The sequence below is a fragment of the Oncorhynchus mykiss genome, chromosome 12 (genome assembly GCF_013265735.2).
Source record: "Oncorhynchus mykiss isolate Arlee chromosome 12, USDA_OmykA_1.1, whole genome shotgun sequence".
NCBI classification, from domain to species: domain Eukaryota; kingdom Metazoa; phylum Chordata; class Actinopteri; order Salmoniformes; family Salmonidae; genus Oncorhynchus; species Oncorhynchus mykiss.
This window is the reverse complement of record NC_048576.1, coordinates 40,165,678-40,309,856: the sequence shown is the minus strand read 5'-3', so window position 1 is coordinate 40,309,856 and position 144,179 is coordinate 40,165,678. Positions and strand designations below refer to the sequence as shown.

Here is a 144,179-nt window from a genome sequence, read left to right as displayed (position 1 = left end):
CTTGCGAAAGTATCCGGCCCCCTTGAACTTTGCGACCTTTTGCCACATTTCAGGCTTCAAACAAAGATATAAAACTGTATTTTTTTGTGAAGAATCAACAACAAGTGGGACACAATCATGAAGTGGAACGACATTTATTGGATATTTCAAACTTTTTTAACAAATCAGAAACTGAAAAATTGGGCAATATTCAATATTATCGCTTGCACAGTGCTCCTTGGGATGTTTAAAGCTTGGGAAATATTTTTGTATCCAAATCCGGCTTTAAACTTCTTCACAACAGTATCTCGGACCTGCCTGGTGTGTTCCTTGTTCTTCATGATGCTCTCTGCGCTTTTAACGGACCTCTGAGACTATCACAGTGCAGGTGCATTTATACGGAGACTTGATTACACACAGGTGGATTGTATTTATCATCATTAGTCATTTAGGTCAACATTGGATCATTCAGAGATCCTCACTGAACTTCTGGAGAGAGTTTGCTGCACTGAAAGTAAAGGGGCTGAATAATTTTGCACGCCCAATTTTTCAGTTTTTGATTTGTTAAAAAAGTTTGAAATATCCAATAAATGTCGTTCCACTTCATGATTGTGTCCCACTTGTTGTTGATTCTTCACAAAAAAATACAGTTTTATATCTTTATGTTTGAAGCCTGAAATGTGGCAAAAGGTCGCAAAGTTCAAGGGGGCCGAATACTTTCGCAAGGCACTGTACATGCTAAAATCACCACTGCATATTAGACACATCTTGGGCTCAAAAGTGACCCATTATACATCTGAAACAGACCACATTGATGGAATGGTGGAATTTGAAATTATGTTTGCTGGTTGTAATATTGTTTTCTTCTTCTTTCTCTAGGACTCCTCAACTGCATGGGAAACTGGATGCTGCATTAGATATTGATTGGATGTTACATGGTTGGGGGAATGCCATGTCATCTCCAATAAAGAATCAATATGTTTCCTACACAGGAACACTTCAGAAATAAGAGCTGGTCGCCATGACAACCCAGCAATACCCAGCACCCCATCTACCTGTAGCTGGCCATCCAGGCCTATTTTTCAAATTGCAAGAGGATTTAAGCTTGTTTTATGATTATTATGTACAGTCTAGAATACTAAGCAGTGGAGAGAAAGCACAAGCTCAATCACTTAAATCTGACAAAGTTATGTTTCAGGGAAGTTGTTCCAATATCTTAAATGACAAGCCCAATAAAATGCTGCTGACTCAAGCTTTTGGGGGATGTTGGTTGACTTAATATGTTAAGGCAACATTTAGATTTCTGCCAAAATAAACGTACCCGAATGTAATTATTTTTTCATGAGATGGCCTTAAACAATAACTGGTAATATTCCATAGTTTTAGAAAGGTCTGGCTGGCACTTACCTATCTGGTAAAAAAATATTTATAAATTCCTGAGATGTGCTCTGATGACAAACTCAAGTACATAGTACAAATATGTTTTTTTCCCTATTCAACAAGTGTGGCAATAGGGCTTGAAATGACTGAAGTACTTTCTAAATATAGTAGCAATCAAATTACAAACGTTTCCTGTAACTGTGAAATAAATATGATCATACTTGGTGACAATCTTCTTCTGGATCATACAAATGCTCTCTAGCAAACTTCAGACGGGCCTGGACATTTGCTCACCGTTCTTGTGATCATTTTGACCCCACGGGGTGAGATCTTGCGTGGAGCCCCAGATTGAGGGAGATTATCAGTGGTCTTGTATGTCTTCCATTTCCTAATAATTGCTCCCATAGTTGATTTCTTCAAACCAAGCTGCTTACCTATTGCAGATTCAGTCTTCCCAGCCTGGTGCAGGTCTACAATTTTGTTTCTGGTGTCTTTTGACAGCTCTTTGGTCTTGGCCATAGTGGAGTTTGGAGTGTGACTGTTTGAGGTTGTGGACAGGTGTCTTTTATACTGATAAGTTCAAACAGGTGCCATTAATACAGGTAACGAGTGGAGGACAGAGGAGCCTCTTATAGAAGAAGTTACAGGTCTGTGAGAGACAGAAATCTTGCTTGTTTGTAGGTAACCAAATACTTATTTTCCACCATAATTTGCAAATAAATTCATAAAAAAATCCTACAATGTGATTTTCTGGATTTTTTTTCTCATTTTGTCTGTCATAGTTGAAGTGTACCTATGACAATTACAGGCCTCATCTTTTTAAGTGGGAGAACTTGCACAATTGGTGGCTGACTAAATACTTTTTTGCCCCACTATATATGTTGTCATGTTCCCTATGGGTTTTGTGGGATCTTGTTTTCTGTTTAGTTTCTGTACCTGACAGAACTGCGCTTTCGTTTTCACTTTTGTTATTTTGTTTGAGTGTTTTTTGAAAATAGAAATCATGAACACGTTCCACGCTGCGCTTTGGTCCACTCCTTTCGACGAGAGTCGTTACAAGGACGCCTGTATCTTTGGTGACTGGGTGTATTGATACACCATGCAAAGTATAATTAACTTCACCAAACTCAAGGGAATATTTAATGTTTGCTTTTTTTCACCCATCTACCAATAGGTGTCATTTTTTTTGAGGCATTGGAAAACCTCCCTGGTCTTTGTGATTGAATCTGTGTTTGAAATTCACTGTTCATCTGAGGGACCTTACAATTATTTGTATGTGTGGGGTACAATGAATGAGGTAGTCATTCAAACATCATGTGAAACACTATTGCACACAGACTGAGTCCATGCAACTTATTATGTGACTTGTTAAGCACTTTTACTCTTGAACTTATTTAGGGAATAACAAAGGGGTTGAATACTTATTAAATCAGGACATTTCAGCTTTTCAACAACACGAGATACAACAATTCACATTTAATTTCTGTCAATGACGTTGGTGTGAAGCCAAATCCAAACTGGCTTCCCTAGACAATTTCCTTTGGTGAGCCAGGACCATTCACAGTTGAGCTCACTCAGTTTAGATCAACGCAGATTTTCTATCAAGGGAGGCCAAATGCTCGCTGGCTTCCCTTGCATTCAATGCTTTGGGCTGCAAAAAATATCTTACTCTTTTTGACAAGACAGCATCAGATAGATGGGCTACACATACAAAGGTGTGCTTTTTCGCTCGCCCATATGCTTTCTCCGGTGAGATACATATTAGCCTCTTGCGAATTGAACGAAAATTATGAAACCCAGAGAGACTAAAGATAAATTCTATGTATTTTATTTCTTGGCAAATGTTTTGGGGAAGCCTGGATTCCCTTGGCATTCATGAATACACACCACTGTGCTGCTGTGAATTTGCACAGCAGCCCCTTAAAATAATAGAAAATATGGGTTTAGACGGTATCAGTCTTGATTCCAGATTTGGGATCAGGAGTGGAGGTGGTGTAAGACCTTTGCCAAGATTAAAATCCCACTGTCTAATTTAAAACATCTGATTCTTAATCATTGGAATTATTGAAATTGTTTACAATAATCACAATCTGTTGAAACTGAATTTATTTTTAGCCAAGCAATGGCATATTGGATGCAGGAAATGTAATAAGTATTTTCTGTTTCATTCTGAAAATAAATATGCTTGACAGGTAGGGAACGATTGAAACCCCATGCGGTATGAAATCATTGTCTTCATTTCTTTATTCCATTTCCATTTCGACATCATCAGCCAAATTAGAAAATGTATCATTAAATTGCTTAGCGATTTGCTGTGGTGTTTTGTTGGCATATAGTCATTTGCATTATACTATGATGCATAATAAAACATGTTAAATTAATATTGACAATTAAGCATGATTATTTGACAAAGCTACCCATTAAGATAAATACCTTTTTAGGGGCAATCTGCGATTGCTATATACACTTTTGGACTTTTATTTATGATTTATACCCTTTGCTTCTTGAAGAATATAATTTTGATTCTCAGTAGTGTGAACCTCTAGCAGTTTAACTGAAAGATTACACTGAATTAGACAACGATGCTGGCAGAGTTTCAATATTCAAGGAACAACAATGTGACATACTGTAGTTTGGTGCCACTGGGGTTAACAGTGACACTACTAATATTATAACTTCTGCATCCTCAGGCCCTTCCCATTTGTCACTGTCAGATTCTGCCAGATATATATTTAACAGCCAATTTCATTCAAATTGAACTAATCTCAGCATGGTGCATCAAACAGAGTAAGACATCAATATGCCCAGGTCTTTACTATCAGTGCTGTTAATATACAGCCTCACCTAATGCTTGCCAAGCATTTTCTCAATTTGGAATTCATCAGGTGAAAGAATTCAGTCAGACACATGGCATCCTACCGTAACAGCTTTATTGACCTTGAAAAGGATCAAACATTAATAAAACAACTGACACTCATAACCCCCTAGTTCTTGCGCTTTGCATCAAACTGTCACAGATATTTATTGTGGGGTGAAAATGTCCTGACAAAAAGTGACTCTTCAAAAATGCGCTATCTAGAACCTAAAAGGGTTCTTTGGCTGTACCCATGGAGATCCCTTTTTGGATCCAGGTAGAACCTGAAAGGGTTCCATGTAGAACCCTCGGTGGAAAGGGTTCTACATTGAATCCTTTTCCACCGAGGTTTCTACCTGGAATCCAAAGGGTTCTACCTGGAAACAAAAAGGGTTCTCCGTGAAACCAAAAAGGGTTCTCCCTTTTTTCTAAGAGTGTACGCAAATTGTTTCAATGCTTATCAATATCCAATAATTTATGGGTAGCAAATAAAGAGACTGCCCCTAAAAAGCAACTAATCATTTATGGGACATCAATATGAGTCATAAATATTTATTCTAGTGTCAAAATTGACTACAAAGTATACATAGAATAATTTTGGTCATAAAGTCAGTCCTGTCCAAAAAATGAGTTTTGGAAGTAAATGCATTGACTTACTTGAGGGTTGGGCTGGAATTATAATTATGTCAACAATAAATGAACCTTTCTGCCCAAAACACAGGATTGCAACACCCTTATAAAAGCCAACTCCATGTGCAAATTGGCGTTTTTGAGGCGGAGCGAAAAGTCCTCTACAGATTTTCCATTCTGTCCCAAAGTCTGCAGTAATGACAGCTTTGTGTGAAATAAACATTTTGCTCTGAAATGTTTTTCTAATTTCAACCAAGTAGAGATGGGCTTCCATACTAAATTGATGCTAACTGGGAATGCAGTTCACACAATTTAGATGGCCAGATGACAGCCGATGCTGGCTGTCAATGATCAAACCCTTGAGCAGTGGTGGTGAGTATAGCTAGACCCTGCTGGTTATGTATCTGTATATTTTGACAGTCATTATCACTATCATAATGCTAGCATGGCAGGCTATCTGACATTAGCTATCTAGCTCCCTAGCTAGCTGGCTACCACAATAAAACTCAGATTTGAATTGGAAACAGGATCACTTTTAAAAAGGAGGCAAATATTAAGTAGGAAGACCTTTTGTCATGATTGACAATAGCTGCCATATAAGTCAGTTAGGTGTATGTACTCTTGTTTGTATATTTCTGTTTTTGTATTGTTGTGTTCATAATAAAATAAAATAAATTTAATAATAAAAAAAACATTAAAGTATAGCCAGCTATCTAAGATTGAGGGGACACCACTTTATAATAGCTAGATAACATTAGCATTACTAGCTATTTTTGACGAACTTGATACTAATGGTGACATTGCCATCTCCTTAAAGGAAATTTGACGACATCCTAATGATGACAAAGTTGTTTCCCACTAGTTATTTGCCTACTTTAGCGTGCCACTATATATTAATGCAATTTAGACGAAACAGTCACATTTGTATCCGTTCAGAATGTTAGGCACCAGTAGCCGTTGGATACGTTCATAACAATGAACTGACACGGCCGAATGACGGAGGTGCATCCCATGTCTAGGGCAAAAATAAATATTGGATGCAGCTATAGTGGTAACTATAGCATTTCCCACTACAACTGTGCATTAACTAGGAGCAACAAACCAAAACCAACCCAGGGCCATAGCAAAACATGTCACAGTTGAATCTAATCCAATCTGGAGCTACAGTCAGTCTACATCGGTAAAGCATAGAATTACACTGAACAAAAATATAAGTGCAACATGCAACAATTTCAAAGATTTGACTGAGTTCATATAAGGATGATAACAGATGATAGCCATACTTTCTTTGAGTCATTACTGAATTCTTTAATGTAACAAATCAAACATTAAACTTTGTAAACAATTCATGGTAATTCATGGTAATTCATGGTAACCTCGTAAATCATTTATTTATACCCGCCGTATATTTGAAACAGGTGTTAATTTGCTGAAATGTGTGCCGTTGCGTGGCTATTAGAATGGACAGGTGGCTATTTTAATAGCATCCCGGAGTCGCCTCTTCACTGTTGACGTTGAGGCTGGTGTTTTGCGGGTACTATTTATTAAAGCTGCCGGTTGATGACTGTGTGGCATCTGTTTCTCAAACTAGAAACTCTAATGTACTTGTCCTCTTGCTCAGTTGTGCACCGAGGCCATTAAAAATATGCTGTTTCCAGCTACCATAGTAATTTACAACATTAACGTCTCCACTGTATTTCTGATCAATTTGCTGTTATTTTAACGAGATCTGACTTCATTGGAATACATCTACAACTTTTCCAAAATTTCTATTTTTTTTATCAATATACCACACAACCATTTTGTTGGAATATCTCCAAAATGTTGTGATGACACAGAGGACATTTTTTGTTGAGCAAGAGCAGTGGCAGCCAGGGAAAGTGTTGGGGAAATCATTTTGTGATATCTTGTGGTCTTAATGGGAATTACAGGGGGCGCAGTTACCGCAGGGGGCTAGTAAACTCCTAGTACTCTGTAGTTAAATGCACTAAAGAGGAACAATGGGTACATATTGAAGATGCGCATACTCATGTCCAGAATATTTTTATGTGTCTATTTTCAAAGGATGAAGCTAAAAACATTAAGAACACTAAGAATGCGGAAGAAAATGAAACATATTCTACAAGAACCAATATGACTTCCTAAAAACAGAACCTAATGGAACAAAACTTGGATAGCTTTTCAGAATTCACTGATAAATTAGTCCACATGGAAAACTAAAGGCATAACCGTAAATGACTTGGTAAGATTTCCATGACAGAATTAAAAAGTAGTTTTGTACTGACCAATGTAGATACAGTATAAACTATTGGAACCAAGACTTAAAAATAATTGATTTTAGCACAGGATGGAGGGAAAGTTGGAGCATAACTAAAGTTAATGAAAATGTATGCTTAATCCAGTATGAACTAATTTATAGAATGTACTATACAAGAGAAAAAATTCACAAATTCTAAAGCACAACGGCAGAGTCATGTCGTAAGTGTAAAACTAATAATGACTCGGTAATCCATGCTTTCTGGGAATGCTATAAAGTCTTGTTGTGGGCAGAGCTGGAGGGTTGACTGTCGGAAGTATTACAATGTAAACTTACTTTCAATCGATCTGTCTGCATATTTCATGACATGACATATGGGGGTGTAGAGAGATACCGGATGGGATGGACGATTCTCTTCTCATCACCAATCTTGAAAAAAAGTATACTAACAACTTGGAAATAAATTAATCCACTATCATTAACACAATGCAAAAATCTAATGATTTATTATTTCAATATTGAAAGTGTGTGGACTATGGAGAGAAACACAATGGTGCAGTTTCAGGCCATGTGGCGGAAAGTGATGCAGATGCTGGAGATGGGGGTGTGTGCTTGCGGGTCTGGGCAGGTGTGATGTAGTTGATGTTTGCATGATGTTGTCATTTGTATGTGTATGTTTTGTATTGTTTGTAAAATATAAAGATTCTAAGCTGACATATGGAATTGCTTTAATATGGTCATACTATGGATCATTTATCTATTTGATTTAGAATTTTAGGACCCCTTTAGGTATCAAAATAAATGATCAAAAAAATGTTAAAATATTATACAAAGTGGAGAGCACCAAAACGATGTCTCCCCTTTCCATAGAGTGGTCATGTTTGTATGTAAAACTGTTCGGACGCTACAGACGTTTTTGTGAGAAGACCAGTTTTCGGGATGTCTCATGTTAGGACAAACACCACTCTAGCTCTGCCACCTTTCACCGTAGATGTGGAAGTGCAACATAGTCGGATGCGGTGGATTGAGACGCATCCAATGCAAAAACAGATCCACATTACACTACATGACCCAAAGTATGTATACACCTGCTCTGTGAACATCTCATTCCAAAATCATGGGCATTAATATGGAGTTGTTTCCCCGTTGCTGTTATAACAGCCTCCACTCTTCTGGAAAAAGGCTTTTCACTAGATGTTGGAACATTGCTGCGGGGACTTGATTCCATTAAGCCACGAGAGCATTAGTGAGGTTGGGCACTGATATTGGGTGATTAGGCCTGTCTTGCAGGTGGCGTTACAATTCATCCCAAAGGTGTTCGATGAGGTTGAGCTCAAGGCTCTGTGCAGTCCAGTCAAGTTCTTCCACACCGATCTCGACAAACCATTTTTGTATGGACCTTGCTTTGTGAACAAGGGCATTGTCATGCTGAAACAGGAAATGGCCTTCTCCAAACTGTTGCCACCAAGTTGGAAATACATAATTATCTAGAATGTCATTGTATGCTGTAGCGTTAAGATTTCCCTTCACTGGAACTAAGGGGCCTAGCCCGAACCATGAAAAACAGCCGCAGACCATTATTCCTCTGCCACCAAACTTTACAGTTGGCACAATGCATTGGGTCAGGTAGTGCTCTCAATCCATATTAGTCCGTCAGACTGCCAGATGGTGAAGCGTGATTCATCACTCCAGAGAACGCTAACTCCGCTAACCAGAGTCTGCCTGGCCATTGAAGAGCTACCAAGATGATGGATAATTCTTGTTCACACATTCTGTTTAGAGGTAGGAGAATCAAGCATAGAGGAAGAAACGCGTAGAGCATCACCAATGCGCCCAGACCCAGTGGTGTGTATCCCGTTATCGCAAAGAGCAACGGGCTGTGCTTGTCTATATGCAATGCGTATAGATCTTCGATGGTTTCACCAGATCTAAGCATGACCGAGCACCCCCTGTTGAACAGGGAGAGGAACTGTCGGAACGGCCGTCTGATAGTGTAGCCCGATAAGAGAGAGAATCCAGCTTGACGCCTATGTATTCTATTCTCTGTGTGGGCACCGAACAGATATTTTTGTGATTTATCTTAAACCCTAACTCGGTGAGGTGGGGTACAAGGAAAACTGTGTCTCATACCACTTACTTGTGTATCAGGCCAGGTCTCAATTGCCTACCTGGTTAAATAAAGGTGAAATAAAAAAATTAAAATAAATAAAAAAGCAGGAAATTGTTATTCTAAGCGGACACTCTTAGCCCCTCGGTTCTCAGGGGTGCTAGAGCCACCTCTACACACTGGAGCCAGTGCTAGCCCGAACGGTACAGCAAGGTATTCGTAGGCTATGCCTTGAAATACAAACCTGAGAAACCTCCTGTGTGTTGGCAGGACGCTTATATGAAAATACGCTTCCTCCAGGTTGACTGAAGTGAACCAGTCACCTCAACGAATAGAGTGAGACAGCACGTTGAGCGTAAGCACACTGAACGTGTACTTTCACAGAAAGCTGTTGAGGATCTGTAGGTCCAGAATGTTGAAACTAAAACTCTGTTGAAAACAGGTGGTTTCATAGAAAACTGCAGTCTGTATCCCCTTGTGACTGTGACCCAGGGTTGGACTGCGCCTGCGCAAGTCACCCACACGTTGGAAGATTCTAGCTCACCAGTGGTTCCGAATATCCTCTGGTGGTGTTGGAGTGAGTTGTCCCTTTGTCATATTTTTGCTCTTGGCCAGGTGCCTGGATGCGACAGAGACTTTTTTAACACTAGGCTTTGGGGACATGCTTGAATGCGACTGGCAAGTTGTCTTCCTACCTCGGTTGCTTGTGAAAGCACTGATGGGGGAGTAGTGGCACATGGGGCATCTCAGGGGATGAGTGAGATTGCCTTGTCTTCCCTGTAAGAGGTTGCATAAAGAAAAGCTACTGCATGAGGGGTAGGGTTCTAGGAACACAGACGGGCCTCTTCCCCATTTTGATAGCCCTAGCTCGGATGAAACGTCTTCTCTCCAGGAGAGTCAGGTGGGCAAGACCTCGGTGCGCCAAACTGTGGGTATCAGCCTGCTGAGTCGCTGGGGGTTTTGTGTTACAGAAAATACTGGTGCCAGCCGGTTACCCTCTCCCATCCTTGCCTGCTATCATAGCCCAACATTTGTATGAGTGTGCCGGTTCTGGGGCAGGAGCAGAAGTCCTGCTAGGTTCTCCCTGTGCAGGGGTGGCAGGCTCCATCATTCTGAGAAGTAGTATTCCTCATGCAAACTGTAAGCTAGCTAGCATTTGCCTTGCAGCTAATAGTCTAGCTAGTTAGCACACTGCTAGCTGGAGAAAGAAAAGTGCTTTCGTTTGTGTAGCTAGCCCCTGCGGCGAATTACATGGGTTAGCTTAAGCCTTGCGGCGAGAGCTAGCCTTTGTATGGTTAGCTAGCCTTGCAGCTAGTCAGCCAAGTTAGCGAAAGCCTTGTGGCTATGGCTAACCAAATCTCGATAGCTAGCCGTGTGGCAACTTTATAAATACTTTATAAATGTTTTGAGTGACCAGTGTAATTTCTCACAAAGAAGACGGACATGCCATTGCTAGTCATTACAGCAGTAACTTAACTGATGCTCCTTAACCCTTTACAATATATATGGATAGGGAAACTTGAATTGTTTTTTACAGAAGAAATATGAAAGCATGGCATAAGCATGGTAGCAATTGAAAGGTAACAGTATGGAGGTTATGGGAAAATTATTAGACCAAAGTTGAGGACACAACAGTTCGCCTGCCACAAGACTGAATGAAAACATTACATTGTTGATTTATTACATTAAACATAGTAATCATAAACATCGACTCTGAATATGGCACGTGTTTTATAGTATGAACATGTGTGAAGATGTTTGGCTTGTTTGAATGACATCAAAGCGGTATTTATTATAATCCTTAACGTCTCATCTTTCAAAATAGAGAGTCCTCTTAATTTACAGTGTTTCTCTCACTCAGACAACAACAAATTTGCCCAATTAGTGGGAGGAATGGGGACAACTTCTTGTCACGTGCGGTGCTCAAGTTCAGAATGGCTGTCAGTCAAAACCCATACAGCGCTGTGAAGCACAGAGCCTGGGCTCTGACGTAATTTATAGCATGTTACTGTACAGCCACAGGGTTCAAATTTAGGCGCTTATAAGTGCCCAAATCTACCATTTCATTGGTACAAGTGTAAAGGGCAACGGTCTCAAAATAGCCTAATCATAAAACAGGGAGATACAGCCTACACACAACAATTGGCCGGACCAGCCAGTTTTAATCTAGTGGATTTTTATTCCATCATTACTGATGATATTTGATTGAGTTACATGTATGATATACAGGTAGACATTTGCAGTTACAAATGTTACATTTATGATTTACAGGTAGACATTTTACATTTATGATCTGTAAAAATTATTATAAATTGCTAACATGTACTCACGTTTGAGGGCACAAGCTCAGGTAGGTACATAGTAAAAATATTGTGAAAATATGAAATATTTTTAAATTGTTTTTATACATATTCAACAAAACGGATTGAAATGACTGAAGTGCTTTCTAAATATAGTACCAATCAATTTATAAATCAATGTAAGATTTCATCTTTCTTTCTCAGTGACAGTACAATATTGACACCCTTTCATATAACTGACGACAGAGACCTTTCTTTTCCTAGACGTCCACTGAACGGCGCAGAGACACCATTAAAATCTCTGCAGACTCGTTACAACTTCAGCTGAAGCCCTTTCCTGCAGTCAATAACCAAAAGTGCCCTCTGGCCCTTATAGATAAAGTGTAAAATTGGGATCGAAACTCAAAATGGAATACATTTCAACTCTATATCTGACATGGTACAGATGTGTTCTTTTTTAACCCCATAACCATTTATGTGAGATGTATACCTTTGTTTCAAAGTAGATTTGTTTAAGACTGTTTAAGATTTGTTTACCAAGAATCACTCTGTGTGACCCTGATTTAGCCCACTTTAGTAAAACGTTTTTTTTTATGCACAAAGAGATGTTGTCTGTCAGTGAACCAAGAGAAAGTGGTTTATGAAATTATTTTTTTTTTTCATTTTGAGGGCTTTGGCTGAGAGTTTCCTTTCACGGGGGTGGAGACCGGAACTCTCAACTTCTAACGCATATGGACCCAAATCTTAATCACACAGCTGACCATATTATGCAAGATTTTACACTGAACAAAAATATAAATGCAACATGCAACAATTTAAAAGATTTTACTGAGTTACAGTTCATAGAAGGAAATCAGTCAATTGAAATACATTCATTAGGCCCTAACCAATGGATTTCACATGACTTGGAATACAGATATGCATCTGTTGGTCACAGATACCTTTAAAAAAGGGTAGGGCATGGGTTAGAAAACCAGTCACCATAATTTGCCTTTACAGTGCTACACATCTCCTTCGCATAGAGTTTATCAGGCTGTTGATTGTGGCCTGTGGAATGTTGTACCACTCCTCTTTAATGGCTGTGCGAAGTTGCTGGATTTTGGCAAAAACTGGAACACGACAATCCAGAGCATCTGAAACATGCTCAATGGGTGACATGTCTGTTGAGTATGCAGGCCATGGAAGAACTGGGCAATTTTCAGCTTCCAGGAAATTGTGTACAGATCTTTGCAACATGGTTTTCTCTCTGCTATGATTGCACAACAATACACACAACAATGGCTGTAACAAAACAAACACACACCAAAACAAGTAACTATGTTTGATCAGTCATGGCGTCTTCACCTCTTCTTAAATTTTGCACTTGAAGGACCCCCTCAGTCTTCCAAATCAAAGTGGGAATAAAAGCTGAGTGCTCCTTTTAAAGCTGGAATCTGTAGTTGGTGAAACTGCCATGTCCGTTTGGGATATTACAACAACAAAGTAGTTACTTCAAACAACAAACATTGTTTTTTCCGCTCTGGTAAAATTGCATGCCAGATAGAACACCAGAATATGTAGGGGAGAGTAGGGTAAACTGAGCCATTTTTATATTTCGCATCACTCCGTCAAGGGAAATATCGTATTCTTTGTAATGAGTATATATATATATATATATATATATATATATATATATATATATATATATATACAGTATTTCAGGATGTTTTTAGAAAAATCTAAATTAATGTAAATACTACAATTTTGAAAACATAGTTTGTCTCTAGGCAGAATTTACCCCGGGCACAGGGTAAGTTGAGGCTCGTGAAAGGGTAAGTTAAGACGCCTACACATTTCTGTACTGAATTAAATATTACCACTACCTTTTTACAACCGCATCTACCTTTATTCCCCAAACACAATTCAACACAATCACAATCGCTTGGTCTTTTAATAATTTTAAGCATCTTTTAGCACAAGCTTAACTCCGAACAAACACTTTGTACTTTTTAACACACTTTTATCATAGAACAGGCCCTTTTGTTACCTCATATCCAAGTGATAATGCCTTTCATTATGCCTGGGAAGAAAACACTTCAATTTTCTCAACTTGCCATTGGCTCAACCATTGGCTCAACTTATCCCATGGACATCGGCTCAACTTACCCCAAGGCAAACATTTTGACTATAGAGCTAAAAGGATGCACTTTCATACCTGGTTTAGGATCTCATATTGAAACGTATAGAGACCCCAACTGATGTATAGAACAATCTTAAAAGTATCTACTTTGGTTTAGATACAAGCATCATGACACCTCTAACACAATACATTCATTTGACTTGGTGAAAATCAGTTTTGTGTATGGTTTCTAGAAACAAGGGTGGTTCAACTTATCCCTCTGGCTCAACTAACCCTACTCTACCCTACTGTAATTTTATTCACCACACTGCCCGACTCTCCTTTCCTCCCTTTCGTCAACAAAATAGTGGCGCTGTTCCATCTTATGCGGATTTCAGATTTCAGATTTCATTTGAAGAGAATCTTTCAACCACAAAAAGGCATGAGTGGTTTGCCTCAGCTAACCTTCCCCCTGTGATGGACAGTCAAACAGCAGCCTTAACCTTGATGAAAATGAGTCCATCTTATTAAAGCCTGTTCATCTGTTAAACCCCTGTCACCTAATTATAATCTCCTATTAATTTCTGCCCTTTAATAACATGGCCCCTTTTTTTATCAGGGACCACAGGTCAATACCAATATCCTGTTTTGTGAACGCAATCAGATAGCCATTATTTACATCTCTCTAATTAAAGAACCTTTTCCCCTCTCCTTATTGCTTTATAAACTCATAATTTCCAAATGTATCATGCCTTAGTGCTTTCTCTCATGCAATTTCACTGTGCCATCAAAAACATATTACAATGCATTAGTGTGTACTGTAAGTGTGTGAGTGAATTATGTGTGTCCATAGGTGTAATACAAAATGTGCAGTGCTTGGTGTGCTTGGTCAGACTCTCAGGGTTGTGTGTTTTTAGACTGAAAAGATTGGGCATGGGTCCTCAGATCCTCAAAAGTTTTGTCAGCTGCACCACCGAGAGCATCACTGCCTGATATGGCAGCTGCTCGGCCTCCGACCGCAAGGCACTAAAGAGGGTAGTGCGTATGGCCCAGTACATCACTGGGGCCAGCTTCCTGCCATCCAGGACCTCTATATCAGGCAGTGTCAGAGGAAAGCCCAAAAAATGGTCAAAGACTACAGCCACCCTAGTCATAGACTGTTCTCTCTGCTACCGCATGGCAAGCTCTACCGGAGAGCAAAGTTGAGGTCCAAAAGGCTTCTTAACAGCTTCAACCCCCAAGCCACAAGACTCCTGAACAGCTAATCAAAGGGCTACCCAGACCCCTCTTTTACGCTGCTGTTACTCTCTGTTTATAATGTATGCATTGCCACTTTAACTCTTCCTACATTTACAGTTGAAGACGGACGTTTACATACACTTAGGTTGGAGTCATTAAAACTAGTTTTTCAACCACTCCACAAATGTCTTGTTAATAAACTATAGTTTTGGCAAGTTGGTTAGGACATATACTTTGTGCATGACACTTTATGCATGACAAGTAATTTTTCCAACAATTGTTTACAGACAGATTATTTCACTTATAATTCACTGTATCACAATTCCAGTGGGTCAGAAGTTTACAGACACTAAGTTGACTGTGCCATTAAACACCTTGGGACATTCCAGAAAATGATGTCATGGCTTTAGCAGCTTCTGATAGGCTAATTGACATAATTTGAGTCAATTGGAGGTGTACCTGTGGGTGTATTTCAAGGCTTACCTTCAAACTCAGTGCTTGACATCATGGGAAAATCAAAAGAAATCAGCCAAGACCTCAGAAAAAACATTGTAGACCTCCACAAGTCTGGTTCATCCTTGGGAGCAATTTCCAAACGCCTGAAGGTACCATGTTCATCTGTACAAACAATAGTACGCAAGTATAAACACCATGGGACCACGCAGCCGCCATGCCACTCAGGAAGGAGACGTGTTCTGTCTCCTTTAGATGAACCTATTGTGGTGCGAAAATTGCAAATCAATCCCAGAACAACAGCAAAGGACATGGTGAAGATGCTGGAGGAAACAGGTAACAAAGTATCTATATCCACAGTAAAACGAGTCCAATATTGACATAACCTGAAAGGCCACTCAGTAAGGAAGAAACCACTGCTCAAAAACAGCCATAAAAAACAGACTACGGTTTGCAAATGCACATAGGGACAAATATCGTACTTTTTGGAGAAATGTCCTCTGGTCTGATGAAACAAAAATAGCACTGTTTGTCCATAATGACCATCATTATGTTTGGAGGAAAAAGGAATACTATGAATACAAAAACAATAAACGTGAACAAACCAAAACACTACCGTGTAGCGACAAACACAGACACGGAAACAATCACCCAGACTACCTAAGTATGATTCTCAATCAGTGACAACTAACGACACCTGCCTCTGATTGAGAACCATACTAGGCCGAAAACAGAAAGCCAACCTAGAAACACAAAACAGAGAGGTAGCTCCGGACTTAGAGGTAGCTCAGGCTGGTTGACGGCTCTGGCAGCTTCTGGCTGACTGATGGCTCTGGCAGCTCCTGGCTGACTGACGGCTCTGGCAGCTCCTGGCCGGCTGACGGCTATGGCAGCTCCTGGCTGGCTGACGGCTTTGGCAGCGCCTGGCTGGCTGACGGCTCTGGCAGCTCCTGGCTGGTTGACGGTACTGGCAGCTCCTGGCTGGTTGACGACTCTGGCAGCTCCTGGCTGACTGGCGGCTCCTGGCTAATTGGCGGCTCTGGCAGCTCCAAGCTGACTGGCGGCTCCATGCTGACTGGCGGCTCTGGCGGCTCCATGCTGACTGGCGGCTCCATGCTGACTGGCGGCTCTGGCGGCTCCATGCTGACTGGCGGCTCCATGCTAACTGGCGGCTCTGGCGGCTCATGACAGACTGGCGGCTCTGGCGGCTCAGGACAGACTGGCGGCTCTGGCGGCTCAGGACAGACTGCCGGCTCTGGCGGCTCAGGACAGACTGGCGACTCTGGCGACTGAGGACAGACTGGCGGCTCTGGCGGCTCAGGACAGACTGGCGGCTCTGGCGGCTCAGGACAGGCGGGAGACTCTAGTGGCTCTGGACAGGCGGGACACTCTAGCGGCTCTGGACAGGGGGAGACTCTAGCGGCTCTGGACAGGCGGGAGACTCTAGCAGCTCTGGACAGACGGGAGACTCTAGCAGCTCTGGACAGACGGAAGGCGCTAGCAGAGCTGGACAGGCGGGAGCACCTATAGACAAAGGACGAAGAGACAGCCTGGTGGGGGGGCTGCCACCGGAGGGCTGGTGTGTGGAGGTGGCACTGGATGGACCGGACCGTGAAGGCGTACTGGAGATCTTGAGAGCAGGGCTGGCACCTTCCGCCCTGGCTGGATCTTCACCCTAGCCCAGCAGATGTGGGGAGCTGGGATGTAGCGCACCGGGCTAAGCACGCGTACTGGGGACACCGTGCGTTCCACCGCATAACACGGTGCCTGACCAGTACAACGCCCGCCATGGTTAGCACTGCTAGGAGTACTGTAGCGCTGAGCTGGCACAGGATGTGCAGGGCTAGGTAGGTGCACAGGAGGCCTGGTGAGGCTGGCACAGTCTTCACCAGACGACTAGCACGCACCTCAGGACGAGTATGGAGAGCTGACCCAGGTGCCATCAAAGCCCTGACACGCTCCGTCGGGCGAATGCCGTGCCTCATGCACCAACACAGCACCTCCCTCATAACTCTCTCTTCCAATTTCCCCATTAACTCCTTCACTGTCTCTGTTTCGCTCACCTCCAACACCGGCTCTGGTTCCATCCTTGGCTCCTCACGGTAAACAGGTCTCAGGTCTGACTCCTGACTCTGCCACACTCTCGCTGTGCCCCCCACTCAATACATTTTTGGGGCTGGCTCTCGGGCTTCCATCCTCGCTGTCGTGCCAGCTCCTCGTAATGCCGCCTCTCTGCTTTCGCTGCCTCCAGCTCTGCTTTGGGGCGGCGATATTCCACTGGCTTTGCCCAGGGTCCTCTCCCGTCTAGGATTTCCTCCTACGTCCAGGAGCCTTGTGTCTTCGGCCGCTGTTGCTGCTGCCCGTTACCACACCGCTTGGTCCTTGGTTGGTGGGTGATTCTGTAAGGGTTTTCCTCCTCCTCTTCATCTGAGGAGGAGAAGCGAGAAGGATCGGAGGACCAATGCGCAGCATGGTAAGTGTCCATGGTTGTTTATTTAGAAAGAATAAACTGAACACTATGAATACAAAAACAATACATGTGAACAAACCGAAACAGTACCATGTGGCGACAGACACGGAAACAATCACCCACAAACCAACAGTGAAACCCAGGCTACCTAAGTATGATTCTCAATCAGAGACAACTAACGACACCTGTCTCTGATTGAGAACCATACTAGGCTGAACACAGGGAACCAACCTAGAAACACAAAACATAGAATGCCCACCCAACTCACGTCCTGACCAACTAAAACAAACAAATAACACAAGAACTAGGGTCAGAACGTTACAGTATGTAAACTTCTGACCCACTGGGAATGTGATGGAAGAAATAAAAGCTGAAATACATCATTCTCTCTACTATTATTCTGACATTTCACATTCTTAAAATAAAGTGTTGATCCTAACTGACCTAAGAATATTTTTTGTCAGGAATTGTGAAATTTAGTTTAAATGTATCACATTAGCTAAGGCGTATGAAAACTTCCGACTTCAACTGTACATATTACCTCAATTACCTCGACTAATCGGTGCCCCTGCATATTTTGAATCTGTACAAGTACCCCCTGTATATAGCCGTGCTTGTTTTTTACTGCTGCTGTTTAATTATTTGTTTACTTTTATTTTTTTCATTTTTTGATTAAATAAAATAAAATGTTCATTGTCACTTATTTTTTTGTTGTAAAGCACTGTTGGTTAAGGGCTTGTAATTAAGCATTTCACTGTAAGGTCTACCTGTTGTATTCGGTGCATGTGACAAATAACATTTGATTTGATTTTCCTCCCACAGGTGATGTGCATTGACATAGATGAGCTGTGTGACTGGAAAGCGGGCACACTGCGTTTCTCCATATTTCAAATGGACCTCAAAATGGGACAGGTTGACAGTGCAGACTGAGGATAGTGTCACCTATTATTCAACCCTATCTCAACCCTATGCATTGATAATGGTAAGTTTGCCTGATGTGCTGCCAACCAAATGTTTAAAACATTTTACTCTAGGATGTGCTTGACTGGCCAAATTACATTATATCACAAAAGTGCTGTGACAAAATGTGTACATGTTTTTTCTGGGGCCTGGAGTTTTTCCTGATCTCATGACCTGGTCAGGTAAAAATCTGGGTCCTATTCGTAGGCTATGACAAAAGATTATTATAGATAACTTCCCTTTTCATCTGACACCTCATTTTTTTATACACCTCATTTTCAAACGTTGCTATGGGCATAGCCAAACAACGGAAGTGATGGATTTGACTTCCTCTTTACTTCCCTATTGCAGCGCACTGGGGGCAAACTTGCCACAGTAAATTATTTGAGAGTCAATTTAGAAAGAATAAAAAATCAAGTAAACAAGTAAGTGTATAATTGTATATTTATTTCAATCAAGTTCGCTAACGTTAGCAAGACTGCTGTTGTGTTGTGACAGAGTTAAGGCCCATGCCATCCACCAAGCCAAAAGTCTTAACTTTAACGATAGCTATAGTGATAAACTATAGGCTACATAACCGAGCATCCACAATAGAGGAAAGTTTATCATTCTACATTCCTACACCTTTCAATCAACTGATCAACACATCCTACTGCACACTGCTATTAATAGGGTGGTAAACGAGACCATTCATTAGGTATTTAACAATAGGATACTGGTTCAGACCATTTAGTGCTTTCAGTGTGTTTTCATTGTCATAGTGAAAACTGCAAATAATACTGGCTTGGATGCGTTGGATTGAGCTCGGGTGGATTCCGGTGTGAGTTATCTAGCCCAAATTTATATATTACTTGGGGCTCGGGCCGAATGGGGCTACTCTCTGGCAGATGATTACATGGGCTGCTTTATATAATTAACATTTAATTATTTTGTGGATGGAGCCTCCCAAGTGGCGTAGCGATCTAAGTCTCTGCAATCTGCGTTGCTACAGATGCTGGTTCGAGACCCATGCCGGCAGCACCCGGGAGACCCATGAGGCGATGCACAAATGGCCCAGCATCATCCGAGTCAGGGGAGGGTTTGGCCGCCCGGGGTGTCCTTGTTCCATTGACTTGTGGCGGGCCAGGTGCATGCACGCTGACACGGTTACCAGGTGTATGGTGTTTCCTCCGATACGAAGTGTTTTTTTGTGGATGGGTATAATTTGTATGTCTAAAATGTATAATAGTAATATATAAAATTACTAAATCGGGAAATGTTGTATACATTCACTTTACATTTGCATCGGGCCGCTTCTGGGGGGATTCTGGTAAAATGCAGGCAAAGTTGGCTGAATTCCAGTAGATGGAAAAGGCCCGATGTACTTGGGCCGACTCTGGGCAGTCATTCATTCTGATTCCGGGGCGAGTCCGACACCCGATTCCGGGCTGATTCAATCAGTTCCTCATTGCTAGCTGGGTATCCCCCTTTCCCCTTTTCCCTTTCTTGTGCAACTATTTTCAATGCATCAATGAGTGCAACAATTTTATCATAACAGGCCAAAAGGGATCACACCATTGCAAATTTCTCTCCTCAACTTGCATTTTCTATGCTGTAGGCCTGTTTTACATTAAGCAATTAACAAGAGCAAGCCTGCTTCTTTCCCGAATAGGCTATAAGGCCTAGTATTTTTTCTTCTTCTTCAAAATAGCTTTTTCTAGGATTTAATAGAGGCCTGTTGTGGAGAGACTTGTGTAGCTTGTTGCATACGGGAGCAGCTGGAAGAGAGAGGCAAGTGATGTGTAGCCGAAGTAAGAAGCTAAATATTAGATAGATATTAGGCCTTTCATTAGCTAAATATTAGCCCTATAGGCTAAATATTTACCTGTCAAAGTGCAAGAAAAATAAGTAACCAGATTATGAAATGGCAGATCTGTTGTGCGTTTCTCCAGGCTGCGCTCTGTGGTGCCCCGGCATGCAAAGCCCCACTATTGATTAAATCAAATAAAATGTTCATTGTCACATGCTTCGTAAACAGCAGGTGTTGACTAACAATGAAATCCTTACTTTACGGGCCCTTCCCAACAATGCAGAATACAATAAATAAAACATAATAACAGAAAAACTATTTTAACACTTGGGATAGATACACAATAAGCAATGATACATGGGGAACCAGTATGAGGAAATTGTGCAGGGGTACGAGGAAATTGAGGTAGATATGTACATATAGGTATTAAGGGGTAAAGTGACAAGGCAAACGGATAGACCTATGCCTACATTTTTAGACAAGACCACTATTATACCTGGGCTACACAGTGCAATGAGTAACATACTATAGATATCAAGTGCATTCAAAAGTATTGCCCATAGGCTGTAAATTGCCGTGATGTAGGCTAATTTGAATAACCGCTCACACCTCCTGTTTTGTTTCATAATGAAATAACTGCATAGGCCAACAGCTTGGGCCTGATTATGCAACCATTTGGATTCGTTTGGGTCTATTCTCGACAGTTTAGAAGGTCCAGAAAGGTACATTAAAAGGTCTCTCATATGGTGTAGCCCTATTTTGTCAGGATGTAGCCCAGTGTTAAGATAGGGCAAGAGCAAGCGTGCATCTCTCCTCCAACAGGCTATTAGTAGGCTAAAGAAAACAAGTTTAAATAAGCGTCCAACAAGCTTTTGCAGTCTGTTTTTTTCTGGGACTCCACAATATTTAAAAGTAATAGCCATGTCAGCGGAGAGGCCAGGTGAGTAATTGCGCAACACAACAATGAAGACAGACAGGCTCGAGATGTAGCCTATATCCTAAATTAGAAGCGTATGCATGTTAGCCTGTCATTCAAAAGTTCTATGTTAGGCTGAATATTGCAGTGATTATATCCAGTCAATTTACACAGTGAAAGAAAAAAAAAGTTTAGCAGATAAGGAAATCATATTAAGCCACGATGTGCGCTCCAGAGGCAGCACTCTGAGTGCCCTCCTGTCCCCGGGTATGCAGCTCGAAAAGGGACCTTATTATTTAGTTTATTAGGGACAAGAAATGTATCCTACCCAGGCTACAACAACAGAATGTGATGAAGAATTATATTACTGTTTTCAAGTGAGTACTAAACTCTAGTTTAGGTTGTAAACTGCAGTGAATAGCCTATATGTCATTTGAATAACCTCTCAAAAGCCTGCCATTTTGAATGCATATTCATCATTTCAGAATAACCAGTTGTGGAAAAAGTACCCAATTGTAATACTTGAGTAAAAGTAAATATAACTTAATAGAAAATGAAAGTGAAAGTCACCCAGGAAAATACTACTACAAGTATTTGGTTTTAAATATACTTAAGTATCAAAAGCAAAGAAAAAAAAATCACATTCCTTACATTAAGTAAACTAGAAAGCACAATGTTCATGTTTTTTTATTTACAGATAGCCAGGGGCACACTCCAACACTCAGACATAATTTACAAACTAAGAATTTGTGTTTAGGGAGTCCACCAGATCAGAGGTAATAGGGATGACCAGGGGTGTTCTCTTGATAAGTGTGTGAATTAGACTATTTTCCTGTCGTGCTAAGCACTCTAAATGTAACAAGTACTTTCAGGTGTCAGGGAAAATGTATGGAGTAAAAAGTACATTATTTTCTTTGGGAATGTAATAAAGTAAAAGGAGTCAAACATATAAATAGTAAAGTAAAGTACAGATACTCAAAAAAACTACTTAGGGCTGCAATCCTGTTAACGGGATCGATATGACAACAGCCAGTGAAAGTGCAGGGAGCCAAATTCAAAACAACAGAAATCTCATAATTAAAATTCCTCAAACATACATGTATCTTATACCGTTTTAAAGGTAGTCTTGTTGTTAATCCCACCACAGTGTCTGATTTCAAATAGGCATTACAGCGAAAGCACCACAAACGATTATGTTAGGTCACCACCAACTCACAGAAAAACACAGCCATTTTCCAGCCAAAGAGAGGAGTCATAAAAAGCACAAATAGAGATAAAATGAATCACTAACCTTAGATGATCTTCATCAGATGACACTCATAGGACTTCATGTTACACAATACATGTATGTTTTGTTTGATAAAGTTCATATTAAAAAAATCTCAGTATACATTGGCGCATTACGTTCACTAGTTTCAAAAACATCCGGTGATATTGTAGAGAGCCACATCATTTTACAGAAATACTCATTATAAATGTCGATGAAAATACAATTGTTAGACATGGAAATATAGATATACCTCTCCTTAATGCAACCGCTGTGTCAGATTTTAAAAAAACTTTACGGAAAAAGCAAACCATGCGATGATCTGAGACGGCGCTCAGAAAACATTTTTTATCCGCCATGATGGAGTCAACAGAAATCAGAAATAACATTATAAATATTCCCTTACCTTTGATGATCTTCATCAGAATGCACTCCCAGCAATCCTCGTTCCACAATAAATGTTTGTTTTGTTCGATAATGTCCATTATTTATGTCCAAGTAGCTACTTTTGTTAGGGCGTTTAGTACACAAATCCAAATGCTTGTGCTGGTCCAGCCGAACGTCGGACGAAAACTTCAAAAAGTTATATTACAGGTCTTAAAAACATTTCTAACTAAGTATAGAATCAATCTTTAGGATGTTGTTATCATAAATCTTCAATAACGTTCCAACCGGAGAATTCCATTGTCTGTAGAAAAGCAGGTCGCTATCATGTGAAATGCGCGTGACCAGGACCTGGCTCTCTGCCAGACCACTGACTCAAAGAGCTCTCATCCGGCCCCACATCACAGTAGAATCCTCATTCAAGTTTCTAAAGACGGTTGACATCTAGTGGAAGCCTTGGGAAGTGCAACATAACCAATAACCCACTGTGTATTCAATAGGGGCTGGGTTGAAAATCGACCAACCTCAGATTTCTTCCCAGGTTTTTGCCTGCCATATGAGTTCTGTTATACTCACAGACATCATTCAAACAGATTTAGAAACTTCTGAGTGTTTTCTATCCAATACTACTAATACTATGCATATATTAGCAACTGGGACTGAGGATCAGGCCGTTTACTCTGGGCACCTCTGGGCACCTTTCATCCAAGCTACTCAATACAGCCCCTGCAGCCATAAGAAGTTAATAGTACTTTAAAGTATTTTCACTTTAAAGTACTTCACACAACATTTTATGTCATAAAACCTATTATGTGTTAATCTGATTACAGTGTTCTGTTGCAATTATTAATTCTACAAGCTTTCCCTTACAGAAACATGTGTTGCATGTGTTTTTGGAACACTCGACGTGGTCATATGAGCGTGCGTAGTTTCATGTTATTACATCTTGCTTTACTTGTTGTCACATGCTATCACATTAACTTCGCATAAGATCACGTGTTTACATGTGGAATTTGTGTGATTTTTCTTTAAGGGTTATGTAAGGCAAGGTTACATTTATCACCATACAGAGTAGACTTTGTAACAACGTTTGTTTTAATGTGTTATTCATTAAACACTAACCTTGTGTTGTTGTCTTGGCCTCCATCTGGCCCACCAGTGGTTGGTTCCCTGGTGCTCACTGTAGGAACTGATTGCCTGTAAAATCCATATATTCAATGATTAAATCAACTACTTTCAACGTTTGCATTGAAAATACTATCCGCCTTTTCATGAAGTAGATTTATTGAATGTCACTCGTTCTATTGCACTCTATTCTAACCAAACCTGTGATACCAGTTATTATCAGTAGGTGTCACTATGCACTAGCTAGTAGAAAAAGACTGATGCCATGATGGCTACCTGTTTCTATCCGTGAAAGTTATCATTGTGCTAAAATTAATAATGTCTCTCTTTCTGCATTAGCTGTCCATTGGTTGGACAAATGTGTTCATATTGTCTCTGTAAACTTCTCTGTGGTGGAATTTGTAGGTTTTTTACTTTTAAGACAGTGACATTTGCACCACACACATTTTTTGAATGATCAGTGGAAGTAAAATAATATGCCATTATTGGACTAACAAACTGGCTGTCTAACCTTTTCAGGAACTTCAGTATCCTTTGGCCTATGGTAGCAGCAGATCATTTCATCTTTATCTTGTGCCAAACACATTTATTGAGTCTAAATGATTTTACATTAGCTACTGGCTGCATGATCGCATCAAACAGGCAGCTAACGTTAACTAGCTAGCTATCTAGCTAGGCTACTAAAGCTAATGTTAGTAGTTTTATTAGCTAACGTAAACTCACCCCATTCCGTACAAATGTGCGCAACCGCAACATTCAAACAAGGCTGCAAAGAAAACTAATGGGACTGTAGCAACTGTGTTGACTTCAAAATCATTGTAATGGCTCTATAGTATTGGAGAAAAGTTGAAAAAAACTGACCCTCTGTTACATCGTGACGTGTCATGCCGTAATGTACAGCACGCATAAAGCAACTATTTCTGTCTTACAATATCTCTCCCCCAGGTGTAGCACTTCTCTCATCGTTTAAAAACAAGAAATGGACAGTGACGGGGGTAAGGGGGGGATACCTAGTCATTTTTTGCGTCATCACTGTAAGCGATCGTCAGTCTCAAAGCCGCTGTTTACTTCTGAAGATCACTTTAGCACTGCCCTAAAAACCCGATTCAAATTCGACACGAACCTTCAAATAGGTATGTAATGACACATTATATAAACTCTTTATAGTGTTTTATTTACATTTTTGAGGCGATAAGGTGATAAATTGGACAGATCGAGTGAAAAAAATGCATTTTCCCACACATCTCCTCTCCTTCTCACTACCACGCGTTAGTTTAGCTTCCCCACCCGCCATTTTTAAAAAGACCCGAAGGAGCTCATTGCCTTCTTCAATCATGCAGAAACGGGCAGCGTGGAAGTTTCGGCATGAATTCTGTTGGAAAGGGGAGAAAGTATGCTTTACAATGGTATTGACATTACAGTTGATCTGAAAGTATTACGTTTTCTGGCGCTAAAGTAAGTTCAATTGTACGGACCAAGGCGATGTACAAAAGTGAGTGAGTTAGTTTTAGCTATAGATTGAATAATTCTAGCTAGTTTTAGAGGACGACTAAACTGCTTTTATAAACTTATTTTATTAACACATACCTTCTTTTCCATTAACATGTGTTCGCTCTCTCATGGGGCAGGCAACCAGGCAGGCAGGAGAGGAGCGTGAGCGAAGAAAAAAAAAACAAGTGCAGCATGCAGAGTCAAACAATGATGTTCTGGTGCAACCAAACATAGTTGTTGAGAGGCGTGGTTGGTGAGGCTCTGTGGAATGTAGCTAGGAGACCACTGTTACTGACAGGTGAATGCACCTGTTGCAGCATGTGTGAAATCCCAGGGACAGGTTGTATTCACGAGACAAAACAGGCAAACGGGCAGAAATTGGGGGAGGTACTATGTCCAATAAGAAAAGCTTACTTTCTTTTCCATTGCAGAACGTTTTTCTTGGTTTTTCTATGACGTGAACAAATGAATATGTCTGGTAGATGCGCTCAGTGCAGCTGCGGCAGCCCCACACCAGGTTGAACTTTCCTTGACAAATGCTGTCTCACCACACCTTTCTACCGGCTCTGTAAGAAATATCAAATCAAATTTTATTGGTCACATACACATATTTAGCAGATGGTATTGCGGGTGTAGCGAAATGCTTGCGTTCCTAGCTCCAACAGTGCAGTAGAATCTAACAATTCACAACAATACACAAATATAAAAGTAAAAGAATGGAATTAAGAAATATATAATTATTAGGATGAGCAATGTCGGAGTGACATTGACTAAAATACAGTAGAATAGAATACAGTACAGTCAAAAGTTTGGACACACCTAATCATTCAAGGATTTTGCTTTGTTTTTACATTGTAGAATAATAGTGAAGTCATCAAAACTATGAAATAACACATATGGAATCCGTATGTAAACATTAAAGTGACTAGTGTTCCATTATTAAAGTGGCCTGTGATTCCATGTCTATATATATAGGGCAGCAGCCTCTAAGCTGCAGAGTTGAGTAAGCAAGTGGTAGCCGGCTAGTGATGGCTATTTAACAGTCTGATGGCCTTGAGATAGATGTTTTTCAGTCTATTGGTCCCAGCTTTGATGCACATCTGCACATTCACAGACAATAAATATGTATAACTGTTGCTCATCCATCATAACTATATACATTTACCTTGCCTTCTGGATGACATCAGGGTGAACAGGGTTTGGCTCGGGTGGTTGATGTCCTTGATGATCTTTTTGGCCTTCCTGTGACATTGCGTGCAGTAGGTGTCCGGGAGGGCAGGCAGTGTGCCCCCGGTGATGCGTTGGGCAGACCGTACCACCCTCTTGAGAGCCCTGCGGTTGTGGATGGTCTAGTTGCTGTACCAGGCTGTGATACAGCCCGATAGGATGCTCTCAATTGTGCATCTGTAAAAACTTTGTGAGGGTCTTAGTGGCCAAGCCAAATCTCTTCAGCCTCCTGAGGTTGAAGAGGCACTGTTGCACCTTTTTCACCACACTGTCTGTGTGGGTGGTCCAATTCAGATTGTCCGTGATGTGTACGATGAGGAACTTGAAGCTTTCCACCTTCTCCACTGCAGTCCTGTCGATGTGGATGGGGGTGTGCTCCCTCTGCTGTTTCCTGAAGTTCACGATAAGCTCCTTTGTTTTGTTGACGTTGTGGGAGAGGTTATTTTCCTGGCACCACTCCGCCAGGGCCCTCACCGCCTCCCTATAGGCCGTCTCGTCATTGTTGGTAATCAGGCCTACTGCTGTTGGTAATAGGAACATGAATCAAATATGCATGTGGTACTCAGAAGCATGTCAACCACAGTGATTGTGATTCTCATGTATTTGATAGTAGCACCTCACTGAAAGTCAATAAACCGATAACCAAAGGTTCCGCCACACACTGACCCAAGCTCCTACTCAACATTCCACCACAAAGGTTAATATAACTGCCACCACAGCCACAATGTGGAAGGACTATGTGGACCATTTTGGGAGAGTCGTTCAATACATACCATTGCAGAATGTTTCAAAACATTCAACTAACTGAACACAGCCTTGGTAAATCCTTACAACACTAGCCTCACCCCCTGATGGCCTGCACAACACTTTTATTTAACATACCGTAGGGGAACATCCTATGGTTTATTTAAAAATTTTATCATGGAGAGAAAAGTTGTCATCAGTTTTATTCCAGGCTGCAGTGTGAGAGAGCATGAATTATGGTAGGCCAAAAGTACATATTATGATAAAGTGGAGTAATAGCATGCCAAACATTCATATGATATATTTCTACTCTGGAACAGCCAACATTGGAGAAATCAATCAATGTAGGGAAATGAAAGATTACCTTTCTGCAGAAGTAGAAAATGTTACATGAAGTCTTATTTATATTTTGTGAGTTGTGTCCGTAGGAAAGTCTGTGTGGATTTTACTTACAGGTGACCTCAGTTTTCAGAGTTAAAGGCATGTAGAGTTTATTATTTTTTATGTTTTAAATGTACCTTTATTTAACCAGGCAAGTCAGTTAAGAACAAATTCTTATTTACAATGACGGCCTACCCCGGCCAAACCCGGACGACGCTGGGCCAATTGTGCTCCACTCTATGAGACTCCCAATCACAACTGGATGTGATACAGTCTGGATTCAAACCCGGGACTGTAGTGACATCACTTGTACTGAGATTCAGTGCCCTCGACTGCTGTGCCACTTGTGAGTTTATCTAAGGACATCTGAATGTATTACTTTGGTATTACTTAAGTTTCAGGACAGTTAATGGCAAATGGGAAGTAAAGTCATTGCATAATCTAAGGTACTTCATTGCTTTTGTTATTGATCTAAATAGATGATATACTGTGCTTCATTCTACAGCTAGAGGACTCCTGATATAGTATAATATTTTTGTCTTTATCTGTTGTGGTCTAGTACGTACTGTCTTTTTGCTAGCCAGGGCCATCTACTTTAAGTGCTGCTTGTCTTCCCAGTGGTCTGCTTGGTGTGTGAACTGCTGAATGCTCATAATTTGCACATAGTTGTTGACACATCAACCAGGATCAAGGGTCAGGGTAATTTGTGACTTGTTTTGGTAATCAGTGGCTGTATTGGAGGGGGAGTGGTTTCACCTCTCCTAGGCAATCAGCAATTAGGACAGGGAGGTGTGCTTTCCATGTCTGCTAGGCAATTAGCAATTAGTGTTACTTCTTCAGTCTCCCCTGGTTTCTCAGCAGTAGCTGTAAGCTGCGGTTGTTTCAGTGGCGAGTTTGTTGCAAAACTAAGACGGTTCTGCCGAGTTGCTCCACACCACTCTCAACTAGTTATTTTCGGATTATCTAATTTTTTGTCTCCCTGTAGGCTTTACAGATGCTCCCCACCCCTTCGCTGCAACCCTTCTAATTTAGTGTACCTGCGTGCAAAACCCATATGGAATTCCAGGTCTCTGGCAGCGTTTGGACCTGTCGATCTGTGGTCAAGAGTTCATCTCAGCCTATGCTGCCCTTTAGTCCCTTAATTTTTTGGTCTGACGGAGACACTGATCACCCCAGAGAACACTGGTTCTCCTTTCTCCAGGTTCTCCTTTCTATGTTCTCTCATAGTCTGAGAGCATCTGGTCGTTGCGGTGGTGGCACAGGTCTATTAATTTCTCATAGGAGATTTCTCACCTGCCCATCTCTTCATTTGAATGCCATATTGTCACTTGTCCACTCAAGCTTAATATTATTGTGATCTGTCCCCTCCAACTCACAAGGCAGGCAATACACTTGGCCTCATCTTTACTAGAGGCTGCTCGCCTCTAGGTTTCCCCCTCCTCCAGGTTTCTGATCATTACATTGTTATATTTTCTGTTTCCCTTTCCTCTAACCCTAACCACTTGGCGCTGTCACGATCTTCACTCTCTCTCTCCCACTACTCTCTTTCTATCATATCATCTCTCCCTTCTGCTAAATCTTTCTCCCTCATGTCTCCTGATTCACACTCTTGGCATTCTCTCAACCAGCTTCATGGGGTAGTTGCGTTTCAATTGCGTAATGCGTTTCAATTAACAGGTGTGCCTTGTTAAAAGTGAATTTGTGGAATTTCATTGCTTAATGTGTTTGAGTCAGTCAGTTGTTGTGACAAGGTAGGGGTGGTATACAGAAGACAGCTCTATTTGGTAAAATACTAAGTCCATATTAGGGCAAGAAGTTTGGAACCACCAAGACTCTTCCTAGAGCTGGTTGCCTGGCTCACATTTCTGAAGAGACCTGAAAATAGCTGTGCAGCAACTCTCCCCATCTGACCTGACAGAGCTTGAGAGGATATGCAGAGAAGAATGGGAGAAACTCCTTATCCTTGTTTCCAGATTTGATAAAAAGTCTACATCTGTTACATCATTGCTTGTGCAATGCTACCATCTTTTGAGGAGTAGTGATATTGCCAATCTGAGTTTAATTTCCTATTTCTGAAATGTTTCCTTTTGATTTCCTATCATTCCAAATGGTCTTAAACTTTTTGAGAAATGTTTATAAATGAATATAACTCAAATGCCTCATTTGCATAAATGGTGATCATGCAGTCATCTACAACTCCATCTATGTGAATTTCAGTTTTAAAAGGTACAATATCCCATGTGATACACAGATAATGAGGTTGCTCAATTACTTTTCCTCTTATGCTCTGCTCATTAATATTCATCACGGGCAACTATTTGATGAAAATGAGACATAGTGCTTTCACTGTAAACCACTAGAGGGTGGAAATTAAACCACCAAACCCACAACATTGCTTGTGGTGGTCACTGCAATAATGTAACAGAAAAATGAACTAGGTTCGCAGTTAACCAGGAAAAAAAGTTATTATTTTATAGGTACCATTCTGGGTCAATAGCAGCAGCAATAACAGAAATGTGACTGAATTTTGACAAGGAATTTGTCATTGGTATTTTCATTTTTTTTTTTTTTAAGTAATGGCACACAAATTATCACTAGGTGGCAGCAAGTCCACTTTTTGACTCTGGAATCATCTCTTTCCATTTAGGATTTTGTGTCTCCTGTATGACCTGAAATGAGGAAATGATGAAATAAGAACTGAAGAATGGCCTCTAATGAATGTATTAGATGAGCCATGCTATATGTCTGCAGTGGCATACAATAGGAAATGCAAAGGCCTCCACAGTACCTGTGCTTTGACTGTAATTGAAATGCACAGGGCCTATACAGTGAGTGTATGTGCTGGAACAACATTTTGTTCCAGCACGTGAGGAGATATCCCCCTCTAGTCATAGTTCTTCCCAGTTCCCAGACATCCTCAATCTGATGTGTAGCTTCATGACTTCATCCTAATTGTGTTAAGCATACATTACATTAGGAAATTAAACTCAGATAAGCATTATCACTGTTTATCTGAGTTTAATTTCCTATTTCTGAATTGTTTCCTTTTGATATCCTCTTATTCCCAATGGTCTTAAACTTTTTGAGAAATGTTTGTTTTTACATGCAAAGTTAAATAAAGGTTCAATTTAAAAAATGATAGACATGACAAGGTTGATCCATAAAATACAAAAAAACGGCTCAAAAAAATGTCACAGATAATTTGTATCCTATGGTTTAAAGGCACAACCTGGCATATTCTTTCAAATAATGATATTTAATATAAACATACATTACTTTGAAATAGAGCTGGTTTCCTGGACACAGATTAAGCCTAGTCGTGGACTAAAAGGCATGCTCAATGGATATTATCCAGTGAAAAAACATTTCAGCTCACGACTAGGTTTAATCTGTGTTTTGGTCTGTTTTCAGCGACACATGTTCTTCAGTGGACTTCATCTAGAGTGTCTGTGAATCTGATATATTTATTTATTTACATTTTTTATTTCACCTTTATTTAACCAGGTAAGCTAGTTGAGTTGAGCTAGTTGAGTTCTCATTTACAACTGCAACCTGGCCAAGATAAAGCAAATCAGTGCAACACACACAACAACACAGAGTTACACATGGAACAACAAACATACAGTCAATAATACAACAGAAAAAGTCGATATACAGTGTGTGCAAATGAGGTAAGGCAATGAATAGGCTATAGTCGCTAAATAATTACAATATAGCAATTAAACACTGGAGTGATAAATGTGCAGAAGATGAGTGTGCAAGTAGAGATTCTGGGGTGCAAAGGAGCAAAATAAATCAAATAAATAAAAGTATGGGGATGCGGTAGTTGGATGGGCTATTTACAGATGGGCTAATTACCGGTGCAGTGATATGTGAGCTGCTCTGACAGCTGGTGCTTAAAGCTAGTGAGGGAGATATGAGTCTCCAGCTTCAGTGATTTTTGCAGTTCGTTCCAGTCATTGGCAGCAGAGAACTGGAAGGAAATTTGGCCGAAGGAGGAATTGGCTTTGAGGGTGACCAGTCAAATATACCTGCTGGAGTGCGTGCTACAGGTGGGTGCTGCTATGGTGACCAGTGAGCTGAGATAAGGCAGGGCTTTACCTAGCAAAGTCTTATAGATGACCGGGACCCAGTGGGTTTGGCGACGAATATAAAGCGAGAACCAGCCAACGAGAGCATACAGGTTGCAGTGGTGGGTAGTATCTGGGGCTTTGGTGACACAACGTATGGCACTGTTATAGGCTGCATCCAATTTGCTGAGTAGAGTGTTGGGGGCTATTTTATAAATGACATCGCTGAAGTTGAGGATTGGTAGGATAGTCAGTTTTACGAGTGTATGTTTGGCAGCATGAGTGAAGGATGCTTTTTTTGCGAAATAGGAAGCCGATTAAAAATGCTTAATGTGAGTCTGGAAGGAGAGTTTACAGTCTAACCAGACACCTCGGTATTTGTAGTTGTCCACATATTCTAAGTCAGAACCATCCAGAGTAGTGATGCTGGATGGGAGGGCAGGTGTGGGCAGCGATTGGTTGAAGAGCATGCATTTAGTTTTACCTGCATTTAAGAGCAGTTGGAGGCCACGGAAGGAGAGTTGTATGGCATTAAAACCCGTCTGGAGGTTAGTTAACAGTGTCCAAAGAAGGGTCAGAAGTATATAGAATGGTGTCGTCTGCGTAGAGGTGGATCAGAGAATCACCAGCAGCAAGAGCTACACCATTGATGTATACAAGAGTCACCCCCATAGAGACTGCCAGAGGTCCGGACAACAGGCCCTCCGATTTGACACACTGAACTCTGTCTGAGAAGTAGTTGGTGAACCAGTTGAGGCAGTCATTTGAGAAACCAAGGCTGTTGAGTCTACCAATAAGAATGTGGCGATTGACAAGTCGAAACAATGTGGTGATTGAGTTGAAAGCCTTGGCCAGGTCACTGAATACAGCTGCACAGTATTGTCTCTTATCAATGGCGGTTATGATATAGTTTAGGACCTTGAGCCTGGCTGAGGTGCACCCATGACCAGCTCGGAAACCAGATTGCATAGCGGAGAAGGTACGGTGGGATTCGAAATGGTCGGTGATCTGTTTGTTATCTTGGCTTTCGAAGACCTTAGAAAGGCAGGGTATGATAGATATAGGTCTGTAGCAATTTGGCTCTAGAGTGTCTCCCTCTTTGAAGAGGGGGATGACCGCGTCAGCTTTCCAATCTTTGGAAATCTCAGACGATATGAAAGAGAGGTTGAACAGGCTAGTAATAAGGGTTGCAACAATTTCGGCAGATAATTTTAGAAAGAGAGGGTCCAGATTGTCTAACCCGGCTGATTTGTAGGGGTCCATATTTTGCAGCCATTTCAGAACATCAACTATCTGCATTTGGGTGAAGGGGAAATGGGGGAGGCTTGGGCAAGTTGCTGTGGGGGGCGCAGGGCTGTTGACCGGGCTAGGGGTAGCCAGGTGGAAAGCATGGCAAGCCGTAGAAAAATGCTTATTGAAATTCTCCATTTGTCGCAGATTTATCGGTGGTGACAGTGTTTCCTAGCCTCAGTGCAGTGGGCAGCTGGGAGGAGGTGCTCTTATTCTCCAATGACTTTACAGTGTCCCATAACTTTTTGGAGTTTGTGCGACAGGATGTAAATTTCTGTTTGAAAAACCTAGCCTTTGCTTTCCTAACTGCCTGTGTCTATTGGTTCCTAACTTCCCTGAAAAGTTGCATATCGCGGGGACTATTCGATGCTAGTGCAGTACGCCACCGGATGTTTTTGTGCTGGTCAAGGGCAGTCAGGTCTGGAGTGAACCCAGGGCTATATCTGTTCCTGGTTCTATGTTTTTTGAATGGGGCATGCTTATTTAAGACGGTGAGGAAAGCACTTTTAAAGAATAACCAGGCATCCTCTACTGACAGACTGAGGTCAACATCCTTCCAGGATACTCGGGCCAGGTCGATTAGAAAGGCCTGCTCGCTGAAGTGTTTTAGGGAGCGTTTGAATTATAATTTGTGCTACAAGCTGCTGTCATTAGACCAAAGGGTAGCATGTGATGTTAATGGATGTTGTAATCATGTTGTGTAATACCATCAAAGGTACAGTATTAAGAGTCCAGCACCATGTTGGAATAGTAATAAGGATAAAGTAAGATATAGCTAACATCTGTAATTAGTGAGGTCTTCTTATACCAGATCCCTGAGGTATTGTACTGAGCCCTGCAAGTAAAATCTGGAATTGAGCAGTAACTAAATATTCAGGTATTCAGATGGTAGAATTTCTTTCAAATACAATATTTCGAGTTAGAGACTGATGTTAGCATAGGACCTCTTGTAGCACATTATTGGACTGTGGATGCTAATACATTTCTGATCCAAGTTAACCAAAAAAATGACCTCCAAGTGCTACTGTATTTGGTCGAGGACTTGGCTTTATCGGAGTTCGGGAAACCAGCATCATGTCCGAGGTGTTTGTTTTCATGAGACTTGTTTGGAAAACCCATAAGCAGTTTTCACAAGCTACATTTTGAGACACCATTATAGCAATTTTGTGAGTGCCAATAACATATGTATAAGCAGAGTCGTCTTATGACAAATTTACTGGCTTTCAACCCCAAACATTCTCCCATTCCAACACATACTTCATTGCAATCCTTCCATGAGGCGAATTGACTATTTACATCCATTTTGAGAGCATTAAATATACATTTAAGCATCTCATCATGTCAACTGCTGTGTCCCCATGTGCTCGCTGGAGTTAATGTATTCACAACATAAAGGTTACCTTATTGGATTAGGAGGCAGCAGAGAATGCACAATTCTGGAGGTGCTATGATGTTCTGCTTGAGTACAATAATGTATGCCAGAGATAATACACTAAACTAAGAAAGGATGTCTTCCTCTGTCAATCATGTTTATGTATGAGTCTCATGTGGATAGTAGGTTTATTTGCATGCACATAGGTTGCCAGATATTTCTAGATTGTCATTTGTTTGTCGACAATTGTATTGTCTTAGCAGTGATGGTAGTCTAGGAATGCATTGGGCACAGGTTCGCCTCTAATTTAGGATCTTCGGGCCTGATTCCATCAACCCTGATATTGCACTCTTCGTGCTCTGTTCTTGTTTACAAAAATGTGATTCTGAAATAAGGAAGCTATCTGCCTGTCTGTGACTGGAGTCCTAAAACTTTTCATCAGTTGTGTTTTTCCACATAGAAAAAAGGTATGTTTACTTCATAAATACTGCACGTTTGATTGAATTGTGCCTCTGCTCTTGTTTCTAATTAATCATACAAGGGAGAATCTCAAATATCTCTCATCCACTCCAGCCTGCTGCTTCAGGCCGACAGTATGAATACCAACTGGAAATGCCCGGGGTTGGGGTTTCAAACATTGAACACATGCCCAAAAACTATATGGAGCCCCGTGGTGAGTGATTCATCCTATCTGCATTTTTAGAGGGTTCCAGCACCCAGCCCTGGCTCAGTTGTGTGTGCATGTGAGACAGCCTCTGACATTTCTCCAAATCAATCTGCCACTGTATTATCAGCACTTGGATGATCCTGGACAAGGCGCACACACCTTCCCAACACGATTGGGTGTATTAATACAGGAGGCAGGGGACTGGAAAGCATGTGTCAAACCTGGCTGCCGGAAGCAAATCTAATGCCATGTTGAGTTTGTCACCCTCCCCCCTTGTTTTATCTCATTGTCTGGAAGTGAGTCAGGAGGGGGAGGCATGCTAAGTCAACTGGGACACAGCTGTCAGTCAAATAAAGTAATGATATTCACCACTGTTCTCCAGCTAGTTTTCAAAGAAGAGCTGAAATCTATCATTCAAATGACTAATGTAGTCAATACGCATTCAGGGGAGAAACCACATGACAAGAGATCCAGCTATAGTTGTAGAGAAAATAGGGTGCAGTTGGGAGAAACTAAGGAGAATACCAATCCTATTCAATGATTTAGAGTCGAGTGCTGTTGCATTGGGGGTATTTGACAATTTGATTAAATTTGACATATTCAAACAAAATAAATAATTTGATAGCATATAACATACAGAACTGTTATGGTTGTAGTATTGCAAATCTTTGGTTTATTCTCAAACCCAGCCTACTCACTCGTATCGAAACGCATTAAACACGTGTTATTCCTGTTCCTTATCAAATATGTTGTACCAGTGGGAATTGTACTTGCATATGTAATGGAGCATGAAATTCACACTTTACAAATGTATTACAGCATGCCCTCAGTGACAGATTAAACGTGGTCCTAGCTGTAGATATATTTACCATTTTTATACTATCGTGCCAACACAAACCTAACTATGCTGGTGCGGAAAAGTTTGTTTCAGCACGTTCTGGCAACGTTGGTGAAAGTGAAAGCATGCCATCTTAGAACAGCTTGGTTGAGTTCACTTCACTAGTGTGAAAACGTATTTTGTGAAGTCATTAAACCCTGAATTGGTCAGTATTCTGAAATAAGCATGTAGAACAACAATCCATCGCCAGAACTCTATGAAGAAATTAAAAGTACCCACTTAAGGTAGGTGAGAGAGAACAGTATCAACACTGCACGACGAGTGTATGGATGTATCAAACTGAGGATAAAGATGTGAAGGTGAATGAGACTTCAATTGTCATTCTTGCACCAATACAGAAAAAGCACTCCAAAAAATGATGCCCACGAAACAATGTTGTTTTGAAAAGCAGTAAAATGGTAATAAGTGAAATGTCTGAAATGCTCGATAAGATGCTTCATAGCAACAGCAAGAGACAAATAAGTGATGCAGACAAGTGAAATGGGGAGATTCAAGTAATTTCCCAGTTGGCTACCCTACTGTCTCTACTGTTTCCATTTAAAAAAATGTTTAAGGCAAATTCAAAACATGCTAGCTGGGTGGAAGAGAGGTTGAGCAGTTTTTAAACACAGACACATTCCTCTCTCTCATTCAATCTATTCATGTTTTGGCGGTATTTACCGTTTGACGGTATTTACCATTGCTCGTTGCTATAATATACTTTCAATGAGGAAAGCACAATATAGCCATGCTAAGCCAGCCTCGGCAATATAGAGTTGCGTTAGCATTTTTAAACAGTGGGACATTATTCCTCTTAATGGATGTATGTGTTCCTATTCACAATGACTTATTTGTCTTATTTCGGCCTAGTTTCTAGTTTCTAGAAACTAGTGCCTAGTTTCGCAATGGTGTGGACAGTGCTAATTACATCTTTGCTTGCATAATTGCATGTATCCAGCTCCCCATGCTTGAGATTGTGTTGCACAAGCTGGCCACTTGTTTTTTTATGTTTCCTGGTGTGATAAACTTTGTGTTGAATGGGACTCCACATTTAAAAGGTGTGATTCAAAATCAACCAGTAGTAGAACCTGCTCAGGTCCTGCTACCATCCATCTCTGGAAGGCAGTGGGGTTCTCTGTTTGACCAATGGCTCCACCTATCACTTGTACCAGCTCATTTCTTTGATCATGGGCTTGGGTAAGCAGAATGCATGGTAACTTGTTTTGTTTTTGGCAGGACAGAGAAGTCTGAGAATGATTTTCTGATGTTAGCAGGTAGAGCTTTCATGTCTTGAATGTGGATAGGAATACAACTTGCATAGTTTGTTCAGTCCAGTGCAAACTCAATGGGCACAGGGCGTCATTTTACCGTCTTATTCTGGGTATATTCTGGTTGTGACGTCATATGACCAAAATATAGCCCGTTTAAGATGTCTTTTTTTGAGAAGTCTTTATTATGACATAAATATGACAAGAAAATACTTATTTTGCCTAACATCTTCCGAAATGACTCCAATCAAACATGGGCTCCCAAGTGACACAGTGGTCTAAGACACTGCATTTCAGTGCCTCACTACAGTCCCTGGTTTGAATCCAGGCTGATTCACATCCGGCAGTGATTGGGAGTCCCATAGGGCGGCACACAATTGGCCCAGCCTTGTCCGGGGTAGGCCGTCATTGTAAATAAGTTAAATAACGGTTAAAAACAAAAAATAAATAAAAGGTTTGGACACACCTACTCATGCCAGGGTTTTTTCTTTATTTGTACTATTTTCTACATTGTAGAATAATAGTGACGGCATCAAAACTATGAAATAACACAAATGGAATCATATAGTAACCAAAAAAGTGTTAAACAACTCAAAATATATTTTACATGTGAGATTCTTCAAAGTAGCCACCCTTTGCCTTGATGACAGCTTTGCACACTCTTGGCATTCTCTCAATGAGCTTCATGAGGTAGTCACCTGGAATGCATTTCAATTTGCGTTTGAGCCAGTCAGTTGTGTTGTAACAAGGTAGTGGTGGTATACAGAAGATAGCCCTATTTGGTAAAAGACCAAGTCCATATTATGGAAAGAACAGCTCAAATAAGCAAAGAGAAATGTTAGTCCATCATTACTTTAAGACATGAAGGTCAGTCAATAAGGAAGAAACACAGAGGAAATCTGTCCTTTGGTCTGATGGGTCCAAATTTGAGATTTTTGGTTCCAACCACCGTGTCTTTGTGAGACAGAGTAGGTGAATGGATGACCTCTGCATGTGTGGTTCCCATCGTGATGCATAGAGGAGGTGTGGGGGTGCTTTGCTGGTGACAGTGTTGGTAATTTATTTAGAATTCAAGGCACTCTTAATCAGCATGTCTACCACAGCATTCTGCAGCAATACGCCATCCCATCTGGTTTGGGCTTGGTGGGACTATAATTTGTTTTTCAACAGGACAATGACCCAAAACACATACAGGCTATGTAAGGGCTATTTGACCAAGGAGAGTGATGTTGTCCTGCATCAGATGACCTGGACTCCACAATCACCCGACCTCAACCCAATTGAGATGGTTTGGGATGAGTTGGACCGCAGAGTGAAGGAAAAGCATCCAACAAGTGCTCATCATGCGTGGGAACTCTTTCAAGACTGTTGGAAAAGCATTCCAGGTGAAGCTGGTTGAGAGAATTCCAAGAGGGTGCAAAGCTGTCATCAAGGCAAAGGGTGGCTATTTGAAGAATATAAAAAAGTGTTTTATTTGTTTCAAACTTGTTGGGTTACTACATGATTCCATATGTGTTCTTTCATAGTTTTTATGTCTTCACTATTATTCTACAATGTTGTAAATAGTAAAAATAAAGAAAAACGTTTGAACTAGTAGGTGTGTCCAAACTATTGACTGGTACTGTATATGTACGAACTGAATGTGATATTGTGTTGTTACAGTTCTCATGGCAGTTGTTTTTTAAAACAAACCTTAAAATATTGAATCTTCTCAGGTACATGCATAGATAGGGCAGAGCACATTCCCCTTTGCCCTTCCAGTCTCCAAAGTGCCTTTTCCGGTGGTGGTATAATTTCACAGACAATATTTTTTGCTATGCATTTTTTTCTTCTGAACTGCCAGCAGTCATTAAATTCTCATTTGCTTTAGAACCAAAACGTTGCGCCGCACATCTTGATTGTTGGTCAATGTGAATGACCAGCATCGGCGCGCAAAGGCTGGCACACATATCCAGATTAGTGACCAGATAGAACTAGTTTAATTTCCTCCTGTTTTGCCTGGCATAAACAGATTATGCCTACATTTATCATCCATATAAAATACCGTTTAGCAATTTACTACTGACTCATGATTGCCAGAACAATATGCTACCTGATGATTTCATTGATCATTTTCATATTTATTTAACTAGGCAAGTCAGTTAAGAACAAATTCTTATTTTCAATGACGGCCTGGGTTAACTACCTGTTCAGGGGCAGAAAGACAGATTTGTACCTTGTCAGCTCATGGATTTGAACTTGCAACCTTCCGGTCACTAGCCCAACACACTAACCACTAGGCTACCCTGCCACCCAAACTAGATATGCCTGGTTTGGGTGGCTACTGGCTATGTCTAAAGATAAGCAGCTTTAACATTGCACTGTCTTCAATGTTATGGGATGAAGATGTAACATTTTCTGGTGGATTTATTATGATATTTGTGAAGTAGAAAATGATTACCCAGCTGTCAACATGCACTCGGCAGGCAGGCTGTCCTCCAACGTGATGGCGTGGTGCAGACAATGTGCGTTCCATCCGATCCTGCAACCTCTGCTACAAGTAGGCCTTATGGTTGTATGATTTAGCTACGTATACCTCCGTGATATTGGCTGCTAATTTGAATGGCTTTCAGCTCCAAATGCAGGTGTAAAACTCTGTTTATATATGTTGCATATCTTGCGTTTTGAAAATGCATTTCCTTTATGGATGTAATGACAGGCAACATTTGGAGTTGGATATATTAATGGTAGGCTACAGTATTTACAATCTTATAATTTGACTGGAATTGTGTTGGTTATTGTTAATAAGTGCAGAATTTATTCAATTTCAAAATACTTTACTCAACAGATTGTAAGATTGTGCTGCTTTCCCCCTTTTTATGTAATAATTTCTCAGTCTGACCACAGTGCAGGAAATTCTGTTTTTGGGGTGCCATTATGTTTTGGAGCACATGCCACCCAAAATGTATGTGCATGGCCCTGGATCTTCTCATCAAACTTCTAACTTGAAACATCTGGAATAATTGTGCATTTTGTGATAAAAGCACCAAATCTGACACAGAGAGAGATGTATGTACAATCTATACATTTCAGCAGACACTCTTATCCAGAGCAGTTAGGGTAGAGTGCCTTGCTCAAGGGCACAGACAGATTTTTCACCAAGTCTACTATGAGATTCAAACCAGCAAACTTTTGGTTACTGGCTCAGCGCTCTTAACCACTATGCTACCTGCCCACCTGAACATATTCAGATATAGAGCCACCACCGATATAGACCCTAGGGCGTGTGGCAGCCATTCTTAACTTGTTTGGGATAGGTGGCAGCATTTTCACTTTTGGATGAATAGCGTTCCCAGAGTAAACTGCCTCCTACTCTGTCCCAGATGCTAATATATGTACAGTGCCTTGCGAAAGTATTCGGCCCCCTTGAACTTTGCGACCTTTTGCCACATTTCAGGCTTCAAACATAAAGATATAAAACTGTATTTTTTTGTGAAGAATCAACAACAAGTGGGACACATTCATGAAGTGGAACGACATTTATTGAATATTTCAAACTTTTTTAACAATTCAAAAAATGAAAAATTGGGCGTGCAAAATTATTCAGCCCCTTTACTTTCAGTGCAGCAAACTCTCTCCAGAAGTTCAGTGAGGATCTCTGAATGATCCAATGTTGACCTAAATGACTAATGATGATAAATAAAATCCACCTGTGTGTAATCAAGTCTCCGTATAAATGCACCTGCACTGTGATAGTCTCAGAGGTCCGTTAAAAGCGCAGAGAGCATCATGAAGAACAAGGAACACACCAGGCAGGTCCGAGATACTGTTGTGAAGAAGTTTAAAGCCGGATTTGGATACAAAAAGATTTCCCAAGCTTTAAACATCCCAAGGAGCACTGTGCAAGCGATAATATTGAAATGGAAGGAGTATCAGACCACTGCAAATCTACCAAGACATGGCCGTCCCTCTAAACTTTCAGCTCATACAAGGAGAAGACTGATCAGAGATGCAGCCAAGAGGCCCATGATCACTCTGGATGAACTGCAGAGATCTACAGCTGAGGTGGGAGACTCTGTCCATAGGACAACAATCAGTCGTATATTGCACAATTCTGGCCTTTATGGAAGAGTGGCAAGAAGAAAGCCATTTCTTAAAGATATCCATAAAAAGTGTCGTTTAAAGTTTGCCACAAGCCACCTGGGAGACACACCAAACATGTGGAAGAAGGTGCTCTGGTCAGATGAAACCAAAATTGAACTTTTTTGGCAACAATGCAAAACGTTATGTTTGGCGTAAAAGCAACACAGCTGAACACACCATCCCCACTGTCAAACATGGTGGTGGCACTGACCACAGTGCAGGAAATTCTGTTTTTGGGGTGCCATTATGTTTTGGAGCACATGCCACCCAAAATGTATGTGCATGGCCCTGGATCTTCTCATCAAACTTCTAACTTGAAACATCTGGAATAATTGTGCATTTTGTGATAAAAGCACCAAATCTGACACAGAGAGAGATGTATGTACAATCTATACATTTCAGCAGACACTCTTATCCAGAGCAGTTAGGGTAGAGTGCCTTGCTCAAAGGCACAGACAGATTTTTCACCAAGTCTACTATGAGATTCAAACCAGCAAACTTTTGGTTACTGGCTCAGCGCTCTTAACCACTATGCTACCTGCCCACCTGAACATATTCAGATATAGAGCCACCACCGATATAGACCCTAGGGCGTGTGGCAGCCATTCTTAACTTGTTTGGGATAGGTGGCAGCATTTTCACTTTTGGATGAATAGCGTTCCCAGAGTAAACTGCCTCCTACTCTGTCCCAGATGCTAATATATGTACAGTGCCTTGCGAAAGTATTCGGCCCCCTTGAACTTTGCGACCTTTTGCCACATTTCAGGCTTCAAACATAAAGATATAAAACTGTATTTTTTTGTGAAGAATCAACAACAAGTGGGACACATTCATGAAGTGGAACGACATTTATTGAATATTTCAAACTTTTTTAACAATTCAAAAAATGAAAAATTGGGCGTGCAAAATTATTCAGCCCCTTTACTTTCAGTGCAGCAAACTCTCTCCAGAAGTTCAGTGAGGATCTCTGAATGATCCAATGTTGACCTAAATGACTAATGATGATAAATAAAATCCACCTGTGTGTAATCAAGTCTCCGTATAAATGCACCTGCACTGTGATAGTCTCAGAGGTCCGTTAAAAGCGCAGAGAGCATCATGAAGAACAAGGAACACACCAGGCAGGTCCGAGATACTGTTGTGAAGAAGTTTAAAGCCGGATTTGGATACAAAAAGATTTCCCAAGCTTTAAACATCCCAAGGAGCACTGTGCAAGCGATAATATTGAAATGGAAGGAGTATCAGACCACTGCAAATCTACCAAGACATGGCCGTCCCTCTAAACTTTCAGCTCATACAAGGAGAAGACTGATCAGAGATGCAGCCAAGAGGCCCATGATCACTCTGGATGAACTGCAGAGATCTACAGCTGAGGTGGGAGACTCTGTCCATAGGACAACAATCAGTCGTATATTGCACAATTCTGGCCTTTATGGAAGAGTGGCAAGAAGAAAGCCATTTCTTAAAGATATCCATAAAAAGTGTCGTTTAAAGTTTGCCACAAGCCACCTGGGAGACACACCAAACATGTGGAAGAAGGTGCTCTGGTCAGATGAAACCAAAATTGAACTTTTTTGGCAACAATGCAAAACGTTATGTTTGGCGTAAAAGCAACACAGCTGAACACACCATCCCCACTGTCAAACATGGTGGTGGCACTGACCACAGTGCAGGAAATTCTGTTTTTGGGGTGCCATTATGTTTTGGAGCACATGCCACCCAAAATGTATGTGCATGGCCCTGGATCTTCTCATCAAACTTCTAACTTGAAACATCTGGAATAATTGTGCATTTTGTGATAAAAGCACCAAATCTGACACAGAGAGAGATGTATGTACAATCTATACATTTCAGCAGACACTCTTATCCAGAGCAGTTAGGGTAGAGTGCCTTGCTCAAGGGCACAGACAGATTTTTCACCAAGTCTACTATGAGATTCAAACCAGCAAACTTTTGGTTACTGGCTCAGCGCTCTTAACCACTATGCTACCTGCCCACCTGAACATATTCAGATATAGAGCCACCACCGATATAGACCCTAGGGCGTGTGGCAGCCATTCTTAACTTGTTTGGGATAGGTGGCAGCATTTTCACTTTTGGATGAATAGCGTTCCCAGAGTAAACTGCCTCCTACTCTGTCCCAGATGCTAATATATGTACAGTGCCTTGCGAAAGTATTCGGCCCCCTTGAACTTTGCGACCTTTTGCCACATTTCAGGCTTCAAACATAAAGATATAAAACTGTATTTTTTTGTGAAGAATCAACAACAAGTGGGACACATTCATGAAGTGGAACGACATTTATTGAATATTTCAAACTTTTTTAACAATTCAAAAAATGAAAAATTGGGCGTGCAAAATTATTCAGCCCCTTTACTTTCAGTGCAGCAAACTCTCTCCAGAAGTTCAGTGAGGATCTCTGAATGATCCAATGTTGACCTAAATGACTAATGATGATAAATAAAATCCACCTGTGTGTAATCAAGTCTCCGTATAAATGCACCTGCACTGTGATAGTCTCAGAGGTCCGTTAAAAGCGCAGAGAGCATCATGAAGAACAAGGAACACACCAGGCAGGTCCGAGATACTGTTGTGAAGAAGTTTAAAGCCGGATTTGGATACAAAAAGATTTCCCAAGCTTTAAACATCCCAAGGAGCACTGTGCAAGCGATAATATTGAAATGGAAGGAGTATCAGACCACTGCAAATCTACCAAGACATGGCCGTCCCTCTAAACTTTCAGCTCATACAAGGAGAAGACTGATCAGAGATGCAGCCAAGAGGCCCATGATCACTCTGGATGAACTGCAGAGATCTACAGCTGAGGTGGGAGACTCTGTCCATAGGACAACAATCAGTCGTATATTGCACAATTCTGGCCTTTATGGAAGAGTGGCAAGAAGAAAGCCATTTCTTAAAGATATCCATAAAAAGTGTCGTTTAAAGTTTGCCACAAGCCACCTGGGAGACACACCAAACATGTGGAAGTAGGTGCTCTGGTCAGATGAAACCAAAATTGAACTTTTTTGGCAACAATGCAAAACGTTATGTTTGGCGTAAAAGCAACACAGCTGAACACACCATCCCCACTGTCAAACATGGTGGTGGCAGCATCATGGTTTGGGCCTGCTTTTCTTCAGCAGGGACAGGGAAGATGGTTAAAATTGATGGGAAGATGGATGGAGCCAAATACAGGACCATTCTGGAAGAAAACCTGATGGAGTCTGCAAAAGACCTGAGACTGGGACGGAGATTTGTCTTCCAACAAGACAATGATCCAAAACATAAAGCAAAATCTACAATGGAATGGTTCAAAAATAAACATATCCACGTGTTAGAATGGCCAAGTCAAAGTCCAGACCTGAATCCAATCGAGAATCTGTGGAAAGAACTGAAAACTACTGTTCACAAATACTCTCCATCCAACCTCACTGAGCTCGAGCTGTTTTGCAAGGAGGAATGGGAAAAAATGTCAGTCTCTCGATGTGCAAAACTGATAGAGACATACCCCAAGCGACTTACAGCTGTAATCGCAGCAAAAGGTGGCGCTACAAAGTATTAACTTAAGGGGGCTGAATAATTTTGCACGCCCAATTTTTCAGTTTTTATTTGTTAAAAAAGTTTGAAATATCCGAATAAATGTTGTTACACTTCATGATTGTGTCCCACTTGTTGTTGATTCTTCACAAAAAAATACAGTTTTATATCTTTATGTTTGAAGCCTGAAATGTGGCAAAAGGTCGCAAAGTTCAAGGGGGCCGAATACTTTCGCAAGGCACCGTATATTATTATTAGTATTGGATAGAAAACACTCTGAAGTTTCTAAAACTGTTTGAATGATGTCTGTGAGTACAACAGAATTATATGGCAGAAGAAAACCTGAGAAAAAATCCAAACAGGAAGTGGGAAATCTGAGGTTTGTAGTTTTTCAAAGCTTGGCCTACCGGATTCACAGTCTCTATGGGGTCAAGTTGCACTTCCTAAGGCTTCCACTAGATGTCAACTGTCTTTAGAAACTTGTTTCAGGCTTCTGCTGTAAAAGAGGGTGAAATGGGAGCTGAATGAGTCATGTGTCTGGCAGAGTGTCTCAGGCTCGTGACGCGCGGACCCGACAGAGTTAGCTCTCGTTCCCGTGCTTTTCTACAGACAATGGAATTCTCCAGTTGGAACCTTATTGATGATTTATGTTAGAAACATCCTAAAGATTGATTCCATACATCGTTTGAAATGTTTCTACGACCTGTAACTGAACTTTTAGAGTTTTTGTCTAGACGTAGTGCTCGTGCCTCATGAAGATGGATTACTGGGCTGAACACGCTAACAACAAGTGGCTATTTGGACATAACTGATGGACTTTATGGAACAAATCAGTCATTTATTGTCGAACTGGGATTCCTGGGAGTGCATTCTGATGAAGATCGAAGGTAAGTGAATATTTATAATGATATTTCTAACTTCTGTTGACTCCAACATGGCAGATTTTTCTTTGGCTGGATTGGGCTCTGAGCGCCGTACTCTTTTATGCTTTTTCCGTAAAGTTTTTTTGAAATCTGACACAGCGATTGCATCCAGGAGAAGTCTATCTTTAATTCTATGAATAACACTTGTATCTTTTATCAATGCTTATTATGAGTATTTCTGCAAAATCACCAGATGTTTTGGAATCAAAACATTACTGCACGTAACGCGCCAATGTAAACTGAGATTTTTGGATATAAATATGCACATTATCAAAACAAAACAAACGTGTATTGTGTATCATGATGTCCTATGAGTGTCATCTGATGAAGATCATCAAAGGTTAGTGATTCATTTTATCTATATTTCGTGACTCCTATATTTGGCTGGAAAAATGGCTGTGTGTTTTTTTGACTTGGCTCTGACCTAACATAATCATATGTTGTGCTTTCGCTGTAAAGCCTTTTTGAAATCGGACGCGATGGGTAGATTAACAAGACGTTTATCTTTCATTTACTGTATTGGACTTATTCATGTGTGAAAGTTACATATTTCAAAAAATATTTTTGAATTTCGGAATGTTGTCGAGGGGATGTTGTCGAGGGGAATGTTGTCGAGGGGTTCCGCTAGCGGAACGCCTGCCCTAGAAAGGTGAATCATTATATTACAATTCAGAAGAGAGGTATAATTTGGAACTGAGGTAGGTTTATGGACCCTGAGAAAATGTAGATATGGAGCCAACCCAGATTTGGCCCCTGGGGGGCATGGCAGTCCCATCAAATTGCCACAGGCGGTAATACAATTTACAGTTCAAAAGTCCTACACACCACATTTGGCACAGAGGTCTATTTAGGTACCCTGAAAATATTTAGATATGGAACCCCCACAGATTCGGCCAGTGGGGGCTGTGTCAGCCATTTAACTAAGAGGCTGCAGACTGTATCACTATATTACAAACCTACCAGGGGTGCAACTTTCACTGGGGACGGGGGCGTCATGTCCCCCCCACATTCTGAAATTGCATTTTTGTCCCCCCCAGTTTTATCATTGCAATGTGATACAAAAAACGGCAAAGGATGCTTTAGGACCATGCAGACGCCTCCGAGCGGTCGGTTAGGCTGTTTGGGGTGTTCAGAAAGAAAAAACGAAACTAGTGTTTATTCGCAGAGCTGAGCTAGTATTGTAACTGACATGTAACATTAGCTAATGTTTCATCCCCTCTCGATTGAGTTAATTAGCTACTCTAGCTAGTAGCTACCACAGCCAGGTCAGGTCTAGCCTCTATCCATCTGTCAGATAGTGATGTGAGGTGGCTATTTTAGGAATGTGAAATGTCAGAATAATAGTAGAGATAATGATTTATTTCAGCTTTTATTTATTTCATCACATTCCCAGTGGGTCAGAAGTTTACATACACTCAATTGGTTATATCCTGCCTGTTTGGCCCTGTCTGGGGGTATCGCCGGACGGGGCCACAGTGTCTCCCGACCCCTCTTGTCTCAGCCTCCAGTATTTATGCTGCAGTAGTTTATGTGTCGGGGGCTAGGGTCAGTCTGTTATATCTGGAGTATTTCTCCTGTCTTATCCGGTGTCCTGTGTGAATTTAAGTATGCTCTCTCTAATTCACTCTTTTTTTCTCTCTTTCTCTCTCTCTTTCTTTTGTTCTTTCTCTCTCTCTGAGGACCTGAAACCTAGGACCATGCCTCAGGACTACCTGGCCTGATGACTCCTTGCTGTCCCCAGTCCACCTGGTCATGCTTCTGCTCCAGTTTCAACTGTTCTGCCTGCAGCTATGGAACCCTGACCTGTTCACCGGATGTGCTACCTGTCCCAGACCTGCTGTTTTCAACTCTCTAGAGACAGCAGCAGCGGTAGAGATACTCTGAAGGATCGGCTATGAAAATCCAAATGACATTTACTCCTGAGGTGCTGACCTGTTGCACCCTCAACAACCACTGTGATTATTATTATTTTGGCCCATTCCTCCTAACAGAGCTGGTGTAAGTGAGTCAGGCTTGTAGGGCTCCTTGCTCACACACACTTTTTCAGTTCTGCCTACAAATGTTCTGTAGGATTGAGCACAGGGCTTTGTGATGGCCACTCCAATACCTTGACTTTGTTGTCCTTAAGCCATTTTGCCACAACTTTGGAAGTATGCTTGGGGTCGTTGTCCATTTCGAAGGCCCATTTGCGACCAAGCTTAAACTTCCTGACTGATCTTGAGATGTTGCTTCAATATTTCCACATAATTTTCCATTCTCATGACGCCATCTATTTTGTGAAGTGCACCAGTCCCTCTTGCAGCAAAGCACCCCCACAACATGATGCTGCCACCCCGTGCTTAACGATTGAGATGGTGTTCTTCAGCTTGCAAGCCTCCCCCTTTTTCCTCCAAACATAACAATGGTCATTATGGCCAAACGGTTCTATTTATGTTTCATCTGACCAGAGGATATTTCTCCAAAAGTTTGATCTTTGTCTCCAAATGCAAACCGTAGTCTGGCTTTTTTATGGCTGTTTTGTAGCAGTGTTTTCTTCCTTGCTGAGCGGCCTTTCAGATTATGTCAATATAGGACTCGTTTTACTGTGGATATAGTTACTTTTGTACCTGTTTCCTCCAGCATCTTTTCAATGTCCTTTGCTGTTGTTCTGGGATTGATTTGCACTTTTCACACAAAAGTACATTAATCTCTAGGAGACAGACATTGACATGCCATGACATTGTTTTCTGGAATTTTTCTAAATGTTTAAAGGCACAGTCAACTTAGTGTATGTAAACTTCTGACCTACTGGAATTGTGATACCGTGATTTATAAGTGAAATAATCTGTCTGTAAACAATCGTTGGAAATATTACTTGTGTCATGCACAAAGTATGTCCTAACAGACTTGCCAAAACTATAGTTTGTTAACAAGAAATTTGTGGAGTGGTTGAAAAACGAGTTTGAATGACTCCAACCTAAGTGTATGTAACCTTCCGACTTCAAATGTATATTAACAATATCAGTGAATGATACAAGTTGTTGAATTTATGGGTAGACCTACAGTAGCTGCAGGACAGGAGCTTAAGTTTAAAGCTCCAGTCTGGGATCTGGGAATAATGGTAATTTCAATTATTGAACCATTGATTATATTCTTGGGTAACATAATGTATAAATGTACACCTTGGTCATTTTTTGTCATGCCTCATCTTAGGAGGATCAGATGGTGACAGGGGTCTCAGCAGGGTCAGGCAGCCAGGGAACACCAGTCTGTTACGGAGCTAAGATGCAGATACAACATTTTTGAACACTTTATTCTCTCTGTGTAGCAAACATTGGACAAGCCAGATGCTATTTTAAGGCAGTCTGACAAACCTCCAAAGTTGATTTACAAACTGTTTCAAGGGTTGATGGAGGCTTTTTCCAATGACACAAAACACGTAAAACAAAAATGTGAGGAAGATTTGGGAGACATTATTGATGATGAAAGGATACAGATGCATGTATGTTAGAATGCCCAGTCATGTTCATATAACCTCAGACACAATTTACTGTAGTTTAAGACCATCCATAGAACGCCAGTTCACATAAGAATGTGTTCTTAACTGACTTACCTAGTTAAATAAAGATTAAATAAAGGTGTATAAAAAAATTTAAAGTCCGTTTTAATTAAATTAAAATAAATACATTTTTTAAAAATCAGCTCCCGTGGAACTGAATTTACATGCTCTCAAATGTCATTCCTCTGCTGGAGGTATAAAATACAAAAGGGGACATAACTGCATATGTTATGCTCTTGTGAACGCTGGCTGAATTCTGGCAAAGAGTATGTTTATTTATCTCGACATGTCTACAGATTCTCTCTTCTCCTTGTTTTTGTTTGCTTGAAAATGTTGATACTGGAGACTGGTATCTTAAGAAATTGTGTAACCAAGCATTTATAGCGGCTAAGAAATGCATTGTCATTCGTTAGAAGGTTGGTTATCCTCCCACAATTTCAAGTTTTGTACTACTAGATTTGATTTATTACAAGATTGACGGTATACTGGGCAAATTTCATAAGGTCTGGATGCCATATATGGAATACAGTACGACTAAATGATTCTGTATTGAAAACATGCCCACGTCAGGGGAGATACCCATTTAGGCAATTCCTAGCTGCTGGAGACCGTGTCAGCGTGCATGCGCCCGGCCCGCCACAGGAGTTGCTAGAGTGCGATGGGACAAGGACATCCCTGCCGGCCAAACCCTCTCCTAACCCGAACAACACTGGGCCAAATGTGCACAGCCCCATGGGTCTCCCGGTCGCAGCCGGCTGCAACAGAGCCTGGACTTGAATCAGGATCTCTAGTGGCTCTGCGATGCAGTGCCTTAGACCACTGCGCCATTCGGGAGGCCTGTCCCTCCAACTTCTAAAAGTGTCGCCCCTGCTTTAATCTACAAAAAGTAATTGCCTTTTATATTTATTGTCTATACTTCTGTCCCTGGATCTCCTGAAATCCAAAAGGTTTGACAGTAACACGCAGGATACTGCAATGAGAACAGAGGAAAACACAGCAGTCATTTAGGCCAAATTTTAGGTGGAGCAGAGGTGAGTTAAAACACTCTAGTGATGAAGTAGCCTTGCCTGCTACTTAAAACCACCCTTGGCCAAAGACTAAATCTTTTTTGGGTCGAAATAATGTTTAAGGAGCGGGAGACTGGGGGTTCACATCCTACCAGTAACATGGGCATGTAAACAAATGGCTACTAAAGGTACTTTTGAATGCCCATATCACAGTTGTAACTGGGAAAATATCGCAGCCATTAGGTTGGAATACTTCACAGCTGAGTATGTTCTGCAAATGGAAAAAATTAAAGGCCATGTCACAGTTCAGAATATAAACAACTCGATGGAAATGTGGTGACCTTATTTGACCTTTTCTGCTGCTTTTGAGACACGAATCGATCCCTCCTTGGGGCACTACTTGTTGAGTAAACAAAACACTAAACAATCACAATACAGTAACTATTAGTCACTCTATTATGTATTATTATTTGAATATGTATTCATTATAGAATTGTGTCAGTTATGAATGATAAACCTTTAAACTGTGCTCTTCTTCCCCATCTCTCTATTTTTCAGCTCCAGATGACAAAACCAGCACACAGTCCAAGGGTTGCAGGTCTGCCCACTTCCTATTGGTGACGCATTGTATTCCGAGAAATATCCAATAAACCAAAGACATTGCTTTAACTGTGAATGTACTTTATTGCAGAAATTTTCCTCAAATAAAATGGAGCATACATAACTTGTTTATTTTATTACAATTTATTTATATTGGGTCTAATTTGGGTGGCTTGTATGAGAGTGATGTTTTATAACAAAATCACACAGACTATTGTGTGCGTGTGTAGGAGAGAGAGAAAGAATGTGTGTGTGCATATTGTATTTTATTTTTCCTTGTCAGCCATCTCTGCTAACCATGCCCTCTCCACCAACTGTGAGTAAGCCCAACTGCACATGTCCGTTGTGGGAAATGGATAACACAATCTGTAGGCCTAAATTTATCCAATCCTGAAATAAAATGGAGCATACATATCAAATAAACAAGTGATTACAATATACAGTGCCTTGCGAAAGTATTCGACCCCTTGAACTTTGCGACCTTTTGCCACATTTCAGGCTTCAAACATAAAGATATAAAACTGTATTTTTTTTGTGAAGAATCAACAACAAGTGGGACACAATCATGAAGTGGAACGACATTTTTTGGATATTTCAAACTTTTTTAACAAATCAAAAACTGAAAAATTGGGCGTGCAAAATTATTCAGCCCCCTTAAGTTAATACTTTGTAGCGCCACCTTTTGCTGCGATTACAGCTGTAAGTCGCTTGGGGTATGTCTCTATCAGTTTTGCACATCGAGAGACTGAAATTTTTTCCCATTCCTCCTTGCAAAACAGCTCGAGCTCAGTGAGGTTGGATGGAGAGCATTTGTGAACAGCAGTTTTCAGTTCTTTCCACAGATTCTCGATTGGATTCAGGTCTGGACTTTAACTTGGCCATTCTAACACCTGGATATGTTTATTTTTGAACCATTCCATTGTAGATTTTGCTTTATGTTTTGGATCATTGTCTTGTTGGAAGACAAATCTCCGTCCCAGTCTCAGGTCTTTTGCAGACTCCATCAGGTTTTCTTCCAGAATGGTCCTGTATTTGGCTTCATCCATCTTCCCATCAATCTTAACCATCTTCCCTGTCCCTGCAGAAGAAATGCAGGCCCAAACCATGATGCTGCCACCACCATGTTTGACAGTGGGGATGGTGTGTTCAGGGTGACGAGCTGTGTTGCTTTTACGCCAAACATAATGTTTTGCATTGTTGCCAAAAAGTTCAATTTTGGTTTCATCTGACCAGAGCACCTTCATCCACATGTTTGGTGTGTCTCCCAGGTGGCTTGTGGCAAACTTTAAACAACACTTTTTATGGATATCTTTAAGAAATGGCTTTCTTCTTGCCACTCTTCCATAAAGGCCAGATTTGTGCAATATACGACTGATTGTTGTCCTATGGACAGAGTCTCCCACCTCAGCTGTAGATCTCTGCAGTTCATCCAGAGTGATCATGGGCCTCTTGGCTGCATCTCTGATCAGTCTTCTCCTTGTATGAGCTGAAAGTTTAGAGGGACGGCCAGGTCATGGTAGATTTGCAGTGGTCTGATACTACTTCCATTTCAATATTATCGCTTACACAGTGCTCCTTGGGATGTTTAAAGCTTGGGAAATGTTTTTGTATCCAAATCCGGCTTTAAACTTCTTCACAACAGTATCTCGGACCTGCCTGGTGTGTTCCTTGTTCTTCATGATGCTCTCTGCGCTTTTGACGGACCTCTGAGACTATCACAGTGCAGGTGCATTTATACGGAGACTTGATTACACACAGGCGGATTGTATTTATCATCATTAGTCATTTAGGTCAACATTGGATCATTCAGAGATCCTCACTGAACTTCTGGAGAGAGTTTGCTGCAATGAAAGTAAAGGGGCTGAATCATTTTGCAAGCCCAATTTTTCAGTTTTTGATTTGTTAAAAAAGTTTGAAATATCCAATAAATGTCGTTCCACTTCATGATTGTGTCCCACTTGTTGTTGATTCTTCACAAAAAAAGTACAGTTTTATATCTTTATGTTTGAAGCCTGAAATGTGGCAAAAGGTCGCAAAGTTCAAGGGGGCCGAATACTTTCGTAAGGCACTGTGTTTACATATTTACATACGAATGTGTATGTGTTTTCTTTTTTCTTTTTAGCCACCCAATTCTGCTTTGCTGTTTCATAAAAAAAACTGAGGTCTGGAACTCCCTCCAGGTCATATCTCTCTCCATTACTTGGCCTTGGTTGCCTGATGACTTACCTTGAATTTGAATCGCTACATACATTCATTGTGGAGAACAAACGTCAGTTTGGCCTGAGCGATGTGGATGGGTAGCCAGGGTATGGCTTTGTTACATAAAAAAATACTTGTTTTGCAGGACAATAAACACATGTTTGCCTGCCACTCCTGGGAACCCTGTACATAATGTGAGGGCTGTTTGTTTCCTGTTTCAGCTCCAGAGCGTATGTGTCACGTTCTGACCTTTTATTTCCTTTGTTTTGTCTTTATTTAGTATGGTCAGGGCGTGAGTTGGGGTGGGCAGTCTATGTGTGTTTTTCTATGTTGGGGTTTTGAGTTCAGCCTAGTATGGTTCTCAATCAGAGGCAGGTGTCATTAGTTGTCTCTGATTGAGAATCATACTTAGGTAGCCTGGGTTTCACTGTTGAGTTGTGGGTTTTTGTTTCCGTGTGAGTGTTTGTTGCCACACGGTACTGTTTCGGTTTTCGTTCATGTTCACGTTTATTGTTTTGTATTTCATAGTGTTCAGTTTATGTCTTAGAATAAACGTTATGGACACTTTCCACGCTGTGCATTGGTCCTCCGATCCTTCTCGCTACTCCCCCTCAGAAGAGGAGGAAGAATGCTGTTACAATATGTGTATGTAATAAGTCAGAATGTTCACGGGCAGTGTAGTAGGAACTGTTGCAGCCGGTAAATTAAATACCACAGCAGATGGCTGCAGCTGAACTGCTGGGGGTGGCAGATATAAAAGAGAGGCACCGTTTTCTTAACTGACAATAATCATACAACTAAACTGAATGGGCGTAAGGCCTAAATGTCACGACTCCTACCGAAGGTGGCTCCCCTTCCTGTTCGGGTAGCGCACGAATTAGGTTAACGTGTTTCCCCATTTAGTGAGGTTTTTCTGGACAGTTTAAATCCCTGTGTTTGGGGCATTTGGTTTGTATGTGCCCTGTGTTTCGTGGGGTGGCTTATGTTTGCCGTTAGTGCATTAAATAGCACTCCCCTGAACTCTCTGCTTCCTGCGCCTGACTTCGCACCCACTACACCCAGAGCGTTACACGAGATTCAATCAGATCAAGCATTAACCGATGATAGCCGACACCCGCATAGCTGATGTTATGGCGATGTCGGAGGTGTTACTGCGTTGGAACTGTCAAATCGGTAAGCAGCTGCTCTTGATCATTGTCACAAAACTACATCAAACCTACTCGCATTTCAAGTTTGAGAAAGTGTAGGCTATATACGTAGGAATGATGACATTCAAATTCAAAATTATTAAACAAAATAATGAATATTTCTATCAGCCTAATCAAGGTTTTAGATTACATCTCACATTCATGTTTTCAAACTTGTAAACAGGGCTGGATGAGATTTCTGACTCCATGCAGCCAATGGCAATGTCAGCTTATGCCAGGAGCAGATTGTGGATTTGACAGCTCTAACACAGTTCCACCTCAGACACCACCAAAACAACAGCTATGCGGATGTCAGCTAAAGCAGATGTGATTGCATAGGGCCCCAAGTGAGGGAGAGTATGCATGTGTGTATACATGTATGTGATAATCACCTGTAGTGGCCGGTGTAGCAGGTGCAGGGGCAGATGACTGCAGCTGTGAGGATTGTAGTTGAGCTAATAAGGGTGTCAGATCTAAAAGAGAGAGGAACAATTTTCTTAAGTGGAAACAATTATACAACAAAACAGAGTGAGTGATTGAGTGAGTGAGTATACGTGTGTGAGATAATTACCTGGACCACATCACACTGCTTCAGGTCTACAAGCCTCTGGAAGTTCCAGCTTGCCACTCCAGGCCTGGAACAGCTTGGAGGAAACACGGTTACCTGTCACCCACCAAGCCTGGTTGGCACATCTGAAAGATAGGCACAATATTATTTTAATGACAAAGCCTTGACTGCACACTAACCTAAACAAAACAGACTATGGGAAGCGCACAGTAGTACATAGTGCCATGACTACATGGAACTCTATTCCACATGGAGTTTTTGGTAGATTACTTTAAGTGTAATCTGTTACAGTTACCTGCCCGAAATTTGAATCAGTAATGTAACTCTTGGATTACTCAAACTCCGTACTGTAATCTGATTACATTCTGTTACTTTTAGATTACTTTCCCCTTAAGAGGCATTAGAAGAAGACAAAAATGAATGTTACCAATTGAACGACATCTATTGCAGGATAAATCACTTTTAAAGTTTACATAACTGGCCATTATTGGATGTTAAATTGTACTTTATGGATTGGTAATGTAGGCTTTTAACCCATCACCTTCTGTAACATATAATAAAATAAAATTAGATATTTGCATTAAAAACCAAAGTCTATCAGAATTCCAGTCAACCCAATAAATGTTATACCCCTTGATCTTCAAGAATTGGACTTGGAAATATAGATTAGACAAATTGTTTTACCTGAGCATAACCCAACAACTAAGTACTTATTAGCCAGCCCTACTCTGTTGTTTATGATTTTGTTGTCATGGAGGACTGATTGTGCTCACTGATTTGAAAAATGTATGCTGCGCTCGTGGAATGGCATGCTTTGAGCACTACTGAAAAACATGTGAAAATGAATGCCATATGCTGCATTTCTTATAGGCCTATTTACCTTTTAGTTGGTGACACTTATCTTGCTAATATGAAGCTGTTTAAAGGGCAAATCCACAGATGAAACAATAACAAAATGTATCCAAATGTATCAAATTTTTTATTTGACCTTTTATTTATACAGGTTTTTCTCATTGAGATAACATCTCTTTTCCAAGAGAGACCTGTCAATAGGCAGAACTATGGATGCAAGGACTGACCATCCATGATATCAGTAACCGGAAGGTTGCGAGTTCAAACCCCCGAGCTGACAAGGTACAAATCTGTCGTTCTGCCCCTGAACAGGCAGTTAACCCACTGTTCCCAGGCCGTCATTGAAAATAAGAATTTGTTCTTAACTGACTTGCCTGGTTAAATAAAGGTAAAATAAAAAAATAATAAAAAAAAAATATCAAAATGATTGTTTTAACCATGTTATGAGGCTATACAACGTTTGGTTACATTTACAATGTTTACAAACATTGGAGAAAACAAGCTTATATTTTGGGTTCTCATGGAGTGTGACAGAACTACAGAATGTCCTTTAAGTCTATCAGAAGTATGCGAGAGCACATTTTTCACCAGCTGTCCACCATTATTTTTTTATATATTTTTTTATAAAACCTGAAAAGTGGTGCATGCATACAGTATGTATTCACCCCCTTTGCTATGAAGCCCCTAAATAAGATATGGTGCAACCAATTACCTAAGTCACATAATTCGTTAGATTGCACACAGGTGGACTTTATTTAAGGGTCACATGATCTGTCACTTGATCTCAGTATAAAAACACCCGTTCTGAAAGCCACTAGAGTCTGCAACACCATTAAGCAAGGGGCACAACCAAGCAAGCGACACCATGAAGACCAAGGACAAACAGGTCAGAGACAAAGTTGTGGAGAAGTTCAGATCAGGGTTGGGTTATAAAAAAATATCTGAAAATCCCATTAAATCCATTATTACAAAAATGGAAAGAATATGGCACCACAGCAAACCTGCCAAGAGAGGGCCGCCCACCAAACTCACAAACCAGGCAAGGAGGGCATTAATCAGAGAGGCAACAGAGACCAAAAGATAAACCTGAAGGAGCTGCAAAGCTCCACAGCAGAGATTGGATTATCTGTCCATAGGACCACTTTAACCTGTACACTCCACAGAGCTGGGCTATATGGAAGAGTGGCCAGAAAAAAGCCATGGCTTAAAGAAAAAAATAAGCAAATACATTTGGTGTTCGCCAAAAGGCATGTGGGAGACTCCCCAAACACATGGAAGAAGGTACTCTGGTCAGATGAGACTAAAATGTAGCTTTTTGGCCATCAAGGAAAACGCTATGTCTGGTGCAAACCCAACACCTCTCATCACCCCGAGAACAACATCGGCAAGGACCGGGAAACTGGTCAGAATTGAAGGAATGATGGATGGCGCTAAATACAGGGAAATTCTTGAGGGAAACCTGTTTCAGTCTTCCAGAGATTTGAGACTGGGATGGAGGTTCACCTTCCAGCAGGACAATGACCCTAGCATACTGCTGAAGCAATACTCAAGTGGTTTAAGGGGAAACATTTAAATGTCTTGGAATGGTCTAGTCAAAGCCAAGGCCTCAATCCAATTGAGAAACTGTGGTATGACTTAAAGCTTGTGGTACACCAGCGGAACCCATCCAACTTGAAGGAACTGGAGCAGTTTTGCCTTGAAGAATGGGCTAAAATCCCAGTGGCTAGATGTGCCAAGCTTAAAGAGACATAACCCATGAGACTTGCAGCTGTAATTGCTGAAAAAGGTGGCTCTACAAAGTATTGACTTTGGGGGGGGGGGGGGGGGGGGGGGGGGGGGGGTGAATAGTTATGCACACTCAAGTTTTGTTTTTTTGTCTTGTTTCTTGTTTGTTTCCCAATAAAACATATTTTCAATCTTCAAAGTGGTAGGCCTGTTGTGTAAATCAAATGATACATCCCCCTCAAAAAAATATATTTTAATTCCAGGTTGTAAGGCAACAAAATAGGAAAAATGCCAAGGGGTGAATACTTTCACAAGCATCTATTGTTGTCTCAAAGAGAGAGAAAGACAGTAGTAGAACAAATTAATTTATTCCCAAATGAAGGAGAAGCAAGAGAAAGCTAGAGAGAGAGATGCTATGTTAGCTACCTGGCTATGGCTAGGACTGTCCAACACAACACTTGAAATCTTCCAAGACAGATAACCTTTTGGTTTTACAAATGTATTGCCACTGGGGACCTCCGGTGGAAGTGCTAAACTGCTTACTGACTGTATACTGTAACGTTACTGCATGATTGTTACAGGTTTACTAACGCGTTAGTTCTATTAGCTATGTTGACTCTAACGTTACTTTAGCTAATATGGTGACAATGATGTACGCTGTGTGTAGTAGCTATGATATGATGTGTTTTGCATTGACGTTCACAAGTGACGAAGGGAAAAGATGAGAGGAGGAGAATGCATAGATGTGAGAAGGAATACAACGTGGCTGTTATGAAAGTGAACTGTGTTTACGCGTGATCAGGGGTGTATTCCTTCCGCCAATTCTACTGAAAAACTTTTCTTAAATGGAACAAAACAACGATAAACATTCCTGAATTTGTCCAATAGACACTCTCATTTGCAACTGTACTAATGATTACACCCTATATCAGCTAGAGTGTGCAGGCAAGAGTGTGCAAGGCAGTATTCAATATTAATATTTTATAATTCGTCTCTCTGTGTTTCATAATTTTAACTTCAATTCGCGAGAGGTAGACTGTATCTCACAGGAGAAAGCATTATAGGAAGCGAAACTGTGCCCCTCTGTCTTTGTATGTGTAGCCTATCTATCTGATGCTGTCTGGTCAAAAAGAGTAAGATATGGTTGCCAGCCATAGCATTGAATGCTTGGGAAGCCAGCAAGCATTTGGCATATGAACGAACAGGTTATAGAGCAAACTACGCAATTATCACAATACATAGATTGTAACTGGCTTCCCCAGTGATTTTACCCACGCACCGCCACTGAATCTAGGTGTATGGTGTGAGGTTAAATTAAATTAAATTAAATACATTATAGTTCAACTTTGAAGCAAACCCAAACATAAAATTGTCTGTGAAACGCCCAAGGAGCACATATTGTGGTATGACAGGTGTACCAACATATAGCAAACAAGTTGACCCAGCTGCTCACTATTCACAGAGTGGCTACAGGTCCAGTGTGTACATCTCTTTCTGGCTTAGTCAGGACAACAGTACCACTGGGAAGTGGGTATGAATACTAATTAAGCCAACCTCGGCAGCCCTTCTACCCCTTCCCTCTCCCGGGTTGTAATTAGCTGTCCCTATAGAGCCATTTCTACCTCATTGCAAGACAGGTGGGCATGTCTCAAATTCCATACTGGCTGTTAGACAGTGGAGAGCGTGCACAAGACGTGCTTTAGGAGCACTTTCACAATCAAATAGAAAAAATGTTGGACCTACCTTGAATAACTCTGGATGGTTGTGGCATCATTCTCAAAGGTTGAAGACTGCGAGGAGGGTAGGGCTCCAACCATTCGTAGTTCTTCAGTCCACATCCCCTGTGACGACTTCGAAGTGCAGCATTAACTATTCTAGTCAATGGTGTGGGATTAAATATGCTTGGGCGGTATACTGTAAACTGGGGTGTTTTTGAAATACAGACAGTATGATTTTCAATACTGTCAACAACAACACATGTATGGGGTGCTCTAAAGCTCGGCGCCATAAAGCTCTGCCTAAATTGTACTGAACAGAAATATAAACGCAACATGTAACAATTTCAAAGATTTTTACTTAGTTACAGTTCATATAAGGAAATCAGGCAATTTGAATAAATTCATTAGGCCCTAATCTATGGATTTCACATGACTGGGCAAGGGTGTAGCCATGGGTGGGCCTTTGAGGGCATAGAAATTGTGATCACCAAAGATCCCATGGCACTTTATGTTGTTTATTCTGCTCTTTACAAGTCCTCACTGTCAGGCCTAGCTATGGAATCACAATTTCTCTAGTTTAATAATATAAGGGTGTATATACTAGTGAGGGGTTTAAGAGTTTCCCCGTTCACTGTAAAGAGCTTTGAGAGTCTAGAAAGTGCCATGTAAGTCCAATCAATTATTATTATTAAATGTTTTGGCATCTTCCATAGCTTGAAGACCATGCCTTTGTACAGAGACGGAAATGGGTACAAGTAAAGGCAAACATCATGATAAGCTTGCAAGCTGAGTTTGAATAAGACATCCGATTACCACTTTGCATTTAGAAAGGTTGTTTTTTATTATAGCTAATAAATAACCAACTCGTTGATGGAACATTACAAAACAAATGCCTGTCTCTCATCTGCCCCTGCTAGCCTTTTGGCATACACACACTCTCTCATCTGATTGGTCATTTCCTACGAACCACAAGCTAGCATACATGTTGACACAACCCCTCATAGTTGGTGGTGCAATTTATTTCCTTTGCCCCTTACTTTTTACTTTTGTATCACACATGTAACGTGATTGGGCATACACTCCCACACCGTAGGTGGCGGCATGCACAGACACATGTGCGAATGCCAAGAAGAAGAAGAGTGTATATGGTGCCATTGTGAGCACAATCATCAGTAAAGGAATCTTTCACCTGCTAAGACTTCGCAACTGACATAAATCCCATGATTTAAAGATCCCCCAGTTAGATCTGATGTTTTAGTAGAAGGAAAAGTAGAAAATAATGTTTTTTACTTTTACATTGGCTGCAGTCATATAATGCCCTTTCTAAACCATTTACAATTGTCTGTCCCCACTTGCCAGGCAGTGATTCAGTCCCAGTTAGGCGGGGTACAGGATGGCTCACTTCCACTTCTCTCTTCTCACCAGTGTAGAGATGAGGGAGATGGAGAGAACTGACATACTGACATCTCAAGGTGAGAGACACAGCGAGAGAGAGATTCCAAAGTACAACAAATGTTTAATTCTAAATACAAATCAAAAAGCCTGTTGATTTGAATTGCTCATTCATTGGCCCTATACTTCTCCCTTTAGATGTCAAAGCTAAGATCCAGAGTGTCCCAGTGGGGAGCGCAGACAGGGAACAGAGCCCTCCAGACACTTACTCATGGACCTAAACACCGGCCTGCTCAAAGAGTCAATCAGCGAGATAAAGTTATGTCCACTACTGGAAGTCTCTCTCTGTTGTCTGTCTGTCTCTGTGTCTCTGTGTGCAGGCCTCAGTCAGCTTCACAATGCCATGGGGGACGTGAAGGACATCCAGAACTCCCTGGCAGACATCAGCTAGGACTGGAGGCAAAGCATCAACACCATTGAAACCTGAAGGACGTAAAATATGCTGGGATGCCACACAGTCAGCTTGCCTCAGCCGTGGAATAATATATGTTCAGGTATGCTCAGTTACAACATAAGATACCACTTGACTGGGAACTATTATTTTTGGCTTGCATTGCACTTTACATGAAGCTCTACAGCAGGGCTCTTCAATCATGTTCCTGGAGAGCTACCACACTCAGGAACAGGGTTAGAGAGCCCTGCTGTTTGGTTACAATATATTTGTGTTTTAATATTCCTCCTCCCCTTCCTGTGCAGTGCCTGAGATGGTGGCAGACACTCTGTTAATGATAGAGAAGGCCGAGTTGCTGGAGGGCCACCACAAGCTGATGAACCTGGAGTGCTCATGGAATGACCTCATGAACGAACAGTACCGTATGGACAGCAAGAACACGCACAAAATGAACCTCATTTTGGAGAGGTGCAGGGCCTGTCGGATGACCTTGCCAAATAGCTGTGGCTAGTGCTGCAGCAGACATGGGCTGGACACCTGTGAGCACGCACGTCAAGGGCACCCAGTCGGTGACACCCGAATCGGACATGATGTGGCTGAAGGTGGTATCACAAACCTAAAACCTCAGTTTGAACTACAGCAGCACACTGACTATCTGCTGTGGATGTTGTTTATAATTATGGCCTTGTCTTTTGCACAATCATGTGAGATTGCAAGATTTGATCCTGTATTAAAAGCCTTATCCATAAAAAAAGGAAAGCAATTCTCGAGGGTGCTGGACCATTTGACATGAAAAGAAAAGAGGAGAGTCATCAACTGTCCGTGCATTCATCTCCTCCCGACAGGTCTATTGCAACTCATTACTCTCCGGAGTAAAACTCAAGGACCCTCCATACGCTTCAAATGTTTCAAAACTCTGCAGCCCGACTCCTCACCCCGACTAAGTCCTGGCAGCACATCACCCTTGTCCTCTGTGAACTCCACTGTCACCCCCGCCCCCCCCCCCCCCCCCCCCCCCCCAACCCCAACTTCGGCATCAGGGCCTTCTCAAGAGTTACTCTAAAGCTCTGGAACTCCCTCTATCCAGACATCCGTGACTGAATCCATCACTACCCCCACACACACTATCCTCAAACACCCCATGCTCTCTTCTACATAAACTTGCCTCGTAAAACAATAAGCACCTGCCATATGGGCCATTAAGGCTGGGACAAGGCTAACTATTCTGCATCCACTGGTAACGTTATCGGCCAACAATTTCGCACCAAACCAACATTTACTGCATGCACTGCACATATCTACAACACAAAATCCATGTGTACGTGTGTGTGTACTGTGCGTATGTTATCGTGTGTATGCATGTGTCTGTGCCTGTGTTTGTGTCTCTTCACAGTCCCCACTGTTCCATAAGGTGTATTTTTTATCTGTTTTCTTAAATCTAATTTTACTGCTTGCATGAGTTACTTGATGTGGAATCAGGGTTGGGAGTAACGGATTAAATGTAATCTGTTACACGTAAGGGATTACAAAAAACAGTAACTCTAATCCGTTACGTTACCAGCAAGAATATTGAAATCAGATTACTGATACTTTTGAAAAGCCTGATGATTACTTTGAGGATTACTTTTAAAAACTTTGACACTTCTGTTTCCTCAATGACATTCAAATCAGCATTGAAAAAAAGGCACAAATTTAAGTTTGTTCCACCTGAGCGAGTCTGACCACAAGTCAGAGACCACTATGATGACACACCAAATGAGTTTGATGGATCTCGGGAAGAACAGGAATAGGCTTTTGTAGGCTACAGTCCAAGCTATGTCTTCCAATGGTACAACTGTAAGTATGACGGCAGTGGTGTAGTCTACGGCGATACGGGTATCACTTATTATTAATATCTACATAGTGCATTGATGTGAATCACACTGCTGCTCTCGTTTAGCTTTTTGCGCTTTCTGGATTGTGGTTGTTGTGGATGGCTGTTCACAAAAGTAAATGTGGGTGAAATAATGGTTGAATTCAAGAAGTTTAAGCTGCTTATCAATCATTGTTTTTAAACAAGACATTTTTTAATTTCACTTCACCAATTTGGACTATTTTGTGTTTACATGAAATCCAAATAAAAATCTTTTTAAATTTAAGGTATTAATGCATCAAAATAGTAAAAACGCCAAGGTGGATGAATACTTTTGCAAGGCACTGTACTCACCACATTTTATGCACTGCAGTTCTAGCTAGCTGTGTATTATGCTTTCAGTACTAGATTAATTCTCTGATCCTTTGGTTTGGTGGAAAACATGTCAGTTCATGCTGCAAGAGCTCTGATGGGTTGGAGGACATCTTCCGGAAGTTGTCATAATTATTGTGTAAGTCTATGAAAGGGGGTGAGAACCATGAGCCTTCTAGGTTTTGTATTTAAATCCCATGTACCCAGAGGACAAAAGCTCAAATCAAATAAAATTTTATTTGTCACATACACATGGTTAGCAGATGTTAATGAGAGTGTAGCGAAATGCTTGTGCTTCTAGTTCCGACAATGCAGTAATAGCCAACGAGTAATCTAACCAAACAATTCCACAACTACTACCTTATACACACAAGTGTAAAGGGATAAAGAATATGTACATAAAGATATATGAATGAGTGATGGTACAGAACGGCATAGGCAAGATGCAGTAGATGGTATCGAGTACAGTATATACATATGAGATGAGTAATGTAGGGTATGTAAACATAAAAGTGGCATAGTTTAAAGTGGCTAGTGATACATGTATTACATAAAGATGGCAAGATGCAGTAGATGATATAGAGTACAGTATATACATATGAGATGAGTAATGTAGGGTATGTAAACATTATATCAAGTGGCATTGTTTAAAGTGGCTAGTGATACATTTTTTACATCAATTTCCATCAATTTCCATTATTAAAGTGGCTGGAGTTGTCAGTATGTTGGCAGCAGCCACTCAATGTTAGTGGTGGCTGTTTAACAGTCTGATGGCCTTGAGATGGAAGCTGTTTTTCAGTCTCGGTCCCTGCTTTGATGCACCTGTACTGACCTCGCCTTTTGGATGATAGCGGGGTGAACAGGCAGTGTTCACCCCGCTAGCTGTCCTCTGGCTACACCATGGTGCTACCCTACAGTGTGCTGTTGAGGCTACTGTAGACCATTGCAAAATAGTATGTTTTAATCAATTATTTGGTGACGTGATTATATTTAGTATAGTTGTATCTAAAAAGGTTAACTTTTTAAATGTTTAACTAATTACATTTTTCTGACACAGAGGAAGATGGTCCTCCTCTTCCTCCTCTGAGGAGCCTCCACTGGTCGGTCCCCTGATGTGAAAATGTAAGAGATGGCCTTCCAGGTCAAGCCTTGCAGTGACATGCAGTCAGGATTTTCCTTTTAAGTTATATTAGTGGTTGAAGTGTGAATGTTTTTACTTCTGGTAAAGTGCAGGTTTTGTCCTTTGGTCTGATGATTAGCTTGATAAAAGTCTGAAGTTTACAAAGTGAAGCTAACAAGCCTGGCGAGTTCAAATATTGACTCATAGACTGCTTTAAATTGCTTTAGGCGGCTATAGTTTGGATTCCCTTTTTTAAGTTTGCTTAATCTTATTCATTCCCTAGACAGACTGACTCTGTAATATATATATTATATATATACTGTAATATACAGTATAACAATATCTATCAAGCAGTGACGTGTGATGAGGTCAGTGGCTGGGTAGGCACTGGCTATTATCAAAGCCATATTTATTCACACATAAACATAGATGAAGCCCAAGTTCACCATACAACTGTGAGCTTCAACAACCTAGAGTGACATAGGCTATTAAAGGGATACTTCAGGATCCAGGCGGAGTGTCGCTCTGCTGCACTATAGCCCTGCTGATAGTGATGCAGCAAATCACATTTTACTTTTCACATGCGCCGAATGCAACACCTTATAGTGAAATGCTTACTTACAAGCCCTTAACCAACAATGCAGTTTTAAGAAAATGCCTAAAAGAAAGTAAGAGATAAGAATAACAAATAACTAAAGAGCAGCAGTAAATTACGATAGCGAGGCTATACACAGGGGGTAACGGTACAGAGTCAATGTGTCAATGTGCGGGGGCACTGGTGTCGAGGTAATTGTGGTAATTATGTACATGTAGGTAGAGTTATTAAAGTGGCTATGCATACAGTAGTTGCGCCGCTAAAGATTTGTGATTATGCTGCGGTACTTAGAGGTCATTTGTGGTTTAGTACGGTTCCCTGCGTCACCACTTCATTGTTCCAGACCAGCGCAAGGGGGAGTTAGAGCACTGATCATGCTTTTGGGTCCTACTGTGTCTCTAACTGACAATGAATGGGTGACATAAACCTAAATAGATACTGATAATTGTATTTTGTAAACAAAGCTATTATTTTTATTATTATACATTTAGAATTATATAAAAGCTCCTAGAATATTCTCACAGATATATTATTAACCCTGTTATTGGCAGGACAATATATATTGGTAATATTGGTCATGGCTCCCGAGTGGCACACAATGGGATTGCCAGCTGTATCCACTGAAAGCGTATGAGGTTCAAGGCATGAGGGCAGGTGGCACGGGATGGGCCGCAGAGCCGCACACAGAAGACAGACCTAGCCCAAGGGGAAGGAAGGGGGAGGAAAGGGGGGTGGACCCCCACCCCGCCACACTGGGTAGCACAGAGCAACGCTTTAAGGGGCATTGCACTAATAATGGCGCTGACTAGGGAAACATTCCCACTGTTCTTAGTGCCAGTCTGCACATTCAAACTAAAATACACAATATACACAATACCCCATAATGTCAAAGTGGAATTCTGTTTTTAGAAATGTTTAGAAAAGTATTACAATTGAAAAGCTGAATTGTCTTGAGTCAATAAGAATTCAGGCGACAAGACAAAGATTCCCCGACCTATCAATGCAAAACTTGAAGACTACCAACAAAAGGAGTTGATCAAAAGCAAGGGAAGGGAGCTTAAAGGGACCAGATTCGGTCTCACTGACCAATTTCCTTAGGAGATAAACGAAGAGGCTGAATCCTGTACAGAGGCAACAGAGGAAGAGGAGTAAGCGTGCTTTTCTCATTGTGGACAAACTCTTTATAGACGGACAGCTCTTCCGAGACAGCTCCATAACACCATGGTTGTACTAAATTCTACGGGGACTTCAGGTTATGAAAAAAAATAATGGGGACTGTAAAAACATCGAAAGACTATGAAGTTGATATGCGCACACATGCACTCAACAACACTCTCGCTTACACACACACACACACACACACACACACACACTTGATCTCTCTCTGCTCTCACTCTCTCTTCTCTCCCTCTCTTCTCTCTCTCGCTCTATTGTTAACTTTTCTATAGCTTAATGTTTTTTGTTTGACTATCTTTGGTATGTCTTTGTCTACATGTTTATCTATGTTTACAACAAGCAATGGGAAGATATCAGAACAGGGACGTTGGGGAATAATAACATAGTACGGGATACATTTGTGCTGTAGTGAAGCCGTCTCTAAAGAAATGCAAGGTCTCTTTCATAATCATGTGAAACGTCAATTGCTATGGATATGCTGGAATCGTTTTTTCTATGAAAATGATGTTAAACGTAATTATGATGCAACTATGATGGTGATACGATGTGGATTACAATTATTATCCTGATTGCCCTGACCTTAGAGACGTTTTATTTCTCTATTTGGTTAGGTCAGGGTGTGATTTGGGTGGGCATTCTATGTTTTCTATTTCTTTGATTTTGGCAGAGTGGGGTTCCCAATCAGAGGCAGCTGTCTATCGTCATCTCTGATTGGGAATCATACTTAGGCAGCCTTTTTTCTCACCTAATGTTGTGGGTAATTATTTATTTTCTGTGTGTGTTCCCTGAAACACTTCAGCGAGCAGGCCTTTCTAATCGACCTGGCCGGGGTATCCTGGAAGGATGTTGATCTCATCCCGTCAGTAGAGGATGCCTGGATATTTTTAAAAAATGCCTTCCTAACCATCTTAAATAACCATGCCCCATTCAAGAAATTTAGAACCAGGAACAGATATAGCCCTTGGTTCTCCCCAGACCTGACTGCCCTTAACCAACACAAAAACATCCTATGGCGTTCTGCATTAGCATCGAACAGCCCCCGTGATATGCAGCTGTTCAGGGAAGCTAGAAACCATTATACACAGGCAGTTGGAAAAGCCAAGGCTAGCTTTTTCAAGCAGAAATTTGCTTCCTGCAACACTAACTCAAAAAAGTTCTGGGACACTGTAAAGTCCATGGAGAATAAGAACACCTCCTCCCAGCTGCCCACTGCACTGAAGATAGGAAACACTGTCACCACTGATAAATCCACCATAATTGAGAATTTCAATAAGCATTTTTCTACGGATGGCCATGCTTTCCACCTGGCTACTCGTACCCTGTCAACAGCACTGCACCCCCCACAACAACTCGCCCAAGCCTTCCCCATTTCTCCGTCTCCCAAATCTGCTCAGCTGATGTTCTGAATGAGCTGCAAAATCTGGACCCCTACAAATCAGCCGGGCTAGACAATCTGGACCCTTTCTTTCTAAAATTATCTGCCAAAATTGTTGCCACCCCTATTACTAGCCTGTTCAACCTCTCTTTCGTGTCGTCTGAGATTCCCAAAGATTGGAAAGCAGCTGCGGTCATCCCCCTCTTCAAAGGGGGTGACACTCTTGACCCAAACTGCTACAGACCTATATCTATCCTACCATGCCTTTCTAAGGTCTTCGAAAGCCAAGTCAACAAACAGATTACCGACCATTTCGAATCTCACCATACCTTCTCTGCTATGCAATCTGGTTTCCGAGCTGGTCATGGGTGCACCTCAGCCACGCTCAAGGTCCTAAATGATATCTTAACCGCCATCGATAAGAAACATTACTGTGCAGCCGTATTCATTGATCTGGCCAAGGCTTTTGACTCTGTCAATCACCACATCCACATCGGCAGACTCGACAGCCTTGGTTTCTCAAATGATTGCCTCGCCTGGTTCACCAACTACTTCTCTGATAGAGTTCAGTGTGTCAAATCGGAGGGTCTGCTGTCCGGACCTCTGGCAGTCTCTATGGGGGTGCCACAGGGTTCAATTCTTGGACCGACTCTCTTCTCTGTATACATCAATGAGGTCGCTCTTGCTGCTGGTGAGTCTCTGATCCACCTCTACGCAGACGACACCATTCTGTATACTTCTGGCCCTTCTTTGGACACTGTGTTAACAACCCTCCAGGCAAGCTTCAATGCCATACAACTCTCCTTCCGTGGCCTCCAATTGCTCTTAAATACAAGTAAAACTAAATGCATGCTCTTCAACCGATCGCTACCTGTACCTACCCGCCTGTCCAACATTACTACTCTGGACGGCTCTGACTTAGAATACGTGGACAACTACAAATACTTAGGTGTCTGGTTAGACTGTAAACTCTCCTTCCAGACCCATATCAAACATCTCCAATCCAAAGTTAAATCTAGAATTGGCTTCCTATTTCGCAACAAAGCATCCTTCACTCATGCTGCCAAACATACTCTTGTAAAACTGACCATCCTACCAATCCTCGACTTTGGCGATGTCATTTACAAAATAGCCTCCAATACCCTACTCAACAAATTGGATGCAGTCTATCACAGTGCAATCCGTTTTGTCACCAAAGCCCCATATACTAAAAAAAAGAAAAAAAAAAGAAAAAAAAAAGTTTGTGTGCGCCACATGTTCGGTTTCTGTTTAACTGTTATTTGTGAAGGTTTCACTTTATAAAAAAAATGTGGAATTACATGCACGCTGCACCTTGGCTCATCTATGACAGGGAGTTTGAAGACAGTGAGCGTGACAGAATTACCCACCACAAAAAGACCAAGCAGAGTGTGCCAACTTGGAGGACGAGCTGGACCGGGGAGGAGATTATGACAGGGGACAAGACCCGGTCACGGAAGCCCGAGAGGCAGCTCCAAAAAGTTTTTTGGGGGAGGGCACACGGGTAGATTGGTGAAGTCAGGGTTTAGACCTGAGCCAACTCCCCGTGCATACCGTGGGGCACCGTGTTATGTGGTGATGCGCACTGTGTCTCCAGTGAATATTCACAGGCCGGTGCGCTCTGTGCCAGCGCCCCACATTTGCTGGGTGGAAGTGGGCATCCAGCCAGGACTGGTTGTGCCAGCTCTACGCTCTAGACCTCCAGTGGACTCCCCCGTCCGGTGAGACCTGTTCCGGTTCCACGTACCAGAGCTCCAATATGTCTCCCCAGCCTGGTAAGCCCTGTGGCAGCTCCACGCACCAGGCTTCCATTACGTCTCCTCAGTCCGGTGAGACCGGATCCGGCTCCACATACGAAGCCTCTAGTGATGATCCATGGCACGAAGCCTCCAGTGATGATCTATGGTCCGGAGCGTGTAGTGATGATCCATGGCACGAAGCCTCCAGTGATAATCCATGGCCTGGAGCCTCCAGTGATAATCCATGGCACGAAGCCTCCAGTGATGATCCATGGCCCGGAGCCTGTAGTGATGATCCATGACACGAAGCCTCCAGTGATAACCCATGGCCCGGAGCCTCCAGTGATAATCCATGGCACGAAGCCTCCATTGATGATCCAGGGCACGGAGGCTCCAGCGACGGTCCCCAGTCTGGAGCCTCCAGCTACGGTCCCCAGTCTGGAGCCTCCAGCGACGGTCCCCAGTCTGGAGCCTCCAGCGACGGTCCGGAGCCTGCAGCGACGGTCCCCAGTCCTGAGCCTGCAACGACGTTACGCAGTGCGGAGCCTGCAGCGACGGTCCGCAGTCCGGAGTCTCCAGCGGTGGTCTGCAGTCCGGAGCCTCTGGCGGGGGTTCCCAACCCAGAGCCTCCGGCGACGATCCACGGTCCCCCAGTCCTGTCTCCGGCGACAATCCACGGTCCAGTTCCACGGAAGAGGAGGGATCAGCGTGCGGAGCGGGGGCTACGTCCCGAACCGGAGCTGCCACCGAGGATAGATACCCACCCGTACCCTATAGAGTCAGGTTTTGCGGCCGGAGTCCGCACCTTTGGGGGGGATGATTTGTGTGGGCATTCTATGTTTTCTATTTCTTTGTTTTTGGCCGAGTGTGGTTCCCAATCAGAGGCAACTAGCTGTCTATCGTTGTCTCTGATTGGGGATCATACTTAGGCAGCCTTTTTTCCACCTTTAGTTTGTGGGATCTTGTTTGTGTGTAGTTGCTTTCTGCACTGCATGTAGCTTTACGTTCGTTTTTTGTATTTTGTTGTTTTTTCGGTGTCATTTAAATAAAAGTAAAATGTACGCCTACAACACTGCACCTTGGTCCAATCCATCTCTAAATTCGTGACAGATGATCCTTTCAAGTAGGTGGCCAGCTGAAGCAAAAAGGTTATTCATTTTTATTTTTTTTTTATCATTTTTTTTATTATGGGACCAGAGGCTGTCAAAACATACTGAGGCAACAAGGGGTGGAGTTTTGTTAAAAATATTTGTCCACTTTCCCGAAATTGGCTGGATTACCACCACCCTCCTATACACAATTCAAGAAATATGTTGATTTTTTAAACCAGGGATAGACATCTATTTCTGAAATGTCTGAAGGACTGCCAATCATATTTAGAATCAGGCAGTCTAGTCTTAGCCCAAGCTACATTTATTTCCTATAATTTCTCAGACAATTACATTTTGGATGGTGTATCAATACACCCAGTCACCACAAAGATACAGGCGTCCTTCCTAACTCAGTTGCCAGAGAGGAAGGAAACTGCCTAGGGATTTCACCATTAGGCCAGTGGTGACTTTCAAACAGTTCAAGAGTTTTTTAATAGCTGTGATAGGAGAAAACTGAGGACGGATCAACAACACTGTAGTTACTACAAAATACTAACCTTAATGACAGAGTGAAAAGAATGAAGCTTGTACAGCGTAAAACCTATTCTCAAACATGCATCCTGTTTGCCATAAGGCACGAAAGTAAAACTGCCAAAAAAAGGTGGCAAAGAAATGAACTTTGTCCTGAATACAAAGCGTTATGTTTCAGGCAAATCCAACACAACACATCACTGAAATCCCCTCTTCATATTTTAAAGCATTGTGGTGGCTGCATGGGTATGCTTGTCATTGGCAAGGACTAGGGAGTTTTTTGGGGGAGGGGGGGGGGGGGGGGGGGGGGTAAAAAGTAACGGAATAGAGAAGGCAAAATTCTAGGGGAACACCTGGTTCAGTCTGCTTTTCAACAGACACTGAGAGACAAATGCACCTTTCAGTAAGACAATAACCTAGAACACAAGGCCAAATGTACACTGGAATTGCTTACCAAGACGACATTGAATGTTCCTGAGTGTCCTAGTTACAGTTTTGACTTAAATCGTCTTGAAAATCTATGGCAAGACTTGAAAATGTCTGTCTAGTAATGATCAACAACCTTGAATAATTTTTAAATAATAATTTGCAAGTATTGTACAATCCAGGTATGCAAAGCTCTTAGAGACTTACCCAGAAAAACGTGTTTTCACTTTTTTTTAGCATTATGGGATATAGAGGGGGGGAAGAAAATCAATTGAATCCATTTTGAATTCAGGCTGTAACACAACATGTGGAATAAGTTAAGGGGTATAAATACTTTCTGAAGGCACTGCATATAAAGATAAAAAATAACCTGTTAAGGTGAAGTAGGAAATTGCGTCAAACGCCTACTATCCTGAATTCCTGAAATCCTGATATTGTCCAGTATCTCCAAAACACTTGTCCTTTTCATTTAACATCCATAACGGTTCTAATTCTGAAATGTCAAAGTGTAATTTACAAACTTTAGAAGCATTTTTAAAACTATTATACACGCTAAGTTTGCATTTCCTGCTTTTCAGGAAAATTCTCAGCAGCAAAATAGTGATCAAATTAAGATCCTACATTGTTGCCCAAATAATCAAGTAGAGCCAAATCCAATGAGAGGCTCCTCTCATTATGTGGAGACGTTATGACTTGTTTTAGTGTAGCTATAATGAAGTTTGAGGAAAGATTTTAACAAAGCCTGTGTGCCTCCTTTTTATCGATGGCCCTGTTGTCACCTTGTGTTCCAAAACAGATTTTCAGTTTTGAAACAGCTTTGCTTCAGCATTTGGACAAACAAAGGAAGGGAAAAGCATGTATTTTGAGGTCCATGGAAGACTGGGCCAGTTACTCAAGCCTTCTGGTTGATCCTGCATCCCCTGTACCAGATGAGCGTATTATTCCAATGCTTGAAACCCACTGCTCCGTTTCGGATGGGCGCTTGCCAGGCATCCAAGGCAAAAATAAAGGACACAGATTTAAGCCATCTTCCCTTCAAACTTCCTCTTCAAATACAAGTATACTGATACTAATGCAACCTGTTACCATCTCTATAAATATCGCTTGACACATTTTCTGTGAAGATCTGCTTTTATTTACAATAGAGCCCATGGTGATTGCAGGGCACTGATGCATCTTAGCACAGAGGTACTGCCAAAAATGGTACCACATTGTGCAATTGCCCTCCTGAAAATAATATTTTGACTATCAATTATGTGTGTGATGCTGGGTTTGGCAATATATGGGAGCAACAGATTACAGGGAAATTGAGTGACAAAGTTTGAAACTGAACAAGGGCATGTATCGAAATTAGTTTCACACTACCTAGTATGTACAGTGTAATTATTTTCACAATTTGCATATATAGAAAATCAACCAGGCATGGCTAAACACTGTCTTGACATGCTATTTCTGTACTTTCGATTTTAGCTATTCATGCTGTTTTTAGGTTCTGGAAAGACATCGCTGCTCTTTCAGAGCTAAACTTGTCTTACTCACTGTTTTTATATTTAGACCTAGTTGATCTCACAGCCTCATAATTGTTTGCAAAATAGTTATGCACATCTATATGTATCATACATTATCATGACTTTCTACTTCTGTATTTGACTGTGCAACAAACTAATTCAGTCTTTATTACACTGCTACAGCTTTAGTGGGTAAAATGGGTGCTTTGTGCAGACAAAAAACACAGCTCTACAAAGACACTGACTGTAATAGTGATGAACTGGAGTTAGTGTAGATCTAGTGAGTGAGAGTGGCTTATTTGTATTATTATTTTAATAAGTGTAGCTTACTCAATGATAAAGAAATATGATGCAATTTAAGTATTATAATTTGCATTAATATTTTGGCCAATGCAAACAAATGTGTCCTACATAACTTAATACATGTTCATCACTTACAAGATCTTCTAGAAAAGCTAGATTTACACTTATATTGGTCCTTAATCTGATTTACTGTAAATGTTGGATGTTCATTCTAGAATAAATGTTTTTTAAATGGTTTAAAGGTTTTAAGAGATAAAGACCATATTTCCTTATAATATATACTGCAAGTCAATCATCTTCATTTTATTGATAATGTGAAACATAAGAATCCTTTAAAAAATATATAACATTTACTACTGTATTTTCTTCAACAAAAATAATCTGTTCATCGGCCTACTGCTGTATAGAGTGTGCTTCAATTGAGGACATTTGTAGCTTTCACATCGTCTATATTGTTTGACTGTGGACCTTCCTACAGATCGATCGTCTTCTTGGTCTGAGTGAAAGCAGAGCTTTTTAATAACAGTAAAGTTGCAGAAATTGGAGAGGCCTTGTGTATAGATTTGGTAGTATCAGAGATGGCAATTATTCCTGAGAATTCTTTGTTTTCACAGTTTGGTACTTATCTCACCATTATGCTCCCTAGTAAGTTTCAGTTTTTTACAACACAAAATGTATTTCCGTACAAATTGCTTATGCACCTGAAGTCTGGGAATGATGCTACTATCCCAATAAAAGACAACCCATCTCTATAAATGTCAGTAAACCATTAAATGGCATGTGTAACTTGCACACAATGCAGGCTATCCTATCAGGATGGTGCAGTTTCATCGCCTTGGTACTCAAGCTTGAAAGGGTTTGTTGGGATCTAGTAAATTGGCAGCATTTCTCATGCCTTTCATGGGCCATCTCCATCCATACAGACCCACACTGTACAGTATTTCCATTCTCTGATATGCAAGTAATCTTTTTAGAGGAATTCTAGATTAAAATGGTAATATGCAAATTTGGGCATACTGTAGATTGAATCTTTACATTGTGGAACTGAAGAAAAATATAATTTTCAGGTGCAATTTACCTTAGCGGGTTGACGTCACTAAACAGTGGTTAGTATTTATCTTACTTTGGCCTCAAAAGCAGTATTGGTTCCTGCTTGAATTTGTTGTGATTTAACATAGCTTACATAGCTTGTGTAAAATATATTTGCAAATTATGCACTATAGTGAAATGTGACTCATTCTGGTACAACAACATGCAAATTATTTCACGATATTGAGACATGTTTGAGTCAATATATTTGCAACAACTTGTGAAGGACATACTTTTGTGGCCTACTTATTTCAAACAGAAATTTGGCAGGATTTGAGACACATTGCCTCTGGCACAGGCTTAGTAGGCAGGCTTTATTCCTGAAACAAGGACTTGATAATAGCAAAGCCCAGAGAAAGCATAATGAACGATTTAACAATGTCTGGTAAAGATTGAATGCATTGTCTTCTCTCCACCAGCTTGGCACCGTCGTCCACTACAATTAATCCCAGAGAAGCAATGGTCAGGATAGCCATTCAACACCAACAGTCAAAGGAATTCTAGAGTTGCATATCACAGCATTTCATGTTTTCTGGTGGTGCCTGATAACCTAAATACACCAGTACTGCAAGGGTACAGTATATTATGTCTACCACTGGCTACATAGCAAGGCTACAATTCACCTCTTTTTCCTGCTTGGGCCTGTTCACTATACCTACTGTAGTCCTCATTAATGCCATTCTAAACAGCCTGTCACTAACTTCTAGGGTTTGACATGGACTTAATTCACCATGGACCATGTTAAGATACATTTCAATCACTTTAATTTAGCATGACAATTTTTCTGATTTTGTCAATGCATCACGTGATGAAGAATTTAATCATCATGAATGCAGAAGTGATCTGTTCATTTGTGTTACATTTGTTTGAGGACAATCATATCCAGACAGGAAAATTATTTAGATTCCCAGGCACGCGGAGGGAGTATCATTAAAGAAAATGTGGATTATATAAAGAGGTTTTGTAATGATTGTTTCAGAGTTCAGAATGCCACCATGGCGCATCTATCAATATGCAGATGAAATGAGGCGATGGAGCAGGAATACAAATGCTGGGTTTTTATTACACACCGAGACACAGGAGAACATGGGGAAAGGTTGTAGGATCAACAATTGTTGTGGTTTACTAGGGAAATACAAAAGATACAAACACATGTTAACATACAAGCATGACTGACAAGTGCATAAACTGAAATGCATTTTTACCAACAAACTGAGGATATATCTTACAAGATGGACTGACAGGAAATAGTACCAATGATTATGGCAGCATACAAACTTTAACATCAAACTAAAAGGATCTTAAATATGAACATTTATACATATTCTTCAATAATGAAAGGTACTCACTTTGTCAGTCACGTACAACATGGAAAGGAAAAACATAGGATGGCCACCCCATGCATTCAGCAGCAGGAATAAGGAAGACCTGGGGGGGGGGGGGTATTAGACAAGGAGTGCAAATGCCTACAATCCTGAATCTCGTGAAATTGTCCAGTGTCCCCAAAAAACGTGTCCATTTCATTTCACATCCATAACGGATGAAATTCTGAAATTTCAAAGTGTAAATTACAAACTGTAGAAGTCTTTTTAAAACTAATATACATGCTAAGTTTGCATTTCCTGCTTTTCAGGAAAATTCTCAGCAGCAAAATAGTGATCAAATAAAGATCCTACATCTGTACATTGTTGGGACAGGAGAGTTGAGTGGCAATTGTATTTTGTTATTATATTTAACCTATTTAACTAGGCAAGTCAGTTAAGAACAAATTCATACTTACAATGACGGCCTACCAAAAGGCAAAAGGCTTCCTGTGGGGACGGGAGCTGGGATTAAAATAAAAAAATATAGGACAAAACACACAGCATGACAAAAGAGACACCACAACACTACATAAAGAGAAACCGAAAACAACAACATAGCATGACAGCAACACATGACAACACAGCATGGTGGCAACACGACATGACAACTTGGTAGAAACACAACATGGCAGCAGAACAACATGGTAGCAGCACAAAACATGGTACAATCATTATTGGGCACAGACAACGGCACAAAGGCAAGAAGGTAGAGAACAAAACATCACGTGAAGCAGTCACAACTGTCAGGGAGCAAGGGAGGGGTGGTCTAAGGTTAACGGTGAGAACATGAGCCTTCACAACAGCCACCTCCAAATGTCCATGGGAAAAAGGGTCCGTCATGGAGTTGGGGGTCTTGGCCGGTCTGGAGAGGGTTTGGCTTGGTTATGGGGTTTTGATGGGATTGGTGATGGGTTTGCATAGGATCAGGAGGTGATGGCCTTTGCAGAAGGGACATAGTGTCGTAAAGTTGCATTTAGAGGCCTGGTGGTTTCGAACATAGCACCAACATCTCTTGTGGTTCTGGATCCAGTATACCTTTTGGTCATTGGTCATCTGGCTGAACTGTGCACAACTACTAATGTGGTGATCAGAAGAATTGCAGTGTGCACATGTGGATATACAGGATGTTGATGGCTGACGACTTGAACTGACCAGTTTGGTATGGAAGATGAAAGTAGTGGCTTGGATGGGCCTGTGAGGGGAGTGATGCTGCTGATCTGAGGCTGGAAGGCACTGTTCCTGTGTCTAGGTAGGCACCTAGCTTCTGTCTGGAGCCAGGTGGCAAAGTCTGTTAGATAGTAGGATATAGCACCGGTGCTACAAATTAAATGCTTAATATAAAATGCTCAACATGGGAACCACACACGCCCAAAGTGCTTGCCGTCGTCAAATGCATTAATCTCCTTGTATGCCAGTTGTCTGGGTTGTCTATATGGTTCATAAAGGGCCAATATTGCCTAGGTGAAGGGGTGATTGGAAAAGGAGAAGGAGAGGGCTAGGGGCTTTGCTCTATCCACCTGCTGGTGGTCAAGTAGAATGAGAAACTTGAATTGTTCAGTCTGGATCGATGAGATTGGTGAGAGCCATTTTAAGCAGAAGGTATTGCATTTCATCTTCACTTGTAAGGTGTAAAAAAGTAGGACCCTTTGTCGACATGTATTGGCTTCTGCCTGGTGGGGGTTGCTGGATTGAAGCCTGCGACCGAGGCTGGGCTGGAGCCTGAGGGTGGGGCTGGAGCCTGAGGCAGGGGCTGGAGCTGGTAGTGGTGGCTGGGCTGGAAGAGCCTGAGGTAGGAGACTGGACTATGGTAGCCTGGGGTGGAGGCTGGATCGGAGGAGGTTGAATTGGTGAGGTGGCTAAAGCAATTAGTAGGGGGAGGCGGCAGCTACAGCCCCGGAATGGCAGCCCACTGCCGGTGGTTCAGGTGGAGCCTGAGGTTTGTCAGGTTTGGCTGGTGCCAACACTTGGAGGTTTGGTGTGGAGTACTGTCTTGGACTGGAATTTATGCTACAAGGGGTGGATGGTGCCATCTGAAACATCAGCTGCTCCCCAACATTTCTCTGTGATTTTCAACAGTTGCCTTTAAAGCTTGCATCTTGATCAGGAGCTTTTGGATGGGATTGTCCTGACCCTCTGGGGTTGTCTTTGGAGTCCATATATAGTCCATATATAGGGGTTGGACCTAGATGAGGGTTGAACGCAAACACTATTACTTACTTCTGAGCCTCTTTCTGGTAGGTCGTCTGTTGTTCCATGGCAGCAGGACCATACAAGGCAGTGTTGTAGAGTCCGGTGTCATGATGTTGGCCTGAGGGGGAGGTTTATGACCCCCAGAAATACCTTTCCCCTTTTTCCTCTCTCTACTCTACCGATGTGACTATTGAAAATCCCTTTGTTAACATTGAGAGAGAGTCTGGTGACATCAAAAGATGGGAAACTGAACCATATTCTGGTAATCCAACCAGTTGAAAATATGCATTGGGACTTAATCAATATGATGTCAGTTCAGTTGGTGTCTGAGACATGATTACTGATGACAGGACAACATAAACTATATCTTGGAAAATCAGATTCACTTGGAATTGTTGTGCAATTTAAACGTTTAAATATGAAACTAATTGTGAAAAGATTAAATGTAATTTTTAGCTTCCATGCGAGAAATTGCCAAGAAACTGAAGATCTCTTACAACGTTGTGTACTATTCCCTTCACAGAACAGTGCAAACGGACACTAACCAGAATAGAAAGAGGAGTGGGAGGCCTCGGTGCACAACTGAGCAAGAGGACAAGTATATTAGAGTGTCTAGTTTGAGGAACAGACAGCTCACAAGTCCTCAACTGGCAGCTTCATTAAATAGTACCTGCAAAACACCAGTCTTAAAGTCAACAGCGAAGAGGCGACTCTGGGATGCTGGCCTTCTAGGCAGAGTTCCTCTGTCCAGTGTTTGTGTTCTTTTGCCCATCTTAATCTTTTATTTTTATTGGCCAGTCTGAGATATGGCTTTTTCTTTGCAACTCTGTCTGGAAGCCAAAGATAACTCAATCATCAAGTTTGCAGATGACACAACGGTAGTGGGCTTGATTACCATCAAAGACAAGACAGCCTACAGGGAGGAGGTGAGGGCACTCGGAGTGTGGTGTCAGGAAAACAAACACTCACTCAACATCAGCAAAACAAAGGAGATGATCGTGGACTTCAGGAAACAGCAGAGGGAATACCCCCCTATCTGCATCGAAGGGAATGTAGTGGAGAAGGTGGAAAGTTTTAAGTTCCTCTGCGTACACATCACATACAAAATGAAATGGTCCAACCACACAGACAGTGTGGTGAAGAAGGAACAACAGTGCCTCTTCAACCTCTTGAGGCTGAAAAATGTTTGCTTGTCACCTAAAACCCTGACAAACTTTAACAGATGCACACTTGAGAACATCCTGTCGGGCTGTATCACCGCCTGGTACGGCAACTGCATCACCGGGGTCAAACTACCTGCCCTCCAGGACACCTACAGCGCCCAATGTCACAGGAAGGCCAAAAAGATCATCATGGACAACATCCATCCGAGCCACTGCTTTTCAATCCGTTACCATCGAGAAGGCAAGGTCAGTACAGGTGCATCAAAGCTGGGACCGAGGGACTGAAAAACAGCTTCAATCAGCTTCAAGGACATGAGACTGCTAAACAGCATTCACTAACTCAGAGACGCTGATGCCGACATAGAACCTCACTAGTCACTTTAAACAATGCCACTTTAATAATGTTTTCATAACTTACATGAATCATCTCATATGTATATACTGCTTCTTATAACATCTATTGCATCTTGCCTATGACGCTCGGCCTTCACTCATACATATACAGTTGAAGTCAGAAGTTTACATACACTTAGGTTGGAGTCATTAAAACTCGTTTTTCAACCACTCCACAAATGCCCTGTTAACAAACTATAGTTTTGGCAAGTCGGTTAGGACATCTACTTTGTGCATGACACAAGTAATTTTTCCAACAATTGTTTACAGACAGATTATTTCGCTTGTAATTCACTGTATCACAACTCCAGTGGGTCAAAAGTTTACATACACTACGTTGCTGTGCATTTAAACAGCTTGGACAATTCCAGAAAAGGATGTCTTGAATTTAGAAGCTTCTGTTAGGCTAAATGACATCATTTGAGTCAATTGGGGGTGTACCTGTGGATGTATTTCAAGCCTACCTTCAAATTCAGTGCCTCTTTGCTTGACATCACGAAAATCAAAAGAAATCAGCAAAGACCTCAGAAAAATTGTAGACCTCCACAAGTCTGGTTCATCATTGGGAGTAATTTCCAAACACCTGAAGACACCATGTTCATCTGTATAAATAATAGTACGCAAGTATAAACACCATGGGAGAACGCAGCCATCATACCGCTCAGGAAGGAGACGCGTTCTGTCTCCTAGAGATGAAAGTACTTTGGTGTGAAAAGGGCGGATCAATCCCAGAACAACAGGAAAACAGGAGGAAACAGGTACAAAAGTATCTGTAGCCACAGTAAAACAAGTCCTATATCGACATAACCTGAAAGGACGCTCAGCAATGAAGAAGCCACTGCTCCAAAACCGCCATAAAAAAAGCCAGAATATGGTTTGCAACTGCACATGGGGACAAAATGTCCTCTGGTTTGATGAAACAAAAATAGAACTGTTTGGCCATAATGACCATCGTTATGTTTGGAGGAAAAAGGGGGAGCCTTGAAAGCCGAAGAACACCATCCCAATCGTGAAGCACAGGGGTGGCAGCATCATGTTGTGGGGGTGCTTTGTTGCAGGAGGGACTCCAACACCATCATTAAGTTTGCTAACGACACAACAGTGGTAGGCCTGATCACCGACAACGACGAGACAGCCTATAGGGAGGAGGTCAGAGACCTGGCTGGGTGGTTCCAGATTATAACAATCTATCCCTGAAAGTGACCAAGAATAAGGAGATTATTGTGGACTACAGGAAATGGAGCACTGAGCACGTCCCCATTCTCATCGATGGCGCTGTAGTGGAGCAGGGTGAGAGCTTCAAATTCCTTGGTGTCCACATCAACAACAAACTAGATTGTTCCAAACACACCAAGACAGTCGTGAAGAGGGCACGACAAAGCCTATTCCCCCTCAGGAAACGAAAAATATTTGGCATGGGTCCTGAGATCCTCAAAAGGTTCTACTGCTGCAACATGGAGATCATCCTGACCGGTTGCATCACTACCTTGTACGGCAATTGCCCGCAAGGCACTTCAGAGGGTAGTGTGTACGGCCCAGTACATCACTAGGACAAAGCTGCCTGCCATCCAGGCCCTGTACACCAGGCGGTGTCAGAGGAAGGCCCTAAAAATTGTCAAAGACCCCAGCCACCTCAGTCATAGACTGTTCACTCTACTACCGCATGACAAGCGGTACCGGAGTGCCAAGTCTAGGACAAAAAGGCTTCCCAACAGTTTTTACCCCCAAGCCATAAGACTCCTGAACAGGTAACCAAATGGTTACGCAGACTTTTTGCATTGTGTGCCCCCCCAACCCCTCTTTTATGCTGCTGCTACTCTCTGTTTATCTTATATGCATAGTCATTTTACCTATACATTCATGTACATACTACCTAAATTGCCTGACCAACCAGTGCTCCCGCACATTGGCTCACTGGGCTATCTGCATTGGGACCCACCACCCGCCAACTCCTCTTTTTACGCTTCTGCTACTCTCTGTTCATCATATATGCATAGTCACTTTAACCACACCTACATGTACATACTACCTCAATAAGCCTGACTAACAGGTGTCTGTATATAGCCTTGCTACTCTTTTTTCAAATGTCTTTTTACTGTTGATTTATTTTTTTACTTACCCTCACACAAACACACACATACCTTTTTTTCCCCACACCATTGGTTAGAGCCTGTAAGTAAGCATTTCACTGTAAGGTCAACTACCCCTGTTGTATTCAGCGCACGTGACAAATAAACTTTGATTTGATTTTGATTTGACTAGTGCACTTCACAAAATAGATGGCATCATGAGGTAGGAAAATTATGTGGATATATTGAAGCAACATCTCAAGACATCAGCCAGGATGTCAAAGCTTGGTCGCAAATTGGTCTTCCAAATGAACAACGACCCCAAGCATACTTCCAAAGTTGTGGCAAAATGGCTTAAGAACAACAAAGTCAAGATATTGGAGTGACTATCACAAAGCCCTGACCTCGAATTGAGAAATAATAATTGGAAATTGTCAAAAACGTATCTTATTAAATTATTCAAACTACTGTCCCAAATTTTTCCATTGTACAGCCTGTTTTGAGTTCAGTGAGTAACACTGACTTACCCTGGTGGCTTATCTATTGGTCCACAGGAAGCTTATCTTTAAACTAATCACCAGATGGCAGCATCTAATATAATCAGTCCCAAGGCTCAATCCCTCTGTTTGTCATGTGAACTTGTATTGAAACGTTTACAAATTACTAAGATATTGCATTATTAGAGTTTTATCTGAAAGCCGCTAATATTACCATTCACATACTGTCAACACTCATTACATTTGACATCAACTGATAGATCATGAGTACCATGAATCTTTGTTTACTTTCACTAGTCTCCATATTGGTTTCCTTCAACTAAGAACCCTCTGCTCTTTCCCAATAGGAAAAACCCTCTCAATCACTACTGCTAACGCATATGAATCACTCTCAAACTATGTTCTGCTTTTACCCCTATTGTTAGGTTAGAAAAAAAACTATACAAACATGGTAAGCTTTTCCTTATTGGAAGGCATTGTTTTCATTTTAGTCTACCCTAACAATGTCTACTTTTATCTGAGGGTATTGCTGTATTAAAGATGATGTTTCCTCTGAGGGGTGTCCCTATTGTGGCTGGTTAATGTCATTTAATTATTGACGAAGCCTCTGATTTAACATGGCAATGATATTTTTAATTGGAAGCTGTTACAAAAGCATAGAAAATGCGCCAAGAGGCTTTATATCCCAAACCATTTAAACAGTCATACTCATCAGAAAACTTGGTATTGGCCATTCCATCAGTCTTCTTGGATATGGGGGCCCAGCAGGGCTCTCTTTCTCTGATGACCATCTACTTCTAGGTGACTACTCAGGGCCTACGTTGGTCCCTTTGACTCAGGATTCATCTCACCCTCTGTCAGGTTTCTCCAGAAGTCTTTGACCACCACGAAATCACCTGGGTTCAAATACTGCTGAGCTCCATCTGCCAAGTTCGGCAAAGACGCCTTCACTCGAGGGAAATTAGTCTTTAGAACACTGTTAAGGTTGCCACAATACTCAACCATGTCTTCCTCCATTCCGTGCAGGGACAACCTGTTATGGGGAAAATGAGAAACCTAGTCTGTCAGCACCTCATGTGGAGAGAGATCAGTAACTGTGTGGGATCAGCCTCTCATACTCATCAGTGCCAGTGGAAACACCTTTACCCATGTCAGGCTTATTTCACCAATTAGTTTAATAAATGATTGCAAATCAAACATTGTACAACCCCACCACATGTTTTGCAAACACAGTAAAACCTACTGTACACCAATATTTATTTACCATCCCTCCTTTTGACACATGGTCTTGACCATAATTTGGCAAGGAATTGGAAGATACAACAGGGCATGGCTGGTCTGCTCCACTCGTCCAGCCATGCACCCGAGGCATCCTTCTCTGATGCATCAGCCGTTGCCTGCAAAGTCATTAACAGAGAAATGGCTACTGGAAGCAGGAAGTGCTGCCATCTGTAGAAGGGTGTGGGGGACAGAAGATGAAGCAGCCAATTTAGAAATGTTATCTTCAAAGGAAGTATGTCCCTGACACAGCCTGTAACAGACGAAACGAGATTACTGTCTGCAATCTGTTTTCAAAACCAGGTCAAAAACATTATATTCTTTCCACAATGTTCCAAAATCATGCACTATACCAAATGCATATCTACAGTCAGTGTAAATGTTAACAGAGCTGTCCTTTTCCAAAATACAAACTCTAGTCAGGCCAAATAATTCTGCGTTCTGTGTAAATAAGTGTGAGACTATTTTTCAGTTCTCTGAGCAGACCCTTCTACAAAGAACTCGGTCTGGATTGTCTAACGGGGTGTCTCTCAGGTCCAAACTAGGTCTACAGTCAGCTTCATTAGCTAAATCACAGTCATGGTCTTCACAGGCATCTGCTGTAGGGAGAAGAGTTAAATGGTTTTAAGAATTATACATCGTTTCAGAGTAACATGGGACATTGTCAACAGAATGTTCTGGTAGTCTAGCAGTCTCGCAGGCGTCAAATGAGCCATTCTTGCCTGTGCAATAATTGCGTGAACAGAATGGGGCACATGTACGGTTAGAGGAGACATTGCCACAATATCAGAACATGCCAAAACAGCCTCAGTAGCAGCCACTACTGATCTCAACTTCACTCGCCTCCATCTTTCTTCCATTTATACAATCCTCCAGTGGTAGAACAAATGAATTGACTATAATCTATCACTGGAGAGGGCGCGACCCTTAGAAGTAATGTCATTATCCAAATATTTAATGGAACTCCAGCATAATTGCATCTTGCTGGGGGAAACTTCATTAAATTTTTCTGAAATATTACAAACACCTAGCAGCCAAGTAGATTGGTCACGAAAGTCAGAAAAGCAATAGATTAAATTGCTTACCTTTGATGATCTTCGGATGTTTGCACTCAAGAGACTCCCAGTTACACAGTAAATGTTCCTTTTGTTCCATAAAGATTATTTTTGAATCCAAAATATCTTTAGCGCGTTATGTTCAGAAATCCACAGGCTCTAGTGGTCACGACCTCGCAGACAAAAATTCCAAATAGTATCCGTAATGTCCACAGAAACATGTCAAACGTATTTTATAATCAATCCTCAATCCTGTTTTTAAAATATATAATCGATAATATATCAACCGGGACTGTCACTTTTTCAATTGGAAAGGGAGAGACAATGGCTGCCCTACTCTGTTGCGCAAGCAAAACTCTGCGAACACCCAGCTATCCACTGACGCAATGTTATCTTTCCCTTCTCATTTTTCAAAATAAAAGCCTGAAACTATGTCTAAAGACTGTTGAAACCTTGAGGAAGCCATAGGAAAATGAATCTGGTTGATATCACTTTAACCTCTAGTGACACCCCATCCCATGAACGGGACCATTGTCATCATCTGACACTAATTAGCATAACGCAACGGACATAAATATTACTAGAAAATATTCCTATTCATGAAAATCACAAGTGAAATATATTGAGACACAGCTTAGCCTTTTGTTAATCACCCTGTCATCTCAGATTTTCAAAATATGCTTTACAGCCAAAGCAAGACAAGCATTTGTGTAAGTTTATCGATAGCCTAGCATAGCATTTTGTCCAGCTAGCAGCAGGTAACTTGGTCACGAAAATCAGAAAAGCAATCAAATTCAATCGTTTACCTTTGATGAGCTTCGGATGTTTTCACTCACGAGACTCCCAGTTAGATAGCAAATTATCCTTTTTTCAAAAATATTATTTTTGTAGGCGAAATAGCTCCGTTTGTTCTTCACGTTTGCCTGAGAAATCGCCCGGAAATTGCAGTCACGAAAACGGCAAAAAGTATTCCTAATTAGCTCCATAATATCGACAGAAACATGGCAAACGTTGTTTATTATCAATCCTCAAGGTGTTTTTCAAATATCTATTCAATAATATGTCCATCAGGACAATTTGTTTTTCAGTAGAACCGATTGGAGTAATGGCTACCTCTGTATTTTACGCGTGAATCTCTCTGGGAACATCAGGTGACCACTTGCGCAATGTAGCCACCTACGGGTATTCTTCAACATAAATGCGTAAAACTACGTCACAATGCTGTAGACACCTTCGGGAATACGGAGAAAGAGTAATCTGGTTGATAGCCCATTCACTGCTCAATAGGGACGCATTGGAAAGCAGCGCTTTCAAAACATGAGGCACTTCCGGTTTGGATTTTCTCAGGCCTTCGCCTACAACATCAGTTCTGTTATACTCACAGACAATATTTTTACAGTTTTGGAAACTTTAGAGTGTTTTCTATCCTAAGCTGTCAATTATATGCATATTCTAGCATCTTGTCCTGACAAAATATCCCGTTTACTACGGGAACGTTTTTTTTTCTCCAAAAATGAAAATACTGCCCCCTAGTCACAACAGGTTTTAATACAGACCAAACTTTAGTGGGCAAATTGGTCCATTCGGACTAGACCGGCTTTATCCTTAATAGAAACTCATTATTCAAACTCAGGCGCCTCTTCAATATTATGTATGCTCAGAGGTTAACCAACGTGGACCTTGCCGTTATATCTCTTGATGCCGAAAAGGCCTTTGACCAAGTTGAGTGGCCCTATTTATTCAAGGTCCTACAGAAATGTAATATTGGAGATGGGTTCATAAATTGGAATCAGCTTTTATATAGGAATCCCTGTGCGAGAATACTCACTAACCAATCACTATGCCCCAATTTAACCTTAAATAGAGAGACAAGGCAGGGTTGTGTGCTGTCGCCTCTGCTCTTTCCTCTAATTATTGAACCTCTCTCTCAGGCGATCAGATCTCATGCAGCAGTACACGGCTATAGTAGCTTTTGGAAACTTTAGAGTGTTTTCTATCCTAAGCTGTCAATTATATGCATTTTCTAGCATCTTGTCCTGACAAAATATCCCATTTAATTTGGGAACGTTATTTTTCCAAAAATGAAAATACTGCCCCCTAGTACCAACAGGTTAACAATATGTTTATCTTTCATTTGCTGTATTGGACTTGTTAATGTGTGAAAGTTAAATATTTCTAAATAATATTTTTTTCAGCTGAATGGGAGGGGGTGTTCCCTTTAGGGAACTCCTTGTGCCCCCTAGCCCCAATTAACAGGTGCATGTTTATCAATAATTGGAAGAAGCAATTACACAAATTCATCAAGTGCAGCGTCTGGATGCTGCTCATTAATCACATCAGACCAACACATATTTTTAACATCATCCACATAAGAGTCACAGCAAAATATTTTGTATGATCTCCTATACACTATTTTAGGCCCAGCTGTTGGAACTTTGGCTTACCAGGATATCACCACTATATTGTGATCACTGCATCCAATGGGTAAGGATACAGCTTCTGCAGTATTATTAAAATGTGATCGATACATGTGTATCATCTTGTTCCTGTAGTGTTTGTAAACACCCTGGTAGGTTGATTAATAACCTGAACCAGATTACAGGCACTTGTTTCAGTAAGAAGCTTCCTCTTGAACAGACAGCTTGATGAAAACCAGACTGACCGATACCTTTACAAGGCTCTTTCTCTCAAAGCTGAGACCTTGAGAATGAGATACTCCTCTGGTCCCAGAGCAATGTTCTGGGCATACTGCCAAATAGCTTATACAATGATAGTGAGTATTCCTCCTATGTAGAATTAGTGTGTACAATCAATCAGTCACTAGCATGAACCCAACCGAGTTGGTTATTAAAAAAGCAGCATTTATGCTAAACATACGATCTGTGTACGATGCTATACCCTCAAACATAACATTTTCCCTGACATGACTCAAGTAAAAGAAAAATAATACTTGAGTGAAAGTCTAAAAGTATTTTGTTTTAAATATACTTAAGTATCAAAAGTAAATGTAATTGCTAAAATATACTTCCTAATATTGAGCAAACCAATACACCAATATTATTTTTTATTTACAGATAGCCAGGGGCACCCTCCAACATCATTTACAAATGCAGCTTGTCTGTTTAGTGAGTCTGCCAGATCAGACAGTAAGGATGACCAGGGTTGTTCTCTTTATAAGTGCTTGAATTGGACCATTTTCCTGTCCTGCTATGCATTCAAAATGTAATGAGTACTTTTTGGTGTCAAGGAAATTGTATGCAGTAAAAAGTACATTCTTTCTTGAGGAATATAGTGAAGTAAAATTCAAAAATGTAAATAGTAAAGTACAGATACCCCCAAACACTATTTAAGTAGTACTTTAAAGTATTTTTACTTAAGTAACATTTTTACTTGGGGTGGCAGGTAGCCTGGATCCTGGACTTCCTGATGGGCCGCCCCCAGGTGGTGAGGGTAGGTAGCAACACGTCTGCCACACTGATCCTCAACACTGGAGCTCACCAGGGGTGCGTGCTAAGTCCCCTCCTGTACTCACTGTTCACCCACGACTGCATGGCCAGGCATGACTCCAACACCATCATTAAGTTTGCAGATAACACAACCGTGGTAGGCCTGATCACCGACAACGACGAGACAGCCTATAGTGAGGAGGTCAGAGACATGGCCGGGGGGTGCCAGAATAACAACCTCTCCCTCAACGTAACCAAGACTAAGGAGATTATTGTGGACTACAGGAAAAGGAGGACTGAGCACACCCCCATTCAGATCGACGGGGCTGTAGTGGAGCAGGTTCAGAGCTTCAAGTTCCTTGGTGTCCACATCAACAACAAACTTGAAACACACCAAGACAGCCGTGAAGAGGGCACGACAAAGCCTATTCCCCCTCAGGAAACTAAACAGATTTGGCATGGGTCCTGAGATCCTCAAAAGGTTCTACAGATGCAACATCGAGATCATCCTGACTGGTTGCATCACTGCCTGGTACGGCAATTGCTCGGCCTCTGTCCGCAAGGCACTACAGAGGGTAGTGCGTATGGCCCAGTACATCACTAGAGATAAGCTGCCTTCCCACCAGGAACTCTACACTAGGCGGTGTCAGAGGAAGGCCCAAAAATTGTCAAAGACCCCAGCCACCCCTGTCATAGACTGTTCTCTCTACTACCACATGGCAAGCGGTACCGGAGTGCCAAGTTTAGGACAAAAAGGCTTCTCAACAGTTCTTACCCCCAAGCCATAAGACTCCTGAACAGGTAATCAAATGGCTACCCGGACTATTTGCCTTGTGTGCCCCTCACCCCTCTTTTTACGCTGCTGCTACTCTCTGTTTATCATATGTGCATAGTCACTTCACCTATACATTCATGTACATACTACCTCAATTGGGCCGACCAACCAGTGCTCCCACACATTGGCCATTACCTATTTTGCACTATTGGTTAGAGCCTGTCAGTAATCATTTCACTGTAAGGTATACCTGTTGTATTCAGCGCACGTGACAAATACACTTTGATTTGATTTGATGAATAAGAATCTGTTCTTAACTGACTTGCCAAGTTAAATTTTAAAAAAAAAAGTACTTTACATGACTGGTTCAGAGTTCAGAATGTCACCATGGGGCATCTATCAACACGCAGATGGAGCAAGAATCCATATACTGGATACTGTCATCGATTGCAAACGATGACAGAGGAACACATGGGGAAAAGTTGCTGGATAAGGAACTGTTGTGGTTTACGAGGCACATACAAGAGTGAGATACAAACACATGTTAACATACAAGCATTAACGGGAAGTGCTAAAAGTAGAATTAACTGAAATGCATCTTACTAAACAAACTGAGGATATACAGTTGAAGTCGGAAGTTTACATACACCGTAGCCAAACACATTTAAACTCAGTTTTCTCAACTCATGACATTTAATCCTAGTAAAAATTCCCTGTCTTAGGATCACCACTTAATTTTAAGAATGTGGAATGCCAGAATAATAGTAGAGAGAATGATTTCGTTCAGATTTGATTTCTTTCATCACATTCCCAGTGAGTCAGAAGTTCATATACACTCAATTATTATTTGGTAGCATTGCCTTTCAAGTATTTAACTTGGGTCAAATGTTTCAGGTAGCCTTCCACAAGCTTTCCACAATAAGGTGGGTGAGTTTTGGCCCATTCTTTCTGAAAGAGCTGGTGTAACTGAGTTAGGTTTGGAGCCCTCCTTGCTCGCACATGCTTTTTCAGTTCTGCCCACAAATTTGAGGTCAGGGCTTTGTGATGGCCACTCCAATACCTTGACTTTGTTGTCCTTAAGCCATTTTGCCACAACTTTGGAAGTATGCTTGGGGTCATTGTCCATTTGGATGTTCCATTTGCGGCCAAGCTTTGACTTGGGATGTTGCTTCAATATATCCACAGAATTTTCCTGCCTCATGATACCATCTATATTGTGAAGTGCACCAGTCCCTCCTGCAGCAAAGCACCCCCACAACATTATGTTGTCACTCCCGTGCTTCACGGTTGGGATGGTGTTCTTTGGCTTGCAAGCCTCCCCCTTTTTCCTCCAAACATAACGATGGTCATTATGGTCAAACAGTTCTATATTTGTTTCATCAGACCAGAGGACACTTTTACAAAAAGTATGATCTTTGTCCCCTTGTGCAGCTACAAAACACAGTCTGGCTTTTCTTATGGCGGTTTTGGAGCAGTTGCTTCTTCATTGCTGAGCGGCCTTTCATGTTATGTTGATGTAGGACATGTTTAACTGTGGATATAGATACTTTTGTACCTGTTTCCTCCAGCATCTTATCAAGGTCCTTTGCTGTTGTTCTGGGATTGATTTGCACTTTTCGTACCAAAGTCTGTTCATCTCTAGGAGACAGAACGCGTCTCCTTCCAGAGCGGTATGACGGCTGCGTGGTCCCATGGTGTTTCTACTTGCTTACTATGGTTTGTACAGATGAACATGGTACCTTCAGGTGTTTGGAAATTGCTCCCAAGGATGAAACAGGCTGATTTTATTTTCCCATGATGTCAAGCAAAGAGGCAGTGAGTTTGAAGGTAGGCCTTGGAATACATCCACAGGTACACTTCCAATTGACTCAAATGATGTCAATTAGCCTATCAGAATCTTCTAAAGCCATGACATCATATTATTCCAAGCTGTTTAAAGGCACAGTCAATTTAGTGTATGTAAACTTCTGATCCACTGGAATTGTGATACAGTGAATTATAAGTGAAATAATCTGTCTGTAAACAATTGTTGGAAAAATGACTTGTGTCATGCACAAAGTAGATGTCTTAACCGACTTGCAAAAACTATGCTTTGTTAACAAGAAATTTGTGGAGTGGTTGAAAAACGAGTTTTAATGACTCCAACCTAAGTGTGTGTAAACTTCCCACTTCAACTGTGTCTTACATGCTGGACTGACAGTACATTTTACTAAGGCATATGGCAGCAGCAGCATGTAAACTTTAACATCAAACTAAAAGTATCTTAACATTAACATGTATACATATTCTTCAATAATGAAAGGTACTCACTTTGTCAGTCACGCACAACATGGAAAGGAAAAACATGAGATGGCTCCACCATGCCTTCACCAACAGGAATAAGAAAGCATAGTGGGGACAAGTGAGGAAAGGAGGGGTGGTCTGAGGTTAAGGGTAAGAACATGAGCCTTCGCAATGATTATAATTACGTTTGCATGTAATTAAACAAAGAAAGAAATAGGAATTAAGTGCAGGGTATGAAGTTTAAAATATTGTTTGTGGGGTTCTGGGGATTTTGTATGTTTTTTTAAATGTGTAAACAAAAACATAGATGCAGCATGCAACAATTTCAAAGATTTTGTTGAGTTACAGTTAATATAAGTAAATCAGTCAATTTAAATAAAATAAATATATTAGGCCCAACCCGCGGTTGTGAGGCCGGTTGGACGTACTGCCAAATTCTCTAAAGCGACGTTGGAGGCAATTTATGGTAGAGAAATTAACATTCAATTCTCTTGCTACAGCTCTGATGGACATCCCTGTAGTCTGCATGCCAATTGCATGCTCCCTCAAAACTTGAGACATCTTTGGCATTGTGTTGTGTGACAAAACTGCACATGTTATAGTGGCCTTTTATTGTCCACCGCACAAGGTGCACCTGTGTTATGATCATGCTGTTTAATGAGCTTCTTGATATGCCACACTTGTCAGGTGGATGGATTATCTTGGCAAATTATAAAATGTTCACTAACAGGGATGTAAACAAATTTGTGCACAACATTTCAGACAAACAAGCTTTTTGTGCGAATGGAAAATGCATTGTATTTCAGCTCATGAAACATGGGACCAGCACTTTACATGTTGATTTCATATTTTTGTTCCATGTTAATACATTTGGCTTTGAAAGTGTTGGTAAGTAAGGATCAGTACAATGATATTAATTAACCATTATTTACACAGTTTGTCCCAGGTTGTGATTTGTTGATCAGTGGATAGAATTGTGTTTATGTTCCTCCTGCACATGGCCTTTCCTATCCCAATCTTATACAGATAATGGCAAATGTGTAGACATACACAAATGCATGTGGCCTGTGAGAAGCTCAAATGTAGATTATTGAGCCAAATTCCCACCATTTCCAGTGAACCTTTGTGCCTGACAACTCTGTAAACTCCCCTCCCCTCCGCATTTATGACAGGATAAATGTTACACGCAACACACTTTGTCACTAGTAATGGGGACATTGAATCCTATCACATTGTGTAGCATCAATTAATTGATTTTCATTCTTCAAACTGCCATTATTCCTTGGAGTAAGTCGGAGATATTGCTCTAGTGTCACGGTGAACTTTTCCTCAGATCATTTTGCCGCGTGCAGATTTGATTGGCCTATCACACATTTTTTATCATGCAACCCTCAATGCAGGTGGTTCAAGCCTTACCAACATTGTTTTCTAATGGAATCTATTTTGAGCATGCCTCCCCATATAGAGCAAATTTCTGCTTCCATGAAATTGTTCTATAATGACTTTGTTGCAGACAAATGCGGAGTCAATGCAGGTGAAGCACATCAAAATTGCACTAATCTCAGAGTATACCCGTACATCCGCTGGTATTGTATCCCTGTTAATTGTCCTCATAATGTCCCAGGCAAGATGATTACATTCTAATAACTTGTTGGTCATGGCTGGCCAAAATGAAATATGAAAAGCAAAGTTGATGGAAAGTAACTTTCCATTCATTACAACTGAAATATTGCAAAATGTACAGTACCTGTAGGATAATATAGTAGTCTATAACATTTGTGCTGTTATGGCAGTATACAGGATATTTGTTTCTTATAAGTTAACCCATGTCCAGTCCACCGTAACTATGAACTTCTCAGAAATCACTGCTGAAAAGAAAACACAAACCTTCAAATAGAATGCACAATCATCTCATGATTATGTCCAAGGCATGCTAGTCACATCAATTCCAAGGATAGTCCTGTTCCAAGTGTTAGAAATATACATTTAATTAGATTGTGCTAATGTGCCTTTGGATATATTCTTGCACATATTTCTACTTTTGTGTAGCCCTACAGAGGTAAATACATGATTCATTAAACAAATATCTTGATTCATATAATTCTAATGTACCACTATCTTTGATGCAGAACTCTTATTGTGTCCTGGAGATATGTGTTATACAGTTGCATGACTCTCTGTAGTCCACATGAATATAGAAATCATGGCTTTCTGTAGAAATATCTGCATCATCATCCCCGTGTAAATCACAAGCAGTTTCCTCCTGAAGACAACACCATTCTCCTGTGATCTCTGCATGCACAGCAATATGCAGAATCTATTTAATTCAGTGCTTAGATGCATCTCCTACCTACCTGTCAGACTATTGTGGTCTATATGAGAAAATGTAGTTGAAATTGCATCGGTTAAAACAATCTATTCCTTGCAGCACTGCCACTTTTGCCATCCAATGTCACTAAAGCCAACCTGGGAATTGAAGAAAAAACATTTTACGGTCAAATATTGACTCAGCATCGTCTACAAAACCACAGTATTTCCAGATATCCACTGAATCATTAAAATACCACTTGTTACCAAATGGAGGCAGTGACAGGCAGGTGTGACTATCTATTATTCCACCGATGTGGACAACAATACAAGCCTACGTGTCAAACCTCTAAAACAAGACGATCCTAAAGGAGTCAGAATTAATGATAGAGGTTTTTGAAAACAACCGAGCAAATCTAAGGTAGTAACCTAAAAGAGGGTGAGTATAGAATGTTACTTTTCATTTGTAATTAGCTAGCAATCTGCCTGACATCCTCACTAACAATGCAGAGCATGGTTGTGTTCCAGACTGCCTTAATCCATCTGTTTCACAATCAGACAGCCACACTGTTGTTACACACACAGATACAGGATTAGTGGACTTTCTTAGCTATTGGCATTCAAGGATCAAATCTAAAGGCAGAGATGGTTTAGAAATATGACTCAGATCAAATGTATTTAGTCTCTGTGCATTAATGTGGAAATATTAATATAATTTCAATTATCCATGGGGCCACGCTGATATTTTCGTCTGTGCTAATGTATAACGTCTGTGCTAATGTATGTTTGTTACCTGGCAGCACTACTAAGGGGTCAAATGAACTCCCCTAAACCTTGTGTGACGGCTATTTTCAGAGGAAATCTACAGACCCCTTTTAAAGAGGAAATTTGTCTAAATAAAACAGCATCCCATTTAAAGGCTTTTTCTAAGGGTCATTATAGTAATCACTCATACATTTCCAATGAAGGCTCTGAAAATGGTAATGTTTTTTTGGACACTAAGTCACCAAAGGTGGGATTTGGCTGTGCCTTTCCAAAAACATTTGAGATTGGTGCCTTGTTCAATTATCCGTTCTTTCCAAGTGCAAGGTGCTTTGGAGGCCTGCTGTCATGCGGTCTCACAGGTAAAGCTCATTGAAGTGCACTGTCTTGCCCTCAGACACGTAGTAAAGACAAGAATGGGAGACCCAATCTTTTTTGTGATTTTTAAAAGAGAAGGGGGTGGAAAAAGATTGATTCAGCACTTCAACAGATCTCGCCATATGCAATGCATGGTGAAGTTGGGTACTCTCCCAGATCAAATCTACAGACACGTTTGGCGAGTGGAGGTAATTTTACCTTGCCATTTCCACAGCTCAGGCACTTGTGTTACATCATACAGGACTTGCTAACCAGAGCATGCTCGGTCTCTGGAGGTCAGGCCCACAACATGAAGAGTATAGAGCAGGTGCTGCTATTAACAAGCTGCCCGTCTCCATATCTTCCGGCTATGGCGGCACCACAGTCCTCCTGTCCAAGTGCAGCAGGTGCTGTTTTACAGGTCTCCAAAAGAGGACCCTTCCTCTAATGGGATACATGACCAGAATCCCAACAGGGGTGTAAGGCAGCAGAGGTGTCTCTCGCTGCCTCCCGGCGATAAAGAGTTTTCAAACACGGCGCAGGCTTGAGATGTGCGACAAGGCGAGCCACAGGGAGAAGTTGAGGGCTCGCCCCATGTGAGCGTCTTACCAAGTGACAGGTCCTTATTTATCAGGTCAAACCAAGGCAATCTGGGAAGGAGGTAAAATAATGAGAAGGCGGGCTGAAAAAGAGAATGTGTGGTCCTTGCATTTGACAGCCATCGGAAGACTGAATCTACTCTCTTCCTGGCTGAGGAGCAGAAAATAACATCATCCCCCTCTATAATGTAATTATGTTGCCTCCAATGAAGATAGTAATACATTTCTCTCATGAGGGTAAGTTGGCTGCGAGGTTGAATAAATACCCACTCTAATGGAATAATTTGTGTGTCTTACTCTGATGCAAAGAGTAAATAAACTCACTTTTATACCAACTAAAAAGGGTTTTGATGTCGTAAAGTAAACACAGCTTTCATTGTAATTTTTATTGCTCAAATGTTGTTCAAACATGGCTTTCAACAGTTGATTGTATTGTGAAGGTCTTTGAAAATATTTAATTTAGCCTCGGAGCCTAAATATATTTTTTAAGTAGAAAGTATTTTGTTACGCTAAAGCTAACATACCCTATACAGTATAGTTCAAGCTCACAGCATTGCAGTTACGTGTTGGCAGGAGTGGACCTTTAAGTATTGATTGTGCATATACCCCAATAATGCTAATGATCTATGAGAATATCAGCAAGTATTACATTCTGAACTGTTCTGTTACAGGTCTCTCCCACTATATCAGTGTTTCCCAAAGTTTTTAAAGTCTCGTACCCTTTCAAACATTCAACCTCCAGCTGCGCATCCCCTCTAGCATCAGGGTCAGTGCACTCTCAAGTGTTGTTTTTGCCATAATTGTAAGCCTGCCACACACACACTATACAATACATTTATTAAACATAAGAATGAGGGTGAGTTTTTGTCACAACCCGGCTCATGGGAAGTGACAAAGAGCTCTTATAGGACCAGGGCACAAATAATGATATAATAATAATCAATAATTTTGCTCTTTATTTAGCATCTTACATATAAAACGTTATTTGTTCATCAAAATGGTGAATAACTTACCACAGGTTAATGAGAAGGGTGTGCTTGAAAGGATCAATGTTGGATTGTATTGTAGAGAGTCCCTGTCTTAAATAATTTGCCTGTATTTAATGTTCATGCTAGTGAGGGCTGAGAATCCACTCTCACATAGGTACTTGGTTGCAAAGGGAATCAGTGTCTTAACAGCGCGATTTGTCAAGGCAGGATACTCTGAGCGCAGCCCTATCCAGAAATCTGGCAGTGGCTTCTGATTAAATTCAATTTTCACAGAACCATGCAATTTTGAAGAGGCTCTTTGTTCAGATATCGGAAAGTGGACTGGAGGCAGGGCATGAAAGGGATAACAAATCCAGTTGTTTGTGTCGTCCATTTCGGGTAAGTTTTGCGCACCCAACTCACTCAGGTGCTTCGCTACATCACATTTGACATTGTAAACTTGAGTTAATTTGCACACACAAAATCATACAATGATGGAAAGACCTACAGTATGTGTTGTCCTTGTTAATGCAGACTGAGAAGAGCTCCAACTTCTTAATTATAGCCTAAATTTTGTCCTGCACATTGAGTATAGTTGCGGAGAGTCCCTGTAATGCTAGATTCAGTACATTCAGGCGAGAAAAAACATCACCCAGATAGGCCAGTCATGTGAGAAACTCATCATCATGTAAGTGGGTAAATAATTGAAAATGATGGTCAGTAAAGAAACCTTTAAGCTCATCTCTCAATTCTAAAAAAGTGTCAATACTTTGCCCCTTGATAACCGGCGCACTTCTGTATGTTGTAAAAACGTTACATGGTCGCTGCCCATATCACTGCAAAATGCAGAAAATCCATGAGAGTTTAGGAGCCTTGCTTTCACAAAGTTAACCATTTTCACTGTAGTGTCCAAAACATATTTCAAGTTGTCAGGCATTCCCTTGGCAGCAAGAGCCTCTCAGTGGATGCTGCAGTGTACTCAAGTGGTGTCGGGAGCAACTGCTTGCACGCTCGTTACCACTCCACTATGTCTCCCTGTCATGGCTTTTGTGCCATCAGTACAGATACCAACATATCTTGACCACCAAAGTCCATTTGATGTCACAAAGCTCGCCTGTTGTCCTGGTTTCCAGTGGTTTGCAGAAGAGGATGTCTTCCTTAATTGACTCTCCATAAACGTAACGGACATATACCAGGAGCTGTGCCAGGCCCGCCACTTCTGTTGACTCATCCAGCTGTAACTCATAGAATTCACTGGCTTGTATGCAAAGCAGTATTTTTTCAAAACATCTCCTGCCTTGTCAATGATGCATTGTGAAACAGTGTTGTTTGTTGAAGGCATTGTCTGAAAACTTTTTGGGGCCTTTTCCCTAGCATTGTTCTGGCCATATCCACGGCAGCAGGAAGAATTAAATCCTCCACAATAGCCTGTCCTAACCACTCGGTAGCTCACCATATAAGATGCTTCTAGCCCATTCTTATTATTGGTATCTGTTGCTTTTATACATGTCTTACTACTCGAAAGTCGTCTTAATTCTCGCTCAAAAACGTTCTGTGGCTCTTTTTTCAAATTAGCATGTTTCATTTCTAAATGTCTGCTCAAGAGTGAAGGTTTCATTGAGTTGTGAGATGTATAACACACTGTGGCTGAGGAAAGGCTCTACTCCCAATATAAGTGATCCCCAAATCAATGTAGTTCTCATCACATTTGCGCCTCTTTGATGGTCCAACGTCCCTGTCTGTTCGGTGCTTCCCGGGTAAGGGGTCAGTAGCTCCTTCGGTTGCATCAGATTCACAACTGTCAGTGTCCATGCTAGCTGGGCTAACAACACATGTAGAATTACTGATACTAGCAGGTGCAGGTGTAGTACTGCTGGTAGTAGCAATACTACCAGTAGAGCTGGTATGTGTCTCTATGGGCGCGGGCCTTGCTTTTAAAAAAAACATTTATCAATTTCTGATCACACGGAATGAGCAGCAGCTACGTTTGGCTGCATATGGACCGTTAGTGGAATTCCCATGAGAGAGTAATGGTTAATGGGATTGGATGTTAATTATTTGACTAGGCTACCTGCATTTGACATTGTTGTTATTTCGCTGAACATGCGCACCCCAGTTTGGGAATAGCTGCACTAGATGGTGTCACATTTACATTATAATCAGATAGTTAGACATGAAGGCTCTTGTTGAGCCTATACTTGGAGAAAATACTCAGTAATGGCATAAACAATATTCACAATACTAGTCTTACCTGTAATACCTGTAAAGTATTATACTCATTTAACCTTCACCAAATGTACATTGTGCAATTGCTCGAAATTCCGATAGATAAATGCCTGGTTCCTATTTTCCTTACACCATAGGTTCATGTACTTTGACGTGAAGCGGTCAAATTAAACAGAATGTTATTAGGAACTTATAAGGAGCTGTCATAAATCATTATAAATCCTTATCCTAGAAAGCAAATAGTTTATCTAAAACAGTTGAGGTGACTGTAAATAAACATCCAATGTATGAAGAATGTACTTATGTCAGCACACAATCTACATGGAACTACTACAACTACTAGGTTGCTAACGTTAGATCAAAGACTTATACCATATGTTTCCGATTATCTGGTAATGAAAAGAATTGGCACAACAATATATGTTTCTAATCCCTTAAAACATTTAGATTTGTTCAGATTTTGACATGGCAGAAAACCAACTTCATGCTTTCCTATACTTTCAAATTCAAGCGATATAATTCATTCATTAGTAGGTATTTAACATTTCAGAGATTACACAGACAAGCTTTAAGTATCTGCAGCGTAATACTCGGACACACTATGTGAATGGCAAATGGACTATGTGAATGTCTAATGAGACACTTAATGCTATCATGAATATGATATGGATGCAAAGTTAATTTGTTTGAGGAGCCATTTTGTAAAAATTGGCTGTTCAAGAATTGTATAATTGTTGATCCATGTCTTGATATAAATCTGAAAACTATTTGGTAGTACTGATAACAAATTAATTATTTCTGCCATACTGTACAGACATGGTAATTCATTTTGTCCAAAACAGCAACCACCTTCTCTCGGTTCATATGCCTGATGAAAATGTTGATCAAAAACTTGATAAAAAATAAACTCTACAGAGACATGGAATCACAGTAGGCTAACGTTACCAACCGTAACCAATACAATTCTTCATCATCTACCTTCCATGTGACATGACAAATAACCGGGGTACTGCAGGCTGCCTTTAGCAACTAAATTATCTTCTTCTGTGTGCTATTTTAAAATAATCGGTTCAATTCGAAGCAATTATTGGTACCATGATTGTCTTCAAAATATAATTTTTTTACACAAAGATTAACCACAAGGATTGGCATTTTCCCATTCACTATAATGGGTGATCCTGTTTTAGTTTTCGGCTAACAATGCCTGGAGTATCGCGGTCGGCCTTGAACTTCTGAGGCAACTTCTGTGGCTTCAATGAGAGTTGTTCTCCCCTGGTTGTAACCATTAGAGAAAAACTTCAATGACTACAACAATTCAATGGAGGAGAGGTAGGCTAATGTTCCACTGAATAAAACTATTGATTGACCTTGAACACATTTCCAAGTTATCAAAGCTTTTTTTTCACTACTAGCATTGATCAATGGAAACCATGTCGATTTAAGGATCAGAGACACTTATTGGATTTGGAATTGCCAACCAACTGAAAACAGAAAATGGAGAGTCAAATCCTCAGCTCATTCTCACTCGCACTGGAAGCAGTGCCACAATCCAATCCTCTGCCTTCCTCTCACACCCACTCCATCTCACCAACAGATCCATAACAGATGGGGGAAGTGAAGCCTTTTGGTGTAGATGGGAGTATTATTGGTTAAATCTCATAACCCTCTCTGCCCAACACCAGTTTATTGAATCCATTGATATCTTCTTATCAACAAAACACAGAGGATTCCTCACCTGAATTTGTTTTCCCCTTCCTCTTTCATTCATTCCTCAGTATCTTGCAGTGAATGCAGGGCCCTTCCTGGCTATACTAATGTAGAGAGTCGCCGTCAGTCTACCACTGAAAGAGGGTTACAAAATCATGTTTAATTTGCTGACAAGTAAGTAATAAGACACACATTATCTAAAGAACAGTTACATCTCCCAGAGGGTGGAAAGATAATTTGATACCACAATGAGTGGTATTCTCAATTGCAATATGATCACTATGGAGAGAGGAAGCTCTGGAGGGGAAGGGCTCTTAGACAAATTAAACCATATTGCCAAAAAGTTCTGATTTTAATTATTTCTGAAATTAGGCATATTCTCCTCTAGCCTCAGGGGTGAGTAAAATTATTTAATTCAAGCTCTTCAATGCAACCAGGATGATAGTATTTTCAGACTGATGGATGGCAACATTTTAACTCTTCTCTCAAAGGTCTGGCTATACAGATTAATTTGGGCTGATGGGACAGCCCCATCCACTCTAGACGTACACACAGCCACATCTTCATTTATATGCTATTCATCCTGGAAACCTGTACAAGCATCCTTAGTAATTGTCTCCTGATGTGTGGTGTGTGCCAAATACTGACAAAGATTTTAACATCCGCACATGCTAGACATACTGATGGGCAGACATACTATATAGTGGAAGGCCAGCTAATACAAATGGGCGCATGTTTGATTGGTCTCCATCGGGTCTATTGTGAAAATGTAATCTATTGTGCACATACCTTTTAACATCCCTCAGTGGCAGGGAGTTTAAACAACATTTTCATTATTGAGCAGCGTTATGCATGACACATGGGTGTGCCTCAACTGTACTTCTCAAATACTTTTCACAATATGCTGTTTTAGTTTTCTACTTTGTCCTGAGAGAGATTGAGGATGACCATACGCCTTGCTACATTTAAATTTACTTCACAGAGCCAAGGAATGATACCTGCCCCTAATTCCATATACATTTAAGTTTGGGGTTTTAGGCTGGGTTTCTGTACAGCACTTTGAGATATCAGCTGATGTACGAAGGGCTATATAAATACATTTGATTTGATTTGATTTGATTTAAGCACTCTAGGATGGCACAATCGATGATAATCGGAGATCAAAAGGATACTGGCAGATACTTCCATTATCATTGCAGAATAAATTCCTCACCTCTTGACTGTGATTGTTTCCTATGCTACTCGCAAAATACCCTATAGGTCTACAACAAGTTAGGATTGGCTACCATTTGTTTCCCCTTTCTCAAATTTAATTAGACCAACTTCACAGTATTAAATAGATAAGCTATTTTAAGTATTTTGTTCTATGCAATTCGATCTGAAGCTCAGTTTAACTGTAGAACAGACTGTTCACCTTGTCCAATGACATTTGTAGGCTAAGCCTAAATACTTTAATGTCAAATTTTTCAAGCCAACAACAGTTCATTTATAAACATAATATATATACTGAATGCACAAAACATTAGGAACACTTTCCTAAAATTTCAGAAATACACAAAACTCCTTAGCCTGTTGCGAAATTGCATAGACTTCCTTGAAATTAAACTTCAAAATGAATTACAGATTTCTTGATATCTTGATTTATTCTGACGATGTAGTGGTGACTGTTGTTGCTAGGTAACATGATAAGATTCATGGGAAGAAGTTGCACCGAGTCGGCACAGGATGCCCACTCAATAAAGAGGCATCTGAAGGGTGCAATGGAACCCTCGATGTCTTGACAACTAGCGATTGAGATTGACTCAATTGATTCGTGAACATGCATATCGAGTGATCGAGTGCTCAAAGTGTTCGGTTTGAGATTCGGCCATGGTGGATTTTCTGAGCCACTTTTTGATATTATTTATTTATTTCACCTTTATTGAACCAGGTAGGCTAGTTGAGAACAAGTTCACATTTTGCAACTGCGACCTGGCCAAGATAAAGCAAAGCAGTTCGACACATACAACAACACAGAGTTACACTTGGAATAAACAAACATACTATCAATAATACAGTAGAAATGTCTATATACAGTATGTGCAAATGAGGTAGGATAAGGGAGGTTAGGCAATAAATAGGCCATGGTGGCGAAGTAATTATAATATAGCAATTAAACACTGGAATGGTAGAATGTACAGAAGATGAATGTGCAAGAAGAAATACTGGGGTGCAAAGTAGCAAGATAAATAAATACAGTATGGGGCTGAGGTAGATAGATGGGCTGTTTACAGATGGGCTGTGTACAGGTGCAGTGATCTGTGAGCTGCTCTGACAGCTGGTGCTTAAAGCTAGTGAGGGAGGTAAGAGTCTCCAGCTTTAGTGATTTTTGCAGTTCGTTCCATTGGCAGCAGAGAACTGGAAGGAGAGGCGGCCAAAGGAAGAATTGGCTTTGGGGGTGACCAGTGAGATATACCTGCTGGAGCGCGTGCTACGGGTGGGTGCTGCTATGGTGACCAGTGAGCTGAGATAAGGCGGGGCTTTACCTAGCAGAGACTTGTAGTTGACCTGGAGCCAAGGCTATGGCATGAGAGCGACCAAGGCTAAGTCTGTGAATGTGTTTCTATAGTAACATTTAGTTATGGACACATTCTTGGTCAGGGATGTCTTAAATATCAGATAGGTCTACATCCATATCAGTGACATTTATAAAACATACAGTACCTTGAAACTTTCTCCACCAATAATGCTGTATTCTGTTTTGCTTTCAGCTCTGAATTAACCAATTAGACATTCCTACTTCACTGTCAGAAATGCTTTCAGCCAGCATCTTGTGTCTCGCTCTATTTGAAGCAGCTTTTGAATGGAATACAAAAATGGCATAGCTCTGGCCTCATGTACTCCATAGTCATTGATTCAAACATAAAAATTCTCAGAAGCAAGTATGAAAATAGCAACAACAAAAGCAGAAATCATTAAACACCTATTCAAATGTGCTACAACGCCCAGACATTGGATTCAAATTATTCTTCTCTGTAATTAACCATCCATATCAGACAAAGAACTCCGACTTTGTGCTATATCTGCATGTGGCGCCAGTGGTACGCTCAGAACAATTTGTTGGCCTGGAAAAGGGACAGAAGAACAGTATCTACCTTATGGACCCAGTCCATCTTGAGTACACGCTGTGCATTAATGCGATACTGATTGCGCTCGCATCTCATTCTGAATGCATTACAATGTCACGTTTCCGTAGTCTATGCATTTCAATTAGCTTTTTGTCGGGGCACTAGCTTGGGCCAGATGAAGACAGCATTGGTTTCGGTGGATATTACTCCATATTGAAGGATGACACAGCTGTAGCCCAGCGGTCTTACATTAATAGGAGCTGTCAGTTCAGCCTCTCATGAACTCCCATGAGCTCCCATAACCACTAGGCTACCCAGCGGTTAGAGCGTTGGGCCAGTAACCCAAAGGTTGCTGAATCGAATCCCTGAGCTGACAAGGTAAAATATGTCATTCTGCCCCTGAACAAGGCAGTTAACCCACTGTTCCCCAGTAGACTGTTATTGTAAATAAGAATTTGTTCTTAACTGACTTGCCTAGTTAAATAAAAAAAATCAACTCTGGTTTTGAATTCAAGAGTACGCTACACTTTGAAATGGCGTGATATGTGAATTCTTCCACACAGCCATTACACAGTAGTGTAAAGCATAGCACGGAAATTTTTCACCAACCTTTACTTGGCAATACTTCCTCAATTCCCGACTAGGAAGACAACACGTCTTCTAAACCTCCATGTCTAGTTGCAAGGTATTCTCATTGACCGAAACAGATGAGTGTCATCATGACATGGGGCAGTTGGGTGGACACCCACCTGTCTCAATCAATGAGAGAAGATTTGAAATACACAATATGGCAGCGTACAGAATGTTGGATTACTTCATGGAGCAAAACATCTATTTAATTTAATAATGGAGCATTTGCAATTACACAAGTCTTTATAATTAAGTGTTTGAATGGTTATGAGGTGGGTTGGATATTTAATTGGAAATGAAGAATGCAATTTGAGATTGAAAACGGAGGTCTGAGATCCTTAGTTTGCATTTCATATTCCAATGAATGATATTCGTCATTAAATTTAAAAATACATTAGAATTATTGTGGGAAATTGGTGATAGATTAGGCCCGTGCTTTTTCTTTATATATTTTAGCCAAAGGCAGTACAGTTTGGTGTCACTATTCCTATGTCAAAGCCAAAGGCACCCGCCTCAACCCACAAAGTTCACTGTATGATGCACATTATAGCTCTTGTGTGTCCCATATTCCAAGCATGAGTTGACTACATCAGGCTTGTGACTCTACAAACTTGTTTATAGTTCATTTTGGTTGTGTTTCAGATTATTTTGTGCCCAATAAAAATGAATAGCAAATAATGTATTGTGTAATTCAGTCACTTTTTCAGTCACTTTTATTGTAAAAAAATAGAATATCTTTCTAAACACTTCTACCATGGTTACGGACAATCCTGAAAGAATTGTGAATAATGATGATTGAGAAAGTCACAGAAAGTCCAACATCATACCCCAAGACATGCTAACCTCCCCTGCTATTAATTAATGGTGAGAGGTTAGCATGTCCATCAAAGTTGCCCATCACTGGTTTAGAGGGTATATTGCATTTGTTAACTTCAAGCAGGAGAGAGGCAGGCATGATATTTTATTTATGATAATTCTGAGTGGAGATTGACTAATTTCACTTTAACCTTTCATGCTTACCAATTTTTTAAAAATATGTTGCTGGTTATTATTACAGTAAAATTACTGTATTTTAAGTTGAAAATATTGTATTAAGTTTCAAACTATAGAGTATATAGAGCAGCAGTAGTAACAACCTGACATAGTGGAAGTGAGAAAAATACTACGAAAATACTCAGTAGCAGAGAAGGGTACAAAATTGTTGTTTAATTGAATATATCCACATTAACTCTTTGAGGGCATGGCAGATTTACGCCCCCTTTGGAGAAATTGGGTACCCCTAGTAAACTGAAAAATAAAATATAATATAATATGCATATAATAATTATTATTGGATAGAAAACACTCTAAAGCTTCTAAAACCGTTGGAATTATGTCTGTAAGTATAGCAGAACTCACAGGGCATGCATTCTTCCAAACTAGTTTTGTGGTCATGAAAGTTGGAGCAACTTTGACGTCATCGCCCCCACCCTTCCCGACCACTTATGGATCTGGGGACACTTTGGGGACACGAGAATTGGCCCTATGGGAGTGATTTGAGTAAGTGCCGCGAGAAAAAAACCTGTGCGTTAGGGCGCGAATTGGTCACAGCCATTCCTTTGTTCCAGCACTCCTGGGAAGAGCAAACGATGCCCGGTTGAATTGAAATTTGTTTTGTGTGTTAAAAACATCATAAAGCTTGCTTCTGCACTTAGTTTGACCTGTTTAGTCGACATATAATATGTAATTTTGAAGTTTTGATGCGCAACGTTTCCGGACCAGAGGACATTTTGGGTGCAGTCACATTGATATTTAGTACAGTATGAATGGCCATTGCCCTAAGACTGATTGGAATATACCAGAGTAAGTGCCCATCTGCAAGGGTTCCCTTAGCCTTGTCAATTTTCCAATTTGTAAGTATTTGTCTGTATCCTTTTCTCAAAAGGTACAAATTAATGGAGCATGTTGCAGTTTAAATGCAAGTTTGCTGCAATTCTGGGCTAAATGAGTGACTGTCAGTGACTAGCAGATTCCTTTATTGCAAAATAATCCCTGTTCTATATGTGCAACTTATGGTATTTTGGTTGCTATAACATTTAGTTTGAAGTGTTGTACCTCAGTTGGTAGAGCATGGTGCTTGTAAAGCCAGGGTAGTGCGTTCAATTCCGGGGACCACCCATACGTAAAATGTACGCATATATTAAATGGCATATACACTGAACGGGGTATGGTAGTAGGTGCCAGGTGTCTTGAGTTGCAAAACTGCTGGGTTTTTCACACTCAACAGTTTCCTGTGTGTATCAAGAATTGTCCACCAACAACTTGACACAACTGTGGGAAGCATTGAAGTCAACATGACCCAGCATCCCTGTTGAACGCTTTCGACACCTTGTAGAGTCCATGCCCCAATGAATTGAGGATTGAGGGTGGTCTGAGGTCAAAAGGGGGTGCAACTCAATATTAGGAAGGTGCATTCGGAAAGTAATCAGAACCCTTGACTTTTTCCACATTGTTACATTACAGCCTTATTCTAAAATGTATTAAATTGTTTTTTCCCCTCATCAATCTACACAATATACATAATGACAAAGAAAAAACTGTTTATTAGAAATTTTAGCAAATGTATTAAAAATATACGGAAATATCACATTTGCATAACCATTCAGACCCTTTATTTAGTACTATGTTGAAACACCTTTGGCAGCGATTACAGCCTTGAGTCTTCTTGGGTATGATGCCACGAGCTTGACACATCTGTATTTGGGGAGTTTCTCCCATTCATCTCTACAGATCCTCTCAAGCTCTGGCAGGTTGGATGGGGAGCGTTGCTGCACAGCTATTTTCAGGTCTCTCCATAATGTTTGATCAGGTTCAAGTCCGGGCTCTTGCTAGGCCACTCAAGGACATTCAGAGACTTGTCCCGAAGCCACTGCTGCTTTGTCCTGGGTGTGTGCTTAGGGTCCTGTTGGAAGGTGAACCGTCGCCTCAGTCTGAGTTCCTGAGCACTCTGGTGCAGGTTTTCATCAAGGATCTCTCTGTACTTTTCTCTGTTCATCTTTCCCTCGATCCTAACAAGACTCACAGTCCCTGCCGCTGACAAACATCCGCACAGCATGTTGCTGCCACCACCATGCTTGACCGTAGGGATGGTGCCAGGTTTCCTCCAGATGTGATGCTTGGCATTCAGGCCAAAGAGTTCAGCCTCATGTTGACATCAGACCAGAGAATCTTGTTTCTCGTGATCTGAGAGTCTTTAGGTGCCTTTTGGCAAACTCCAAGCAGGTTGTCATGTGCCTTTTACTGAAGAGTTGCTTTCATCTGGCCACTCTACCACAAAGGCCTGATTGGTGGAGTGCTGCAGAGAAGGATGTCCTTCTGACCAAGTCCCTTCTCCCCCAATTGCTCAGTTTGGCCGGGCAGCCAGCTCTAGGAAGTGTCTTTGTGGCTCCAATCATTTTCATTTAAGAATGATGGAGGCCACTGTGTTCTTGGGGACATTCAATGCTGCATACATTTTTATTTGTACTGTTCTCCTTTCTCAGAGCTCTACCTACAATTCCTTTGACCTCATTGCTTGGTTTTTGCTCTGACATGCACTGTCAACTGTGGGACTTTATATAGACAGGTGTGTGCTATTCCAAATCATGTCCAATCAATTGAAACTGTTATTTTTATTTATTTACCCTTTATTTAACTAGGCAAGTGAGTTAAGAACAAATTCTTATTTACAATAAGAACCTGGACGATGTTGGGCCAATTGTGTGCCACCCTATGGACTCCCAATCATGGCCAGATGTGATACAGTTTGGATTCGAACCATGGACCATAATGACGCCTCTTACACTGAGATGTAGTGCCTTAGACCGCTGCGCCACTTGGGAGCCCTTATCACAGGTGAACTCCAATCAAGTTGTAGATCAATGGAAAAAGGATGCACCTGAGCTCAATTTCGAGTCTCATAGCAAAGGGTCTTGAATACTTATGTATTTGAGGTATTTCTGTTTTATATTTTGAATATATTTGAAAAAAATGTCTGCTTTCCCTTTGTTATTATGAGGTCTTGTGTGTATATTGCTGGATTTAAACAAATATTTAATCCATTTTAGAATAAGGCCGTAACATAACAAATTGTGTAAAAAGTTGAGGGGTCTGAATACTTCCAAAGGCACTGTATATTTTACATTAGTTCTGTATTTTTATTTTTTGGTTCCCACCCTTCAGCTGCCCTCAACCCCTCTCGCCTATCTCTAAAAACAATTCAATTTTGATTTCTAATTGCTATATATTTTTCAACTGAGCTGTGATGTTTCACAAAAGTTCAGAATCTTTCTATTCTCATAGTTTCTACAAATTGTAAATTAAAGATAAACATGTTTGCTAAGCGTACTATTATATTGTTGATCAATTGACTATGGCTTTTTAAGTCACCCAGCAGTGCTATTTGCAGAGTTAACTCCAGGTAAATGTTGCAATTCTTCAGCCATTCCTGAACCTGAGACCACAAATAGGCTAGATAAGGGCAGTACCAAAACATAAATAGACAGGTATTGTACTTTCCATGGTAGCAAGATATTATCTATTTTTTGCTGGCTTTCTATAAAAATCTATTGTAGTGAGATCCTTTCTTTCTTGGGATATGAATACCAAGTATATCCACTTCACCGTCAGACCATTTCATTGAAAAACTACACGGTAATGTAAAAGTTGTATTATTTTAATCCAATATGTAATATGGTGCACTTATAATAATTATGTTGTAATCCAGAGAGGTTAGACAAATGATCTAGATCCTCTATAAGAATGTGCAGGGATCCAAATGTCAGATTTATAAGAAAAATATGAATTGTCGGCGTACAATGTTGACGTGTTTTTGTATTGTGTTTTGAGAATCTGCAGAGAGAAGAATGAGGTGGTTGTGTCATTATTGTTTTATTCTTGATTTTATACCTTTCAGTGTCCTTTGCTTGTTTTTGTCCCACAATCTTGTTGTGCTCCATAATCGCAAGGTGTGCCCCCTCCCTCAAAATGCTGCACCTTTGGGGTATTTTATTTTTGTTTTAAAAAGAGAAAAGGTAAAAAAAGAAAAGGGGTAGATTGATTACATGGTCTGGAAGGTACACTGTGGTCCTCAGGCTACACACCTGTAACCCCATAACACAAACCCATACAAACACTACCCAATTCATATTTATGCCATGCTTACTGTAATATGAGCTCTTGTAAATATTTTTGACATCTTATTTGCTAATGTTAGCTAGCTTATGTTAGCTAAAGTTAGTCAAAGATACAACAACAAACATGTTTACTCTGCTGAAGGTATGGCAGTGACTACCATGGCATAGGACGGAATTGATTGACAGTGCGTATCCAAAGATAGCTAGCTAGTTATGTGATTTAGCTGATGGCTTTCAGAGTTCAATATGTAAGTGATAATCAATGATGGACTATGCGCTCTATGGAAAATAATGTGGAAAGTGTATTCCACAATGAGCTAGAGTTTCCAGAGAACGCATAGAGCCCTGAGTTGATTATCTCTTTTATACCATGGCTATAACTTAACACATTTGCCGCTAGAATGATGTTAATTTGCCAGTAGTAATGTGTTCTACATCCACTGAAATAGCTAGCAAGTTTACTAGATAGTTACAGTAGTTGCCTTGGTAACCAAACAAACACGCTTGCTAGTTTAGCTAACTAAACCATCAGTCCTAGCTTGCTATTATGAAGTAGAATTCAACAATGCCAATAATGTTTTCAATCGACTTTTGCTTTCAAAGCAGCACAATCCTTGAACATGTAGGAATGAACTAGAGCCACTGAATTATACCGTGCTGATATTTTGTGCTAATGGGGATCCATAATAAATACAAATAGGGAAATAATGCACGCTCTAGAATGCACTTCAAAACAAAAAAATCAGAAATGAGTATTCCACAATGCCATGGTAAAATTAAGTGATAATGCCCAAGAAGCCGGTGTTTGGAGGATATATTGGCAAGGGTGTTGTTAGGCCCGAGACACGTCGGTAGACATGAAGTGCTTTGAAAGGCTGGTCAAGGCTCACATCAACGGCATCCTCCCGGACACCCTAGACCCACTCAAATTCGCATACCGCCCCATGGCTACTGATGTGAGTGCCACGGGGTGGTAATCATTTAGCCAGGTTACCTTCGCTTCCTTTGGCACAGGAACTGTGATGGTCTGCTTGAAAAATGTAGGTATTACAGGGAGAGGTTGAAAATGTCAGTGAAGACACTTGACAGTTGGTCTGCGCATGCACCATAATTTGCTAATAAATTCATTAAAAATCCTACAATGTGATTTTCTTGATTTTTTTCTCATTTTATCTGTAATAGTTGAAGTGTACCTATGATGAAAATTACAGGCCTCTCTCATATTTTTAAGTGGGAGAACTTGCACAATTGGTGGCTGACTAAATACTTTTTTGTCCCACTGTATGTAAATATTTGTATGAAAATAACAAGATTCAACAACTGAGACATAAACTGAACAAGTTCCACAGACATGTGACTAACAGAAATAGAATAATGTGTCCCTAAACAAAGGGGAGGTCAAAATCAAAAGTAACAATCAGTATTTGGTGTGGCCACCAGGTGCATTAAGTACTGCAGTGCATCTCCTCCTCATGGACTGGACCAGATTTACCAGTTCTTGCTGTGAGATGTTACCCCACTCTTCCACCAAGGCACCTGCAAGTTCCCGTACATTTCTGGGGGGAATGGCCCTAGCCCTCACCCTCCGATCCCAGACGTGCTCAATGGGATTGAGATCCGGGCTGTTCGCTGGCCATGGCAGAACACTGACATTCCTGTCTTGCAGGAAATCACACACAGAACGAGCAGTATGGCTGGTGGCATTGTCATGTTGGGGGGTCATGTCAGGATGAGCTTGCAGGAAGGGTACCACATGAGGGAGGAGGAGGTCTTCCCTGTAACACACATCATTGAAATTGCCTGCAATGACAACAAGTTCAGTCCGATGATGCTTTGACAAACCGCACCAGACCATGACGAACCCTCCACCTCCAAATCGATCCCTCTCCAGAGCACAGGTGTTGGTGTAACGCTCATTCCTTCGACAATTAACGCAAATCCATCATCCCTGGTGAGACGGTGGGTTTGTGCCCATAGGCGACGTTGTTTCCGGGAATGCCTGGTGAGGACCTGCCTTACAACAGGCCTAAAAGCCCTCAGTCCAGCCTCAGCCTATTGCGGACAGTCTGAGCACTGATGGAGGGATTGTGCATTCCTGGTGTAACTTGGGCAGTTGTTGTTGCCATCCTGTACCTGTCCCGCAGGTGTGATGTTCGGATGTACCGATCCTGTGCAGGTGTTGTTACACGTGGTCTGCCGCTGCGAGGACGATCAACTGTCCGTCCTGTCTCCCTGTAGCACTGTCTTAGGCGTCTCACAGTACGGGCATTGCAATTTATTGCTCTGGCCACATCTGCAGTCCTCATGCCTCCTTGCAGCATACCTAAGGCACGTTCACGCAGATGAGCAGTGCCTCTGGGCATCTTTCTTAGTCTCCTAAGTTTTCATAACTGTGACCTTAATTGCCTACCGTCTGTATGCTGTTAGTGTCTTAAAAACCATTCCACAGGTGCATGTTCATTAATTGTTTATGGTTCATTGAACAAGCATGGAAAATAGTGAAGATTAAAGTGAAGTTATTTAGATTAAAATTATCTTTGAAAGACAGGGTCCTGAAAAGGAGACCTTTCTGTTTTAGAAGTTTAGAAGCCAGGTATCAGATATTGAATGAAAATATGAAAGCATCATGCAACAAATGCAACGATTATACTCAGTTACAGTTCATACTGTGTAAGGAAATCAGTCAATTGAAATAAATTCAATCTATGGCCCACCCACTGGGGAGCAAGGCCCAGCCAATCAGAATGAGTTTTTCCACTCAAAAGGGTTTTACTACAAACAGTTTCAGATTCATCAGCTGTCTGGGTGGCTGGTCTCAGACGATCCCAAAAGTGAAGAAGTCAGATGTGGAGGTCCTGGGTTGGCATGGTTATACGCTGTCTGCGGTTATGAGGTCGATTGGACGTAGAGCCAAATTCTATAAAATGACGTTGGAGGCAGCTTATGGCAGAGAAATTAACATTAAAATGATCTGGCAACAGCTCTGATGGGCATTCCTGCATTCCGCTTGCCAATTGCACACTCTCTCAAAACTTTGACACATCTGTGGCATTGTGTTGCATGACAAAACTGCACATTTTAGAGTGGCCTTTTATTGTCTGCAGCAGAAGGTGCACCTGTGTAATGATTATGCTGTTTAATAAGCTTCTTGATATGCCACACCTATCAGGTGGATTGATTATCTTGGAAAAGGAGATATGCTCACTAACAGGATTGTAAACAAATTTGTTAACAAATTTGTGCACAAAATGTCCGAAAAATAAGTTGTTTGTGCGTATGAAAAATGTCTGGGATCTTTTATTTCAGTTAATGAAATCATGGGACCAACTCTTTACATGTTGCGTTTAAATTTTTGTTCAGTATATTTTAAATTGAGCCTTTAAAACTTCTCTGGTACAAGTGGGACGGTAGCGTCCCACATCGACAAGCCAGTGACATTTCAAAAAGGCCTTACTGCAAAAGCACACCATGCGATTATGGTAGGTCAGCGCCTAGTCACAGAAAACCATACAGCCATTTTCCAGCCAAGGAGAGGGCTCACAAAAGTCAGAAATAGCGATTAAATTAATCACTAACCTTTGATGATCTTCATCAGATGGCACTCATAGGACTTCATGTTACACAATACATGTATGTTTTGTTTGATAAAGTTCATATTTATATCCAAACATCTTAGTTTACATTGGTGCGTTATGTTCAGAAATGCATTGTCTCAAACAAACATCCAGTTGATGATCTCCATCTGATTGCACTCCCAGGTCTCCATGTTAGACAACAAATGTTTGTTTTGTTTGATAAAGTCCATCATTTATGTCCAAATACCTCCTTGTTCGCACGTTTAGTCCAGTAATCAAAATGCACAAGGTGTGACCACAAAGTCTAGATGAAAAGTCAAAAAAGTTATATTACAGTTTGTAGAAATATGTCAAACGATGAATAGAATCAATCTTTAGGATGTTTTTATCATAAATCTTCAATAATATTCCAACCAGACAATTCCTTTGTCTTTAGAAATGTAAAGGAATGGAGCTTGCGCTCATGGCCGCGCGTGTGACTAAACTAATGGCTTTCAGCCAGACCCCTGATTCAAACAGCTCTTATTTGCTCCCCATTCACAGTAGAAGCCTGAAACAAAGTTCTAAAAACTGTTGACATGTGCTGGAAGCCGTAGGAAGTGCAATCTGACCCCATAGACACAGTATATTGGACAGGCAATCACTTGAAAACTACAAACCTCAGATTTCCTGGTTGAATTTCTTCTCAGGTTTTTGCCTGCCATATGAGTTCTGTTATACTCACAGACATCATTCAAACAGTTTTTAGAAACTTCAGAGTGTTGTCTATCCAAATCTACTAATAATATGCATTCCCTAGCCTCTGGGCCTGAGTATCAGGCAATTTACTCTGGGCACGCTTTTCATCCAAAATTCAGAATGCTGCCGCCTACCCTAGGGAAGTTAAAAATCACTAGATCAATATATCCCCAAGCAACAGGAAGAGAGTTATACATAAAAACGAACCAATCTCTGAGTAAAACAACGCTGAGACTGGGACCCAATAAGCCAAGGCTTCACTTAGAGGAAAATACAAAGAACAACTTGGAGATGCAGAGCAATAAGAGCAACCAACAGCTGAAGGATATCCAAGAAAACATGGCTAAAATCCTCCCAATTCTCACAAAATAAACTGTTACAATCTGTTGTTTAAAAAAGTAGATTTGCTCGAAAGGAAAGTTGTCTATTGTGTCAGATATGCATACACAGGGTGGGCATTTAACAAACAGGACAACAAAATACTCCTTCTGGAAACAAAGGTGCAAACTTTAGAAGATGAACTGGACCAGCAAGATAACAGAATGAGACAAAACAAAATGAGAATATTGTCCCTACCAGAAGACGAAGAAAAAAGGGACCTTTCCACTTACATGATTAAGCTGATATCGGAGGAGCTTGGCATGGTACTCTTTAAGCTGTGGAACTGTCACACCAAAGTCAACATTCTAAGGGCACAGGGGGGAAAGGAGACCACGGTCCATGCCACGTCCATTTGATTCATCCAGGACCTGTCTGTTAGGTTGAGAAAAAACCTGCAAGCAATTTATTCCAATCAGAAAGTCATTAGAGAAAAAAGGAATCAACTCCCGATTCCCAGCAGAACTGTGGGTATGGAAGGGAACACAAAGAATGGAGTTCACAGGCGCCGATGAAGCCCTGAACTGGCTGCAGAGAACCTTTACAGTTGAAAGAGAGCTCAGTGCCCTGAGCAGAGGCACAAGCGGAAAAAAACAGATAAGCAAACTTGGTTACAGACAGTGATGCCCAAAACCATCTTATAGTAAGTTTAGACAACATTCCTTTTCCCTCCCACCGAAACAATCTATTCTCTATTGTCCCCAAGTAATTGTTCACCTCTAGGAAGTAATAATAGAATTATCGGATGGCAATGATATACATGGACACTGACAATACCATAGAAAATAAGAAATATAGTACACACAGTGCCTTCGGAAAGTATTCAGACCCCTTGACTTTCTCCACATTTTGTTATGTTACAGCCTTATCCTAAAATGTATTAAATAAAACAAATTCCTCAGCAATCTACACACAATACCCCATAATAACAAAGCTAAAACAGGTTTTTAGAAATAGTTGCAAATGTATAAAACAACAAAACATAAATACCACATTTACATAAATACCATATTTCCATTGATTATCCTTGAGATGTTTCTACAACTTGATTGAAGTCCACCTGTGATAAATTAAATTGAAGGAAAGGCACACACCTGTCTATATAAGCTCCCACAGTTGAGAGTACATGTCAGAGCAAAAACCAAACAATGAGGACGAAGGAATTGTCTGTAGAGCTCCGAGACAGGATTATGTCAAGGCACAGATCTGGGGAAGGGTACCAACAAATGAACACAGTGGCCTCCATCATTCTTAAATGACAGAAGTTTGAAACCACCAAACCTCTTCCTAGAGCTGGCCTCCCAGCCAAACTGAGTAATCGGGGGAGAAGGCCCTTGGTCAGGGAGGTGACCAAGAACTCAGTGGTCACTGACAGAGCTCTAGAGTTCATCTATGGAGAGAACATTCCAGAAGGACAACCATCTCTGCAGCACTCCACCAATCAGGCCTTTATGGTAGAATTGTCAGACGGAAGCCACTCCTCAGTAGAAGGCCATGACAGCCCGCTCTGGTCTGATGAAACCAGGATTTAAATTTTGGGCCTGAATTCCAAGCGTCATGCTTGGAGCAAACCTGGCACCATCCCTACGGTGAAGCATGGTGGTGGCAGCATCATGCTGTTGGGATCTTTTTCAGTGGCAGGTAGTCAGAGTTGTCAGGTTTGAGTAAGGATGAGGCAAAAATGAACAGAGCAAAGTACAAAGAGATCCTTGATGAAAACCCGCTCCAGAGAGCTCAGGACCTCAGACTGGGGCGAAGGTTCACCTTCCAACAGGACAACGACTCTAAGCACACAGCCAAGACAACGCAGGAGTGGCTTCGGGAGAAGTCTCTGAATGTTCTTGAGTGGTCCAGACAGAGCCCGGACTTGAAGCCGATCAAACATCTCCCTAGAGACCTGAAAATACCTGTGCAGCAACGCTCCCCATCCAACCTGACATAGCTTGAGAGGATCTGCAGAGAAGAATAGGAGAAACTCCTATTGTGCCAAGCATGTAGCATCATATCTAAGACCCGATGCTGTATTCACTGCCAAAGGTGCTTCAACAAAGTACTCAGTAAAGGGTCTGAATTATTTTTTATACGTTTGCAAAAATGTCTAAAAACTTGTTTTGCTTTGTCATTATGGGGTATTGTGTGTAAATTGATGAGGGAAATATTTTAGAATAAGGCTGTAATGTAGAAAATGTCAAGGGGTCTGAATACTTTCTGAAGGGATTGTCAGTCAATAACTGTTGTGTTTGTGTGTGTGTGTGTGTGTGCGATGGGGCAGGAACATCACTGCCTGCTAAGCCCTCCTCTAGCCCGGACGACGCTGGGCCAATTGTGCGCTGCCCCTTGGGTCTCCCGGTCGCGGCCGGCTGCGACAGAGCCTGGACTCGAACCCAGAATCTCTAGTGCCACTGTGATGCAGTGCCTTAGACCACTGTGCCACTCGGGAGGCCCTTTTTTCTTTTTTTATGACTTCTAAATCTGTTATAAAATGAAAAAGAGTTCTGGACAGATAGGAAAGGATGCCACATTATTATTATGCCTCGTTTGTCATAACTAGGATTTAATGGTCGTTATTGGTGAGAATGGAGAGGGATTATATCTGGGGGATTGGGATGGGGTGACTGGGAGGGCATCAGATGCTTTTATGAGGTGTGTGGGGCCTCCACTCATCCCATTTCAGTCCCTCAGCGGACCCACTCAAGTAGACCCTCACAAGCCATTATACTTTAACTTAACTTATAAGGTAATACAAACCAACCACAGTACATAAGTGGCAGTCTTTCTTCAAATGTATGTACAATGTACAATACCAGTCAAAAGTTTGGACACAGCGACTCATTCCAGGGTTTTTATTTATTTTGAGTATTTTATACATCGTAAAATAATAGTGAAGACATCAAGACTATTCTCTCAACCAGCTTCACCTTCCCACATGCTGAGCACTTGTTGGCTGCTTTTCCTTCACTCTGTGGTCCAACTCATCCCAAACCATCTCAGTTGGGTTGAGGTCGGGTGATTGTGGAGGCCAGGTCATCTGATGCAGCACTCCATCCCACTCCTTCATGGTGAAATAGCCCTTACACAGCCTGGAGGTGTGTTGGGTCATTGTCCTGTTGAAAAACAAATGATAGTCCCACTAAGTGCAAACCAGGTGGGATGGCGTATCGCTGTACAATGCTGTTGTACCAATGCTGATTAAGTGTGCCTTGAATTCTGAAGCTGGTTGATAGAATGCCAAGAGTGTGCAAAGCTGTCATCAAGGCAAAAGGTGTCTTCGAAGAATATCAAATATAACATATTTTGATTTGTTTAACACTTTTGACATTACTATATGATACCATGTGCTATTTCATAGTTTTGATGTCTTCACTATTATTCTACAATATAGAAAATAGTAAAAATAAAGAAAAACCCTGGAATGAGTAGGTGTGTCCAAACTTTTGACTGGTACTGTATTTATGCCTTAATTAAAAATATATATAAACTCTTAGCTTTCATTTGACACCAAATTGGATTGGTTGATAAGAGGGCTGTTCACCACAATCCCTGAGTAATGCCTGTTAGTAGTTCCATTTGAATTATTAATGCACATCGACTGTCCCACAGCCCAGCCAGACAATCTTCCCTGGAAAAAAACATCTAGACATTTTTCTAGCCTAGCATTTCGTTTGCAACATTTGAGGTATGTCTAAACCTTGCTGGCTGCCTCTCCAAAGTGTGCAACAATGTAAATTGTTGTTGTTGTGATTTCCGCTGTGCCATATAGAATGAACTTGTCCAGTAACAGGATCATTATAACGGATATATCCAAATAAATGGTAAAACAAACGAAAGGCACGTACTGTAGTCTGCTGTCATCCCCGGTTTCTCATGCTTTATTGCTTAAATAACACCACTGATGTAATATACATTTTTTGTTGAGGACAGTGAAGGTCATGGACTGGTGCATGAGTCATTCTTGGATGAATACGGGTTTGGAAAGGAATCCAGGCTGATAGTACTATAATTGTATGTGGCTCTCAGTGGTACTACTCTCTAAACCTGCTCTTTGAGGTAGACACATCATATATGAAGATACCACACTTCTGTGACTACAAACAATGTTGTCTTCTTAACCCCGAGACATCTTATACAGTACCTGACACTGCAGGACATTGGACAGAGAGAGAGAGAGTATGTCAGCATTTCATCAGGCAGCCATGCTCAATAGGATCGAGTTCGGTTAGTGGGAAAGAACACTGTCTATTGACATCATGACAGCTAGGGAGCAAGGAGCTGTGTTAGCAATTGGCTAAGATAAAGAATGATCACTTAGAGGTTTTCCCTGAAAGCAATAAAGGTCAAAGACACCCTACACTCTCCATGAGAAAAGCTACTATACTTACAGGGTTGAGTAGGTTACAGTTACTAGTTACCTGCCCACATTTGTTTTATCAGTAACGGAATTTATGGATCACCTAATCTCAGTAACGTAATCTGATTACTTGCAGTTCCTTTTGGTTGACCATCCCATTAAGTGGCATTAGAGAAGACAAAAATGATCCATTAAATGTATTTGGTGTGTCATCATAGTGGTCTCTGACTTGTGGTCAGACTCAATCAGGTGGAACAAACTTAATATTGCACCTTTTTTCAATGCTGAATTGAATGACATTCAGAAAACATTGTCATTGTGTATCCTTTTTAAATTGAAAAGTAATCCAAGAAGTAATCATCTAGTTTTTCAAAAGTATCTGAAATCTGACTGCAATATTTTTGCTGTTAATGTAGTTAATTACAGTTAGCTTTTTATAATCAGATTACATGGAACTGATTAATCAGTTATTCCCCATCCCTGTATACCTGACCAATTGTATTAACCCTGTGTTTTGATAGGTTCATGGTACCACACAAACACTGTTCCCTGGAAATGTCATAGGAATTGCTGATGAGTTTTGTCTATTCAGGAAATATAATCATATCTTAATGAATCTATTATTTACTAACTGAATACTGTACAATGATCAAGCTCCGCTCTCCAGACACCTCTTTGGACTTTCATGTTTGATTAAGCTCTTAAACAAAGGCATTTATGAATTCATTAAACCTCACTAAACGGGTATGAAGCATCTCTCACTAAACAGGTTTGACTCATCTCTCAGCAATTTAAAATCTGTCATTCACCTCTATTTTCCAAAGTGTACAGTAATACTCCAACATGCCTCTAGTCTTCTATTGCCACATCTGGTATACACTCCTGGGGTAGCATGCCTCAATGGAGAGACTTTTCTGAATACCTCCTAATATGTGTCTGAGACATCTGTCAGGAGCACGTGATAGGACTGTGGAGAGGAATCCCACAGCAGAGTATCATACTGTACCGAAATACTTCAGACAGTCAAAGAAACCTGACTCTTTCCATGGATGGATTACCCAGTTAGTCATTAGTGTTTTTCTTATTCCATCAGCCCTCTGCATCCCCTTACCATTATGCCACGTTGTACTGTATTCCGTCTCCTGTACATTGTTAGGCAGAGATGGAGAATGTTGGAAACAGGAACATTTTATAAATGGATGCTGTGTGTGCAAATGGCCAGTGGGGAGCAGTGTTCCCTCTGCACTGTAGTGAAAATATTGTTTTTCCTTTAATAATGAGGATCCTTTCACAGCGTTTCCATGTACAACCATCACTTTCAGAGATGTCTTGTCTATTCTTTCAGCAGTTTCATTGACTGACTAAGACACACCCATCCATATCCAAAATAATTGGATTTGAAGAATAGTCACTGTAATCCATTCACTCATGTAGTGTTCATATGTCCTTCCTGATTATTAAGCCAGTTTAATGCACAGACTTGTCAGATACTTATTCTACTAAGCAAGGAACTGCCAATTGAGAGTACGTTGAAGGTGATGGACTCCCTGGCAGTGCACTTTAACCTTTCAATTTAACAGGAACTTGATCCATCAGCGAGACAGTCTGGTCTGGGATCAGTAATCATTCAATTGGATTAGGCTGCCACAATTCCTAATCTAACTTGATTCCAGCCCAAAGAGCAATATTACTCACGGTAACGGCATTGCAAAGTGAGCTCACTAAAACAACTATGTGAACATTATAGCATATCTGATGACTGCTCTAAGGGATATTGTACATCCTTGCTAACTTGAGCGAAAACCCCCAGTGCATCTATTTTGTTCCACACAGTGGAGATTCTCTGCTTTGATGTACCCAATCCTTAGATCTACAATATGGCGCTAGGTCTATATGAAACATCCCCCATCTGAGGCTACAAATCGGTGTGCTTCCTCCAACACAGGACACAGAACACGTTTTTATTACACAAGGAATTTGTTTAAATGAAACAAACGAGGGCTGTGATCTACTAGATCAGCATTAGGATTAAATAACTCTGCAGGCTTTTGAAGCTCCAGAGCTTTGATTTACATTGAAAAAAAAAACTGTTTTACTTAAGTGCAGAAATCCCACAAGGTATAAATCAATATCGCTGTTTCTGCAAATACAATGAGGGTAGGAAAAGCTGGTAAATTGTGTTCACAATTTCACTAATTTAACGTGACAAACCATTCTGAGATCTATGTCCATAGCTGATTATCTTTGAATTGTGGGAAGGGAAATGTATACTGTCAAGGTACAGTACCAGTCAAAATTTTGGACACACCTACTAATTCCAGGGTTTTTCTTAATTTTTTTTACTATTTTCTTCATTGTGGAATAATAGTGAATACATCAAAACTATGAAATAACACATATGGAATCATGTAGTAACCAAAAAAGTGTTAAACAAACCAAAATATATTTTCTATTTGAGATTCTTCAAAGTAGCCACCCTTTGCCTTGATGACAGCTTTGCACATTCTTGGCATTCTCTCAACAAGCTTCACCTGGAATGCTTTTCCAACAGTCTTGAAGGAGTTCCCACGCATGCTGAGCACTTGTTGGCTGCTTTTCCTTCAATCTGCGGTCTAACTCATCCCAAACCATCTCAATTGGGTTGAGGTCGAGTGATTGTGGATGCCAGTTCATCTGATGCAGCACTCCATCACTCTCCTTCTTGGTCAAATAGCCCTTAAACATTGGGTCATTGTCCTGTTGAAAAACAAATTATAGTCCCACTAAGTATAAACCAGATGGTTGTATAGTGACACTAGAACTCTCACATGTCTGTCATGGGCGGATTTCAAAATGTATCGTAACGCAAAAACTTCCGTAGCTAAAGCGACTTACTTCAAAGTTTTATTCCCCTGGGAGGTATGTTATTACTTTGCAATTACTGCTTGCATAATATGTGTGCATGCCATATGCTCCTGGTTCAGAGGTGTGCTACAAAACAAGGAAACATTTCAATATAATTAATCTGATGTATGAGGTGTCTTTGTACAGCCTAATTGCATTATCATTTGACTGTAAGAAAAGTTAGGAAAGTTGTGAGCTATCTCATTTTCATAATATTTCTTGATAGCTGTGGTCAAGCTAGTCAAAGTCCACTGAATGATATAGAGCTCTCCAAACAAATCACATTTTTCAATTTAGAGCGGAGGAACCACTTTGCTAACACCTTTAAGTGATCATCTTTCATCTGCTCATAATTTCCTTCCACCTTTGGCCGCTAACGGTGTAATAATCCCATTACATGGCCCATATTACTTTACTGACTATATGCCTTTTAGAGACCCTTAAAATGGGTCTGTCTAAATGTATTATTGGTGGAAAGTGAGAAGTTTCATAATCTAGAAAATATACACAGATTCTCATCATGCCACAGAAAGGCAGAAAAACACCTGATGCAGCATGAAATAAATTACATTTAGCAAAGTGGTTTGGGTACCTCGGTTCTCGATTGGCCATGGAGCTTGGCGCAGAAATCTATTTTCGTGAGAATAATCTTGCACTCCCAATTTCATATTTATGTATATTACTGTGGGGCACATTGTGTTCAGTGAATGGGAGGTACTCATATATTGTAACCTTATTGACAGAGTGAAAAGAAGGAAGCTTGTACAAAATACAAATATTCCAAAACATGCATTCTGTTTGCATCAATGCACGAAAGTAATACTGCAAAAAATGTGGCAAAAAATTAACTTTTTGTCCTGAATACAAAGTGTTATGTTTCCAACACAACACATAACTCTCATACCATATTTTCAAGCATAGTGGTGACTGCATCATGTTATGGATATGCTTGTAATCGTTAAGAACTGGAGAGTTTTTCAGGATAAAAAAAAGAAATGGAATGGAGCTAAGCACAGCTAAGCACACCTGGTTCAGTCTGCCTTCCACCAGACAATGGGAGATAAATTCACCTTTCAGCAGGACAATAACCTGAAACACAAGGCCACATCTACACTGGAGTTGCTTACCAAGAAGACGGTGAATGTTCCTGAGTGCCCAAGTTACAGTTTTGACTTAAATGGACTTGAAAATCTACAGCAAGAGCTAAGAATGGTTGTCTAGCAATGATCAACAACCAATTTGAGAGAGCTTGATGAATTTTGAAAAGAATAATGGGCAAATGTTGCACAATCCTGAAAGACTCACAGCTGTAATCGCTGCCAAAGTTGCTTCTACATCACCATGATCAAAGAGATATTTAATTTCTTTAATGACCCTTCAACCAATAGGTTCCCTTCTTTGCAAGGCATTGGAAAACGTATTTGGTCTTTGTGGTTGAATCTGTGTTTTAAATGTAAATGCTCGACTGGGGGACCTAACAGATAATTGTATGTGTGGGGTACAGAGATGAGGTAGTCATTCAAAAATGTTAAGCACTATTATACTCCTGAACTTATTTGGTCTTGCCATAGCAAAGGGGTTGAATACTTATTGACTCAAGACATTTCAGCTTTTAATTTTTAATTAATTTGTAAAAATGTCAAAAAAATAATTCCACTTTGACATTATGGGGAATTGTGTATAGGCCAGTGACCAAAATCTCAATTTAATCTATTTTAAATTATGGCTGTTTCACAACAAAATGTGATAAAAGTCAATGGGTGTGACTACTTTCTGAAGGCACTGTGTATTTCAAATGAGGTTAATATAATTTCAAATATTTGTGGGAAAAAAAGTTGAGATTGTCCCGTCTTTAAAGAATCCCTGAGCTCTAAAACAGCAACATTTTCTCTCAGCCTTTTGGCAAAAATTTGTAAAATAGCATGAGATTAGCTATAAAAATCCACATTTTTTTTCTGTCTGCCCCATGGTTTGGACCTTGCGGGGGGCCCCGTAAAGCTGTTTTACACCATTGGAGTTAAGATCCATGTTGCATTGGGTCTGTCTAGAGCCTTGAAAAAGACACCCACCTTGGCATGTGGGAAGAATGGCGCCAAGGAGGTTTGCCGCTCTTAATTTGATTTCAATCAATTACTTGATGTTTTGGGGGATTTGTTAATGACTTAAAAAGCAGCAGATCTCATACTAATATGTGGGTATTAAACCTGTCCTTGTTTCCTGAACTATTATGTACCCAATGTTGCTATTTTGGTTCATATAATTATGTTTTCACAAGAGACATTTTTAATGACAGAATCTCAGGCGTATGGATAAATTCAGAAATTATATTGCTGATCAAGCACAATGTTACAACGTTGCCTCACAAACTATTATTTTGCAACTTTCAACACATTAAAACATTTTAAATAAAGGTAAAAAAGGAAATTAATAGCCTAATGTGGGACCGTTATGAAGAATTGGTGTGTGTGTTGCTATGCTATACTATACACAGTTTTTAAAGATCAATGAGAATTGGTGGGTTTGGTTGAGTTTTAATCTCAGTTGGCCCCTCCCCCTGAGGTGGGACAGTTTCCCTGAAGGTCAGACATATTAATCAAGCCCCGTCAGGAGTGAGCCATAATGCTCAGAGTGATCTCCCTATTCAGCATGTAATGATTAGATGTTGTTTTTAGAAAACACGCTGATGATGGGGATGATAATTACAACATTGTGTCGCATGATGGTAATGATAATGATCGAGATGATGATATAGGTGGTGGGTAAGACGATAAGGGTGAAAGTGGGGATGATGGTAATGTTAATGACAATTGTCGGCTGAAGAGAACACACAGTGTATGTATAGATTGAAACACCTGAGTACAATACAGACATTCTGAAATATGGTTAGTCGCCACTGCATGATTTATTTTTGAAGCACTGTGGGTTGTCTAGCCTTGGACAAGCTGTACATCATGCCGAGTACCTTGGAGACAGGATGCTCAACAACAAAAAGCAGATTGTGTCACCAACTCGGTTGGGTTTCAGCAACATTGTGCATTCGCAGGAATGATACTTCTCATTCCCCTCTCTGTACAGCACAGGAAATTCCTCTGGGTGAATACAGTGACAGCAACCTGAATGCAGTGGCTTGCTTATCCCCTATAACATAGAATATCACTACTGTGCATTTGAGGGTATCGTACCACATACAGTGCCTTCAGAAAGTATTCATACCCCTTGACTTATTCCACATTTTGTTGTGCTACAGTCTAAATTCAAGATGGATTTTTCTCACTCATCTACACACAATACCCCATAATGGCAAAGTGAAAACACGTTTTTATATTTGTAAATGTATTGAAAATGAAATACAGAAATATCTAGTTTGCATAAGTATTCACACGCCTGAGTCAATACTTTGTAGAAACACCTTTGGCAGAGATTACAGCTGTGATTCTTTCTGGGTACGTTTCTAAGAGCTTTGTGGAACTCGATTGTACAATATTTGCACATTATTATATTTCTTTAATTCTTAAAGCTCTGTCAAGTTGGTTGTTGCTAGACAGGCATTTTCAAGTCTTGCCATAGATTTTCAAGTCCATTTAAGTCAAAACTAACTAGGCCACTCAGGAACATTCCATTTCATCTTGGTAAGCAACTGTATATTTGGCCTTGAGTTTTAGGTTATTGTCCCGCCGAACTTTGAATTTGTCTCCCAATGTCTGTTGGAAAACAGACTGAACCAGGTTTTCCTCTAGGGTTTTTTTGTACCTAGCTCTATTCCATTTCTACTTATCCCCCAAAAAACTCCCTAGTCCTTGCAGAGCATACTCATAACATGATGCAGCCACCATCATGCTTGAAAATATGAAGAGTGGCACTCAGTGATGTGCGTGTTGGATTTGCCCCAAACATAACGCGTCTTATTCAGGACATTAAATTATTGTCTTTGCCACATTTTTTGCAGTTTTAGTGTTTTATTGCATACAGGATGCATGTTTTGGAATATTTTTATTCTGTACAGGCTTCCTTCTTTTCACTCTGTCAAAAAGGTTAGTATTATGGAGTAACTACAATGTTGTTGATCCATCCTCGGTTCTCCTATCACAACCATTAAACTGTAACTTATTTAAGGTCACTATTGGCCTCAGTGAAATCCCTGAGCGGTGCCTTTTCTCTCTGGCACCTGAGTAAGGAAAGATGCCTGTATCTTTGTAGTGACTGGGTGTATTGATACACCATCTAAAAAGTAATTAATAACTTCACCATGCTCAGAGGTATATTAATTAAATGTTAGCTTTTTTTACACATCTACCAATAGGTGCCCTTCTTTGCAAAGCATTGGAAAAGCTCCCTGGTCTTTGTGATTGAACCTGTGTTTGAAATTCACTGCTCGACTGTTAGGGACCTTATAGATAATTGTATGTGTGGGGTACAGATATGAGGTTGTCATTCAAAAATCAAATGTGGTAAAAGTCAATGGGTGTGAATACTTCCTGAAGGCACTGTAATTGGCGGCATGGATCTCTTTATGAGTTTGTCAGCTTGTTGGTGCTTTGAAGGTTTCAAAAATCCACAAATAGCGATTAAATATTCACTTACTTTTTGAAAATCTTCCTCTGATTTGTCATCCAAAGGGTCTCAGCTATAACATGTAGTGTCGTTTTGCTAGATATAAAGATGGATTTTATCCCAAAAAGTCTGTTTAGTTGGCGCCATTGATTTGAGTAATCCACTCGTTCAACATGCAGAGAAAGGAATCCAAAAATCTACCCCTAAACTTTGTTTCAACAAGTCAAAATACGTTTCTATTTACTGCTCAGATACCCTAAAATGTAATCAAACTATAATATTTCTTACGGAAAGAAGTATGTTCAATAGGAAACCGATTTTAGCAGGTGCGTCCTGTCTTCATGGTGTTTCGCAAACACGACTGTTTCCCTGTACTAAAACTGATATTTCTTATTCGTTTTTGAAGGTACAAGCCTGAAACCTTGAACATAGACTGCTGACACACGTTGGAAGCCATAGGAATTGCATCCAGGGAGCTAATTTTCAGTATGACCTTATACTTGCCATTGTAAGAGGATGGTTTCTCATAAAGCAATTCTGGTTGGTTTTTCTTTGGATTTTCTATTACATTATTTAAACATTTCTACAAACTTCCAAGTGTTTTCTTTCCAATGGTACCAATTATATGCATATCCTGGCTTCAGGGCCTGAGCAACAGGCAGTTTACTTTAGGCACGTCATTCAGGCAGAAATTGAGAAAAAAAGGGCCTAGCCCTAAGAATTAAGTAAAAGATGGATAAGTAAAAAGAGAAAATAACACATAACAAATAATTAAACAGCAGCAGTAAAATAACAATAGCGAGGCTATATACAGGGGGTACAGAGTCAATGTGCGGGGGCACCGGTTAGTTGAGGTAATTGAGGTAAGATGTACATGTAGGTAGAGTTAAAGTGACTATACATAAATAATAAACAGAGAGTATCAGCAGCTTAAAAGAGGGGTCTGGGTAGCCTTTTGATTAGTTGTTTAGCAGTCTTATGTCTTGGGGGTAGAAGCTGTTAAGAAGCCTTTTGGACCTAATGTAGAGAGAACAGTCTATAAACTTGGTTGACTGGAGTCTTGGACAATTTTTAGGGCCTTCCTCTGACACCGCCTAGTATATACCGTAGGTCCTGGATGTCAGGAAGCTTGGTCCAAGTGATGTACTGGGCCGTACGCACTACCCTCTGTAGGGCCTTGCGGTCGGAGGCCGAGCAGTTGCCATACCAGGCAGTGATGCAACCGGTCAGGATGCCCTCGATGGTGCAGCTGTCAAACTTTTTGAGGATCTGGGGAACCATGCCCAATCTTTTCACTCCCCTGAAGGGGGAAAAGGTGTTGTCGTGCCCTCTTCACAACTGTCTTAGTGCGTTTGGACCATGATAGTTTGTTGGTGATGTGGACACAACTCTTTACATGTTGCTTTTATATTTCTGTTTAGTATAAATGACCCTGGCATCGTCAATGAAGCAGTTCACACGTTTGCTCGGCTATGATGAGAAATCCAGATGACCCAATGTCTGACAAAATACTTAAAAATCAACAGGAAGAAGAAAAACAACAATACTTATGAGACATGTGTTATTTAATACTGTAAGAGGCTGCATTACTTGTAGTGGTTATTGTTGAACTTTTATGAGACTTTCTAGTGTTTCGAAGAACCTTCATATTAATTAATGCTTAGAGTTGTACAAATGCACCCTTAAGTATTACTTTTGTCCCTTCGAATGTAGCATTGTGTGCGTTTGTTTTGATTTCTAGTTCATTATGTTGATTCATACATGCATTGTACATGCATTGTAATTGCTTAGAGCCAGGGTTTTATTGATTTCTAACAACAGCACGGCTGACTCATTTATAACACAGTTTGGGGTTAAATCCAGCAGAAACTGCTTTGTTATATTTCAATATGAATGCATAATTAAATTTGAATAGCAAAATCTCCTACTCTCCAGTACTGAAAGCTCTGTAGCACTGACACCTGTTGTTGTGAATGAGGTCTGTAAAAGGCAGTTACAGTATATTAAAAGTAATTTAGGCCAACATTTCTCATCTGCACTGTATGTTTTCGCCCACCTATAAGTAGTAAGGTTATGGTTATTTTAGTGCAGTGAAAAATCTTAGTTTTGGACAAGACTGACTGAATTAACCTATTTATACGTTGTTTTCCATTTTGACACTAGAATAACTATTTCTGACACATATCGATGCCACGTAGGCCATTTTCAAAACAAGAAGTTGCTTTATAGGGGAAGTTATTCTTTAATTATCACTTCGATTAGCCTAATCAAAATATCTCATATATTTCTACAAACAAACCCCTCTGGGGTGGTAGGCTATAACAGCTGTCAGTGCTCCTGGGCAACTTCACATCATTCCATCGCAATTTAATTTCTTAGAACTGCTCATTTAAAAAAATGTATTATTCCTTATTAATGTGTTCCTCTGTCCTATTCAGTGTTACTATTCAGACCAAAGCCCAGACAATGATGCATTCCCCCCATGTCGAAACTTTCTCTCTGTTGAGCACTCGGAATTGAAAGGAGCATCATGGCTAATTGCTCAAACGAATGTGAACTGTTCATGAACAACTGGAAAGGGTTTTGTCTGCGTGCTACACGTGAGTCATTTGGTAGGGTTTTGTCTGCGCGCTACACGTGAGTCATTTGGTAGGGTTTTGGAGGCCCAGGTTCAGTCATCTATGGCTCCAGACAGTCATGCAAAAAAATACCTCTGTTCTGTGGAGCTAATGCATATTTAATTTTCCCTCATTACACTGAAATGTGCTGTTAGTCCATGCTCGCTGTTTAATCATTTTCCATCAGGGTCCATTTGGAATAGTGGCCCCCACTTTGTCCCAATCCCCACCCCCTCAGACAGACGCTCACACAGCCACTTCCCAGGGACCTGGCCTAATGTTGTTTTAACCGTTCTTTGCAAGCCACATTGACTCATTAGAATGACTGCATTAATCAGTCACTTGGTTTGATGGATAGAGAACAGCCATCAGGACAATGCAGTGTGCTGCTTCAACACAGGAAGAAGTGTCAGACCAAGCCAATGGGTGTCAGTGATTGAATCCCGGCGGATCTCCTCACAAGGCTTTTTAGGGAGCATGACCTGGAAATTGCTTTAACCAAAAGTTTATGTAGGCTAATACATTTGAGCCTATTACTGCGTCATTTGCCGCCTGCCACATTTCACCATTCCACTCAGCTTCATCTTCATTGCCACAGAGCGTGACAGTTTTGAGGAAGACGTCGGTCTAATTAAATGGATTTCCAAATCCGTTCATGTTGCTGGCAGTCTATGCGAACTAAATGACCTTGTTAGCTACAGTGTTTCAACTTACAGTCAGGTAAAAGTGTATGCATGATTGAGTCATATTTAAGTTAGTTAATATTACAATCCACCACTGACTAGTAAATGAGTACAGTGCAAGTCTCGAGCTGAGGGATATTACAATCATTTGCAGTAGTTCTTGCTTTTCTAGTATTTCACTGTATTCTCCTCTGGCCTTAAGCACAGGTATCAACCTGCACTCTACGATGTCTCTGCAATGAGTTTCGCAACATGTAGCCTAGAAACATAATAATGTCTTCATCCAGTGATCCCAGTATGCTCTGAACAATTTGAGAAGTAATAGAACGCCTTTTGATTTGTCTGGCTTTTTGTTATTCAGGTAACATCCTCTCCCATGTTGAGTTTGTGAAGGCCTCGGCATGCTATAGTTTCATTTTCAGCACACTTAGGTAAACCAACAATGATTAGCTGCTAGCTGCTGCAATATTTACAGCATCTGATCTTGTTTCATCATTTCCCCCAGATGCACACAGCAGCGGCTCGGCTGGTAAAATCACAGCTTTGCACTAATTGTGAATCTCACAGACGCTTTTCGAAAGGAAAGTACCCTTACACTCCTGCATCACAGTCTGCCCTGTGTGGCAGTGTGAGGCGCCACCATGAAAAGGATCAACATTAAATGAATCGTATTAGCATGACAATTAATTTGTGATTAATACCTTTAATCAAAGGCCCAAAGGGATTGGGGAAATCATACCTTAATGCCCAGGGAAATATGTTTCCATTTTGACAAGTGGACAGATAGGATATTTCCCTTCCAGCCATACCTTAGGACATTCAGCTGCAGGCAACATGGCGGATTCACCACCTGGCAATTCACCCTAACCCTCGGGCTTTTCTCAAGTTTCTCGTGGAGGGACTGTTTTTTTGTTATTGAAATGCCGAAGCAAAGACACATCACATTTGCCAAACACAAGTGCACTTGTATTGTATTGTATTGACTGTCAGCTGGTTCATGACAAAGTTGCTTGCTAGACAGTAAAATTACAGTAGTTGTAACTGTAGTGATGGACAATGCATGAGCAAGCAAGGGGGAAGGTGCAGTGGCATGGGGCATGTATACTGCCTTGACCTGTTGTATTGAATTGGAACAAAGAGTTTTGGAGATTAATATTGCCTCAATCTCTTTCTAGATTGACATTTTAGTGACATGAAGTCTGATGTACCATCGCCAGGGAATAGTGTAGCTAAATGTATTACACCCTGATCTGTTTCACCTGTCTTTGTGCTTGTCTCCACCCCCCTCCAGGTGTCGCCCATCTTCCCCATTATTCCCAGTGTATTTATACCTGTGTTCTCTGTTTGTCTGTTGCCAGTTCATTTTGTTTGTCAAGCCTACCAGCGGATTCCAGCATGCTGCTGTCTGTTTCCAGATTTCCCGGTTTTGACCATTCTGCCTGCCCTGACTCTGAGCCTGCCTGCCGTTCTGTACCTTGTCACACCACACTGGATTATTGATCTCTACCTGCCCTGAGACTGACTGCCATTCTGTACCTTTTGGACTCTGATCTGGATTACTGACCTCTGCCTGCCCTTGACCTGTCGTTTTGCCTGCCCCCTGTTCTAGTAATAAACTTTTGTTACTTCGACACTGTCTGCATCTGGGTCTTCCCTAAAACATGATAAAATGTGTACATGTCCATTGAAGCATTGTGAGATCATGTTCATATACAGTAGGTAACAACAGTACGTTCTGCAAAAGGACTGACGTGAAGTGAAGTGATTGTTGAACCCATTTCAGTTGCCCTCAAAGAAATTAACACTAAGTCATCTTATAATTAACAGAGTACTTTGGGTTTAATGTCATGTTTAAATCAATTTAAATAAGGTATTTGCATTTTCATATTTTTATAACTAGCATGTTTATATGTTAACACATGCATTTTTTAAAAATATTTCATTTGAACCCTTTTATTGCGAGAACCATATTCACTTAATGTGTTCAGTACTACTTAATTAGAAGGTGAATAAGCTGGATGTGGAGGTCCTGGGCTAGCGTGGTTACACTTGGTCTGCGGTTGTGAGGCCGGTTGGATGTACTGCCAAATTCTCTAAAACGAAGTTGGAGGTGACTTGTGGTAGAGAAATTAACATTAAATTCTCTGGCAACAGTTCTGTTGGACATTATTGCAGTCAGAATGCCAATTGCATGCTCCCTCAAAACTTTAGACATCTGTTGCATTGTGTTGTGTGACAAAATTGCACATTTTAGAGTGGCCTTTTATTGTTCCCAGCACAAGGTGCACCTGTGTAATGATCATGCTGTTTAATCAACTTCTTGATATGCCACATCTGTCAGGTGGATAGATTATCTTGGCAAAGAAGAAATTCGAGAAAAATAAGCTTTTTTTCTGTGGTCTTTTATTTCAGCTCATGAAACATTGGAAAAACACATTTACATGTTCCATTTATATTTTTGTTCAGTATACATTTCCACTGAGTAATGTATAGAATGTATGTGTTCCCTAAATGTACATGCTAATGTACAGGTCTTTTTAGATCCATTTAAGTGCATTAGCCAAGCCACACAGTAAAGAAAAAATGAAGAAGGTCAGAATTTATTGTAATATTGCACAAAAAAGTCATGTTGGCTTAGCAAATAAATATAGCCCCATCTTTAGTTTACCTGTCAGGATGTCAGTGTTATCAGTTGACAGGTGAGCTTGCGTAGGTCGTGGTGGCTGTTGTCTTGGTGTCTTCACACAGGGCTCTGGTTAATGAGGTCATAGGGCAGGGTTTAATTTGCCCCCCACCCCGTGTTCCTAAGTATTCCTATGCATATAGAAAGACACATGATCGTCAGTAGCAGTGCGTGGGTAAAATCACTGAGGAAGCCAAACCAGGAAAAATTGCATGTAAAAACCAGTTACATAACCTACAGGTCAATCAAGTTAATGTTTCCATCATTTTTGGACCACCAAACCACTATTGATTTAGAACAGCGGAGAGTTACCGCAAGTCATAAAGATACAGCAGCTGCCTCCACTATTCCAGCACCATTTCAACTTCAACATGTCAACATCAACAAATAACCTATGTTTAGTCTAATACAGTGACAACTAAAAGATTCCAAAATCAATTCAGTCCAATCAACGTAAGCTAAATATCATGTGCCTGTCCATGGTACTGACTTCTGTGTGTGAAAACACCCTACTTGTAGAGAAACGCCAATGCCATCATCCTCTCTTTCATGTTGGCGAAATGGTCTAAGACTGTCATATATGCTTTTAGTTTTAGTTTTCCTAGGCTACCTGGCTAAAAGGGCCACTTTAAGCTAGCTAGTTAGTCACTGGACGACAACAACACAACGAGATGCGATAATTCAAGTTATTTTCTGTCAATGACGTTTGGCGTGATGTGATTGGTGTGAAGTCAAATCCACACTGGCTTCCCTTCACACTTTTTTTTTGGTGTGCCAGAACCTTTCACAGTTGAGCTCACTCAGTTTAGCTCAACACTGATTGGCAATTTCTGCTAAAATAAATATATCAAGGGAGGCCAAATGCTTCCTGGCTCCCATTGCATTCAATGCTCCGGGTGGCAACAATATCATACTCTTTTTTCCAGACAGCATCAGATAGATGGGCTACCCATATAGAGACAGAGTGCTGCTGTTTCTCACACTCGGATGCTTTCTCAAGTGAGATACATTCAGACTTTTTCAAATTGAAGGACAATTATTAAACACAGAAAGACGAAAGATACATTATTTTAGATATTTTTCAAATTTTTTCTTGGTGCATTTTTGGAGATCAGTGGCTTCTTTTGGCATCCATGAATACACACCATTGGTGATCGTATACAAATGTAAGAAATGTTTAAAATGATTACGTTTTAGTCAAATATATAGCCCGCGGCTGAATCTAGTTGATGATCCCTGTCGTAAGGGTTTGGATGAGCTGTGTGGGGCTAAACAGGTGTGGGTATTCCTGCAGTCATCGGTGAGGAGAATCAATCACAGAAGCCTGTTTTCAAACGCACACACACACACATACACTTTACACATAATATGTCATCCAATGTCAACCTGTAGTGATTTACTATTTACAGATTTACTGTAAAGCCGCTCGCCGAGAGAGAGCGGCTGGTGGTGTGGCCAATTAATTTTCAATTAAGCCTAGACCAGGGGTAGAATTCTATCTAGCGGAGCAGTCGGCGGTGCTCATGCCTGTGGAAGACGCTCAGCCAAAGCAGAGAAAATAGGATTCGGCTAAATTTTTCAAGCACCGCTGTCGTAGTTGATCAATCACAGTAGAAAACGTAGCCTGTGTGGTGATACGTGAACAAGTACGTCCAACAGCAGGACCAGGTAACTTGCCCGTCATAGCTAGCCAGCTGGCTAACACTATCAGTCTACAGAGTCACATTTAACAATAAAAATCATTGTTTTTTATGTATTTTTGGATTAATCATTTTTGTTGCATTGAAAAATGTTTTCATGCATGCTTATGATGTTAAAGCGATTCACTTTTAGCACATCCTATCTAATTGCTATGGTCAACGGCGGCTGTCACCCAGGTGTGTGAAAGCACTAGCCACTGACTAGAGGGACAAGTGGATACACTGTGGGGTACTCAGCGATATTCCGCTCGTTCTCTGAATTGCGCTTAATAGGTAGCATGAAGCTGTGGGGTGGGGCTGATGGCCAGCTAGTCATCAATACCACCTCAACAACAACACCTGTGCCTGCAATCAACTGAGGTTGGAATAAGTCTCCTCGGGGTCTCACAATTAGCTTTGGCCAAACAACACACAGTACTGTGTATTTCCCAGACCCTAAGTTAAAGGTAGACTCAGTTACATGACGTTCCCATGACCAGCAGCACAAATGTTGCAATGAGCAACATGCAAGACTATGCACTCACACAGTCACATACAGTCACACACAGTAGCTGTGCATGTGCACAGGTTTGCTTCACGCTGTTAGAATGTGGTAGCCAAAGGGCCAAAACAGTGGAGAAGTTTAGCATCGCGCTTCAAGTTGAGTTGTTTTGGAATAGTACCCACTATGCTATTTACTTTGTGCATCTACATCAAATCGCTGAGTCTACCTTTAAGCCACACACAGTCTGTCGTCATTGTTCAGTCAAAAGGGAAAGAAAACCTTTGAGTTATTTCTGCTCATAAGACGTGGTGTACTATCTTAGTACAATATGTGTTAAAGGTTCAATGCAACCGTCTCTTTATCTCAATATCAAATCATTTCAAGGTAACAATTAAGTACTGTACTGTGATTGTTTTTGGACCATTATTGATACACACGGGACACTGTTGAGCATGAAAAACCCAGCAGCGTTACATTTCTTGACACAAACCTCTGTGCCTGGCATCTACTACCATACCCCATTCAAAGGCACTAAAATATTTTGTCTTGCCCATTCACCCTTAGAATGGCACACAAACACTTCTCAATTATCTCAAGACTTAAAAATCTTTATTTAACCTGTCTCCTCCCCTTCATCTACACTGATTGTAAGGGATTTAACAAGTCAAATCAAATTTTATTTGTCACATACACATGGTTAGCAGATGTTAATGCGAGTGTAGCGAAATGCTTGTGAAAGTGTTGCACCGTTCCCGGAGGTACTGCAATACCGGGTCGATGCGTGGAGCGGACGGAGCAAGCCCCATTTCCGACTCCCTGTTCGAAAAATCCATTTAATATGTAGTCCCCCGATGGGGGACGTATCAGATATTAAACTGATAAGAACAGATACTACACTTGATCTGAGCCAAAAGGCCGAGAAGCGATGTGACACAAGTGACATCCATACGTGGTCATAGCATTCACCTGAGTTCACCTAGTCAGTCTCATGGAAAGAGCAGTTTGGTATACTCAGTGTATATAAAACACAGGCAAATCAGGTTTTTGACTGCACTCAGCATTTAAGAACTTTGAAGGGCTTGATATACTGCACTCTACTCTGTTTTTTGTGTATATACAGTTGAAGTCGGAAGTTTACATACACTTAGGTTGGAGTCATTAAAACTTGTTTTTCAACCACTTCACAAATGTATTGTTAACAAACTATAGTTTTGCCAAGTCGGTTAGGACATCGACTTTGTGCATGACAAGTCATTTTTCGGTTATTTTTTACAGGCAGATTATTTCACCTATAATTCACTGTTACACAATTCCAGTGGGTCAGAAGTTTACAAACATTAAGTTGACTGTGCCTTTAAACATTTTGGAAAATTCCAGAAAATTATATCATGGCTTTAGAAGCTTCTGATTCAATTGGAGGTGTACCTGTGGATGTATTTCAAGAGCTACCTTCAAACTGCTTGACATCATGGGAAAATCAAAAGAAATCAGCCAAGACTTAATAAAAATAATTGTAGACCTCCACAAGTCCGGTTCATCAATGAGCGCAATATCCAAATGCCTGAAGGTACCACGTTCATCTGTACAAACAATAGTAAGCAAGTATAAACACCATGGGACCACGCAGCCGTCATACCGCTCAGGTAGGAGACGCGTTCTGTCTCCTAGTGACAAACATACTTTGGTACCAAATACATTTCAACTCAGTTTTTCAGCATTCCTAACATTTAATCCTAGAAAAAGTTCCCTGTCTTAGGTTAGTTAGGATCACCACTTTATTTTTTGAGAATGTGAAATGTCTGAATAATAGTAGAGATAATGATATATTTCAGCTTTTATTTCATTCATCACATTCCTAGTGGGTCAGAAGTTTACATACACTGAATTAGTATTTGGTAGCATTGCCTTTAGATTGTTTAGCTACCTTATGGCCCATTCCTCCTGACAGCTGGTGTAACTGAGTCAGGTTTGTAGGTTACCTTGCTTAGACACACTTTCTCCATTCTCACCACAAATAGGACCTATAGGATTAGGTCAGGGCTTTGTGATGGCCACTCCAATAGCTTGACTTTGTTGTCCTTACTTTGGAAGTATGCTTGGGGTCATTGTCCATTTGGAAGGCCCATTTCCAACCAAGCTTTAACTTCCTGACTGATGTCTTGAGATGCTTCTTCAATATATCTACGTAATTTTCCTTTCTCACGATGCCATCTATTTTGTGAAGTGCACCAGTCCCCTCTGCAGCAAAGCACCTCCACAACATGATGCTGCCACTCCCGTGCTACACGGTTGGCATGGGATTTTTCGGCTTGCAAGCCTCCCCACTTTTCCTCCAAATATAACGATGGTCATTATGGTTTTGGAGCAGTGGCTTCTTCCTCTGGAGCAGTGGCTTCTTCCTCGCTGAGCGGCCTTTCAGGTTATGTCGATATAGAACTTGTTTTACTGTGAATATAGATACTTACCTATTTCCTCCAGCACCTTCACAAGGTCCTTTGCTGTTGTTCTGGGATTGATTTGCACTTTTCTCAACAAATACGTTCATCTCTAGGAGACAGAACTCATCTCCTTCCTGAGCGGTATGATGGCTGCATGGTCCCATGGTGTTTATACTTGCGTACTATTGTTTGTACAGATGAACATGGTACCTTCAGGCATTTGGAAATTGCTCCCAAGGATGAAACAGACTTGTGGTCTACAATTTTTTTCTGAGGTTTTGGCTGATTTCTCTTGATTTTCCAATGATGTCAAGCAAAGAGGCACTGAGTTTGAGGGTAGGCCTTGAAATACATCCACAGGTACACTTCCAAATGACTCAAATGATGCCAATTACCCTATCAGAAGCTTTTAAAGCCATGACATCATTTTCTGGAATTTTCCAAGCTGTTTAAAGGCACAGTCAATTTAGTGTATGTCAACTTCTGACCCACTGGAATTGTGATATAGTGAATTATAAGTGAAATAATCTGTTTTGTAAACAATTATTGGAAAAATGACTTGTCATGCACAAAGTAGATGTCCTAACCAACTTGTCAAAACTATAGTTTGTTAACAAGAAATTTTTGGAGTGGTTAATAAAGCGAGTTTTAATGACTCCAACCTAAGTGTATGTAAACTTTCGACTTCAACTGTACGTCTGCTTTTCTCAAACCTAACATGCCTGGTATTATCACATTGTTCATTGTAGTAACTACCCATGTCCAGCCTACCTTCCTCACACCCCCTCCACAATGCTTGAACCGTCTGTGTATAAGATAAACTCTGGGTTTCCAACAGATGAACCATCAGAGAGCTGATCCAAAACCAACTCACAACAGTCGTGTTCAAGTAATGTGGTATCTGTAGGATACATCAGAGTAGCTGGATTACATGGTGTCTTTTCAATTATACCCATGTCCAATAGATATTTACTCACTATTTTAGTAGTGTCCATAGCTTCCTTGCTAATGGGATATTGTTTTGTGCAAGGTGGGGCAACAACTGTCAAGCACACTAGTTCCATATCCACATTTCCACACTCATTTTTCTTCGTAGTCCAAATAGCATGGTTCTGAACTCTAGATTCCTGCATCAATGTTCATTGGACCAATATATGTTGATAATGGTTTGGCTTGTTTCATATCTGTCTTCCCCGCCCCCACTCCTGTTGCTCTCATCTTCTTGCCCATGTACTGAGGACATACAGTATATGTTTTGGATAAGATACGGGCAATACAGTGACATCAGCACCCGTATCTGCTAAAAAAATCTACTGCAAAGTTATTAACCATCATGTTCACATATGTTCCATCCGATTTCATATGTACACCAGCTGAGATGGAACGTAAAGAGGCGGTCTATTAGTTTATCTCCACAGCATCCAGAAACCTCTGCTGCTGAGAAGGAGAGATTTTCTTACATTTCTGCACAAGTATTGTCTCATTGGGGCTGTTGTCTTGATTCCATTTTCCCTTAGAAGGACCCTTCCTCTCCTGGCCACTTCTCATAAAATCACATTTTCTTGTCCGACATTCTCACTGCCAGTGACCAGAAATCCCCCAATAATGACATACAGTGGCTTGCGAAAGTATTCACCCCCCTTGGTATTTTTACTATTTTGTTGCCTTACAACCTGGAATTAAAATTGGTTTGTATTATTTGATTTACACAACATGCCTACCACTTTGAAGATTGAAATAGTTTTTATTGTGAAACAAACAAGAAATAAGACAAAAAAACTGAACTTGAGTGAGCATAACTATTCACCCCCCCAAAAGTCAATACTTTGTAGAGCCACCTTTTTTTGCAGCAATTACAGCTGCAAGTCTCTTGGGTATATCTCTATGAGCTTGGCACATCTAGCTACTGGGATTTGTGCCCACTCTTCAAGGCAAAACTGCTCTAGCTCCTTCAAGTTGGATGGGTTCTGCTGGTGTATAGCAATCTTTAAGTCATATCACAGATTCTCAATTGGATTGAGGTCTGGGCTTTGACTAGGCCATTCCAAAACATTTAAATGTTTCCCCTTAAACCACTCAAGTGTTGCTTTAACAGTATGCTTAGGGTGATTGTCCTGCTGGAAGGTGAACCTCCGTCCCAGTCTCAAATCTCTGGAAGACTGAAACAGGTTTCCCTCAAGAATTTCCCTGTATTTACTGCCATCCATCATTCCTTCAATTCTGACCAGTTTCTCAGTCCCTGCCGATGAAAAACATCCCCACAGCATGATGCTGCCACCACCATGCTTCACTGTGGGGATGGTATTCTCGGGGTGATGAGAGGTGTCGGGTTTGCACCAGACATAGCGTTTTCCTTGATGGCCAAAAAGCTCAATTTTAGTCTCATCTGACGAGAGTACTGTAAGGGTTTTCCTGTGGTGAAGGAGAGGTGGACCAAAATGCAGCGTGGGGATTATTCATGTTCTTTAATAAAGGAACTAGACATGACATAACTAACAAAACAATAAATGTGCAAAAACCTAAACAGTCCTATCTGGTGCAAACACAGAGACAGGAACAATCACCCACAAACACACAGTGAAACCCAGGCTACCTAAGTATGATTCTCAATCAGAGACAACTAATGACACCTGCCTCTGATTGAGAACCATACTAGGCCGAAACATAGAAATACCCAAATCATAGAAAAACAAACATAGACTGCCCACCCAACTCATGCCCTGACCATACTAAATAAATACAAAACAAAGGAAATAAAGGTCAGAACGTGACAAGTACCTTCTTCCATATGTTTGGGGAAGTCGACCACATGGCTTTTGGTGAACACCAAATGTGTTTGCTTATTTTTTGTCTGTTTATATGCCCGATTGATTTATCCTACGGTTTTGACTGTGTACAGGGAGAACACTGTAAGAACAGCCCATGTTCTGAGTTATGTTGCTGTACATTTCAAAAGTACTGAACAAATAGTTACATTGACTACGTCTGTTGATGCTTGCTAATTAATGTCTTAATCAAAATTACGGATTGCCTCTTATCCACTTGTCGTTCTCTTATGCCATAATTTGTGCATCTCAATTGTCAGTAGAAACAAGTCTGCCATATCAGCTATGTTATGGCCGTGTTCTCCTAGGTGCCGGGCGCACGGATCTTGTGGAACATCATTTCAACACCCGTCCAGGAGAAAAAGTGCGTAAACGGCCATACCGGATTCCAGAATCCCGGAGGGTGGCAGTCCAGCGGGAAATGGCGACAATGCTAAAAATGGGGGTACTGGAGGAGTCACACAGTGCGTGGTCTAGCCCCATCGTGCTGGTTCCGAAACCGTACGGAACCGTCCTCTTCTGTAATGACTTCCGGGGCCTGAACAAGGTCAGTAAGTTTGATGCCTACCCCATGCCCCAGGTGGACGAACTGATCGACTGCTTGGAGATGGCGAGATACATCAGCACCTTGGACCTGACGTAGGGCTACTGGCAGGTGCCACTGGTGGAGTACCTGGGCTATCAGATCGGGAGGGGAAATGTGAAACCCCAAGAAAAAAAATCGCTGCCATTAGGGGATGGCTGGTCCCTCGAACCAAGAGGCAGGTGAAGTCATTAGTGGGGTTAGCGGGGTACTACAGTAGATTTGTACCTAACTTTGGCGCAATAGCTTCTCCCCTCATAGACTTAACAAAGGCACGACTCTCCCAGACGGTGAGATGGACTGAGGACACAGAGGTGGCGTTCCAGGCACTGAAGGATGCGCTATGTTCGCACCCGGTACTTGTCACCCCAGACTTCTCGAAAAACCTCCTGGTCCAGACAGACGCGTCTGACACAGGGGTAGGGGCCGTTTTGTCACAAGAGCAGGAAGGCGAGGAGCACCCCATAATGTATGTCAGCAGGAAACTCCTCCCAAGGGAGAAAAATTACTCGATTGTCGAGAAGGAGTGCCTCGCCGTAAAGTGGGCACTGGACACCCTCAAGTATTACCTCCTCGGGAGGAAGTTCACCCTGATCACTGACCATGCCCCCCTTGTGTGGATGGCAAGAGGTAAGGACACGAATGACCGTGTCACCCGCTGGTTCCTGTCCTTACAGCGATTCTCTTTCTCTGTCATCCACAGGTTGGGGGCCCAGCATGGCAATATGGACGCCCTATCCCGGAGGGATGCAAACCTAGCCCTTAAAGTGCCTCCCTCCCAGTCAGGGCTAAGGGGGTATCCCAGGAGGTCTACTCCGGGGGATGGTAATAGAGGGGAGGTACGTGAGGCGACGTTGGCTTCCTCTGCTGGCAATACGGGAGCTGGGCACCCCAACATGGACAGCTCTAAGTGGAGGTAATTAGAAAGTGCCAACCAGTTGTGGAATGCAAATAAAAGGAGCAAGGTGGCTGAACGCAAAAAAGAACGGGGAGAGACTGACACCAAGCCACAGTAGAGAAGAAGGACCGAGCCAAACCTAAGTGATTTTCTTTTTTATGTTTATTTTCTGTCTTAGTAAAGTTGTTTTTGAGGACTAAGCCTCCCTGTCTCTGTGTCAATCTCTGCACGCTCAACCCAACACCCCACGGTTTACCACAGAATATACAGTGTATATTCATATTCTTATTCAATTGGAAAGGTAAAACATTTGTATTTCCATTTAGTCTATAGCTTTACTAAAGCTGTATCATTATTTAAACTTATGTGAATAAACCTCAAAATAAATTATCAAAGAGATCAAAAGTTTAACCTTTACAGCAAAAAAACAACAACATTTGAAATGCATAAGAGGAAAAGAGGAGCATGAGTCATTCACCAAGTCTACTAATTTTTTGCTGCTCTTGAATGATTCAAGCAGTCCTTGGTCCTTTTGCATAGCCAGAGAGAAGTCATTACATGACAAGTCACAGTTCACAGATGTTTGAAGTTCTGTGCTGTATCTGTTTCTTGACTCTGACCATTTAATGGTCATCAGAGAGAAAATCCTCTCTACAAAGGAATTTGAGCTGAGCACACTGAGGACAAATGAGACAATCCTGAACATGTTGATCAAGTTGGCTTTCCTAAGGTTTTGGAACACTGCCATCCACTTCTCATGGGTGGATTTTGTGGTATCCAGAATGGCTTTTGGGATTTCCTCCCGGCACAACACTCTTCATAGAGTTGGTCCATACTGACTGTCTCTGTCATTGAAGCAAAGCTCCTCATAGAGGCCTATCTGTTTCAGTTTCAACATGACATTTTTTGGTGAGAAATCAAACCACTTGTCAATTTATTGTAATGACAGTGTCATAGAACTTCACAAAGTCCTGCTGCTGCTTGGACCTTTGTGCTGACAATTGTTTGTCCATCAGCTGCTTGGTCTGGAATCCAAAAAAGCTGTCCTGTTTCCGCTGAAGCATCTTAATTTTGAACTTTTGGACTTCCTCGTAAACATCTGTGATGCAGAGCGTTGTTTCCTCCAGCTTTTTTTTTTACGAGTTGGTCAAAAACACACCCTACTTTGTGGAAAAAGCACAGATAAATCTCAGCAGCTTCCGTTTTTTCTTCATACTCAAAAATACTCTTCAGTGCCACAGGACAGGTCTCCCCAAGGGGCCTGAAGAATGAAGTAAGAGCTGGCAAGCTTTGCATGAGACGATCGACAGCTGGATGAAGAGAGAGCCATTGTGTGCAAACATGTTGCAGAATTCCATGCCACTAAATGTCTACAAAGGCACAAAATGCATGCAGTTCCTCTCTTCATTTCTGTGGATGCATGCTGAGTTAGGTCATTCTCGCCTCCATGTCCAATTGAGAAAGCCCGACGGCATAAAGTACAGAAAGCTTTCGTCGAGTCACCACTGACGGGCTTAACCCACGTCTTTTTTGCTTGACATTGTTTGTTGTAGCTGCACAGTCTTTTCTTTTGTGCAGGTTTATCCATATTTCCTTGATAGGCCAAACCGACCGAACAACAACAGAAATTACTTTGCAGGAAATGGCGCGTTTACGCTGTACTGTGATTGGATGAATATTCGGGACATTGGAGGTCCCATATGGAACAAACCAATTTAGCACAATATCAGGGACATCCCGGCTAATACGGGACAATTGGCAAACCTACATGCATCCAACATTTAATTTTTTTGCCCCACCAAGGTTTACATGCTAAAATTGCCACTGCAAATGTCATTGACAGAAAAACTTGAAGCAATAGTTGTTTAGTAGTCTGAAAATGTCGGAAACATTAACTTGATTAGCCATGTTGAAGGTTATGTAAATGTTTGTTACATGCAATATGCTTTGTGGACCCTGGTTTTGTGATGAAACAAAGGTGTGGTTGAATTTATTTTTCCACTGTGTCTTCTTATCGTCTCAGCCTTAGGCCTATATATCAGGTGGCAAGGCATATGAACTAACAGGTTGTAGAGCACAACACATAGTTTGGAATATGGATTTTCTTTCCTGGCTTGGCTTCCCCAGTGATTTTACCCAGGCTACTGTTCCTGTATTGTGCAAAACGACTTAGGCTGTGACGTAAGCACTCGCTGTAATACCTGTGTTTGGTCTGCGATGTTAACACCCGGTTATCTCAGCAGACGTAATAATACATACATTATTAATTGTTCTCGACAAGACCCCGATTTCAAAAGGTCTCCCTGTGCTCTATTTTAACACTGGGATTTACGGCATTTACATATATTTCTGTTTCAAAGGTTGAGTGGAGAAAAACAGGGATTAGTGCGATATGAAACAGCGGGTCTCATCAATTCAGTTTATCTCTTCACAGGCTCCTTTCAGAGAGGCCCCTAATCTCGCCCCGCCTCACACAGTCTTCACATGAATTATCAACACTATTTAGATCAGCCTGAAATTGATGAGACAGTCTTTTGACTGAATAGAGAGCAATAGTAATGGCGCCTTTTTGTAGGCACTAACTCTGCCGTGGTTCATTTAAGAAAGCCTATGGGAAATATATTTTTTTTGGGGTGGGGGGATAACAACCCATCAATCATTTTCTAGCCGAATTCAACTCTTTTCTCTAAGAATATACTAGTACATGGCTTGACCAATATTTTGTGACTAACACATTTATTGTTATTTAGCACCGTTTTCATAACTATTCCGGGGGGGCATGAAACTTTTATATGTTGTCTACTAAGCTAACATATGGAATTGTTTTAAGATGGTCATACCATGGATAATTTAGCTATTTGATTTGAAATTTTAGGACCCCTGCTGGTATCAAAATAAAATAAAAATATTTGTTGAAATGATGAATTTGGCCATACTGCTATTAGCCGAGAGAAACACATTGAATAACACATTCATACATGGAAAAAAATATGTTTGTTTTGAAGTGACTGTCCTATATCTATGAGATATAAGCAACCTCTGACTCAGCTTTTTACAGTTTTGAATGCTGAACCAAAGCTTCAGAGTTCAAACTGCAAATATACAACAGTGCAATCATTTCCCAAAGCTATTTGTTAGTCTTATTAGCCTTGCACTGAACAGTACAACTATATAAAGATGCAACTTTAGTGTTGTCAAGAAAGTTTGGAAATCATGCTGTGTTGAGGGATATATTGTATATGAAAAGCCAACTTGTGGCCATCTCCAGTAGAGATGCCAGTTTAGATTATAGGTGCAACTGTCCAACAGTCCCGGTAAGAGGTCTGATAAACAAATAAAAAAGCATACACGTCAGTAGATATGTGCATCTTCCCCTTTCAAGATGATTCGAACACCTGCTCTTTCCATGACATACTGTAGACTGACCAGTTGAAAGCTATGATCCCTTCTTGATGTCATCTGTTAAATCCACTTCAATCAGTGTCGATGAAGAGAAGGAGACAGTTTAAATCATTATTTTTAAGCCTTGAAAGAATTGAGACATGGATTATGTATGTCATTCAGAGGGTAAATGGGCAAGACAAAAGATTTAACAGGGTATGGTAGTAGGTGCCACGCGCACCGGTTTGAGTGTTTCAAGAACTGCAACGCTGCTGGGTTTTTCACTCTCAACAGTTTCCCGTGTGTATCAAGAATGGTCCACCACCTAAATGACAACATTATCTGTACATGGAATTGTATTTGTTTAGATACATTAGCTCCAATACAATACATTTTAGGTTGAACCTAACCACACTGAGGATGATTACAGTTGAACAAGGCAGAGAATGTTGGCTAGCTCCAATATGGGGAAAAT

At 41.0% G+C, this 144,179-nt stretch overlaps 1 non-coding gene across 1 annotated transcript; it reads right to left on the bottom strand.

Annotated features, from left to right (window-relative positions):
* Nucleotides 1-134,315: 134,315 nt before the first annotated feature.
* Nucleotides 134,316-134,506, bottom strand: LOC118937980. Its single transcript, XR_005035384.1, has one exon. It is a non-coding gene; the product is annotated as a U2 spliceosomal RNA (small nuclear RNA).
* Between the last annotated feature and the right edge of the window lie 9,673 nt (nucleotides 134,507-144,179).